Raw genomic sequence first — 144,179 nt, 5'->3', positions numbered from 1 at the left:
TTTGTAGGGATGAACTTTCTTTGGCCATGTTACTTTGAGAAAACATATTTGCTTTGTTAGTTTGCTTGAAGTGTTATTATTCTTTATGTCAATCTGAACTTTTGTCTTGAATCTTTCTAATCTGAATATTCATACCACAATTAAGAAATTTTGCATTGCAATTATGCCAAGTAGCACTCCGCATCAAAAATTCTCTTTTTATCATTTACCGACTCGAGGATGAGCAGGAATTAAGCTTGGGGATGCCTGATACGTCTCCAACGTATCTATAATTTTGATTGCTCCATGCTATATTATCTACTGTTTTGGACTATATTGGGCTTTATTTTCCACTTTTATATTATTTTTGGGACTAACCTATTAACCGGAGGCCCAGCCCAGAATTGCTGTTTTTTGCCTATTTCAGTGTTTCGAAGAAACAGAATATCAAACGGAGTCCAAATAGAAAAATCCTTTTTGGAATGTGATTTTCTTCTCGGATAAGACCCAGGAGACTTGGACCCTACTCCAAGAAGTACCGGAGGCGGTCACGAGGGTAGGGGGCACGCCCCCCTGCCTCGTGGGCCCCTCGGTGCTCCACCGACGTACTCCTTCCTCCTATATATACCCACGTACCCCAAACGATCAGAACAGGAGCCAAAAACCTAATTCCACCGCCGCAACTTTCTGTATCCACGAGATCCCATCTTGGGGCCTATTCCGGAGCTCCGCCGGAGAGGGCCGTCATCACGGAGGGCTTCTACATCATCATAGCCCCTCCGATGAAGTGTGAGTAGTTTACCTCAGACCTTTGGGTCCATAGTTATTAGCTAGATGGCTTCTTCTCTCTTTTTGGATCTCAATACAAAGTTCTCCCCCTCTCTTGTGGAGATCTATTCGATGTAATCTTCTTCTTTTGCGGTGTGTTTGTTGAGACCGATGAATTGTGGGTTTATGATCAAGTCTATCTATGAACAATATTTGAATCTTCTCTGAATTCTTTTATGTATGGTTGGTTATCTTTGCAAGTCTCTTCGAATTATCCGTTTGGTTTGGCCAACTAGATTGGTAGTTCTTGCCATGGGAGAAGTGCTTAGCTTTGGGTTCGATCTTGCGGTGTTCTTTCCCAGTGACAGAAGGGGCAGCAAGACACGTATTGTATCGTTGCCATCGAGGATAACAAGATGGGTTTTATTTCATATTCCATGAATTTATCTCTCTACATCATGTCATCTTTCTTAAAGCGTTACTCTGTTTTTAACTTAATACTCTAGATGCATGCTGGATAGCGGTCGATGAGTGGAGTAATAGTAGTAGATGCAGAATCGTTTTGATCTACTTGTCACGGACGTGATGCCTATATACATGATCATGCCTAGATATTCTCATAACCATGCTCAATTCTGTCAATTGCTCAACAGTAATTTGTTCACCCACCGTAGAAAACTTATGCTCTTGAGAGAAGCCACTAGTGAAACCTATGGCCCCCGGGTCTATTCTCATCATCTCAATCTCCATCACTTTAATCTTGCTTTGTTTTTACTTTGCCTTTTACTTTTCACTTTGCATCTTTATATCAAAAATACCAAAGATATTATCTATCGGATCTCACTTCCGTAAGTGACCGTGAAGGGATTGACAACCCCTAATCGCGTTGGTTGCGTTGAGCTCTTTGTGTTGTGTAGGTACGAGGGATTGTGCGTGGCCTCCTACTGGATTGATACCTTGGTTCTCAAAAACTGAGGGAAATACTTACGCTACTCTGCTGCATCATTCTTTCCTCTTCGGGGAAAACCAACGCAATCTCAAGAGGTAGCAGAGGCCAAAGAAGCCCAAATAAAAAGAGAAAGAAAAGAGGCCATAAAAAAGAGAAAAGGCCCAAATAAAAAAATGAGAGAAAAAGAGAGAAGGGACAATGTTACTATCCTTTTACCACCCTTGTGCTTCAAAGTAGCACCATGATCTTCATAGTAGAGAGTCTCTCATGTTATCACTTTCATATACTAGTGGGAATTTTACATTATAGAGCTTGGCCTGTATATTCCAATGATGGGCTTCCTCAAATTGCCCTAGGTCTTCATGAGCAAGCAAGTTGGATGCACACCCACTTAGTTTCTTTTGATGAGCTTTCATATGCTTATAGCTCTAGTGCATCCGTTGCATGGCAATCCCTACTCACTCACATTGATATCTATTGATGAGCATCTCCATAGCCCGTTGATACGCCTAGTTGATGTGAGACTATCTTCTCCTTTTTGTCTTCTCCACAACCACCATTCTATTCCACCTATAGTGCTATATCCATGGCTCACGCTCATGTATTGCGTGAAGATTGAAAAAGTTTTGAAAAAGTTAGAGTATGAAACAATTGCTTGGCTTGTCATCGGGGTTGTGCATGATTTAAATACTTTGTGTGGTGAAGATAGAGCATAGCCAGACTATATGATTTTGTAGGGATAACTTTCTTTGGCCATGTTATTTTGAGAAGACATAATTGCTTTGTTAGTATGCTTGAAGTATTATTATTTTTATGTCAATATAAACTTTTGTCTTGAATCTTTCGAATCTGAATACTCATATCACAATTAAGAAGATTTGCATTGAAATTATGGCAAGTAGCACTCCGCATAAAAAATTCTCTTTTTATCATTTACCTACTCGAGGACGAGCAGGAATTAAGCTTGAGGATGCCTGATACGTCTCCAACGTATCTATAATTTTTGATTGCTCCATGCTATATTATCTACTGTTTTGGACTATATTGGGATTTATTTTCCACTTTTATATTATTTTTGGGATTAACCTATTAACTGGAGGCCCAACCCAGAATTGCTGTTTTTTTGCCTATTTCAGTGTTTCGAAGAAACAGAATATAAAACGGATTCCAAACGGAATGAAACCTTTGGGAACGTGATTTTCTCACCGAACGTGATCCAGGAGACTTGGACCCTACGCCAAGGCATAAGAGAGGCGGTCACGAGGGTGGGGGCGCGCCCCCTGCCTCGTGGGCCCCTCGGTGCTCCATCGACGTACTCCTTCCTCCTATATATACATACGTACCCCCAAACGATCAGAACAGGAGCCAAAAACCTAATTCCACCGCCGCAACTTTCTGTATCCACGAGATCCCATCTTGGGGCCTGTTCCGGAGCTCCGCCGGAGAGGGCCGTCATCACGGAGGGCTTCTACACCATCATAGCCCCTCCGATGAAGTGTGAGTAGTTAACCTCAGACCTTCGGGGTCCATAGTTAGTAGCTAGATGGCTTCTTCTCTCTTTTTGGGTCTCAATACAAAGTTCTCCCCCTCTCTTGTGGAGATCTATTCGATGTAATCTTCTTTTTGTGGTGTGTTTGTTGAGACCGATGAATTGTGGGTTTATGATCAAGTCTATCTCTGAATAATATTTGAATCTTCTATGAACTCTTTTATGTATGATTGGTTATCTTTGCAAGTCTCTCCGAATTATCCGTTTAGTTTGGCCAACTAGATTGGTAGTTCTTGCCATGGGAGAAGTGCTTAGCTTTGGGTTCGATCTTGCGGTGTCCTTTTCCAGTGACAGAAGGGGCAGCAAGGCACGTATTGTATCGTTGCCATCGAGGATAACAAGATGGGGTTTATTTCATATTGCATGAATTTATCTCTCTACATCATGTCATCTTGCTTAAAGCATTACTCTGTTTTTAACTTAATACTCTAGATGCATGCTGGATAGCGGTCGGTGAGTGAGTAATAGTAGTAGATGCAGAATCGTTTCGGTCTACTTGTCACGGACGTGATGCCTATATACATGATTATGCCTAGATATTCTCATAACTATGCGCAATTCTGTCAATTGATCAACAATAATTTGTTCACCCACCGTAGAATACTTATGCTCTTGAGAGAAGCCACTAGTGAAACCTATGGCCCCCAGGTCTATTCTCATCATATTAATCTACATCACTTTAATCTTGCTTTGCTTTTTTACTTTGCCTTTACTTTTCACTTTGCATCTCTATACCAAAAATACCAAAAATATTATATCTATCAGATCTCACTCTCGTAAGTGACCGTGAAGGCATTGACAACCCCTAATCGCGTTGGTTGCGAGTAGCTATCGTTTTTTGCAGGTATGAGGGACTTGAGCGTGGCCTCCTACTAGATTGATACCTTGGTTCTCAAAAACTGAGGGAAATACTTACGCTACTCTGCTGCATCATCCCTTCCTCTTCTGGGAAATCCAACGCAAGCTCAAGAGGTAGCACTGGGGCTCAAGTTAATATAGCGGGCGAATGGCAATGAGCCGCGGTAGACGGATGGACAACTGGCGTCGGAGTAGGTTCGTCGGGCGTGAATGCGGACGCTGCTTTTGTGACTTAACTGCAGATGCGTTTGGGTTACTGACATGTGGGCCCAACAGGCATCTAGCCCGCGTGTCAGTGACTCACCAATTGCACCTGCAGTTAAGTCTGGTGAATGCGGCATTGACATTCTAGAGAGAGGGTGATCGTTTCACGCGGGAAGCGCGCGCTAGCGATGGAAGGGGTTTCGGTGTGCAGTGGCACTAAGATCGGTCGCTCACGATAGTACATACTCCATACCATACTACCATAGTACCCTCTCTAGCTTAGGCTGTTTTATAGATTGTCGTTGTGATGGACGATATACATGAGCAAGGCGGTCCGAGTATGACCGTTGGTGTTGAGCCAGATGAATACATGCTCGGCGTTCGCGTAGGCCTCCATCAAACGTCTAAATAGTAATGTCAGGCACCGCTGGGGCGCGCAGGTGATGGGCTCACCGTTTGCGTTGCGCCATGAGTAGGACTTTGATTTAGATGGCGACGTGCATGCACTAGCATGCTTTGACAGCGTGAGCATGAGTGTCTGACGCGAAGTATTTCATTTTCATTTGGCTAACGAGGGTGCGTTGCAACGACGAGTCTGTGGTTTGATTCCCCACATATGCATAATTTTGGTTTTTACAGTATTTCTTTCTCCATTGACAGGTAGGCCCGCGTAGATAAATAAAGAACACGAACTGATGAAGCGCATGCAGTCTGTTTGACTGGTCAACCAGACAAATACAGAGCTATACACTGAGCCAGTGACCGTATAATCACCATATCTCGTATACAATGATCAAAGTGAGCTATCAAGACAAGTTCGATGACCGCCAATGCATTTTACTCGGTAATAAATGACCAGGATTGAAGGGGAATCCAAATTTGCTTCGTCTTGTGTCCTTGAGCTCTTGACAAACCAATGCACTATACGGTTGCCCGGCCACTCCACCCCAGAGCTCTCACCAAGCGTCGTTCATGCCACCGCGCCGCACACTAACCGGTAAGGCAGCGATGGCATCCCGCCGCGCCAGTTCATCGCTGCTCGCGACCTCACAACTATGTGGGAGGAATTTGAAGATGCCAAGGCCGAATGGGCGGTAGAGCAAGAGGCGGCAAAAGCCACACAGAGGGAGCGGAAAAGTCAAAAAGCACTCAAGAAAAGAGAGGCCCGCCGCCGCAAGAAAGAAAAGGACGCACGTGCTACGTCTTGAGCTTGCCTTGGTTTTCCCCGAAGAGGAAGGGATGATGCAACAGAGTAGCGTAAGTATTTCCCTCAGTTTTTGAGAACCAAGGTATCAATCCAGTAGGAGGCCACGCTCAAGTCCCTCGTACCTGCACAAAACGATAGCTACTCGCAACCAATGCGATTAGGGGTTGTCAATCCCTTCACGGTCACTTACGAGAGTGAGATCTGATAGATACAATATTTTTGGTATTTTTGGTATAGAGATGCAAAGTAAAAAGTAAAAGCAAAGTAAAAAGCAAAGCAAGATTAAAGTGATGGAGATTAATATGATGAGAATAGACCCCGGGGCCATAGGTTTCACTAGTGGCTTCTCTCAAGAGCATAAGTATTCTACGGTGGGTGAACAAATTACTGTTGAGCAATTGACAGAATTGAGCATAGTTATGAGAATATCTAGGCATGATCATGTATATAGGCATCACGTCCGTGAGAAGTAGACTGGAACGATTATGCATCTACTACCATTACTCCACTCATCGACCGCTATCCAGCATGCATCTAGAGTATTAAGTTAAAAACAGAGTAACGCCTTAAGCAAGATGACATGATGTGGAGAGATAAATTCATGCAATATGAAATAAACCCCATCTTGTTATCCTCGATGGCAATGATACAATACGTGCCTTGCTGCCCCTTCTGTCACTAGGAAAAGACACCACAAGATCGAACCCAAAGCTAAGCACTTCTCCCATGGCAAGAACTACCAATCTAGTTGGCCAAACCAAACGGATAATTTGAAGAGACTTGCAAAGATAACCAATCATACATAAAAGAATTCAGAGAAGATTCAAATATTATTCATAGATAGACTTGATCATAAACCCACAATTCATCGGTCTCAACAAACACACCGCAAAAAGAAGATTACATCGAATAGATCTCCACAAGAGAGGGGGAGAACTTTGTATAGAGATCCAAAAAGAGAGAAGAAGCCATCTAGCTACTAACTATGGACCTGAAGGTTTGAGGTAAACTACTCACACTTCATCGGAGAGGCTATGATGATGTAGAAGCCCTCCGTGATGACGGCCCTCTCCGGTGGAGCTCCGGAACAGGCCCCAAGATGGGATCTCGTGGATATAGAAAGTTGCGGCGGTGGAATTAGGTTTTTGGCTCCCCTTCTGATCATTTGGGGGTACGTAGGTATATATAGGAGGAAGGAGTACGTCGGTGGAGCTCTGAGAGGCCCACGAGGCAGGGGGTGCACCCTAGGGGGGGCCCACCCTCGTGACCGCCTCTTTGACTCCTTGGAGTAGGGTCCAAGTCTCCTGGATCACGTTCGGTGAGAAAAACATGTTCCCGAAGGTTTCATTCCGTTTGGACTCCGTTTATATTCCGTTTCTTCGAAACACTGAAATAGGCAAAAAACAGCAATTCTGGGCTGGGCCTCCGGTTAATAGGTTAGTCCCAAAAATAATATAAAAGTGGAAAATAAATACCAATATAGTCCAAAACAATAGATAATATAGCATGGAGCAATCAAAAATTATAGATACGTCGGAGACGTATCAGGCATCCCCAAGCTTAATTCCTGCTCGTCCTCGAGTAGGTAAATGATAAAAAGAGAATTTTTGATGCGGAGTGCTACTTGGCATAATTTCAATGCAAATCTTCTTAATTGTGATATGAATATTCAAATTCGAAAGATTCAAGACAAAAGTTTATATTGACATAAAAATAATAATACTTCAAGCATACTAACAAAGCAATTATGTCTTCTCAAAATAACATGGCCAAAGAAAGTTATCCCTACAACATCATATAGTCTGGCTATGCTCTATCTTCACCACACAAAGTATTTAAATCATGCACAACCCCGATGACAAGCCAAGCAATTGTTTCATACTCTAACTTTTTCAAAACTTTTTCAATCTTCACGCAATACATGAGCATGAGCCATGGATATAGCACTATAGGTGGAATAGAATGGTGGTTGTGGAGAAAACAAAAAGGAGAAGATAGTCTCACATCAACTAGGCATATCAACGGGCTATGGAGTTGCCCATCAATAGATATCAATGTGAATGAGTAGGGATTGCCATGCAACGAATGCACTAGAGCTATAAGTATATGAAAGCTCAAAAAGAAACTAAGTGGGTGTGCATCCAACTTGCTTGCTCATGAAGACCTAGGGCAATTTGAGGAAGCCCATCATTGGAATATACAAGCCAAGTTCTATAATGAAAGATTCCCACTAGTATATGAAAGTGATAACATGAGAGACTCTCTACTATGAAGATCATGGTGCTACTTTGAAGCAAAAGTGTGGTAAGAGGATAGTAACATTGTCCCTTCTCTCTTTTTCTCTCATTTTTTTATTAGGGCCTTTTCTCCCTTTTTTATGGCCTCTTTTTATTTATTTTTCATCCAGAGTCTCATCCCAACTTATGGGGGAATCATAGTCTCCATCATCCTTTCCTTACTGGGACAATGCTCTAATAATGATGATCATCACACTTTTATTTTTCTTACAACTCAACAATTACAACTCGATACTTAGAACAAAATATGACTCTATATGAATGCCTCCGGCGGTGTACCAGGATATGCAATATGACAATGATGAATGTGTCATGAACGGAACGGTGGAAAGTTGCATGGCAATATATCTCGGAATGGCTATGGAAATGCCATAATAGGTAGGTATGGTGGCTGTTTTGAGGACGGTATATGGTAGGTGTATTATACCGGTGAAAAGTGCGCGGTATTAGAGAGGCTAGCAGAGGTGGAAGGGTGAGAGTGCGTATAATCCATGGACTCAACATTAGTCATAAAGAACTCATATACTTATTGCAAAAATCTAGAAGTCATCAAAGCAAAGTATTACGCGCATGCTCCTAGGGGGATAGATTGGTAGGAAAAGACCATCGCTCGTCCCCGACCGCCACTCATAAGGAAGACAATCAATAAATAAATCATGCTCCGACTTCATCACATAACGGTTCACCATACATGCATGCTACGGGAATCACAAACTTTAACACAAGTATTATTTAAATTCACAACTACTCAACTAGCATGACTTTAATATTATCACCTCCATATCTCAAAACAATTATCATGCTTCAATCTTTTCTTAGTATTCAACACACTCAAAAGAAAGTTTCACAAATCTTGAATACCAAGCATATTATTATTAAGCAAATTACCATGCTATTAAGAGACTCTCAAAATAATTTAAGTGAAGCATGAGAGATCAATAGTTTCTTTAAAACAAATCCACCACCGTGCTCTAAAAGATCTAAGTGAAGCACATAGAGCAAAATTATAACGCTCAAAAGATATAAGTGAAGCACATAGAGGAAAACTACGTAGCTCAAAAGATATAAGTGAAGCACATAGAGTATTCTATCAAATTTTAATTCATGTATGGCTCTCTCAAAAGGTGTGTACAGCAAGGATGACTGTGGCATACTAAAACACAAAGACAAAAATAATACAAGACGCTCCAAGCAAAACACATATCATGTTGGTGAATAAAAATATAGCTCCAAGTAAATTACCGATGGAAGTGGACGAAAGAGGGGATGCCTTCCGGGGCATCCCCAAGCTTTGAATTTTTGGTGTCCTTGTATTATATTGGGGGTGCCATGGTCATCCCCAAGATTAAGCTCTTGCCACTCCTTGTTCCATAATCCATCAAAAGAGTTCACCCAAAACTTGAAAACTTCACAACACAAAACTTAAAGTAGAAAACTCGTGAGCTCCGTTAGCGAAAGAAAACAAAAGACCACTTCAAGGTACTGTAATGAACTCATTCTTTATTTATATTGGTGTTAAACCTACTGTATTACAACTTCTCTATGGATTATAAACTATTTTACTAGCCATAGATTCATCAAAATAAGCAAACAACACACGAAAAACAGAATCTGTCAAAAACAGAATAGTCTGTAGTAATCTGTAGCTAGCGCAAGATCTGGAACCCCAAATATTCTAAAATAAATGTCTGGACGTGAGGAATTTATCTATTAATCATCTGAAAAAATAATTAACTAAATAGCACTCTTCAAATAAAAATGACAGTAGTTCTTGTGAGCGCTAAAGTTTCTGTTTTTTACAGCAAGTTCAACAAGACTTTCCCCAAGTCTTCCCAACGGTTCTACTTGGCACAAACACTAATTAAGTACAAAAAACACAACCAAAAAAGAGGCTAAATAATTTATTTATTTAATAACAGGAAGGATAAATATTGGGTTGTCTCCCAACAAGCGCTTTTCTTTAAATCCTTAAAGCTGGGCATTGATAATTTTAATGATGCTCACATGAAAGACAAGAGTTGAAGCACAAAGAGAGCATCATAAAACAAGTAACAAACACATCTAAGTATAACATACTTCCTATGCATAGGAATTTTATAGGCAAACAAATTGTCAAGGCAAGCAAAAACTAGCATATGCAAGGAAGCAGAAAGAAACAATAGCAATCTCAACATAACGAGAGGTAATTTAGTAACATGAAAATTTCTACCACCATATTTTCCTCTCTCATAATAATTGCATGAGGGATCATAAGCAATTCAAAAAAATATCTATCACACAAAAAAATTTCAACACGATCCATATGCATGCAAAGTTGACACTCTTCCAAAATAGTGGATTAACATTAACTAAAGTCATGACCTTTCCAAGCCCACTTTCAATAATATTGCAAACACTATTATCAATCTCATATTCATCATGGGGCTTAAATAAATTTTCAATATCATAAGAAGAATTACCCCAATCATGATCATTACAACAAGTAGTATACATAGCAAAACTAGCATCCCCAAGCTTAGGGTTTTTCATATTATTAGCACAATTGACATCAAGAGAATTTATAGTAAAATCATTGCAATCATGCTTTTTATTCAAAGCTCTATCGTGAATCGCTTCATAAAGTAATTCATCACACTTTTCAGATTCACGAATTTCAAGCAAAACTTCATAAAGATAATCTAGTGCACAAAACTCACTAGCAATTGGTTCATCATAATTGGATCTCTTAAAAAGATTAGCAAGTAGATGAGGATCCATAGATCTTAGGTTCTCTATTTAGTAATAAATAAACAACTATTCCAACCATACGAGCAAACAAGAAACGGGTAGAAGGAGGCAAATAGAGAGGGAGGATAGAGAGAGAGGGAGAGAGGGCGAATAAAACGGCAACGGTGAAGTGGGGGAGAGGAAAACGAGAGGCAAATGGCAAATAATGTAATGCGAGAGATAGGGATTGTGATGGGTACTTGGTATGTTGACTTTTTGCGTAGACTCCCCGGCAACGGCGCCAGAAACCCTTCTTGCTACGTCTTGAGCTTGCGTTGGTTTTCCCCGAAGAGGAAGGGATGATGCAGCAGAGTAGCGTAAGTATTTCCCTCAGTTTTTGAGAACCAAGGTATCAATCCAGTAGGAGGCCACGCTCAAGTCCCTCGTACCTGCACAAAGCGATAGCTACTCGCAACCAACGCGATTAGGGGTTGTCAATCCCTTCACGGTCACTTACGAGAGTGAGATCTGATAGATATAATATTTTTGGTATTTTTGGTATAGAGATGCAAAGTAAAAAGTAAAAGCAAAGTAAAAAGCAAAGCAAGATTGAAGTGATGGAGATTAATATGATGAGAATAGACCCGGGGGCCATAGTTTCACTAGTGGCTTCTCTCAAGAGCATAAGTATTCTACGGTGGGTGAACAAATTACTTTTGAGCAATTGACAGAATTGAGCATAGTTATGAGAATATCTAGGCATGATCATGTATATAGGCATCACGTCCGTGACAAGTAGACCGAAACGATTCTGCATCTACTATTATTACTCCACTCATCGACCGCTATCCAGCATGCATCTAGAGTATTAAGTTAAAAACAGAGTAACACCTTAAGCAAGATGACATGATGTAGAGAGATAAATTCATGCAATATGAAATAAACCCCATCTTGTTATCCTCGATGGCAACGATACAATACGTGCCTTGCTGCCCCTTCTGTCACTGGGAAAGGACACCGCAAGATCGAACCCAAAGCTAAGCACTTCTCCCATGGCAAGAACTACCAATCTAGTTGGCCAAACCAAATGGATAATTCGAAGAGACTTGCAAAGATAACCAATCATACATAAAATAATTCAGAGAAGATTCAAATATTATTCATAGATAGACTTGATCATAAACCCACAATTCATCGGTCTCAACAAACACACCACAAAAAGAAGATTACATCGAATAGATCTCCACAAGAGAGGGGGAGAACTTTGTATTGAGATCCAAAAAGAGAGAAGAAGCCATCTAGCTACTAACCATGGACCCGAAGGTTTGAGGTAAACTACTCACACTTCATCGGAGAGGCTATGATGATGTAGAAGCCCTCTGTCAGTGTCAAAACCGGCGGATCTCGGGTAGGGGGTCCCGAACTGTGCGTCTAGGCCGGATGGTAATAGGAGGCAGGGGACACGAAGTTTTACCCAGGTTCGGGCCCTCTTGATGGAGGTGAAACCCTATGTCCTGCTTGATTAATATCGATGATATGGGTAGTACAAGAGTAGATCTACCACGAGATCAGAGAGGCTAAACCCTAGAAACTAGCCTATGGTATGATTGTATGTTATGGTTGTTGTCCTACGGACTAAAACCCTTCGGTTTATATAGACACCGGAGAGGGTTAGGGTTATACACGGTCGGTTACAAAGGAGGAGATATTCATATCCGTATTGCCTAGCTTGCCTTCCACGCCAAGTAGAGTCCCATCCGGACACGAGACGAAGTCTTCAATCTTGTATCTTCATAGTCTAACAGTCCGGCCAATGGAGATAGTCCGGCTGTCCGGAGACCCCCTAATCCAGGACTCCCTCAGTAGCCCCCGAACCAGGCTTCGATGACGATGAGTCCGGCGCGCAGTACTGTCTTCGGCATTGCAAGGCGGCTTCCTCTTCAAATTCTATGTACCTGTCGAAATAGTGTCCGATTTCTTGTGAATGTTGCACTCCTTGGCTTCCACGCCCAATAATGGCTGCTTTCCACGTGTCGAGCGAATGTGAAGAGTCAGTGTGTTTTTGCATTTACCCCCCTAACTGTGCAAATGAGCCGCCTATTTAAAAAGACGAGGATTCAGATCCAAATCACACCACCCTCCCTCGGCGAGCCTTCATCGGAGCGCACCCGATAGAGATCCATTCCATCATGGCCGGTCGACGCAGCTCCTCATCTTGCGCCCCTAGCTCCAAGCCTGGAGATTGGGAGAGATGTTCCATCCCGCACAGCAAATTAGTGATGCTTCAGACCAAGGGATTTCTTCCCCCAGCGTACCTGGTCCCGGTTCGAGCCGGGCTTGCCATCTATAATGGCGGAGAGCAAGCAGAGAGCCTTCCCAATCCCTCCAAGGGAGAGCGGGTATGCTTTATCCCTTATTTGGTAAGAGGGCTCGGATTCCCAATTCATCCGTTTCTCCGGGGGCTCCTGGAGTTCTACAGCCTCCAGTTGCACAACCTTACGCCTGCCTCCCTGCTACATATCATGGGATTCGTAGCCCTTTGCGAGTTGTTTTTGGGCTGTGAGGCTCATTTCGCTCTATGGAAGAAGCTGTTCTGCCTTGTGCCCCGTTCTCAGAAGGGATCAATATATCAAGTGGGCGGAGCCAAAGTGTGGCGTATTGCCGGGACCGAATACCTGTCCGGGACCCCGAAGAAGACGTCCGAAGACTGGCCTTCAGAATGGTTTTATATAGAAGACGTCCCCCTCCCGGATCCTATTCGGATCGGCCTTTCGGAGTTCGACAATGCCCCATTGAAGAAGCGCCGGAGCTGGCGTCCACGGAGCTCCCTAGAGGAAGATGACAGGGACATTCTTTACCTGATGAGCCGGATAAGTTTTTTAGCTCGATCTGGATTGACCATGATTGAGGTCATGGCCATATGCATCATGCGGGGGGTGCAGCCGCTTCAGTATAGAGGCCACCCCATGTGGGATTTCAACGGGGAGGATGACGCCACCCGCCACGGCCGCAAAGGGTCAGGATCGGCCGCCGATCTAATAAAGATCTTATCCACTTTGTACAAGGGAGAAGAGGAGGAATTCCTTCGTGTCAACCCGCAGGGCAGATTTTCTATGTACAATCCTCCGAGCTGGGTAAGCAGAGATGAGGGAGTCCTGGATTAGGGGGTGTTCGGGTAGCCGGACTATACCTTCAGCCGGACTCCTGGACTATGAAGATACAAGATTGAAGACTTCGTCCCATGTCCGGATGGGACTTTCCTTGGCGTGGAAGACAAGCTTGGCGATGCAGATATTCAAGATCTCCTACCATTGTAACCGACTCTATGTAACCCTAACCCTATCCGGTGTCTATATAAACCGGAGGGTTGTAGTCCGTAGGCAATCAACTCCATATACAACAATCATACCATAGGCTAGCTTCTAGGGTTTAGCCTCCTTGATCTCGTGGTAGATCTACTCTTGTACTACCCATATCATCAATACTAATCAAGCAGGACGTAGGGTTTTACCTCCATCAAGAGGGCCCGAACCTGGGTAAAACATCGTGTTCCCTGCCTCCTGTTACCATCCGGCCTAGACGCACAGTTCGGGACCCACTACCCGAGATCCGCCGGTTTTGACACTGACAAGAGACTTTTTATCGCCCATCCATTTCGTATTCCCGTAGTTAAGTATTCATTCTAGCGATTTCATCGCAGGAGCTGCGCCAGGCAGTAAAGGAGATAAACAGCCCTCCTCTAGAACCCGAGGACCCTGGATGGTCCCTTGACCCGGCCTCCCAGGAGGATCCGGACATATCTGTGGAGCTGATCGACGGGGTATTTTACCAATGGAGTAATGACAACGCCTTGGTGGCCATTACAGCCGATTACCCTGGGCTAGTTCCAGCCTCACAGGTGACTGAGACCGAAGTCCCAACACTTAAAAAAGGGATTCGTCCTTGCGCTTTTTTGATTGCTGTATAACAGCCGTGTTTTGCAGGGGAGGTCCTCGGGGCAGAAGGCCGAGCCTGTGGCAACTAGCCAACAAGGGGCCGCGAGGCCAGGCAAGCTGAGAAGATCCGCAGTCCGGATTGAGACACCAGCGCAGCGGTACGGCGCGCCGTCTTTATTGAAAGATATTATTTTTAGAGGCATATTAACGCCCATGCATTCTTTCCAGGAAAAAGAGTGCTTGCCGGACTATACCCGGAGAGGCTACCAATCGTGCCTCCACAAGCCAGGCTCCAAGGCCGGATTCAGAGGCGGGAACGAATACAAGGCGTGCGCCGGGTGCTCCTCCGACAGAGGATGCGGATAAACTGTCCACCACCCATTTCGAGGTGGAAAGTGCCATGAACCACAGGCGTCGCCAGACTGTTCTTCATGACGCTTGTTTCTCCCAAGAGGCATTGGATGCCTTCAACTCGGGAGACGCGCACCTCTGTGCCACTCAAAATGGTCTAGCCAGAGCCACAGAGCAGTATGTAAAAGAGATACGGGTGAGAAAATTTGATGATTATATATATCAGTAGCCCCTGAGACTTGAAACAGTTAGGATAACTGATTTAAGGATCATTTGTTATGCAGGTTCTTATAGAAAAGAATACTCAACTGTCCCAGGAGCTGGAAGAGTGCAAAGCCCAACTTTAGGCCGCACTGGCCGCAGCAGGGGAGCCCAAAGAGACCCCCTCTGGTAACATATCCTTCGAATGATAAGTATCATATTAGAATGCGGCGTATATGCAGATCTGACGATAAAATTGCAGATGACGCTGGAGTAAATCTGGATAAGCAACATCTCATACGCCAGCTGAAGGCTGGTGAGAGCGTGCTTACGAGGGTGAGGCAGGAGAAGAATGATCTCCAAGATGCCAACACCAATCTGGGTGTGGAACTAAAAGATGTTCATTCCCAACTGTCGGACTCTGTTAGGGAGAATCAGCGGCTTCGACGCGGCATATTTAGTAAGTGCTTGAACGAACTTTGAAAAAGAGTTCGGCGAGGAAGCTGGCTGATAGAGTTATGTCTGTAGGTATGCTAACAGGTCGTCCTGCCAAGGAGATGCCTGGTTCAATGGGTGATCTTCTTCCCGAGCTCGCACAGTTGCACGAACGAGTTCGGCAGGTGATGCAAGGTGTCGCCCAGGCCCTGTGGCCGTCCGTCTCCATACCCGAAGGCCTTGGAGAGCTTGCAGAAAAGCTGAAGGGAGCACGACGGCGCTTCCGATTATGGAAGATATCAGCCTGCCGTCAGGGCGCCAGGGAAACCTGGGCAATGGTGAAGACACGGTACACGAAGGCTGACCCGAACCACATGGCCGAAGTCGGACCTGTGGGGCCTGATGGCAAGGAGATCCCTGTGAGTTTAGTGTACGGCCAAGTAGAATTGGCTGCAAAGTATTCCCAATAGGACTGTAGACTAGACAGCCTATTGGATGGCATTGAAGAGGAATTCAACCAGTCAAATTGACTATGTAATTTTAAAGTGACATGTATGATGCCTTCTAGCCGGATTGTAGATCGTTTGTCGTGGCGGACCTTTTCGCTTCAACCTCGGGACCCGACAGTCCGGAGTGTATCCGAATACCCTCTCGTTTATGTAAGAACCGGGGCATGCGTGGAGACCAGGCGTAGGGGTCATTAGTGCTTTATAAGACAAGTGCCAACCTAGTTATGTTATATTACATGGGTAGTAAGAAACATCTTCCAGAGAGAATAGTTCCGTTAAGGGTTCCTTTCCTTGGGTAGGCATGCCCTAAAGTGCATGTCCGGACTGCGACAAGAAGCACAGAAAAAACATATGGGGGCAGATATGGATAATAAATAAAAGTCATCTTGTAACGCCCTCGATGCGGCTATATCTCCTACGTGTCGAGGCACGACTTAGAGGCATAACCGCATTGAAAGCAATGTCGCAAGTTAGGCAATCTTCACAACATCCCATGTAATATATAGATAATAAAAGGGGAGATACATAGTTGGCTTACACTTGCCATGTCAATCAAAGTACATAAATAGCATTACATCATTCAAACACTCATGGCCCGACTATGGCGCCAAAATAAAAGACCAACCCAACATGCGACACGGTCCCGATCGCCCCAACTGGGCACCACTACTGATCATCAGGGAAAGAAACATAGTAACGGCGTGAGTCCTCGTCGAACTCCCACTTGAGCTCAAGTGCGTCATCTGGAACGGAGTCATCCGGCCCTGCATCTGGTTTGGAAGTAATATGTGAGCCACAGGGACTCAGCAATCTCGCACCCTCGCGATCAAGATTATTTAAGCTTATAGGTAAGGCAAGGTAAATATGTGGAGCTGCAGCAAGCGACTAGCATATATGGTGGCTAACCTGTTCGCAAAAGAGAGCGAGAAGAGAAAGCGAAGGGCGAACGAACAACTACGGAGAACAACCTGCGACAAGCATTACTCCAACACCGTGTTCACTTCCCGGACTCCGCCGAGAAGAGACCATCACGGTAACTCACACAGTTGATTCATTTTAATTAAATTAAGGTTCAAGTTATCTACAACCGGACATTAACAAATTCCCATCTACCCATAACCGCGGGCACGACTTTCGAAAGTTCAAATCCCTGCAGGGGAGTCCCAACTTAGCCCATGACAAGCTCTCACAGTCAACGAAGGAATAGACCCAAGACATTCCGATCAGACTCGGTATCCCGGTTCTACAAGACACTTCGACAAGTTAAAACAAATCCAGCAACACCGCCCGAATGTGCCGACAAATCCTGATAGGAGCTGCACATATCTCGTTCTCAGGGCACACTCAGATGAGACTAGCTACGAGTAAAACCAACCCTTAAGTTTCCCCGAGGTAGCCCCACAGGCAGCTCAGTCGGACCAACACTCAGAGGAGCACTGGCCCAGGGGGGCTAAAATAAGATGACCCTCGGGCTCCGGAAACCCAAGGGAAAAGAGGCTAGGTGGCAAATGGTAAAACCAAGGTTGGGCATTGCTGGAAAAGCTTTATTTAAGGCGAACTATCAAGGGGTTCCCATTATCACCCAACCGTGTAAGGAACACAAAAATCCGGGAACATAACACCGATATGACGGAAACTAGGGCGGCAAGAGTGGAACAAATCACTAGGCGAGAGGCCGAGCCTTCCACCCTTTACCAAGTATATAGATGCATTAAGATAACAAGGCCATATAATGATATCCCAACAAGTAAATTATGTTCCAACAAGGAACGGTCTCCAATCTTCACCTGCAACTAGCAACGCTATAAGAGGGGCTGAGCAAAGCGGTAACATAGCCAATCAACAGTTTGCTAGGACATGGTGGGTTAGAGGTTTGACATGGAAATTTGGGAGGCATGATAAGCAAGTGGTAGGCATCGTATCATAGGCATAGCAAAAGAGCGAGCATCTAGCAAAGCAAAGATAGTAGTGATTTCGAGGGTATGATCATCTTGCCTGCAAAGTTGTCAGAGTAGACTGGATCCTCGAAAGCAAACTCAACGGGCTCCTCGCTAGCGAACTCGTCTTCCGGCTCTACCCAAACAAGACAAACAAGCAAACGGAAAACAATCAACCACGTGCAAAGCTCAAACAACATGATGCAAACATGGTATGCTATGCGGGATGCGATATGCGATGCATATGCAAGATTTGACAAAGAAATAATGAACCTGTCCTCAACTTGGAAATCCAAGTGTGCCACTAGAAAGGCGAGATGAAATCGCTTGAAAATGATATAAAGAACGCCGGAATCAGAGTCACGGTTTGGAAATGGCAAGCAATTCAAATATGGCACCGGTCTGCGATATACAACAAGTAGCCATCTAAATGCAACAAGTTAAACATGCTACAGCACTCAATCATGACAACAAAATACATGGAAGGGATCCATTCATGATTCTTAACAAAATATGAACACTGAGCTACGGCCAAATCATCAATTAACAGGTTCAAACAAGCATGGAAAAAATGCATTTGGTAAATAGATTTCAGACTTAGTGAAATTAACACTTGTCTGGAATTTTAGATCAGGTAGCACACTTTGGAGCATGAAAACTATATGCTACAGGACCTGAACATGGCAAAGTAAAGCATGGCATGGAGCTACTCAAAGAGCTTAACAAAAGTCCCTTAGTGACCTTGAGCCAAAAGGGATCAGAAAATACATTTGCAAGCATGTGAACATGGCAAAAACATAATCAGATCACAGACTTAGTGAAAACTGGAGCATGCAAAATCAGATATCAAGTAGGCATGTTTACGAGATCGATGCACTCACTACAGAGCAAGTCATGACAATCTAAGCATACGCCCTTCAAGAATACACATTATACAAGCTAGACATGGCAAGAACAATAACATGGCATTCACGGATCAACTACAACATCCTCGGCAAAATCGCTAACAAGCAGACAATCTGCCCAGATTCACGAAATAGCAAAAGTAGAGCTCGATTGACTCAAGCTAGGGTGATCCATAATTGCAAACAAAGACATTAATGGATAGAGCAATACAAGATTAACAAAACAACCTTACTGATCACCCTCAAAAGAGGCACGGATCACTAGGAAACAACTTGAACATATGGCATATTGAGATAAACAGATCAAGGACTTAGTGGAATTGCTAAGTCCCTGAAATCAGCATTAACGAATGCACCACTTTGCAAGCTTGTGCTAGTCGCCACACACATCACAAAAAATACATGGGTTGCACCTCTGGAAAGATGGCAAAGCATATAACAAAACATATGTAGAGCTTAGGGGCATATCATGCACACATTAATCATGACAAAAATGACAAATATCTAATTGGAGCAGCAGATCCGTCAAATATCTCAAATAGCACTCTTCCAACAGTATTTCGGGCATCGAGATGAACTCAAATGAAAATGATGCAATGATATGAAATGATATACTCTCTGAGGCGAACATTTTGATATGCTATATGCCCAAAACGGAGCTACGGATGCAAAGTTACGGCATGACGAACATAGCAAAATAGCTAGGGTTTCGGGGCAAAAGTCAACCGAGGCAATTCCAGATCTAGATCCGGCCGGGTACTGTAGCAGCGGTGCGGTTCCCAAGGTTCGACGTCGGACTTGCCGGAGAGGAAGAGCTCGCCGGAGTTGCTCGTGGGGAGGAGGCCGGAGCCGGGGTGGAGCTCGCCGGCGCGCTGGCCCCGGCAGTGAGGGGCAGCGTCGGCGGCGAGGCGGTGGTCAGCGGCGGGGACTTGCGGCGGCGCGGCGGCCGATGGGCGTCGACGGCGAGGTGGCTCGGCCGCCAGAGTCGGGGAAGTAGGCGGCGGGCGTCCGCGGCGACTCGGGTGCGGCGGCGGGGAAGTGGCCCGCGGGAGGCGGCGACTCGGGCCAGGGGGCCCCGCCTGGGCCCGGGTGGGCCGGCGGCGAAGTGGGCGCGGCTGCCCACATGGCGGCCTGCGATTCGTTGGGCGGCGGCGGCTTGTTTTGTCCGGCCGGACCGGACGTGTCCGGCGCGGCGCGAGGTGGTGGATCTAGGGTTTTGGGGAGAGGAGAACGAGAATTTTCGGAGGGGGTCTTTAAATAGGCATAGGAGGAGCTAGGAGAGTCCAAATGAGGTGCGATTTTCGGCCATGCGATCGTGATCGAACGCTCTAGATGATGGAGAGAGTTTTCGTGGGTTTTGGACCAAATTGGAAGGGTGTTGGGCTGCAACACACACGAGGCCTTCTCGGTCCCTCGGTTAACCGTTGGAGCATCAAACGAAGTCCAAATGGTACGAAACTTGACAGGTGGTCTACCGGTAGTAAACCAAGGCCGCTTGGCAAGTCTCGGTCCAATCCGGAAATATTTAATCCCCACACACGAAAGAAAGGTAGAAATGACCATCGGAGGAGAACGGAGCGCCGGAATGCAAAACGGACAACGGGGAAAATGCTCAGATGCATGAGACGAACACGTATGCAAATGCAATGCACATGATGACATGATATGAGATGCATGACAACGACAACAATACACGGAGACAAAAACCCGAACCCGAGAAAGTAAAATAACTTAACGCCGGAAACGGCAAGAGTTGGATTACATATTAGGTAAATCATATCCGGGGTGTTACACATCTTTTGTTCACCGACTGAATATTCTCTTAAGAACGCTAGCTTTCGGCTTCACCCAGTCTGAGGTACACGTCCGGATGACCAGGCGGTAACAATCGCAGAGGTGCTCCCCTTATGCCCTAGCCGAATTAACGGGAACGTAGGGCATAAATACAAGAGCCAGGCAACCCAGCTTGGCCAAAACTTAAGTCATATCGATGCATATAATGGTGAAAAAGGTACATGCGGAAGTATAACACATGTGTTGGGCGTGAGGCCTAGGTAAATACTTTAAGCTTCTGTGAAAGAAGCCCCCAGGTATGAAGAGTGCGGCTAGCGCATCTGTGATGTATGAGTGAGGCACAAGGTGACCCTTGAAGGCCTAGAGAAATAAATGAAAGAAAGGGAAACAAGACAGGTGATGCATATGCAGAAAATGGACAAAGGGAGGGGACTAACATAAAGTCCGGTGCTAGGCGTAGAATCTTCGGAGCCTTGCTGCGTTCCATGGGTTCAGCTCGAGTCGACTAGTCGATGCATCCCGCAGTCGGTATGCTCCACCGGTCAGAACTTGGTCGATAATGAAGGGACCTTCCCATTTGGGCTCGAGCTTGTTCTTTTTCTTATCCGGCAGCCGTAGAACTAGTTCGCCAACGTTATAAGTTTTGGCCCGTACTTCTCTACTTTGGTATCTGCGAGCCTGTTGTTGGTAAAATGCAGAACGGGCTTTGGCTACGTCGCGCTCTTCCTCCAAGGTGTCCAGACTGTCCTGCCGATTGAGCTCGACTTCTCTTTCTTCATACATGCGCACTCGAGGTGAGTCATGAATTATGTCACAAGGCAGGACTGCCTCTGCGCCGTACACCATAAAAAACGGTGTATATCCGGTACTACGATTCGGCGTGGTCCGCAGCCCCCAGAGTACGGAGTCGAGCTCCTCTACCCAGTGCGTGTCAGACTCCTTTAAGGAGCGCACTAATCTGGGTTTAATGCCGCTCATTATAAGATCATTTGCTCGTTCGACTTGACCGTTGGTTTGTGGGTGATAGACTGAAGCATAATCGAGCTTGATGCCCATTTTGCTACACCAGAGTTTTACCTCATCGGCCGTGAAGTTCGTGCCGTTATCAGTGATGATGCTGTGGGGGACGTTGTAACGGTGTACAACCCCGGATATGAAATCTATCACCGGTCCGGATTCGGTTGTTTTCACAGGTTTAGCCTCTATCCATTTGGTGAATTTATCCACCATGACCAGTAAGTATTTTTTTCTTGTGGGTTCCCCCTTTAAGGGGTCCAACCATGTCAAGCCCCCAGACCGCGAAGGGCCATGTAATGGGGATTGTCTGGAGGGCGGTGGGTGGCATGTGGCTTTGATTTGCAAAGAGCTGGCAACCGGCGCAACGTTGGACCAAGTCCTGTGCATCTGCCCGGGCCGTTGGCCAATAAAATCCTGTACGGAAGGCCTTGCTTACAAGAGCCCGGGCTGCGGTGTGATGACCGCCGAGTCCGGTGTGAATTTCTGCCAAAAGGTTCCGCACTTCCTCTTCGGAGATGCACTTTTGAAGGACTTCGGTAGCGCTTTTTTTGTACAATTCTCCCTCATGGACCCTGTAGGCCTTGGATCGCTGCACTATGCAGCGTGCCTCATTTTGGTCCTCTGGAAGTTCCTGTCTAGTTAGGTAGGCCAGGAATGGTTCTGTCCACGGGGCAATAATGGCGATTATTTCGTGGGCTGATTGTGTTATTTCGGTGGCGGGGCCTCCGATTGTGTCAGAGAGTTCGGTATCGGGTATTTTGGCCAGGTCCGGACTGTTGTTACCGGTGTCCCCTTCCCATGCTATGGATGGCTTGAAGAGCTGTTCCAGAAATATGTTGGGAGGGACCGCGTCGCATTTTGCGCCGATGCGGGCGAGGATATCCGCCGCTTGATTGTTTTCCCGAGCCACATGGTGAAATTCGAGCCCCTCGAACCGAGCTGACATTTTTAAGACGGCATTGCGATAAGCTGCCATTTTCGGATCCTTGGCATCGAAGTCTCCATTTATTTGGGATATCGCGAGGTTCGAATCCCCGCGCACCTCTAGGCATTGAATTCCCATAGATACTGCCATCCGGAGACCATGTAGAAGGGCCTCATATTCGGCCGCGTTGTTGGAGTTCGTATACATTATCTGTAGTATGTATTGGATGGTATCTCCTGTTGGGGACGTCAAAATGATGCAAGCCCCCAGACCAGCCAACATTTTGGAGCCGTCGAAGTGCATGATCCAGTTTGAATATGTGCCGTACTCTTTAGGGAGTTCGGCTTCCGTCCATTCGGCGACGAAGTCAGCCAAAACTTGCGACTTGATAGCTCGCCGTGGCTTGTAAGTTATGTCGAACGGGAGGAGCTCAATGGCCCATTTGGCAATCCGGCCCGTCGTGTCGCGGTTGTTTATAATATCGTTAAGTGGTACTTCTGAGGCTACCGTTATCGAACACTCTTGAAAGTAGTGTCGCAGCTTCCGGGATGCCATAATTCCGCGTACGCTATCTTTTGATAATGCGGGTACCGTGATTTGCATGGAGTAAGGACAATGGACACATACTAAACCGGCTTTTGAAGGAGGAATTTGTGTCCGTCCGCTTCTCGCTCGACGACGAGCACTGCGCTTACTACTTGATGAGTTGCCGCAATGTATAATTGCATTGGTTCGCCAATGTTTGGCGCGGCCAGGACTGGGTTTGTTGCCAATATGGCTTTTATTTCGTTGAGTCCGGCCGAGGCGGCATCCGTTCACTCGAAGTGTTCGGTGCGCTGGAGGAGGCGATAAAGGGTAATGCCTTTTCTCCCAAGCGGGAGATAAAGCGGCTTAGAGCCGCCACACATCCAGTCAATTTTTGTATTTGTTTGAGGTCTGTTGGGGTAGCCAATTGTGACAACGCTCGGATTTTGGCCGGATTAGCTTCAATACCTCTACTGGAGACAATGAATCCCAGGAGCTTTCCGGCTGGTACGTCGAGAACGCATTTTTCCGGATTGAGCTTGATGTCATATGTTCGGAGGTTGTTGAATGTGAGCCTCAAGTCATCTACTAGAGTTTTGACATGCTTGGTCTTAACGACCACGTCGTCCACGTATGCCTCCACTGTTTTGCCGATCTGGTTTGCCAGACATGTCTGAATCATGCGCTGATATGTTGCGCCGACGTTTTTGAGCCCGAAGGGCATTGTGTTGAAGCAGAATGGGTCGTATGGTGTGATGAATGCCGTTGCGGCTTGGTCTGGCTCCGCCATTTTAATTTGATGGTAGACGGAGTATGCGTCGAGGAAACACACTGAATCATGTCCTGCGGTAGCATCGATGATTTGATCAATGCGGGGGAGGGGGAAGGGATCCTTTGGGCATGCCTTGTTAAGGTCCTTAAAATCGATGCACAAGCGCCAGGATTTGTCCTTCTTTGGTACCATCACCAGGTTTGCTAGCCAGTCCGGATGTTTTATGTCTGATGAATCCGGCCTCCAATATCTTGGCTAGTTACTCTCCCATGGCTTGTCTCTTAGGCTCGGAGAAACGTCGAAGAGCCTGCCTGACTGGCTTGAATCCTTTTAGGATATTTAGGCTGTGCTCAGCCAGCCTGCGTGGGATTCCTAGCATGTCTAAAGGGTGCCAGGCGAAAATATCCCAGTTCTCGCGTAGGAACTCTCGCAGTGCGGCGTCGACATCAGGGTTTAATTGTGCCCCGATGGAAGCTGTTTTTGTAGGGTCCGTTGGATGGACTTGGAATTTGACTATTTCATCCGCTGGTTTAAAGGAGGTGGACTTGGATCTTTTATTGAGTATCACATCGTCCCTGTTCACCATGGAGCGCAGCGCAGTTAGTTCCTCGGCCGCTAGGGCTTCGGATAGTGCCTCGAGGGCCAGTGCGGTTGTCTTATTTTCGGCGCAGAGTGCTATGTCCGGATCACTAGCAAGAGTGATGATTCCGTTGGGCCCGGGCATTTTGAGATTCATGTACCCATAACGGGGTATGGCGTGGAAGATTGTAAACGCCTCCCGCCCTAGTAGAGCGTGGTATCCACTGCTGAACGGGGCCACTTGGAATGTAATTTCTTCGGACCTGTAATTATCCGGCGTGCCGAATACCACATCTAGTGTGATTTTCCCAGCACAGCGTGCTTCCTGGGGATGATTCCTCTAAAGGTTGTGCTACTGTGCTCAATGCGGCTCCAGTCTATTTCCATCTTTTGAAGAGTTTCCTCATAGATGAGGTTTAATCCGCTGCCGCCGTCCATGAGTACCTTGGTGAGTCGAAAGCCGTCCACGATTGGACTGAGGACCAGTGCGGCTGGTGCTCGGGCTGTTCGGAATTTGGGTTCGTCACAGGCATTGAAGGTAATAGCCGTGTCACTCCAAGGATTTATTTCTGCTATGTGGCAGATTTCGGCCATGCTGCGAAGTGTTCGCTTGCGTCTATTATTTGATGCGAAGGTCTCAAAGACCGTTAACACCGTATTGTTGTCCGCGAGATGGTGCTCTATGGTTTTTGGGAGGAGTAAATCCTCACCACTTTTGGCCACCTGCCGGAGTATCCAACATGCTCTAAGGCTGTGCGTTGGTATTGCATTTGCTGTACTATGAATTTTGCAGGGTCCGTTGAGCCATCCCTCCAGTACGGTTCCTTGCCCCGTAAAGGGCTTTTGCTTTTTGGTAGTTAACCCAGGTGTATTGTGATAATGCACCCTTTTATTTCGGACCGGGTTTGTATTTAGGGCCGGATTATCCCAAAATTTTATTTTGGTTTTCCAGGCGCTTTCCATCGCACAGTACTTTCGTACTATGCAAGTCGGCAAAGCGTGTAATTTCGCGGCCACTTATGGCATTGAGGATTCCCTTGTCCGTGCAATTATTGCAAAAGAATGAAATTGCGTCTTCCTCGCGGCACTCCTTTATCCTGTTCATGACTAGGAGGAATCTGGCCCAGTAATGGTGTACTGTTTCTTCGGGCTCTTGCCTAATTTGGGATAGATCGCGTATGTTTGGGTGGGTGGGTGGAATTGATTCCGAATCCTCACCCGATCTGAGACTCAGGGGCCAAGGTGTTTCCGAACTCGAAAGTTTGGATTCTTGGATGTTTTCCGATAAATCTAACCCGCTGCCTGATTCTAGGTTCAAGCCTTGAGTGACGTCCTCCCCTCCACGGGTATCCGGCTTGGAGGGATCGGGAATCTGGACATAGCTAGTCCTTAAGATAGATGAAGGGTTGCCGCATTGTTCCTCCACCATTGCAACGTGATGGGTGACCTAGGGAGAGTTAATCTCTCTCAGATCGGGTTTAGGCCCAATTTGATCGTAGTCTGTAGCGACTCCCAGGGCGGCGATGCGATCCAAGAGCTCGTTCAGGGAAGAGAGCTCCATTGGATCTAACTGCTCGGCGAGTTCCGAGTTGACGTGAAGATTTCTTTCGATGACCCGAGAAGTCATCGTCGGCGCAGCGGCCGAACAGGCGGTCGTAAGAAAACCACCTAGCCGGAGAGTTTGGCTGATAGCCAAGGCTCCCTCAGCGATAGTGCCGTCTTTAAAGACGAGATGAGACATCCTTCCTGGTGGCGACGGCACATCGGAACTCTCAATGAAAGCACCAACGTCGGTGTCAAAACCGGCGGATCTCGGGTAGGGGGTCCCGAACTGTGCGTCTAGGCCGGATGGTAACAGGAGGCAGGGGACACGAAGTTTTACCCAGGTTCGGGCCCTCTTGATGGAGGTAAAACCCTACGTCCTGCTTGATTATATCGATGATATGGGTAGTACAAGAGTAGATCTACCACGAGATCAGAGAGGCTAAACCCTAGAAGCTAGCCTATGGTATGATTGTATGTTATGGTTGGTGTCCTACGGACTAAAACCCTTCGGTTCATATAGACACCGGAGAGGGTTAGGGTTACACAGGGTCGGTTACAAAGGAGGAGATATTCATATCTGTATTGCCTAGCTTGCCTTCCACGCCAAGTAGAGTCCCATCCGGACACAAGACGAAGTCTTCAATCTTGTATCTTCATAGTCTAACAGTCCGGCCAATGGAGATAGTCCGGCTGTCCGGAGACCCCCTAATCCAGGACTCCCTCACCCTCCGTGATGACGGCCCTCTCCGGCGGAGCTCTGGAACATGCCCCAAGATGGGATCTCGTGGATACAGAAAGTTGCGGTGGTGGAATTAGGTTTTTGACTCCCCTTTTGATCGTTTGGGGGTACGTAGGTATATATAGGAGGAAGGAGTACGTCGGTGGAGCTCCGAGGGGCCCACGAGGCAGGGGGCGCGCCCTAGGGGGGGGCGCCCCCCACCCTCGTGACCGCCTCTTTGACTCCTTGGAGTAGGGTCCAAGTCTCCTGGATCATGTTCGGTGAGAAAATCACGTTCCCGAAGGTTTCATTCCGTTTGGACTCCATTTGATATTCCGTTTCTTCGAAACACTGAAATAGGCAAAAAAACAGCAATTCTGGGCTGGGCCTCCGGTTAATAGGTTAGTCCCAAAAATAATATAAAAGTGGAAAATAAAGCCTAATATAGTCCAAAACAGTAGATAATATAGAATGGAGCAATCAAAAATTATAGATACGTTGGAGACGTATCAGGACGCGCTGCTGCGGAGAGGTCGGGGGAGATCCAAGCACGGTGGGGGTGTCACCGACAAAGCCGGGAAGGAGAACGACGTCGTCTGGCCAGCATGTGAGAAGTAGTAGTACTAGTAGTTAGTGTGTGTGTGTCTGTGTCTGAGTACGAGCATGTACCAATACTACTAGTTACTACTGTAGTTTTTAGAGCAAATTACCAGTACATTAGCCTAGACTAAATGGAAAAATTCCTATCCTAATCATCAAATGGCATCTCTTTCTCTATAGGAATTGAGATGCATGTCATCTCACTTCCTATGATTTTCATATTCCTATCCTATGAACGAAAGGAGGCCTCTGTTGGAGTAACTACTGTAGCTAGCAGTACTGCTGGTACGGTAGTTTTCTTCAAGAAGCGGAATTCGACGAAGTCATGATGGTTCCTTCATCCGAGCAACTTCAAAGTGGGAAGTGGGCCTGTGATTTGACGGCTCATTAGTCATTGTTACTGCGGTGCGACGACCTGGGTGACTCTCCCTTGGAGTTCTGCGTGCATGGCAAGTGGACCAGGATGGTCGATGTCCCACATGTTGGCGAATGGAAGTATTCTTTCCGATATCAAGGAGCAAGGAAACCGTGTGGTATAGTATCATTGCTGATTGGTTCGCAAAAAATAGTATCACTGCCGATTTATAATTAATTTTTATTTCTGATGAATGCTAGCGTTTCAACTCTTACGACGAAGGGTGCCAAACACGGCACATGCTGGATGTCCCACACGTCAACGAAAGGAGTGGGACATGAACAGCGTGGTAGAGCCCAGCGTAAAAAAAACAGCGTGGTAGAGCGTCTCCACTTCTTCCACTTCTGGGTCGGAGACCACACATAGTAGTACTTAGTGGTATGAACAATACAAAGTGCGACCTGGAGAGAAAGACACGTCTAGTTGGAAGGTCTCGGGGCATACACGTAAACAAATACAAAAGTTAATATGTGCCTCCAACTAATATAGTAGTAGTAGAGTACTTAGGCATGTACTCCATAACATCATCGTGCATTGCACGTACAACATTTAGTGGTAGTACATAGTAAGAGACAAATGCCGCCCAAGAGTTCCCTTCTCGACCTACTTTTGGGTGTTTGGTAGAGTGTATGGAGGGTGCATGAGTCCACACTAGTTTAGCACAAATACACTAGAAGCATGCATGAAGAGAGCATGCATGAAGAGGGGTGTTGAGTTGAGCATGCATGAAGAGGGAACAATTATGCTGAGACAAGAACGCAACCAAACACACCCTATATGCCACGCATGTTCATACCATTTGTGCCTTTCTACTTCACTTACTGCGCTACATTACTCAGGTTCGTACGTCCACTCCTGGGTACATGTCCGTCTCGTAGTTCCAGTCCCACGTGTTCTTCATATAGATGGAATGATCCTTGCATAACACGTGCACCTTGATGCTAGATGTCTCGCGTATTGGCAATAGGATGAACAAAGCTCACGTAAAAAAATAGATTGGAAGAACATAGATTCCGGACGACCGACAAGGAGCAAGGAACCTCGTGGTGGAGTGTCTGCACTCATAATATTTAATATTATTCAGCGATATAAAATTAACAAATCATCTCCACAGTGGACTGGAAGAGTACGAAACACGACAGCCCAGTGTAGTTACATCATACTAGTACATGGCTAACCCACGCTATCACCATATTTCTTGGCTTCCGTGCGACACCTATCTCTAGTAATCCAGCAGCCTGTATCGCTTCTCCCTCCTCGTCTCTATCAAAGTGCGTCGGGCTGGCGTTTCTGCCGTCTATTGAGGTCGGTTAACTATCACATGTTAGCGACATGCCAAGAGCATTCTAAAAAAATTCCTTTCACGTTCCGTTTTAAAAAAGAAAAAATCCTTTCACGTACAAATTTGCCTGTATGCTTTGAGCAACTTGCATGTCCTATACTGCTCCTGTTTGATACTCTAACTTAGCTAGAGGTTAGACTAACTCATGACTAACCCTAAACTAACTGTAGCCAAAGAGGTGTTTGGGTGACAGGGTTAGATTGACTATAAATGCACTTCATGGAGAGAGAAAAGTGATTTTTCAGTGGTCCCAATGAGAACTATCTCCAGTTAGCACCTCTTGGGTGGGATAGTTTTTTTGGTGGGTTTGGTGCAACTTGCTCCAATTTAAACCCTCATGCTTGGATACTTTAGGGCTATTTGAGCCCCAACTAGCTCAAACTAACTCTAACACATGGATCCAAATAGGGCCTATGGCCAGTCTCGACGCGGAGCAGTCGCTGCACCGGGAAGCGGCGCTCTCTTGGCCATCGCGCCACTTCAAAGCCGGCGCCTGTGAGAGGTCGCCTCCGCTCTGGCTGGGCATTAATGCGGCACTGACGCTCCAGGGCGACACTGACCGTTTCACGTGGGAAGCGCGCGCTGGCAAGGAAGTATAGGTTTTGAACCGTTTCAGGTGTAGTACTGGTAGTTTGCAAAACTACTCAATTATTGCACTCAGTTTCCTAAGAAATTGTGGTAAAAAACGTTACTCCACAGCCCGCTTCCCTTTTCCTTCCTCTTCCACCGCCCGCGCACGTCCGCAGGAAGCAACCGGTCAACCCTTATATAGGAGTGCTAGCATAAAAAGATGCATGCATGACCACTAAAATTTCCATATTAAAGTGCCGCTCCGGCGGGAGTATGGTGTATGTTGTTACCTTCGGCCAGCCCATGGCTACCGGGCGACGGCGACCAGAGAAGAGGCGGTGGGAGGGGAATGAATGCAACTACTGTTTGGGTTCGCCTTCCAGCTTAAATAAATGCGCAGCATCACGTGTACCCGCAGGTGCACAAATTGTAACATACGTGTCTGCTTAAGTGGGCATCACGTAACTGGTGTGTGTGTGTGAGAGAGATACTGAGAGACAGAGTGTGTGTGTGCGACTCTACTCTTCGGACATGTACTCAACCTTTTGCATCGGGATATAAGTATAATGGTATTTACTTTAGCTAGTGATTTACGTGGCCATGTTAATGTGGTTGTGTCAAAAAAATGCCACTTCCTGCTCGTGATTTGCGTTATATAATTACAAGCAAGATTCTCGTGCATTGCACGGAACATCAATATGCATTTTTTTACAAAACACCTGTTGTGATTGCCCCATGCAGGAGTAATCCCATGTGTAAAAACTAATGATTTCTCAAGAATTTTATCGGAAAAGTGTTATCTCGAGAATGTCATTGAAAAAATGAAAGATGAGAGGTATGGCGAGGAGGAGTGGAGTGTGGTGGTGACTGGTGGTCGGAATGGGCGGAGGCATGGGGATGGACGGCACCCGCAGGCGGCAGTGGCCACCATGCATGCTAGATTGTTCCAGAGACTTATTCCTTTTTTAATTGCGGAGCAATGAGGTTGCGGGACATAATGATGTGGAGAGAGGTGCGGGTATCTTTTGTAAAATTATCATAGTTTGCTTTCTATCCTCATATATAGATCATACGGTCTGTATTACAAGATGGCAGGCACACCATCACCGCCAACTCGTTTTTTTATAAGGGTACAGATGATAAGTTTGCTTACTACTAAAGTAAAGTGGAATTTGTCCATGTTATGCAAGTAAATAAAGGTGATTGTTTATCATACGGGTAAGGTTGGATGAAGGGTGGTAGGAACAAATGCTCCGCCTAGAGCATGTCTGTGTGAGATGGAGTCTTAGTGTGTGTGTGGGGTGTGTGTGAGAGAGAGAGATAGAGAGAGAGGAGAGAGAGAGATGGAGTCTTAGTTTGTGTGTGTGTGAGAGAGAGAGATGGAGTCTTAGTGTGTGTGTGTGTGGGGGGGTGCGTGCGTGCGTGCGTGTGTGTGTGTGTTTGTGTGTGTGTATGAGAGAGAGATGGAGTCTTAGCGTGTGTGTGTGTGGGGGGGTGCGTGTGTGTGTGTGTCACGGGGTCCTCTGTGGCGGATGTAATTTAAGTGTGCATGGCTTCATCATAGAGAGGTGATGTGTATGGCAGAGGCCACCAACAATGGGGTGCGAGAGAGAAAATGCCCGTAGAGAGGGAAGAGAAGGTGTGTGCGCGTGAGAGGAGTCGACATCGAGAGAATGTGTTTGTTCGAGAGACACCGAGGAAGACTACTATATATCGATGGTGCATGTAGGCGAGAATTAAACAAAGGGATGGTCTTATTGGTTTCAGGGATATAGGGGAAGAGTCAGAGGCGGGGGGGGGGGGTAGCTAGAAGGAGATTGTTAAGTGTGAGTGTGTGTTTTACCCATCCAGGTGGAAGTTATGTGCACAAAAGAGGAGAACGACTACGTATGGAGACATAGAGACCTTGAACGTGCATGTGTGAGAGGTATACATGTATACGTGGGATGTGTGTGTGCGCGCGCGCATGATCGAGATAAAAGAAAGAAGACATAAGTCATAAGATCAACGACATGGGAGAGACGGATCGATATGACAATATGCATGCATGTGAGAATGCAGGGAAGAAGGCCCGACAATTGAGCATGTGTTTTTGTCTTTAAGCGATAGTGGCGTGGGCTGGAGCATGCATCTATGGCCAGCAGAGGGAGTGAGGCGCAACGATTGTGCAAAAGAGACCAACCTATGAATGCATATGTATGGAGAGACATATATAGTGTGGGTGATAGGAAGCAAGACTCCGTGCGAGAAAGAAATGTTGACGGAGAAACTACAGATAGATACAGAGATGGAGATGCTAGCTAGAGGGACATCCGCTAGTTTGGGTGTTGGAGATAACCGTCGGGTGGTTCAAAGGGTGAAGTTATATATGTGCGTGAGAGGGCACTTGACTGCATGTAGAGAGAAACATATGTAGTGTGCGTGATAGGAATCAAGAGTGAGGGCGAGAAATAAGGTTGATGGAGAAACAGATAAATAGAAAGATAAAGATGCTAGCTAGTGTGCGTTAGAGATAGGAGTCGAGTGGATCAGAAGGCTGGGTTATGTGTGTGGGTGTGAGAGAGATAGAGAGAGGGTGCATGTGAGTCACATACAAACAGATATCAGATAGAAATGAGATCCAGAGAGACGGAGTTTTGTGTCTGCGAGAGAGAAAGATATTTCACAACGAGAGTGATAGCTAGAGAGACATACGAGGGAACGCAAGATATCTCTAGGGAGAGAGGGTGTGTGTGAGCGACATACAAGAAAACAATGGAGAAATATGAGACCCTGGGAGACAGAGTTTGTGTTTGTGTGTGAGAAAGAGATATTGAAGAGGAAGAGTCATAGGTTCTCATATCTAAGGAGCGAAAGACATCTCTTTATGAGGGGTGTGCGAGTGGCACACATGATAATAGTAGAGAGAAATGAGACCCCGGGAGACAAAGTTTTGTGTTTGTGTGAGAGAAAGAGATTCCACATGGAGAATCATAGTTAGAGACACATAGCAGAGAGCGAGATATACTTAGAGAGAGATAGAGTGATGAAGGTCGAGGGAGAGAGTACTGTCAGTGTGTTACGAAGATAAAAGATCATTGTCGACATACAGGTAGCACGAGAGATACCTGAGAGACGATGAACGCGTATAGATATAGAGAGATAGTCCTATATAAGCATGAGTGATAGCTATATGAGACGAATATCTGTATTAAAGGGGATTCAAATATTTAAACTGGAGATCACGACATCGATAATATCATAACACAAATTGGTGTATCAAACATGCATATTCATTTGAATTTGGGCACATGTGTAATGTTATATAGTTTATCAATATTGGTGATCCATAGATTCTTCAATTACAAACAATGCATGGTTTATATGCAATTAATGTCTAAACGGGATTACACTATATGTTGCGTGTGTGAAACACATTATACATGTTTGAGAAGTAAAAAAACCGCATGAAACACACATTAATTAGAGACAGTTAGCGAGGAATGCATACATTTGATTTCAACATAAAGTGGTTTCAAATATTTGAAAATACAAATTGATGGATACAACCTTATGAATCTGAGATCATGCCATTTGTAAACCATATTTATGTATAAATGGTGTTGTGCTTTTGAAAGTATATATAAAAATATAATGTATATAGAATGTAATTCCAATTGAAAATGGATCCTGCCCGAAAAAATAGAATACAAATGGGATTCGAATTGAGTTGGCATGGTAAACGTGCACTCTGCAAAATTTGAACGAAGTGGGGAAAGTCGCAGTAACCGCCCGAAACCAAAATCTGCGAGATGGAAATCACTACTGCCTATCCTTGCCACACAAAGGCTATCTGCTGGATTTCTATAGGTTTCGATAGGGGTAGGTTTGTAATTTCACCCAAACGTGACGTAACCGCCTCTCACTCGGATTCATACACGGTGGGCGCCAAAACACAGTGTGTCCTCGGCCGAAATCGACTCCCTCCCCGATTCATATTCATACACAGTGGGCGCCAAAAACAAACTCTCGTCGGCAAATATTTGGTGTATGCGAGATTACCGTCCTATCCCCAACCGACTAATGTTGCTGTGATGTAGTAGAAATTTGAAAAGGGGGCTAAGTTTGTAAATTTCCTCGCATTTGAGACAAGCGCGCCCTGAATACATGGTTCCCCCCTTCCTTTCTACCTCCCTTTTCCCCATTCGTACTCCGTGGGCGCCAAAACACCCTCTCCACCCCACCCTCCTCCGTCCGCCGCCGTCCGCCACCCCATCCACCGCCGTCCTCCTCCACCATGGCGGAGCTGATACCCCGACGCCGCCGTCCATTACAAGAGATCGACCTCTCTCATCCACGGCTTCAGACCGGGATCCTTGCATCCCGTCCTCTCGCTTCATCCCCGCCATCGTCCACCTTGCCGGCGCTGCTCCTATGACCATCTCGTCCACCGCGCCCCACCGCCACCGTCTACCCTCCTAGATCTGCTTCCATGCCACTGACAACCATCGCTACCGCAGCACTGTCAAATTCTCAGCAGATGCATACACGGTGCCGCACCATAGGCGGTACTCTTTCGTATCTGCTCAACTTATTTATCGCAGCAAGAAAATAGATCGCCACTGCTTTACTCTGATTTCTTGTCTTGGTTGCGAAGTTGCCTTTGTCCGTTTTGCACCTTCAGATCCGCCATGGCACGCTCAACACTATACTCCCAATGCTTATGGTTTTCCCCTTTTATATTCCACACTAGTTAAATCACAGTAGACTAAATTTCAAAATTGGGTCAGTCGATTTTTTAGAGCTCGTCGGAGTTCGCCGGTGCGATCGAAGGGGCTCGGGTGGTTGTGGGGCCTCGCCGAACGAAGAAAACTCGACGCGGGTGGGGGTTGGGGCGGTGGAGGGGGTGGCGGAGGAACACAGGCGGTGGGGGCCGGTGGTCCGGCCGGCGGCCCGTGCGGTGTTCTGTATGGGAAGAATCAGAGACTAGGAAGAAGAAGGGTTAGGAGACGTAGGATCTTCATCCAACCGCCTGAAATGGTCGAGAGACAGCTGGGAGTTGCATTCTTAATGCGCTCTGGTTCATCATGTGTGGGCACTGCGCAACCAACATTTTATTATCCAAAATTTGCTTGCTCTTCTTTACCATGTTCCTCTTCCGTTCTTCTTTAATATGTACTCTCTCCGTTCCTAAATACAAGTCTTTGTATAGATTCCACCATCGACTATATATGGAGCAGAATGAGTGAATCTACACTCTAAAATGTATCTGGATACATCTGTATGTGATCCATAGTGGAAATCTCTACCAAGACTTATATTTTGGAATGGAGGGAGTATGGTAGTAGTACAATATGTTCCTTGTACTGAAGATGAGCAGGGACATTTGCAGTGTAGAGGTCTATACGGTCGATTGTGATGGACACTTTGAGCCTCTTTGATTCGTAGGATCTTGTAAACATAGGAATAGGATTTGTAGTGGCCTGCCCACTTGAATCCTATAAGAATAGCAAGGAAATGCGGGGAGCTGTGTCGCCTTTGAGAGTTACACTGATATTAACAGTACCGCACCTTCACTTGAAGAGAGCTGGTATCCGAAGTCTTTCTAGCCGTACCGGCAATACTAGCACATATATTCCAGCAAGTTCCACTTTGCTGATTTTACTCTGATGCTTAAGGTTTTCCCGTTATATCTACACTATGATCTGTGTAGCTGCTTTGTGTCGCACTAGCAGCAGTCCACTCTTGAAGCTAAACACTGCAATGACTTACAAAATTGGCACCAAGGCATTGAGTGCCATTCTGGATGCAATGAAACTCATACGCTCCCCACCTGTTGATTCTTGTTCAGAATATGATCCTAATGACTATTCTAACCTCGAGGAGTCAAAGGTAGATGGCCTGTCCTGTTCACCCATCAAGGTGCCTATTCTAATTTGGCAATGTTTTATTGATTGCGGGTATTTTGCATATATTGTCTTGCATTTCTTCTACTTTGTTGCACCGCCATCTGCTTAGTTTACTCATCATATATGTCGAGATGCCATGCACATCCATTATCAATACATATTCCATTTGTCATCATACCATGTTTTTGAAGGAAATATGCCCTAGAGGCAATAATAAAGTTATTATTTATTTCCTTATATCATGATAAATGTTTATTATTCATGCTAGAATTGTATTAACCGGAAACATAATACATGTGTGAATACATAGACAAACAGAGTGTCACTAGTATGCCTCTACTTGACTAGCTCGTTAATCAAAGATGGTTATGTTTCCTAACCATGAACAAGGAGTTGTTATTTGATTAACGAGATCACATCATTAGGTGAATGATCTGATTGACATGACCCATTTTATTAGCTTAGCACCCGATCGTTTAGTATGTTGCTATTGCTTTCTTCATGACTTATACATGTTCCTATGACTATGAGATTATGCAACTCCCGTTTACCGGAGGAACACTTTGGGTACTACCAAACGTCACAACGTAACAGGGTGATTATAAAGGAGCTCTACAGGTGTCTCCAAAGGTGAATGTTGGGTTGGCGTATTTCGAGATTAGGATTTGTCACTCCAATTGTCGGAGAGGTATCTCTGGGCCCTCTCGGTAATGCACATCACATAAGCCTTGCAAGCATTACAACTAATGAGTTAGTTGCGAGATGATGTATTACGAAATGAGTAAAGAGACTTGCCGGTAACGATATTGAACTAGGTATTGAGATACCGACGATCAAATCTCGGGCAAGTAACATACCGATGACAAAGGGAACAACGTATGTTGTTATGCGGTCTGACCGATAAAGATCTTCGTAGAATATGTAGGAGCCAATATGAGCATCCAGGTTCCGCTATTGGTTATTGACCGGAGACGTGTCTCGGTCATGTCTACATTGTTCTCGAACCCGTAGGGTCCGCACGCTTAAGGTTTCGATGACAGTTATATTATGAGTTTATGAGTTTTGATGTACCGAACTTAGTTCGGAGTCCCGGATATGATCACAGACATGACGAGGAGTCTCAAAATGGTCGAGACATAAAGATTGATATATTGGACAGCTATATTCTGACACCCGAAGTGTTCCGGGTGATTTCGGAGAAAACCGGAGAGCCGGAGGGTTACCGGAACCCCCTCGGGAGAAGTAATGGGCCATATGGGCCTTAGTGGAGAGAGAGAGAGGGGCTGCCAGAGGTGGGCTGCACGCCTCCTCCCCCTGGTCCGAATTGGACTAGGAGAGGGGGGCGGCGCCCCCCCTTTCCCTCTCCCTCCCCACTTCTTTCCCCCTCCTAGTAGGAGTCCTACTCCTACTAGGAGGAGGACTCCTCCTGGCGTGCCTATAGTGGCCGGCCGGCCTCCTCCCCTTGCTCCTTTATATACGGGGCAAGGGGGCACCCCTAGACACACAAGTTGATCTTCGTGATCATTCCTTAGCTGTGTGCGGTGCCCCCCTCCACCATATTCCACCTCGGTCATATTGTAGCGGTGCTTAGGCGAAGCCCTGCGACGGTAGAACATCAAGATCGTCACCACGCTGTCGTGCTGACGGAAGTCCTCCCCGACGCTTTGCTGGATCGGAGCCCGGGGATCGTCATCGAGCTAAACGTGTGCTAGAACTCGGAGGTGCCGTAGTTTCGGTGCTTGATCGGTCGGGCCGTGGAGACGTACGACTACATCAACCAAACGCTTCCGTTGTCGATCTACAAGGGAACGTAGATCACACTCTCCCCTCTCGTTGCTATGCATCACCATGATCTTGCGTGTGCGTAGGAATTTTTTTGAAATTACTACGTTGCCCAACAGTGGCATCCGAGCCTAGGTTTTATATGTTGATGTTATATGCACGAGTAGAACACAAGTGAGTTGTGGGTGATATAAGTCATACTGCTTACCAGCATGTCATACTTTGGTTCGGCGGTATTGTTGGACGAAGCGGCCCGGACCGACATTATGCGTACGCTTACGCGAGACCGGTTCTCCTGACGTGCTTTGCACATAGGTGGCTTGCGGGTGACAGTTTCTCCAACTTTAGTTGAACCAAGTGTGGCTACGCCCGGTCCTTGCGAAGGTTAAAACAGCACCAACTTGACAAACTATCGTTGTGGTTTTGATGCGTAGGTAAGATTGGTTCTTGCTTAAGCCTGTAGCAGCCACGTAAAACTTGCAAACAACAAAGTAGAGGACGTCTAACTTGTTTTTGCAGGGCATGTTGTGATGTGATATGGTCAAAACATGATGCCGAATTTTATTGTATGAGATGATCATGTTTTGTAACCGAGTTATCGGCAACTGGCAGGAGCCATATGGTTGTCGCTTTATTGTATGCAATGCAATCGTGCTGTAATGCTTTACTTTATCACTAAGCGGTAGCGATAGTCGTGGAAGCATAAGATTGGCGAGACGACAACGATGCTACGATGGAGATCAAGGTGTCGCGCCGGTGACGATGGTGATCACGACGGTGCTTCGAAGATGGAGATCACAAGCACAAGATGTTGATGGCCATATCATATCACTTATATTGATTGCATGTGATGTTTATCTTTTATGCATCTTATCTTGCTTTGATTGACGATAGCATTATAAGATGATCTCTCACTAATTATCAAGAAGTGTTCTCCCTGAGTATGCACCGTTGCGAAAGTTCTTCGTGCCGAGACACCACGTGATGATTGGGTGTGATAGGCTCTACGTTCAAATACAACGGGTGCAAAATAGTTGCACACGCGGAATACTCAGGTTATACTTGATGAGCCAAGCATATACAGATATGGCCTCGGAACACGGAGACCGAAAGGTCGAGCGTGAATCATATAGTAGATATGATCAACATAGTGATGTTCACCAATGAAACTACTCCATCTTACGTGATGATCGGACATGGTTTAGTTGATTTGGATCACGTAATCACTTAGAGGATTAGAGGGATGTCTATCTAAGTGGGAGTTCTTTAAGTTAAATAAATTGAACCTAAATTTATCATGAAACTTAGTACCTGATAGTATCTTGCTTGTTTATGCTTGATTGTAGATAGATGGCTCGTGCTGTTGTTCCGTTGAATTTTAATGCGTTCCTTGAGAAAGCAAAGTTGAAAGATGATGGTAGCGATTACACGGACTGGGTCCGTAACTTGAGGATTATCCTCATTGTTGCATAGAAGAATTACGTCCTGGAAGCACCACTGGGTGCCAGGCCTGCTGCTGGAGCAACACCAGATGTTATGAACGTCTGGCAGAGCAAAGCTGATGACTACTCGATAGTTCAGTGTGCCATGCTTTACGGCTTAGAATCGGGACTTCAACGACGTTTTGAACGTCATGGAGCATATGAGATGTTCCAGGAGTTGAAGTTAATATTTCAAGCAAATGCCCGGATTGAGAGATATGAAGTCTCCAATAAGTTCTATAGCTGCAAGATGGAGGAGAACAGTTCTGTCAGTGAACATATACTCAAAATGTCTGGGTATAATAATCACTTGATTCAATTGGGAGTTAATCTTCCAGATGATTGCGTCATCGACAGAATTCTCCAATCACTGCCACCAAGCTACAAGAGCTTCGTGATGAACTATAATATGCAAGGGATGAATAAGACTATTCCCGAGCTCTTCGCAATGCTGAAAGCTGCGGAGGTAGAAATCAAGAAGGAGCATCAAGTGTTGATGGTCAACAAGACCACTAGTTTCAAGAAAAAGGGCAAAGGGAAGAAGAAGGGGAACTTCAAAAAGAACGGCAAGCAAGTTGCTACTCAAGAGAAGAAACCCAAACCTGGACCTAAGCCTGAAACTGAGTGCTTCTACTGCAAGCAGACTGGTCACTGGAAGCGGAACTGCCCCAAGTATTTGGCGGATAAGAAGGATGGCAAGGTGAACAAAGGTATATGTGATATACATATTATTGATGTGTACCTTACTAATGCCCACAGTAGCACCTGGGTATTTGATACTGGTTCTGTTGCTAATATTTGCAACTCGAAACAGGGACTACGGATTAAGCGAAGATTGGCTAAGGACGAGGTGACGATGCACGTGGGAAACGGTTCCAAAGTCGATGTGATCGCAGTCGGCACGCTACCTCTACATCTACCTTCGGGATTAATATTAGACCTAAATAATTGTTATTTGGTGCCAGTGTTAAGTATGAACATTATATCTGGATCTTGTTTGATGCGAGACGGTTATTCATTTAAATCAGAGAATAATGGTTGTTCTATTTATATGAGTAATATCTTTTATGGTCATGCACCCTTGAAGAGTGGTCTAGTCTTATTGAATCTCGATAGTAGTAACACACATATTCATAATGTTGAAGCCAAAAGATGCAGAGTTGATAATGATAGTGCAACCTATTTGTGGCACTGCCGTTTAGGTCATATCGGTGTAAAGCGCATGAAGAAACTCCATACTGATGGACTTTTGGAACCACTTGATTATGAATCACTTGGTACTTGCGAACCGTGCCTCATGGGCAAGATGACTAAAACACCGTTCTCCGGTACTATGGAGAGAGCAACAGATTTGTTGGAAATCATACATACAGATGTATGTGGTCCGATGAATATTGAGGCTCGTGGCGGATATCGTTATTTTCTCACCTTCACAGATGACTTAAGCAGATATGGGTATATCTACTTAATGAAACACAACTCTGAAACATTTGAAAAGTTCAAAGAATTTCAGAGTGAAGTAGAAAATCATCGTAACAAGAAAATAAAATTCCTATGATCTGATCATGGAGGAGAATATTTGAATTACGAGTTTGGTGTACGTTTGAAAAATTGTGGAATAGTTTCGCAACTCACGCCACCCGGAACACCACAGCGTAATGGTGTGTCCGAATGTCGTAATCGTACTTTACTAGATATGGTGCGATCTATGATGTCTCTTACTGATTTACCGCTATCGTTTTGGGGATACGCTCTAGAGACGACCGCATTCACGTTAAATAGGGCACCATCAAAATCCGTTGAGACTACGCCTTATGAACTGTGGTTTGGCAAGAAACCAAAGTTGTCGTTTCTGAAAGTTTGGGGCTACGATGCTTATGTGAAAAAGCTTCAACCTGATAAGCTCGAACCCAAATCGGAGAAATGTGTCTTCATAGGATATCCAAAGGAAACTATTGGATACACCTTCTATCACAGATCCGAAGGCAAAAACTTTTGTTGCTAAATTCGGAAACTTTCTAGAGAAGGAGTTTCTCTCAAATGAAGTGAGTGGGAGGAAAGTAGAACTTGACGAGGTAACTGTACCTGCTCCCTTATTGGAAAGTAGTGCATCACAGAAAACTGTTTCTGTGACACCTACACCAGTTAGTGAGGAAGCTAATGATGATGATCATGAAACTTCAGAACAAGATACTACTGAACCTCGTAGATCAACCAGAGTAAGATCCGCGCCAGAGTGGTACGGTAATCCTGTTCTGCAAGTCATGCTACTAGATCATGATGAACCTACGAACTATGAAGAAGCGATGGTGAGCCCAAATTCCGCAAAATGGCTTGAAGCCATGAAATCCGAGATGGGATCCATGTATGAGAACAAAGTATGGACTTTGGTTGACTTGCCCGATGATCGACAAGCAATTGAGAATAAATGGATCTTCAAGAAGAAGACTGACGCTGACGGTAATATTACTGTCTACAAAGCCCGACTTGTCGCAAAAGGTTTTCGGCAAGTTCAAGGGATTGACTACGATGAGACCTTCTCACCCGTAGCGATGCTTAAGTCTGTCCGAATCATGTTAGCAATTGCCGCATTTTATGATTATGAAATTTGGCAGATGGATGTCAAAACTGCATTCCTGAATGGATTTCTGGAAGAAGAGTTGTATATGATGCAACCAGAAGGTTTTGTCGATCCAAAGGGAGCTAACAAAGTGTGCAAGCTCCAGCGATCCATTTATGGACTGGTGCAAGCCTCTCGGAGTTGGAATAAACACTTTGATAGTGTGATCAAAGCATTTGGTTTTATACAGACTTTTGGAGAAGCCTGTATTTACAAGAAAGTGAGTGGGAGCTCTGTAGCATTTCTGATATTATATGTAGATGACATATTACTAATTGGAAATGATATAGAATTTCTGGATAGCATAAAGGGATACTTGAATAAGAGTTTTTCAATGAAAGACCTCGGTGAAGCTGCTTACATATTAGGCATTAAGATCTATAGAGATAGATCAAGACGCTTAATTGGACTTTCACAAAGCACATACCTTGACAAAGTTTTGAAGAAGTTCAAAATGGATCAAGCAAAGAAAGGGTTCTTGCCTGTGTTACAAGGTGTGAAGTTGAGTAAGACTCAATGCCCGACCACTGCAGAAGATAGAGAGAAAATGAAAGATGTTCCCTATGCTTCAGCCATAGGCTCTATCATGTATGCAATGATGTGTACCAGACCTGATGTGTGCCTTGCTATAAGTCTAGCAAGGAGGTACCAAAGTAATCCAGGAGTGGATCACTGGACAGCGGTCAAGAACATCCTGAAATACCTGAAAAGGACTAAGGATATGTTTTTCATATATGGAGGTGACAAAGAGCTCATCGTAAAAGGTTACGTTGATGCAAGCTTTGACACTGATTCGGACGATTCTAAATCGCAAACCGGATACGTGTTTACATTAAACGGTGGAGCTCTCAGTTGGTGCAGTTCTAAACAAAGTGTTGTAGCGGGATCTACATGTGAAGCGGAGTACATAGCTGCTTCGGAAGCAGCAAATGAAGGAGTCTGGATGAAGGAGTTCATATCCGATCTAGGTGTCATACCTAGTGCATCGGGTCCAATGAAAATCTTTTGTGACAATACTGGTGCAATTGCCTTGGCAAAGGAATCCAGATTTCACAAGAGAACCAAGCACATCAAGAGACGCTTCAATTCCATCCGGGATCTAGTCCAGGTGGGAGACATAGAGATTTGCAAGATACATACGGATCTGAATGTTGCAGACCCGTTGACTAAGCCTCTTCCACGAGCAAAACATGATCAGCACCAAGGCTCCATGGGTGTTAGAATCATTACTGTGTAATCTAGATTATTGACTCTAGTGCAGGTGGGAGACTGAAAGAAATATGCCCTAGAGGCAATAATAAAGTTATTATTTATTTCCTTATATCATGATAAATGTTTATTATTCATGCTAGAATTGTATTAACCGGAAACATAATACATGTGTGAATACATAGACAAACAGAGTGTCACTAGTATGCCTCTACTTGACTAGATCATCAATCGAAGATGGTTATGTTTCCTAACCATGAACAAGGAGTTGTTATTTGATTAACGAGATCACATCATTAGGTGAATGATCTGATTGACATGACCCATTTCATTATCTTAGCACCCGATCGTTTAGTATGTTGCTATTGCTTTCTTCATGACTTATACAAGTTCCTATGACTATGAGATTATGCAACTCCCGTTTGCCAGAGGAGCACTTTGTGTGCTACCAAACGTCACAACGTAACTGGGTGATTATAAAGGAGCTCTACAGGTGTCTCCAAAGGTACATGTTGGGTTGGCGTATTTCGAGATTAGGATTTGTCACTCCGATTATCGGAGAGGTATCTCTGGGCCCTCTCGGTAATGCACATCACTTAAGCCTTGCAAGCATTGCAACTAATGAGTTAGTTGCGAGATGATGTATTACGAAACGAGTAAAGAGACTTGCCGGTAACGAGATTGAACTAGGTATTGAGATACCGACGATCAAATCTCGGGCAAGTAACATACCGATGACAAAGGGAACAACGTATGTTTTTATGCGGTCTGACCGATAAAGATCTTCGTAGAATATGTAGGAGCCAATATGAGCATCCGGGTTCCGCTATTGGTTATTTGACCGGAGACGTGTCTCGGTCATGTCTACATTGTTCTCGAACCCGTAGGGTCCGCACGCTTAAGGTTTCGATGACAGTTATATTATGAGTTTATGAGTTTTGATGTACCGAAGTTAGTTCGGAGTCCCGGATATGATCACGGACATGACGAGGAGTCTCGAAATGGTCGAGACATAAATATTGATATATTGGATGGCTATATTCGGACACCGGAAGTGTTCCGGGTGATTTTGGAGAAAACCGGAGAGCAGGAGGGTTACCGGAACCCCCCCGGGAGAAGTAATGGGCCATATGGGCCTTAGTGGAGAGAGAGAGGGGCTGCCAGAGGTGGGCTGCACGCCTCCTCCCCCCTGGTCCGAATTGGACTAGGAGAGGGGGGCGGCGCCCCCCTTTCCCTCTCCCTCCCCACTTCTTTCCCCCTCCTAGTAGGAGTCCTACTCCTACTAGGAGGAGGACTCCTCCTGGCGTGCCTATAGTGGCCGGCCGGCCTCCTCCCCTTGCTCCTTTATATACGGGGGCAAGGGGGCACCCCTAGACACACAATTTGATCTTCGTGATCGTTCCCTAGCCGTGTGCGGTGCCCCCCTCCACCATATTCCACCTCGGTCATATTGTAGCGGTGCTTAGGCGAAGCCCTGCGACGGTAGAACATCAAGATCGTCACCACGACGTCGTGCCGACGGAACTCCTCCCCGACGCTTTGCTGGATCGGAGCCCGGGGATCGTCATCGAGCTGAACGTGTGCTAGAACTCGGAGGTGCCGTAGTTTCGGTGCTTGATCGGTCGGGCCGTGGAGACGTACGACTACATCAACCAAACGCTTCCGTTGTCGATCTACAAGGGTATGTAGATCACACTCTCCCCTCTCGTTGCTATGCATCACCATGATCTTGCGTGTGCGTAGGATTTTTTTTGAAATTACTACGTTGCCCAACAGTTTTTCCACTCAAATGCTGTTCTTATGCATCAGACATCAAAAAGGAAGAGGTTGATTGCCGAACCTGAAGGAGCACCAGTAAAGTCCTTGAAAAACGTGGTAGTGCCGGAGAAATTAGACAGCACCCCACTTATATTGGCTGTACAACCAGTGACACAAAACGTAGGACCGACTCCAGCGGACTGTACCCATACTTCACTGGCCACACCACTAGCCCCACCACACAGTACCTGCACTCCAGCAAAAGGTATACCGATTTCATTTGCCATAGCACCAGCTGTACCATAGAAAAATCCCACTCCAGCAAAAAGTACAGCAAGTCCACCGGCCGAAGACCTATCCCAACTGTAGATTGGAACCTCATTCCATTTATTCCCAGTTTAAAAGACAATGCTTTCAATGTTGTTAGGGACTACGTGCATATATTCCCATCATGGGAAGATTATTGTGAAGACAAACACCATTTTCACATCTTCCTGTCCAACTTACGTGTAAGTGTTATTATTCATGGTTATTATTTTCCTGTTTTCTGCTGATTGAACACATCAATGGTTTACATTACATTGTTGTAACTAGGCGAGGGTCAATCTGGATAGTCATGACGAGCAAAGCTTGCTTGTGCTTTTCAAGGAAGCATTGCAGCAGTATCGCTGTTACCTGAGGAAATCACACTTTGATGGTAAGTCTATAAACGAATTTCCGGTGAAGTCTCATGTGCTAAATTTAGAAGACATTGAATGGAAAAACCTTGTTATGCACTGGTCTCGTTCCCAGGATGAGGTACTGTCTATGAAATCACATGACAATTTGAACTTCTACTTTTCCGCATGTGCCTTACGGATCTTTTTTGTAGGAAATCTGCTCGAAGAAGAATTCTGGTTTGACAAGAACGACGGGATATCGCAAATATGCTGCCCGCTGCTTTGCTCTTGTTAGTACCTGTTGTCCTGTATCACTGTACTTGCATACATACCTGGTTCATTATGTGACAACAGTATGCATGATAGCTTGCTTATCAATTGTTCGCTCCAAATTATCTGATATGTATGAATGGTTACATTAGTGTAGAATATATCCAATGCCAATGTTTTTTTAGCTCTGCATTGTTCTTGTAAGTACATGTTGTCCTTTATCAGTGTACTTATAATGACAGGTAGTTGTTCATGTACCATCACTCTGCAGCTTATTTTCCTTTGCCCTCCATTTTCTACACATCAGATCTATATTTACTCTTACCATAAGGTTGGTACTAAAGAAGTTTAGCTGTGCATTGCTCTTGGCTGTACCTTTTGCCTGTATCGCTGCACTTACATTTATAGCTACTTGGTTATGTAGCATCACTCTTCATCTTATCTTAAATATTCTCCATTTTTTCGTATATTATCAGATCTATATTTACTCTTAACAAAATGTAGAATAAAGGCAATGCTTTTGAAGAAGATTCTGTGGTAAACTTCTTGAATTGCCTCCCCATCAGCATGGACAAGGCCTTTATAGAGCCCGTCTTCACCAATAATGTAAGCTTGTCCATCTCAAGCCTTCAAACTTTCTTGTATATATTTGGTTAGGCATGACTGCAATAACTGTTTATTTTTGGTGTTTGCATCAAATTGCTTGTTTAAAGTTTATTATGTAGTTCATAAACAAAAGTTTGTCCTTTCTCAATTTAAGTTTTCAGTTGTACAACCAAGTTCCTTCTTCATACCATGTAAATTAAACTATAAAGAGCAAGTGATCTTCTTTTAAATTGCATGTATGCTTCTGTTCTTCATTCGTAATCCAGTGGTGTGGTGAACCTACCCACTACAACACAATGTCATATTCTGCAATGTCTTAACTATGAACAATGTCATATCATTCTACTATTATTTAAACCGTCTCTTTATTTGCCAATCTAAAATGGTATAAATTGAGAGCACACTAACCATTGATACTTATGAGTTCTTGATCTGTAATCCAGTGGTGTCGTGAAGCTGCCAACTCCTTCACAATGTCATTTCCTGCCATGTCTTGACCTGAACAATACCATATTGTGTTAATGCAATTTTAAACTGTGTCACATTATTCGTTAGTAAGAAATGTGATGAATTGTCAGCACTGATACTTTTATGTGCAAAACCTGTCATCTGTCTGCTTGTTTATCTCTCAGAGTGAGGAAGTGTTGAACAAGCGCAATCTCATCATCTTGCTCAGCTGCTTGCGCTGCAGCTCCCTAGTAGGGCTAACCTTTCTTGAACTCTATTGAAATGCTGTCGGTTTTGTATATTATTTTGTCGGTGTGTTTATTTGCACTGGTGGCGATCTTTGATGCCCAGTGTATGTAATCTGATGTCTGCTTGTGCTTTATTATCATAGTGGCAAACTTTGATGCCCAGTGGATGTAATATGCCGTAATTTCTTTATTGTATAGTCTAGGTTTTTTCTTATTCACGATGCTGCAGTTATTTTACTGTATATATATCCTGTCTTCGCAGTAAACTGGCCAAACCATAAAATTACGATACATAATCGGGCCGTCATGCAATCACGATGTAGGTTGGGCCTGAAACGTGTCAAACAGCTCATGGGCCAGCAGCAGCCCAAAATGAACCCCGGCCCATGATTGTGCGAATCACATCACAGGCTTTTAACAGGCCAGAATTGTCTCGGTCCTTGTTTGGCCCAATCAGATATCGACTACGAGCAGGCCGGATGCAAACCGGGCCGTAGTTAGGCCCAACTATATGACGGGCTTTTAACAGGCCGAAATTAATATAGGGCCGAAATGTTAAACGGGCTCTTAACAGGCCAAAACTAATATCAGGCCGAATTACTAAGTGGGCCTTTAGCAAGTGGGCCCAAAAGCATAGTGTCCAGTTGACGGGCCGAATCTGATATGGGCCATAATTGAGCCCAAAGCCTCTTAAAGGGCCGGACCTGATCTGGGCCGTAATTTGGCCCAGAACATGGTAGGCTTTTAATGGGCCGGATCTCATATGGGCCACTATTAGGCCCGGAGCGTGGCAGGCCATTAATGGATCGAATCAAATATGGGTCGACATTTGGCCCAAAACATGGCAGCCAGTTAATGGGCCGGCCTACTAGGGTCCTCAAAATCTTGTGGGCCTACAGCTGGGCCGTCCCATTAATGTCGGCGAAATCTCATGGGCCTTTAGCTGGGCCGGCCCATTATGATCCGCAAGAATCTTGTGGGCCTTTACCTGGGCCGGCCCATTATGGCACACAAAAATCTTATGGGCCTTTACCTGGGCCGGCCCATTATGGCCCGCAAAATCTTGTGGGCCTTTAGCTGGGCCAGCCCATTATGGTCCGCAAAATCTCATGGGCCTTTAACTGGGGCGGCCCATTATGGTCCGCAAAATCTTGTGGGCCTTCAGTTGGGCCGGCCCATTTAAACTTGATGGGCCGGTCCACGTGTCAACATATCATAGGCGCGTCTCGCCCATTGGATGAGTGACACCTGTGCCAACGCAGACCTGACACGTGTCTCCTCCAGCCAATGATGATTTTACACATGGAAAATCCCCATTGGTTGGGGCTGTTAATGGGTTATCGGATCCAAAACCCGACCCGATAGCTTAACGGCGTTCCGTTACGGTGGATGCCACATGTCGGTCACCCTTGACGAAAGCACTTCTGTGACGCGCGATTTATCGTCATGGAAGTGGACACTTCCGTGATGATAATTTTGGTAATGTCATGGAACACTTCTACGACAGCACATGTATGACTATCTTGATTCTGTCATAAATTTGTCATGGATGTACATGCATGAAAAAAAACGCGACCTACTGTGACAAACACGTATCATCACGGAAGTGTATTTTTTTGTAGTGCTGGTTGTTAACCTATGGTCATTAAACACACACACATATATATATATATATATTGTGCTCTGTCCATATGCTCTAGAGCAAACAAGCAATGATAGTGGACTGCAGTTTCTGGGGTATCATGCCCATTTAAACTGATGGTGCAAGTTCAGGTCGGCCTTCCTTTTTTCCTTCAAAACTTTCTGTTTATTTTAGATACATGTTCAAATATTATTTTAGTTCACCCCAAAATACAAAGGATGCGGGAAAAATCACAATTTCTCTCTTTCTTGATATCATTGTCTGAATTTGTTTACCATGTTTTCTCTATTTCCTTCCTTACAGCAGCGTCATCAATGGAACAAATAAAGTCTTGATAACTAGAAGGCCATTCCGATTCTAGTATGGTAAATATTCGATGGATGACAAAGGGTCCCGAGGGAGCTCGTTTGTGCTGACAACACTCAGCATATTTTGCAAATATCCTAAGTTCACCATCCATGAGCTGCAAGTCATGTTTTCTGGTGCTACAAGTATAAAAAGGTTCATACTTTGTTTTATTAACCTTTTGTGGTGTTGTTCCAATACCTTTTGGAGTTCTGGCCTAAAAGGGCTCTCTGAAACACTGAGACAAACAAAGCTAAAATTTGGAGTATGATTAAGAAGTCCAGTCAGCGTTACCAATCCCCACTTGAGCTTGACTGTATTTCCTGGCTTAATGTTTGAGATTCTATGTATAGCAAAAATATGTGCAGAATTTCATTTAAGTTTGAAAGCCAATCGATTCCATGCTTTGAGCTGGAAAGTGGTCCCTATTCTGAATTGGTATTTGGATCCCGAACATAACTCCCTATGAACATATAAGGAAATTTTAGTTGTGAAAAGACACTTGTTGTACATGCCATATTGCTATATGAGGGTGCTGCTATGTACATTTATAGATGCTTGCATTTGACTTCCGTTTTGATGTAACAATATACATGTAGTTTGTTGTCAATACTGTTGGGATACCTTGTTAAAAGTTTATGTCCAACATTTAAAATTGGGTTTTCTTTTTTTTTTCTACTGAATTATATACCCTTGTACATGTGAAACCCTACAATTTCTTTAGAGCATGGAGTTCTTTGTGTTGCAGACCCTCACCATATTCTACGAATATCATCGAATTCACCATCCATGAGTGGCGAGTCATGTTTCCAATTTTCTGGTTTTATAAGTAAAAAAATGTTCATATTCCATTGATGAGACCCTACAATGTATTTAGAACATCCGATCCACACATGTCTATAATTTTGAGCCATGGGTAGAACCATAATCATGAAAGGTGTCTCCATGAGTTGATGCCACACGATATGAGGGTACAAGGTAACTTTGATTGCATCTTCAAATCAATGAACCAAAGGGAGTAAATAATAAACAGGGTTTGTTTGAAAAATTATCAATCAGGATACAATCTTCTTTGTGACTGTTATTAAAATTGACCATCAAGATGATATTTTTGTGTCTACATGATCATAATATGAGCCCGTAGCAACGCACGGGCACTCTACTAGTAAGTTTAATGTCTGAAATAGACTTCACTCCCACACTCCTAACACATGCATTTTTTTGCGGGTACTGACACATGCATATACATTGGGGCATAAAAAAACAGGATTATGGGAATATTGGAAGCACCTTTTGGATGGAACGTCAATAAAATCATGCATGTCGGGGCTGCATATGAAAAAGTCAGTCAAGACCTTTGGATGAAATCCAAAAGGGGTGTGAACGGGTGCAATTTTGTTTTCTTCTCAGCAACGACACCACTCCATTGCAAAATTTATCATGGTTAATTTGGGTGTCTGTATTGTTGGAAATATGAGCAATTTACCATATGATTTTATTACCAGAAATACTAGATAAAACATGACTATTATAGCAGAGAAAGTAGTCATGAAATCTGACAGTGAGAAGGTAAATAACATCTGCAAATATGAAATGTAACCAAACATGTCTAAAGCAGACAGTAGAACAGGTTGCATATATGAAGTAGAACCTAACATATGTAGGACATATACTAGAACAAAGAACTGCGGCAGGACCTCTAATAAAAAGAGCAAGAACACGTATGGGACAACAACAGCAGAAGCGCTGGACTTGGGGTCAACATCCTCGCCAGCCAAGTCGTCGAAGAGGTTGTCGACGTCGGGGAAGAAGTCGTCATCGGGGAAGTAGTCGTCGGAGTCCGGGGCGTCCGTGACGAAGAAGTCAGTAGTCGCGCGGAGCGCTCCCCAAAAACCTTATCACCCTTCTCCCGTACAGGACTCAAAGAGGTGCGGTTTCAGAGGCCTACTGTCCCGACCTGAGGTGCACGCCGCAAGCCGGGATGGGAAAGATCGTGGCAGTAGCGCAGTGCTCAGGAACTCGGTGGCGAGAGGAAGAGAGTCTTCTGTTGTGTCTCTCTGGATAGGAGCGACTTCCTTTTTATAGGCACGGGAGAAGAAGGCGAGAGGCTGCGCCGGGAGCTGAAGAGAACGAGGGAGACAAAACGAACATGCAGCAGCCGAAGGGTGCAGTGTTCATATTTAGTATCCACTACAGCAAAAACTTTCCAGCTCCCGAGTGACTTTTCGTACACCCATAGTGCGAACAGGCAGCAGTCGAAGGGTGCAGCGTTCGTATTCAGTATCCACTACAGCAAAAACTTTCTAGCTCCTGGGTGACATTTCGTATACCCGTTAGACATCGGCTCGGCTCATTCCCGCAACCCGCATCACGGCGCAGCCTGACGTGGCATGACGAGGCATGGCGGGCGGTGGAGGAGGAGCGCGCGTGAATGTCCCTCTTACTCTCATGCTCACACATGTGGGAAAACATCCTCGCTTATAAGGAGGTCCAACTCCCACTAAACTAGCAATGTGGGACTAAACTTTAGTTCCACCTCTTGCCTTGCACGAATGGGCTGCGTGGGCCTCTAGGATTTATTAGGAATTTCTGAAACTGCTATTGGGCTTGGTCCAAAATAGACAAAATTCCAGCAATCCCCCACCAGATCCCAGAGGCACACAAAATTTGCCTTTGGTTTCAAAACACTGTTTTATATGCCAGTACTAAAGTGGAGACTATTAAATTGAACTTCCACCTAGAACTCTATGCTACACTAGTAAGCAACTTGAACAGTGGACTGGGCCTTGAACTGCAAGTTTTCTGTGAATCTAGCTTCACACAAAGCCTTGACCGATACTTGGCTACCGTGGGTCTTCCCCGCGGGTGGAGCTTATGTGTCATACTCCGAGACCTTTCATGAGTTTACTAGAGAGCACCCTACTCTCATAGATTGCGACGTTTAACAATCAGACTCATATAGGTGTGTTCTTCAAAAGATGTTCTGCAGGACAACATCTCTGCTTCAATGAGCCACTTAGAACACATTAAGATATACATCAACCTGCCATGCAGATTAGGAGAGTATTGCATCTTCATGGAGTGGTATTGTTAATAGTAAGGATACTCTCCTGTCAGTTAACCAATAGCTTGTCTTCCACATCTAATTCACGAGATCTCCGATCACATAGACTAGGTTACCACTGTGAACAACTCACATTGTGGGTCTCATACCCATATCTTTTGATGCATTATCTATCACATTACGTGATAGACCCTTAGTAAAAGGATCTGCCAGATTTTTAGACATTTGGATATAATCCAATGCAATAACTCCAGAGTTTTTCATTTTTCTGACAGACTTTAACCTTCTTTGTATGTGTCTTGATGACTTCATGTTATCCTTTGAGCTGCTCACTTTCGTGATCACAGTTTGATTGTCGCGGTTCATAAGGATACCCGGTACAGGTTTCTCAACAAATGGCAAGTCATTCAAGAGCCGACGAAGCCAATCTGCTTCGACCGTAGCTGTATCTAGTGCTGCGAGTTCTGCTTCCATTGTTGACCTCGTTTAGATGGTCTGCTTGCAAGACTTCCAAGAAATAGCGCCACCTCCATGAGTGAATACATATCCGCTCATGGCCTTTACCTCATCAGCATCTGAGATCTAGTTTAAGTCACTATACTCTTCCAGTACCTTTGGGTACCCAGTGTAGTGAATTCCATAACTTGCAGTGCCTTTCAAGTAACGCATAACTCTCTCTAGAGCTTTCCAATGCACATCTCCTGGTTTTGAGACAAACCGGCTCAGTTTCCTAACAGCAAAAGAGATGTCGGGTCTTGTACCACCGGCTAAGTACATAAGCGAGCCAATATTTCAATTGATCTCTAGCAATTCTTTGATTCTTTCGAAGCAACACGCTAGCATCATATGGTGTTGGAGAGGCTTGCAGTCACTGTAGCCAAAGCGACTCAAGATCTTTTCCACATAGTGAGATTGAAGCAATGTACTCCCACCATCATCGTCTCTCAACAACTTGATGTTCGGAATGACATCAGCCACTCCTAAATCCTTCATCTCAAAACAACGAGATATGAAATCCTTGACCTCCTTAATAACATTCAATTTTTTTCCGAAAATCAGTATGTCATCAACATACAAGCAAAGGATAACTCCCTCGCCCCACCATGATGATAGTACACACATTTATTATCTTCGTTTACAACAAAGCCCGCAGCTTCTAAAGTTCTTTCAAACTTCTCATGCCACTGCTTGGGTGCTTGCTTGAGTCCATACAAAGACTTCAGTAACTTGCACACTTTTCCTTCCCAACCATCTACTACGAACCCATCTGATTGTTCCATATAAATTTCCTCGTCCAACTCTCCATTTAGGAAAGTAGTCTTAACATCCATTTGATGAACGAGAAGACCATGTGAGGCAGCTAGTGAAAGTAGAACTTGAATAGTGGTCAGTCGAGCCACATGTGAGTAAGTACCAAAGAAGTTTTCACCTTCCTTTTGGGTATAACCCTTAGCCACGAGCCGAGCCTTGTACTTTTCGATAGTACCATCAGGCCTAAGCTTCTTCTTGAATACCCATTTGCACCCTATAGGTTTGCACCCATAAGGACGCTCAGTTATCTCCCAAGTTTCATTTGCCAAGATGGAATCCATCTCACTACGGACCGCTTCCTTCCAGTAGTCAGCATCTTCAGATGCATAGGCCTCTGAAATAGAACTGGGAGTGTCATCTATTAGATAGACAAGAAAATCATCACCAAAGGACTTTGCAGTCCTCTGTCTCTTGCTCCTAGTAGGAACTTCATTATTCTCCTCCATAGGATTTTCAAAGTGTTCCATCGAAATGGCAGGTTCAGTAATTGTAACTGGTTCCTGATTCGATGAACTAGGCATCTCCTGATTAGATGAGGTAGCCATATCCTTCATGGGAAAGATATCTTCAAAGAAAGTCGCATCATTCGACTCCATGATCATACCAACATGCATGTCAGATACCTCATATTTTACAACCAAGAATCTATAGCCAATGCTATGAAATGCATATCCCAGGAAAACACAATCCACAGTTTTTGGTCCAAGTTTACGCTTCTTTGGAATTGGCACATTGACTTTCGCCAAAACAACCCCAAGTTCGTAGGTAAGGGAGTTTTAACCTTTTCTTCTCCCATTCCTCTAATGGAGGTATCTCTTTGTTCTTTGTGGGAACTCGATTTAGTACATGACATGCAGTCAATATTGCCTCCCCCCACCATGCCTTGGAGAGACCCAATGTGTCTAACATGGCGTTAACCAAATCAGTTAGAGTATGGTTCTTTCTTTCGGCCACCCCATTTGACTGAGGTGAATAGGGAGGCGTCCTCTCATGGATTATACCATGTTCTGCACAAAAGGAATAAAATTCATTATAGAAATACTCTCCACCACGATCGGACCTAAGCCTCTTGTTCTTTCGATCAAGTTGGTTTCCCGCTTCAGCTTTATAGATCTTAAAATAGTTCAAAGCCTCATCCTTAGATTTCAGAAGATACACATGGCAGTATCTAGTGAAGTCATCAATTAACGTCATAAAATACTTCTTTCCACCTTTTGTCAACATACCATTCATTTCACAAAGATCTGAATGTATGAGCTCTAGTGGTGCAAGATTTCTTGTTTCCGCAGTCGCATGAGACTTACGCGGTTGCTTAGCTTGCACACACACTTGACACTTAGATCCCTTGATAGTGGTGAAACTAGGCATTAAGTTCAACTTCGCTAATCGCGACATGCAACCAAAGTTAACATGACAAAGACGTGAATGCCACACATTTGATTCACTATTATTGTAAACATGATTAACAACTTTATTGCAAACATCTGATAAGGATAAACGAAACAGGCCTCCTGACTCATAGCCTTTACCAACAAAAGTTCCATACTTGGATATTACAAATTTATTTGACTCAAAGACAAGCTTGTAGCCATCTCTACATAGAAGAGATCCGCTAACAAGATTCTTATTGACGGAGGGGACATAATGCACGTTCTTCAGCCGCACGATCTTCCCCGAAGTAAATTTCAGATCGACCGTGCCAACACCACGAACAGAAGCACTTGCACTATTGCCCATCAACATGGTTGAAGTCCCTACGCTCTGATAAGACGAAAACATGGAAATATCACCGCATACATGCACATTAGCACCTGTGTCAATCAACCAATCAGGAGAATGACATGCTGAAAGAATAGTGGGAAATATACCATACCCAGCATCCTTTATGTCAGTATCACCAATGACAACATTAGCAGTCTTTGAAGGAAATATGCCCTAGAGGCAATAATAAAGTTATTATTTATTTCCTTATATCATGATAAATTTTTATTATTCATGCTAGAATTGTATTAACCAGAAACTTAGTACATGTGTGAATACATAGACAAACCGAGTGTCACTAGTATGCATCTACTTGACTAGCTCGTTAATCAAAGATGGTTAAGTTTCCTAGCCATGGACAAGAGTTGTCATTTGATGAACGGGATCACATCATTATAGAATGATGTGATTGACTTGACCCATCCGTTAGCTTAGCACGATGGTCGTTTAGTTTGTTGCTATTGCTTTCTTCATAACTTATACATGTTCCTATGACTATGAGATTATGCAACTCCCAGGTACCGGAGGAATAGTTAGTGTGCTATCAAACATCACAACGTAACTGGGTGACTATAAAGATGCTCTACAGGTGTCTCCGATGGTGTTCGTTGAGTTGGCATAGATCGAGATTACGATTTGTCACTCAGTGTATCGGAGAGGTATCTCTGGGCCCTCTCGGTAATGCACATCACTATAAGTCTTGCAAGCAATGTGACTAATGAGTTAGTTATGGGATGTTGCATTACAGAATGAGTAAAGAGACTTGCTGGTAACGAGATTGGACTAGGTATTGAGATACCGACAATTGAATCTCGGGCAAGTAACATACCGATGACAAAGGGAACAACGCATGTTGTTATGCGATTTGACCGATAAAGATCTTCGTAGAATATGTAGGAGCCAATATGAGCATCCAGGTTCCGCTATTGGTTATTAACCGTAGATGAGTCTCGGTCATGTCTACATAGTTCTCGGACCCGAAGGTCCGCACGCTTAACGTTCGGTGACGATCGGTATTATGAGTTTATGTGTTTTGATGTACCGAAGGTAGTTCGGAGTCCCGGATATGATCACGGACATGACGAGGAGTCTCGAAATGGTGAGACATAAAGATTGATATATTGGAAGGTTATATTCGGACACCGGAATGGTTACGGGGGTCATCGGATAAATACCGGAGTACTGGGGAGTTACCGGAACCCCCGTGGGGTCAATGGGCCTTCATGGGCCTTAGTGGAAATAGAGGGCAGCAAGGGAGCTGTGGGGCGCGCCCCCTAGGCCCAAACCAAATTGGTTTAGGGATTGGGGGGCCGGCCCCCTCTTTCCTTCTCCCCTCCTCCTCTTTCCTTCCTCTCCTAGTTGGACTAGGAAAGGGGGAACCTACTCCTAGTAGGAGTAGGATTCCCCCCTTGGAGCGCACCCTATGAGGCCACCGGCCCCCTCCCCTTGCTCCTTTATATACGGGGGCAGGGGGCACCCTAGAACACACAAGTTGATCATTGATCTCTTAGCCGTGTGCGGTGCCCCCCTCCACCATAATCCACCTCGGTCATATCGTCGTAGTGCTTAGGCGAAGCCGTGCGCCGGTAGCTTCATCATCACCGTCATCATGCCGTCATGCTGACGAAGCTCTCCCTCGACACTCAGCTAGATCTAGAGTTCGTGGGACGTCACCGAGCTGAACGTGTGCAGATAGAGGAGGTGCCGTACCTTCGGTGCTAGGATCGATCGGATCATGAAGACGTACGACTACATCAACCGCGTTGTCATAACGCTTCCGCTTATGGTCTATGAGGGTACATGGACAACACTCTTCCCTCTCGTTGCTATGCATCACCATGATAGATCTTGCATGTGCGTAGGAATTTTTTTGAATTACTGCGTTCCCCAAAAGTGGCATCCGAGCCAGGTCTATGCATAGATGTTATATGCACAAGTAGAACACAAAGGAGTTGTGGGCGTGGGTATATACATATTGCTTGCCGTCACTAGTTGATTCTTGATTCAACGACATTGTTGGATGAAGCGGCTTAGACCGACATTACGCGTACGCTTATGCAAGACTGGTTATACCGACGTGCTTCGCACATAGGTGGCTAGTGGGTGTTAGTTTCTCCAACTTTAGTTGAATCAGATTCAATGAACAGGGTTCTTTCTGAAGGTCAAAAAGCAATCACTATACCGCATTGTGGTTTTTGATGCATAGGTAACAACGGTTCTTGCTCAGCCCGTAGCAACCATGTGAAACTTGCAACAACAAAGTAGAGGACGTCTAACTTGTTTTTGCAGGGCATGTTGTGATGTGATATGGTCAAGACATGATGCTAAATTTTATTGTATGAGATTATCATGTTTTATAACAGAGTTATCAGCAACTGGCAGGAGCCATATGGTTGTCGCTTTATTGTATGAAATGCAATCGCGATGTAATTGCTTTACTTTATCACTAAGCGGTAGCGATAGTCGTAGAAGCAATAGTTGGCGAGACGACAACGATGCTTCGATGGAGAACAAGGTGTGAAGCCGGTGACGATGGTGATCATGACGGTGCTTTGGAGATGGAGATCAAAGGCATAAGATGATGATGTCCATATCATATCACTTATATTGATTGCGTGTGATGTTTATCCTTTATGCATCTTATTTTGCTTAGTTCGCCGGTAGAATTATAAGATGATCTCTCACTAAATTTCAAGGTATAAGTGTTCTCCCTGAGTATGCACTGTTGCTACAGTTCGTTGTGCCGAGACACCATGTGATGATCGGGTGTAATAAGCTCTATGTTCACATACAACGAGTGCAAGCCAATTTTGCACACGCAGAATACTCGGGTTAAATTTGACGAGCCTAGCATATGCAAATATGGCATCAGAACATTGAGACCGAAAGGTCGAGCGTGAATCATATAGTAGATATGATCAACATAGTGATGTTCACCATTGAAAACTACTCCATCTCACGTGGTGATCGGACATGGTTTAGTTGATATGGATCACGTGGTCACTTAGATGATTAGAGGGATGCCTATCTAAGTGGGAGTTCTTAAGTAATATGATTAATTGAACTTAAATTTATCATGAACTTAGTCCTGATAGTATTTGCATATCTATGTTGTAGATCAATTGCTCGCGTATAGCTTCCCCGTTTTATTTATGATATGTTCCTACAGAAAACTAACTTGAAAAAAATGTTAGTAGCAATGATGCGGACTAGTTCCATGATCTGAGGATTATCCTCATTGCTGCACAGAAGAATTATGTCCTTGATGCACCGCTAGGTGACAGACCTTTTGCAGGAGAAGATGCAGATGCAGACGTTATGAACTTTTGACAAGATCGGTATGATGACTACTTGATAGTATAGTGCGCCATACTTTACGGCTTAGAACCGGGACTTCAAAAACGTTTTGAATGCCACGAAGCATACAAGATGTTCCAAGAGCTAAAATTGGTATTTCAGACTCATGCTCGAGTCAAGAGGTATGAGACCTCTGACAATTACTTTGCCTACAAGATGGAGGAGAATAGCTCAACCAGTGAGCATGTGCTCAGAATGTCTGAGTACTACAATCGCTTGAATCAAGTGGGAGTTAATCTTCCAAATAAGATAGTGATTGACAGAGTTCACTAGTCACTATCACCAAGTTACTGGAACTTCGTGATGAACTATAACATGTAAGGGATGACGAAAACGATTCCCGAGCTCTTCGCGATGCTGAAATCGACGAAGGTAGAAATCAAGAAAAGAATCAAGTGTTGATGGTTGACAAGGCCACTAGTTTAAAGTAAAAGGGAAAGGTAAAGAAAGGGAACTTCAATAAGAATGGCAAGCAAGTTGCCACTCCCGTGAAGAAGCCCAAAGCTGGACCTAAGCCTAAAACTGAGTGCTTCTACTACAAAGGGAATGGTCACCGGAAGCAGAACTACCCCAAATACTTTGCGGGTAAGAAGGATGGCAAAGTGAACAAAAGTATATTTGATATACATGTTATTGATGTGTACTTTACTAGTGTTCATAGTAACCCCAGGGTATTTGATACCAGTTTAGTTGCTAAGATTAGTAACTCGAAACAGGAGTTGCAAAATGAACAGAGACTAGTTAAGGGCAAGGTGACGCTGTGTGTTGGAAGTGATTCTAAGGTTGATAAGATCACCATCGCATACTCCCTTTACCTTTGGAATTAGTGTTGAACCTAAAATACATGTTATTTGGTGTTTGCGTTGAGCATAAGTATTATTAGATCATGTTTATCACAATACGGTTATTCATTTAAGTCAAAGAATAATTGTTATTCTGTTTACATGAATAAAACCTTCTGAGGTCATACACCCAAGGTGAATGGTTTATTGAATCTCGATCGTAGTGATACACATATTCATAATATTGAAGCCAAAAGATGCAAAGTGAATAATGATAGTGCAACTTGTATGTGGCACTGCCGTTTAGGTCATAATCATATTGGTGTAAAGCGCATGAAGAAACTCCATGCTGATGGGCTTTTTGAATCACTTGATTATGAATCATTTGATGCTTGCGAACCATGCCTCGTGGGCAAGATGACTAAAACTCCGTTCTCCGGAACAATGGAGCAAGCAACTGACTTATTGGAAATAATACATACTGATGTATGCAATCTGATGAGTGTTGAGGCTCGCGGTGGGTATAGTTATTTTCTGACCTTCATAGTTGATTTGAGCAGATATGGGTATATATACTTGATGAGACATAAGTCTGAAACATTTGAAAAGTTCAAAGAATTTTAGAGTGAAGTGGAAAATCATGGTAACAAGAAAATAAAGTTTCTGCGATCTGATCGTGGAGGAGAATATTTGAGTTATGAGTTTGGTCTTCATTTGAAACAATGCGGAATAGTTTCGCAACTCACGCCACCTAGAACACCATAGCGTAATGGTGTGTCCGAACGTGATAACCGTACTTTATTATATATGATGTGATCTATGATGTCTCTTACCGATTTATCACTATCGTTTTGGGGTTATGCATTAGAGACAGCTGCATTCACGTTAAATAGGGCACCATCTAAATCTGTTGAGACGACACCATATGAACTGTGGTTTAGCAAGAAACCTAAGCTGTCATTTCTTTAAGTTTGGGGCTATGATGCTTATGTGAAAAAGTTTCAACCTGATAAGCTCGAACCCAAATCGGAGAAATGCGTCTTCATATGATACCCAAAGGAAACTATTGGGTGCACCTTCTATCATAGATCCGAAGGCAAGATATTCGTAGCTAAGAATGGATCCTTTCTAGAGAAGAAGTTTCTCTCGAAAGAAGTGAGTGGGATGAATGTAGAACTTGATGAGGTAATTGTACCTTCTCCCTTATTGTAAAGTACTTTATCATAGAAATCAGTTCCAGTGATTCCTACACCAGTAAGTGAGGAAGCTAATGATGATGATCATAAAACTTCTGATCAAGTTACTAGCGAAGCTCGTAGGTCAACCAGAGTAAGATCTGCACCAGAGTGGTACGGTAATCATGTTCTGGAAGTCATGTTACTTGGCCATGACGAACCTACAAACCATGAGGAAGCGACGATGAGCCCAGATTCCGCAAAATGGCTTGAGGCCATGAAATCTGAGATGGGATCCATGTATGAGAACAAAGTGTGGACTTTGTTTGACTTGGCCGATGATCGGTGAGCCGTTCAGAATAAATGGATCTTCAAGAGGAAGACGGATGCTGATAGTAGTATTACTATCTACAAAGCTCAAATTGTCGCAAAAGGTTTTTGACAAGTTCAAGGTGTTGACTACGATGAGATTTTCTCACTCATATCGATGCTTAAAAGTCTGTACGAATCATGTTAGCAGTTGCTACATTTTATGAAATCTGGCAAATGGATATCAAAACTACATTCCTTAATGGATTTATTAAAGAAGAGTTGTATATGATGCAACCGAAGGTTTTGTCAATCCTAAAGGTGCTAGCAAAGTGTGCAAACTCCAGCGATCCATCTATGGACTGGTGCAAGCATCTCAGAGTTGGAATATACGCTTTGATGAGTTGATCAAAGCATATAGTTTTATACAGACTTTTGGAGTAGCCTGTATTTACAAGAAAGTGAGTGGGAGCTCTGTAGCATTTCTGATATTATATGTGGATGACATATTGTTGATCGGTAATGATACTGAATTTCTGGATAGCATAAAAGGATACTTGAATAAGAATTTTTCAAAGAAAGACCTCGATAAAGCTGCTTACATATTGGGCATCAAGATCTATAGATAGATCAAGACGCTTGACAAAATTTTTCAATGAGTACATACCTTGAAAAGTTTTTGAAGTAGTTCAAAATGGAACAGACAAAGAAGGAGTTCTTGACTGTGTTGCAAGGTGTGAAGTTGAGTAAAGACTCAAAACCCGACCACGAAAGAAAATAGAAAGAGAATGAAATTCCCTATGCCTCAGTCATAGGTTCTATGAAGTATGCTATGTTGTGTACCAGACCTATTGTATACCTTAGCATGATTTTGGCAAGGGAGTACAATATGTTGGGGAATGCAGTAATTTCAAAAAAATCCTACGCACATGCAAGATCATGGTGATGCATAGCAACGATAGGAGAGAGTATTGTCTATGTACCCTCATAGACCGTAAGCAGAAGCGTTATGACAACGCGGTTGATGTAGTCGTACGTCTTCATGGTCAACCGATCCTAGTACCGACAGTACGGCACCTCCGCGATCTGCACACGTTCGGCTCAGTGACGTCCCACGAACTCATGATCCAGCAGAGTGTCAAGGGAGAGCTTCGTCAGCACAACGGAGTGATTATGGTGATGATGATGCTACCGGAACAGGGCTTCGCCTAAGCACCGCTACAATATGACCGAGGTGGATTATGGTGGAGGGGGGCACCGCACACGGCTAAGAGATCAATGATCAACTTGCGTGTCTATGGGGTGCCCCCTCCCCCGTATATAAAGGAGTGTAGGAGAGAAGGGTCGGCCCTCTACTATGGCGTGCCCTGGGGAGTCCTATTCCCACCGGGAGTAGGATTCCCCACCCCCTTCCATGTAGTAGGAGTAGGAGAGTAGGAAAGGGAAGAGAGAAGAGAAGGAAGGAGGGGGGACCGCCCCTCCCCCTAGTCCAATTTGGACTAGGCCTTGTGGGGCGCACGGCCTGCCCTAGGCAGCCCTCCCTCTCTCCCCTAAAGCCCATTAGGGCCCATCTCCTCCCCGGGGGGTTTCGGTAACCCCCCAGTACTCCAGTTAATGCCCGAACTCACCCGGAACCATTCCGATGTCCAAACATAGTCATCCAATATATCGATCTTTATGTCTCGACCATTTCGAGACTCCTCGTCATGCCTGTGATCACATCCGAGACTCCGAACAACCTTCGGTTCATCAAAATACATAAACTCATAATACCGATCGTCATCGAATGTTAAGCGTGCGGACCCTACGGGTTCGAGAACTATGTAGACATGTCTCCAGTCAATAACCAATAGCGGAACCTGGATGTTCATATTGGCTCCCACATATTCTACGAAGATCTTTATCGGTCAAACCGCATAACGATATACGTTGTTCCCTTTGTCATCGGTATGTTACTTGCCCGAGATTCGATCGTCGGTATCTCAATACCTAGTTCAATCTCGTTACCGACAAGTCTCTTTACTCGTTCCGTAATGCTACAACCCGTAACTAACTCATTAGCTACATTGCTTGCAATGCTTATATTGATGTGCATTACCGAGAGGGCCCAGAGATACCTCTCCGACAATCGTAGTGACAAATCCTAATCTCGATCTATGCCAACTCAACAAACACCATCGGAGAAACCTGTAGAGCACCTTTATAATCACCCAGTTACGTTGTGACGTTTGGTAGCACACAAAGTGTTCCTCCGGTATTTGGAAGTTGCATGATCTCATAGTCATAGGAACATGTATAAGTTATGCAGAAAGCAATAGCAACAAACTAAACGATCATCGTGCTAAGCTAACGGATGGGTCAAGTCAATCACATCATTCTCTAATGATGTGATCCCGTTAATCAAATGACAATTCATGTCTATGGTTAGTAAACATAACCATCATTGATTCAACAAGCTAGTCAAATAGAGGCAAACTAGTGACACTTTGTTTGTCTATATATTCACACATGTACTAAGTTTCCGGTCAATACAATTTTAGCATGAATAATAAAAATTTATCATGATATAAGGAAATATAAATAACAACTTTATTATTGCCTCTAGGGCATATTTACTTCACAATAGTGATCTAGGAGTAGATTACTTGACAGCGGTTAAAATTATCCTTAAAGGACCAAGGACATATTTCTCGGTTATGGAGGTGATAAAAGAGTTCGTCGTGAAGAGTTACGTCGATGCAAGCTTTTGACACCGATCTAGATGACTCTAAGTCTCGATCTAGATACATATTGAAAGTGGGAGCAATTGGCTAGAGTAGCTCCGTGCAAAGTATTGTAGACATAGAAATTTGCAAAATACACACGGATCTGAATGTTGTAGACCCGTAGATTAAACTCCTCTCACAAGCAAAACATGATCACTATTTGGGTGTTAATCACATAGAGATGTGAACTAGATTACTGACTCTAGTAAACCCTTTGGGTATTAGTCACATGGAGATGTGAACTAATCACATAAAGATGTGAACTGTTGGTGTTAAATCACATGACGATGTGAACTAGATTATTGACTCTAGTGCAAGTGGGAGACTGAAGGAAATACGCCCTAGAGGCAATAATAAAGTTATTATTTATTTCCTTATATCATGATAAATGTTTTTTATTCATTCTAGAATTGTATTAACCGGAAACTTAGTACATGTGTGAATACATAGACAAACTAAGTGTCACTAGTATGCCTCTACTTGACTAGCTCGTTAATCAAAGATGGTTAAGTTTCCTAGCCATGGACAAGAGTTGTCATTTGATGAATGGGATCACATCATTAGAGAATGATGTGATTGACTTGACCCATCCGTTAGCTTAGCACGATGATCGTTTAGTTTGTTGCTATTGCTTTCTTCATAACTTATACAAGTTCCTATGACTATGAGATTATGTAACTCCCGGATACCGGAGGAACACTTAGTGTGCTATCAAACGTCACAACATAATTGGGTGACTATAAAGATGCTCTACAGGTGTCTCTGATGGTGTTTGTTGAGTTGGCATAGATCGAGATTAGGATTTGTCACTCCGTGTGTCGGAGAGGTATCTCTGGGCCCTCTTGGTAATGCACATCACTATATGTCTTGCAAGAAATGTGACTAATGAGTTAGTTACTAGATGTTGCATTACGGAACGAGTAAAGAGACTTTCCAGTAACAAGATTGAACTAGGTATTAAGATACCGACGATCGAATCTCGGGCAAGTAACATACCGATGACAAAGGGAACATCGTATGTTGTTATGCGGTTTGACCGATAAAGATCTTCATAGAATATGTAGGAGCCAATATGAGCATCCATGTTCCGCTATTGGTTATTGACCAGAGATGATTCTCGGTCATGTCTACATAGTTCTCGAACCCATCGGGTCTGCACGCTTAACGTTCGGTGACGATCGGTATTATGAGTTTATGTGTTTTGATGTACCGAAGGTAGTTTGGAGTCCCGGATATGATCACGGACATGACGATGAGTCTCTAAATGGTCGAGACATAAAGATTGATACATTGGAAGGTTATATTTGGACACCGGAAAGGTTCTTGGGGTCATCGGAAAAATACCGGAGTACCGGGGAGTTAGCGGAATCCCCCGGGGGGTCAATGGGCCTTCATGGGCCTTAGTGGAAATAGAGGGCAACAAGGGAGCTGTGGGGCACGCCCCCTAGGCCCAAACCGAATTGGTTTAGGGCTTGGGGGGCCGGCCTCCTCTTTCCTTCTTGCCTCCTCCTCTTTCCTTCCCCTCCTAGTTGGACTAGGAAACAGGAACCTACTCCTAGTAGGAGTAGGATTCCCCCCTTGGGGCGCACCCTATGAGGCCGCCAGCCCCCTCCCCTTGCTCCTTTATATACAGGGGCAGGGGGGCACCCTAGAACACACAAGTTAATCATTGATCTCTTAGCCGTGTGCGGTGCCCCCCTCCACCATAATCTGTTGGGGAACGTAGTAATTTCAAAAAAATTCCTACGCACACGCAAGATCATGGTGATGCATAGCAACGAGAGGGGAGAGTGTCATCCACGTACCCTCGTAGACCGTAAGCGGAAGAGTTATGAGAACACGGTTGATGTAGTCGTACGTCTTCACGATTCGACTGATCCAAGTACCGAACGTACGGGACCTCCGAGTTCAGCACACGTTCAGCTCGGTGACGTCCCACGAACTCCGATACAGCAGAGCTTCGAGGGAGAGTTCCGTCAGCACGATGGCGTGATGACGGTGATGATGATGCTACCGATGCAGGGCTTCGCCTAAGCACCGCTACGATATTACCAAGGTGGATTATGGTGGAGGGGGGCACCGCACACGGCTAAAATATCAACTGATCAATTTGTGTGTCCATGGGGTGCCCCCCTCCCCCATATATAAAGGAGTGGAGGAGGGGGAGGGCCGGTGTCGGTGTCAAAACCAGCGGATCTCGGGTAGGGGGTCCTGAACTGTGCGTCTAGGCCGGATGGTAACAGGAGGCAAGGGACATGAAGTTTTACCCAGGTTCGGGCCCTCTCGATGGAGGTAAAACCCTACGTCCTGCTTGATTAATATTGATGATATGGGTTGTACAAGAGTAGATCTACCACGAGATCAGAGAGGCTAAACCCTAGAAGCTAGCCTATGGTATGATTGTTGATGTGTATGTTGTCCTACGGACTAAAACCCTCCGGTTTATATAGACACCGGAGAGGGTTAGGGTTACATAGAGTCGGTTACAATGCTAGGAGATCTGAACATCCGTATCGCCAAGCTTGCCTTCCACGCCAAGGAAAGTCCCTTCCGGACACGGGACATAGTCTTCAATCTTGTATCTTCATAGTCCAGGAGTCCGGCTGAAGGTATAGTCCGGCTATCCGAACACCCCCTAATCCAGGACTCCCTCAGTAGCCCCCGAATCAGGCTTCAATGACGATAAGTTCGGCGCGCAGATTGTCTTCGGCATTGCAAGGCAGGTTCTCCTCCAAATTTCGTGTACCTGTTTGAATAAAGTTCGATTTCTTATAGATGTTGCGCTCCTTGGCTTCTACGCCCAATAATGGCCGTTTCCCACGTGTCAAACGAATATGAAAAGTCTGAGTGTTTTTTCGTTCACACCCTAGCCGCGTAAATGAGCTGCCCTATTTAAGGGGACGAGGATTTAGATCCAATCCACACCTTCTCCCCTCCACGAGTGTTCATCAGAGCGCATCCGACAAAGGTCCATTCCACCATGGCCAGCCGCCGCAACTCCTCCACTCGCCCTTCCAGCCCTAAGCCTGGATATTGGGAGAGATGTTCCACTCCGCATAGCGAGCTAGTGACGCTCCAGACCAAGGGATTTCTCCCCCCGGCCTATATGGTCCCGGTTCGAGCTGGTCTTGCCGTCTACAACGGCGGAGAGCAAGCAGAGAATGCCCCTAATCCATCCAAAGGAGAGCGGGTGTGCCTTGTCCCTTACTTAATAAGGGGGCTCGGATTTCCCATCCACCCATTTCTCCGGGGGCTGCTGGAGTTCTACGGCCTCCAGCTACATCATCTCACGCCTGCCTCAGTATTGCATATCGCGGGCTTTGTAGCCCTTTGCGAGCTGTTCTTGGGTATTGAAGCTCATTTCGGACTGTGGAAGGAGCTATTTTGCCTCGTGCCCATTCCAAGAAAGGGTCAATGTATCAAGTGGGCGGAGCCGAAGTATGGCGCATCGCCGGGACTGGATATCTGTCCGGAACCCCAAAGAAGGCGTCCAAAGATTGGCCCTCGGAATGGTTCTATATAGAAGACGTCCCGCTGCCGGATCCTGTCCGGATCGGCCTCCTAGAATTCGATAGTGCTCCCTTAAAGAAGCGCCTAAGCTGGCGTCCACGGAGCCCTCAAAGGGAAAGTGACAGGAACATCGTTTACCTGATGGGCCGAATAAGATTGTTGGCCCATTCTGGACTAACCATGATCGGAGTTATGGCCGAATGCATCATGCGGGGGGTGCAACCGCTTCAGTATAGAAGCCACCCCATGTGGGATTTTAACGGGGAGGACGACGCCACCCACTATGGTCGTAAAGGGCCAGATTCAGTTGCCGCTCTATTAAAGATCTTGTCCACTTTGTACAAGGGAGAAGAGGAGGAATTTCTCCGTGTCAACCCACAGGGTGGATTATCTATGCACAATCCCCCAAGCTGGGTAAGTGGTCGCATCTACTTGCTCATCCGTTTAGTGTTCCCATTGTTAAATACTTAGTCTGATGACCTCAACGCAGGAACTGCGCCGGGCTGTTAAGGAAATAAGCAGCCCACCTCCACAACCCGAGGACCCAGGACAGTCTCTCGACCCGGCCTCTCAAGAGGATCCAGACATATCTGTGGAGCTGATTGATGGAGTGTTCCATCAATTGAGCGAGGACAACACCTTGGTGGCCATTACGGCCGATTACCCAGGGCTAATCCCGACGCCCCAGGTACCTGAGATCGAAGTCCCAGTACCACGGATAGGGGTCCGTCCATGCGTGTTCAATTTCCTGATTGCAACCGAACTTTGCAGGGGAGGTTGTTGAGGTGGAAGGCCGAACCTGCGGCGACAAGCCAACGAGGGGCCGCAGGGCCCCGTGGGCAGAAAAGAGGTGCAGTCCGGACCGAGGCATTAGCGCAAAGGTATGGCGCGCCCCTCTATCCCAGTTGTTATACCTTCGAGGCACATTTGACACTCGTGCCCTCTTCAGGACAAAGAGACCTCGCTGGATTATATCTGGAGAGGCTGCCAATTGCGCCTCCACCAGCCAGGCTCCAAAGCCTTGTCCAGGGGTGGAGGCGAACGCAAGGCGCGTGCTGGACGTTCCTCCGACGGAGGATGCGGACGGGTTGTCTGCCACCAACTCTAAGGTGGAAAGTGCCATGAACCACAGGCGTCGCCGGACAATTCTTGGCGACGCTTGCTTCTCCCAGGAGGCGTTAGATGCCTTCAATTCGGGAGATGCGCACCTCCGTGCCGCTCAAAATGGTCTAGCCAGAGCCACGGAGCAATATGTAAAAGACATACGGGTAAGAAAATTTTGGTAAATATATATGTAGCAGTAGCCCCCGAGACTTGAAACAGTTAGAATAACTGGTTTAAGGATCATTTGATATGCAGGTTCTTACAGAAAAGAATTCCCTACTGTCCCAGGAGCTGGAAGAGTGCAAAGCCCAACTGGAGGCCGCACTAGCCGCGGCAGGGGAGCCTAAGGAGGCCCCCTCTGGTAATATACATTTCAAAAGATAAGTATTTTGCGAAGCACGGCTTTGGTGCGAATCTGACAAATAAAATTGCAGATGGCGCCGGATTGAATCCGGAAAAGCAACATCTCCTACGCCAGCTAAAGGCTGGTGAGAGGGCGCTATTAAAGGTGATGGGGGAGAAGAAAGTTCTCCAAGATGCAACACCCGGATGGGCGTCGAGCTGAAAGATGTTCCTGCCTAGCTATCAGACCCCGTGAAGGAGAATCAGCGGCTTCGGCGCGGCATATTTAGTAAGTGCTTGAACGAACCTTTTGAAAGAAAGTTCGGCGAGGAAGTTGACTAACAGAGCAATGTCTGTAGGTGTGTTAACAGGTCGTCCGGCGGAGGAGATGCCCGGTTCTACGAGTGACCTTCTTCCCGAGCTCTCACAACTGCTCGATCGAGTTCGGCAGGCGATGCGAGGCGTTGCCCAGGCCCTGTGGCCATCCGTCTCCATGCCCGAAGGTATTGGAGAGCTTGCGGAGAAGCTAAAGGGAGCACGGCGGCGCTTCCAATTGTGGAAGATATCAGCCTGCCGTCAAGGCGCTAGGGAGGCCTGGGCCATGGTGAAGACGCGGTACTCAAAGGCTGACCCCAACCACATGGCCGAGGTCCGTCCTGTAGGGCCCGATGGGAAGGAGATCCCTGTAAGCTTAGTGTACGACCAAGTAGAGTTGGCCGCAAAGTACTCCCAGTAGGACTGTAAATTAGACAGCATGTTAGATGGTATTGAAGAGGAATACAATCAGTCAAAATGACTATGTAATCGAATTGACATTTATAACGCCTTCTAGCCGTATTGTAGATCATTTGTCATGGCCGACCTTTTCGCTTCAACCTCGGGGCCTGACGGTCCGGAGTGTGTCCGAATTCCCATGCGGTTATATAGGAACCGGGGAATGCGTGGAGACCAGGCGTAGGGGTCATTAGTGCGTGAACAGACAAGTGCCCGACTAGTTATGTTATATTACATGGTTAGTAAGAAACATCTTCCAGGGAGAGTAGTTCCGTTAGGGGTTCCTTTCCCTGGGGGGCATGCCCCAAAGTGCATGTCCATGCTGCGAAAAGAAACGCAGGAAAAACGCCTGGGGGCACATAGATAAAGAAAAGATCATCTTTAGTTCACCGACCGAATATTCTCTTAAGAACGCTAGCTTTCGGCTTCACCCATTCTGAGGTACACGTCCGGCTGATCCGGCAGTAACAATCGCAGAGGTGCTCCCTTTACCACCTAGCCGAATAATCGGGAACATAGGGGTAAGCACAGGAGCCAGGCAACCCAGCTTGGCCAAAACTTAAGTCATATCGATGCATATAATGGTGAATAAAAGGTACATGCAGAAGTTTGACACATGTGTTAGGCATGAAGCCCATATAAATAAGCTTCTATTGAAAGAATCCCCCAGGTTTACTGAGCGCGGATAGCGCGTCAATTTGTGAGCCTTTAAAGGTTATAAGAGAGAGAAAAAGGGAGAAGGAGAGAAATGTAAGACGGACAGTATATAAAAAATGGACAGAGTAAGGAGACGAACACAGGATCCGGCGCTAGGCATAGAATCTTCGGAGACGGGCTGCGTTCCATGGGTTCGGCTCGAGTCAGTTATCCGATGCGTTTTGCAGGTGGTACACTCCACCAGTTAGGACTTGGTCAATTATGAAGGGACCTTCCCACTTGGGCTTGAGTTTGTCCTTTTTCTTGTCCGGCAGGTGTAGAACTAATTCGCCAATGTTGTAATTTTTGGCTTGTACTTCTCTGCTTTGGTATCTTCGAGCTTGCTGTTGATAGAATGCGGAACGGGCTTTCGCCACGTCACGCTCCTCCTCTAATGCGTCCAGACAGTCCTGCCGATCGAGCTCGGCTTCTCTTTCCTCATACATGCGCACTCGAGGTGAGTCATGAATTATGTCGCAAGGCAGAACTGCCTCTGCGCCGTACACCATGAAGAATGGTGTGTATCCGGTGGTGCGATTCGGCGTGGTCCGCAGCCCCCAGAGTATGGAGTCGAGCTCCTCTACCCAGTGCGTGTTAGATTCCTTGAGGGACCACACTAGTCTGGGTTTGATGCCGCTCATGATAAGACCATTTGCACGTTCAACCTGGCCGTTAGTTTGTGGGTGATAGACGGAAGCATAATCGAGCTTTATGCCCATGTTTTTGCACCAGAGTTTTACCTCGTCGGCCGTAAAGTTCGTGCCATTATCAGTGATGATGCTGTGGGGGACGCCGTAATGGTGTACAACCCCGGATATGAAGTCTATCACAGGTCCGGATTCGGCCGTCTTAACAGGCTTGGCTTCTATCCATTTGGTGAACTTATCCACCATGACCAGTAAGTATTTGTGCTTGTGGGTTCTGCCTTTAAGGGGTCCAACCATATCAAGTCCCCAGACCGCAAAGGGCCAAGTGATGGGGATAGTTTGGAGGGCGGTGGGTGGCATATGGCTTTGGTTTGCAAAGAGCTGGCAGCCGGTGCATCATTGGACTAAGTCCTGAGCGTCTGCCCGGGCCGTCGGCCAATAAAAGCCTGTACGGAAGGCCTTGCTTACCAGGGACCGGGCTGCAGCGTGATGACCGCCGAGTCCGGCATGGATTTCAGCCAGGAGATTCCGCCCCTCCTCTTCGGAGATGCACCTTTGAAGGACTCCGGTAGTGCTTTTCTTATAAAGCTCTCCCTCGTGGACTCTGTAGGCTTTGGATCGCCGCACTATGCAGCGTGCCTCATTTTGGTCCTCGGGGAGTTCCTGCCTAGTAAGGTAGGCGAGGAATGGTTCTGTCCACGGGGCGATGACGGCCATTATTACGTGGGCTGAAGGTGTTATTTCAATGGCAGAGCCTCTGATTGTGTCAGAATGTTCGGTGTCGAGCAGTGCGGTTGGGTCCGGGCTGTTATTGTTCGGCTCCCCTTCCCATGCCACGGATGGCTTGAAAAGCCTTTCCAAGAAGATGTTGGGGGGGGGACTACATCGCGTTTTGCGCCGATGCGTGCCAGGACATCTGCCGCCTGATTATTTTCCTGGGCTATATGGTGAAATTCAAGTCCCTCGAACCGAGCTGACATTTTTAGGACGGTGTTGTGGTAAGCTGCCATTTTCGGATCCTTGGCATCGAAGTCTCCATTTATTTGGGATATTGCGAGGTTCGAGTCCCCGCGCACCTCTAGGCGTTGGATGCCCATGGATACTGCCATCCGGAGACCATGTAGAAGGGCCTCATATTCGGCTGCATTGTTGGAGTTCGTGTACAGAATCTGTAGTACGTATTGAACTGTGTCTCCTGTGGGGGACGTCAAAACGACGCCAGCCCCCAGTCCAGCCAACATTTTGGAGCCGTCGAAATGCATGATCCAATTTGAATATGTGCCATACTCTCTAGGGAGTTCGGCCTCCGTCCATTCTGCGACGAAGTCGGCCAAAACTTGTGACTTGATGGCTCGTCGTGGCTTATAAGTTACGTCGAACGGGAGGAGCTCGATGGCCCATTTCGCAATCCGTCCCATTGCGTCACGGTTGTTTATAATGTCGTTAAGTGGTACTTCCGAGGCTACTGTTATTGAACACTCTTGAAAGTAGTGTCGTAGCTTCCGGGATGCCATGAATACTGCGTACGCAATCTTTTGATAATGCGGGTACCGTGATTTGCAGGAGTGAGGACAGTGGACACATAATAGACCGGCCTTTGAAGGGGGAATTTGTGTCCGTCTGCTTCTTGTTCAACGACGAGCACTGCGCTATCAACCTGATGTGTTGCTGCGATGTACAATAGCATTGGTTCGCCGGTGTTTGGTGCGGCCAGGACTGGGTTTGTTGCCAGTATGGCTTTTATTTTGTCAAGTCTGGCCGTGGCTGCGTCCGTCCATTTGAAGTGTTCGGTGCGCCGAAGGAGGTGGTAAAGGGGAAGGGCCTTTTCTCCCAAGCGGGAGATAAAGCGGCTTAGAGCCGCCACACATCCGGTTAACTTTTGTATTTGTTTGAGGTCCTTTGGGATATTCAGTTGCGACAGAGCTCGGATCTTGGCTGGATTTGCTTCAATTCCTCTACTGGATACAATGAAGCCCAAGAGCTTTCCGGCTGGAATGCCGAAAACGCATTTTTCCGGGTTGAGCTTGATGTCGTATGTTCGGAGATTATCAAATGTGAGCCTCAAGTCGTCTACTAGCGATTCAACATGTCTTGTTTTGACGACCACATCATCTACATATGCCTCCACTATCTTACCGATCTGGCTTGCCAAACATGTCTGAATCATGCGCTGATATGTTGCGCCGGCGTTTTTGAGCCCGAAGGGCATCGTGTTGAAGCAGAATGGCATGTATGGTGTGATAAATGCTGTTGTGGCTTGGTCTGGTTCTGCCATCTTGTAAGTGCATCTAGTGCCACCCCTAGTTGGTTTTGGAGTATTGACGACAAACCTAGCCGAGGGACTAATGTGTTTGTGAGAATTGCAGGATAACACAGGTAGAAGTCCCTCATTGATTCGGTTTTACTACCAGAGATGACCCCTAAAAATGTATGAAGACATTGAAGTCAAAGGTGGTATATGAAGATATTCACATTGAAGACTATGACAAAAGAAGACACGTTATGAAGCCTATGGAGCTCGAAGACTTAGATCTTTCGTAGTTCTTTTTCTTTTGTGTTGAGTCATAGGAACCACCGTACTGTTAAGTGGGGTCCAGGAGAACCAGTCAGAATGACTGAAGTGATGCCTAAACCAAAAACCTATGTCTTCGAGTGAAGAATGAGAGCGAATCTTGTCCAGAGCCGGACATGCCATGAGAGTTTGAAATCTGACCGTTGAGACATGTGTCAGTTCCTTAGTGACCCAGGGTCATTTCTGACAAATCAGGTCGGGTTGCCAAGTGGCTATAAATAGCCCACCCCCTACAACCATAAACGGTTGGTTGCTCAGATTTCAGTGCACGGCTTTTGTCGTTTGAGAGCAGCCCACCTCGAAGCCTTTGAGAGAGAATTCCTTGCGGGGATAAAGCCCTAACCACCCAGAGCCAGAGAACATTGGGCATCACTTAAGTCTTCTTGTCTGTGTGATCTGAAGACTTATTACACTTGAGGACTGTGCATCCCCAGACGGTTAGGCGTCACGTTTAGAGCATCCAAGAGACGTTGTGGATTGCCAGTGAACGAAGTCTGTGAAGGTTTGGGAGTCTACCTTGAAGACTTACCAGAGTGATTGGGCGAGGACTATGTGACCTTAGCTCAAGGAGTATACGGTGAGGACTTGGTGTCCTGAGCTGCGTGTTTAGGACTGGGTGTCCGGGACTGTGTGTCCTAAGGTTTAAATACCTAGCCGCTCCAACCAGACGTATAGTTGTCACAGCAACTGGAACTGGTCCAACACATCATTGTCTTCAACGAGTCACTGGTTTCATCTTCACTTCCTTTTACTTACTGATCACTCATTGTGAAGTCATTGCGTGTCTGTTCTATCTTTTGTCTTCACAACGTGAGTGTATGATCTGTTTGGCTTCATAGTATCTTCCTACCTGATCCTAATTACACTACAGCTATTTGTCACTGTGCTTTCACTCTGTTGATACTTGACCATGGCTTGCCTAGTGTAGTCTAACTTCCGCTGCATAGTAATAGGCATAACTCTACTGTTTGTCTTCATAACTTCCACATTTTGAAGACTTTCATAAAAATCGCCTATTCACCCCCCCTCTAGTCGATATAACGCACTTTCAATTGGTATCAGAGCAAGGTGCTCCCTTGTTCTGTGTGATTCGGTTTAACCACCTGGAGTTTTAGCTATGTCGACTGCAGGGATAATTAAAGTCTCCGCTGCGTGCCCCGTCTTCAATGGAACTGAATATCCCTACTGGAAGAATAAGATGCGTATGCATCTTGAAGCCATTGACGTCGACCTATGGTATGTCGTCAAGAACGGCGTTCCCAAGGCTGGAGAAGGTGTCACTGCTGCTGATGTCAAGAAATTCGTTCAACTGGACTCTACTGCCAAGAACATCATCTGTGGTCATCTGACCAAAGGACAGTATGGCCGTGTGAGTGCTTTGAAGACATCCAAGCTGGTCTGGGACTGGCTCTCCAAGGTCAATGAAGGCATCTCAACCCAGAGAGATCAAAGAATCAGTGTCCTTCGCAATCTCTTCAACCGCTTCAAGCGAAATGACAATGAGAATGTCCAGCACACATTTGACAGACTCACTGACATCACAAATGAGCTTCAAGCCCTCGGCGCTACTGAGATCACCAAACATGAAGTCGTCAAGACGCTACTGAGATCACTTGATAGTTCGTTTGACATCCTAGCCCTGATGATTCAAGAACGTCCTGATTTCAAGACACTCGATCCATCTGACATACTTGAGAGGCTCAACACACATGAGTTTCAGCTTTCTGAGAAAAGAGATATCTATGGTCCAAACTATGGGCGAACTCGTGCCTTCCTCATCTGAAGAAGAATATGGCAGCAGTTCTGATGATCCTGAAGACATTGGAAGGGAACTTGCAATGCTAGTGAAGAAGTTCCAAAAATTCACCAAGAAGAAAGGCTTCAGAAAGTCTTCACGACCAAGCTCAAGGAATGATGAAGCTTCTGCTCATGACTACAAAAAGAAAACATGCCACAAGTGCAAGAAAACTGGACACTTCATCTCTGAGTGTCCACAGTGGGACAATGAGAACAGAAAGAAGAAGAAGAGCAAGGAATATGACTCTGACGACAAGAAGAAGAAGAAATACACAAAGTCTTATTCCAAGTCTTCCTCAAAGTCGTTATCACACAAGAAGAGCTCATCTGGCAAGGCACGTGCGTTTGTTGGCAAGGAAATGGATTCAGAGGAGGAGTCCGCTTCTGAGGAGGCAGAGGTGGAGTTTGAGGAGGAGTCTGATTCTGGCATTGCAAGTCTGGCTACAGCATACGTCGCCAAGTCCATCTTCAACACCGAAGACAATGATTTCATCACCGACACCGATGCAAATGACAAGGACTACTCCACTCCTACCTACTGCTTCATGGCACGCGGTGCCAAGGTAAACAAACGCACTACTCACTATCAAACATCTAGTGACGATGACTCTGATTGTGATTCAAAACCCAGTTACAAAACACTTGCTAAAATTGCAACTGAACAACAGAAAGCCATGGAACATATTCAAAAACTGTTAGACAGAAGCGATGATCTGTTGGGTGCTGAAATGACTCGATCTGAATCCTTAACTGAAGACATAAAAAATCTTCATGTTAAGTATCAGGAACTTGAAGATCGTCATGATACTCTTTCAACAACTCATGAAAAGCTTTCCTATGATTATCTTCAAAGGAAGCAAGAACTTGAGAAATTGAGAGCGGCTCATGAAGATCTTCAAAAGGAAAACGAGTCACTTCGCGCCGAACACATCAGTTCCGCTCAGGAAGGATTTGAACCACCATGTCTTAAATGCATTGAGCGTGATAATGCTAGTTCTGTTGCTGAATGTTCCACTGCTACTGCTGTTGCAATATCTTCAACTGTTGATGTGGTAACTAACCCCTCTGCTGAGGATACCACTGCTATTGCTGATGAGAATGCTAGGTTGAAGACATTGCTTGAAACAGGGATGTACAAAAGTCTTAAAGGACATCAGACATTATGTGATGTCCTCAAGAAGCAGATTCTGAACCAAAACCCTAGGAAAGAGGGTGTTGGGTTCGTGAGGAAAATAAATACAGATGGCTCTTACTGGAAACCTGAGCAGTACCCCAAAACCAAGCGGGTTGCTGCAAAGGAACCTTCAGCAGATCCATCCAATTTATCTGGCTTCACTTGTGCTAACCCCATTATCATTGATGAATCCTTTGATGCAAACTATATACTGTTTAAGAATCAGAATGGTGAAGTGTTTGCCAGGTACATTGGTACTAACTGCAGGAATGGACCGCCTATGAAGAAGATCTGGGTTCCAAAAAAGTGTCTGGAAAATCTTCCTGTGAATGTCTTCATGACACCTCACTTGAAGAAGACAAACCTCAGACCAAAGGCTTCATACGGTCCAAAGGCTTCATACAAACAGAGGACTCACCTGAGTCACACTAACGCAAATGTTTTGCAGGGAAACCATACTCAGGCATATGAATATGAGAGCGGTTCATCAAACCGTCATGTTCATATGACCAAAAATTATTCTGCTTATTCTTATGAGTACTATTGTCCACCTGCAAGACTGTTTGCTAAGGCTTCAAAGCCAAAATTCTCAGATGCTGCACTTAGACTTATTGCTTCTAAGCCACCCTTGAAGATGTGGGTGGTTAGGAAGGCTTAACTCTCTTTTGCAGGGAAAGGTCTCCAGCAGAAAACCAAAATCTTCTGACGCTATTGCTGGGGACCTTAAAAAACTTGTAGGGCGCAAGATAAAATGCCCGAATGGCATCATTATGTACTTCGTTCCTGAATCGCATGCTACTCTCCCTATTAGTCCTAATCTGGATCTAAGTTTTCATAACCCACTGGTTCGTCAAATGTTTTTGCTTCACAATTCTCTTCGTGAAGCCTATCCCCCTAACTGCACTGTAGGGTACGACACCAGCGTCTTCAAAGTCTTCAGAATGGATTATTGACAGTGGGTGTACAAATCACATGACTGGCAAAAGAAGTCTTCTTATGGACTCAACCTTACGTCCATCTGACAAGAGCCACATCACATTTGCTGACACTGGTAAAAGTACGGTATTGGGTCTAGGTAGAGTTGCAATCTCAAAGGACCAACACATGGATAAAGTCATGCTTGTTGAATCCCTTGGTTTCAACTTAATGTCTGTCTCAATGCTTTGCGATTTGAACATGGTCGTAATATTTGGAAAATATCGTTGCCTGGTACTAATGGAATCTGACAAGTCTCTAGTGTTTGAAGGGTATCGGAAAGATGATTTGTATGTGGTAGATTTCTCAGCAGGGCCACAACTTGCAGTATGTCTTCTTGCAAAAGCTTCAGAATGCTGGCTTTGGCATCAGAGGCTTGGGCATGCTGGCATGAGGAACCTCCACACCCTTGCGAAGAAGAAACATGTCATAGGCATCGAGGGCGTCAAGTTCAAGAAAGATCACTTATGCGGTGCCTGTGAAGCAGGGAAGATGACGAGGGCAAAACATCCCTCGAAGACAATCATGACCACTACTCGACCCTTCGAACTGCTTCACATGGATCTTTTTGGTCCCACTCACTACTCAACTTTTACTACTACTGCTTGCCTCTATGGCTTCGTTATTGTTGATGATTATTCTAGATATACTTGGGTGCACATAATTCTTTACAAGACTGAAGTGCAGGATGTCTTCAGACGCTTCGCCAATCGTGCTATGAACAATTTTGGCACCAAGATAAAGCACATCAGAAGAGACAATGGCACTGAATTCAAGAACACTGGCCTTGATACATATCTTGATACCTTGGGCATCACACATGAATTCTCAGCTCCGTACACACCACAGCAGAATGGCGTCGTCGAACGCAAGAACAGAACACTCATTGAGATGGCCAGAACGATGCTAGATGAATACAAGACTCCAAGAAAATTCTGGACTGAAGCCATTGACACTGCATGCCATACAATCAATCGTGTTTATCTTCACAAGCTTCTGAACAAGACATCTTATGAGCTCCTTACTGGCAAAAAGCCAAATGTCAGTTACTTCAGAGTATTTGGCGCAAGGTGCTGGATCAAGGACCCACATCACACTTCAAAATTTGCACCAAAAGCACATGAGGGTTTTATGCTTGGATATGGAAAGGATTCGCACTCCTACAGAGTCTTCAATCTCTTTCATTACAAAGTGGTTGAGACAGTGGATGTGCGGTTCGATGAGAAAAATGGTTCACAAAGAGAGCAACTGCCAAATGTGCTAGATGAAATTCCAGCTAGTGAATCAATCAAGCTAATGGGAACTGGAGAGATTATACCTTCTGAAGCTCATCCTGAAGAAGAACTTATCATCTCAGCACCTGATCAACATGAAGACAATGCTCAGCCTGAAGACATTCCTCCCAACAACAACACAGATCAGCAAGAGCAAAGTCTTCGCCCTGTACATCCTCGTGTTGCCAATGAAGTGCAGATTGACAGAATAATTGACAACATCAATGCACCTGGTCCACTCACTCGTTCAAGGGCAACTCAGCTAGCAAATTTCTGTGGGCACTTCGCATTCGTCTCAATATCAGAACCCAAGAAAGTTGAAGAAGCCTTCATGGAACCTGAATGGATTCAAGCTATGCAAGAAGAGCTTCAACAGTTTGAGCTAAATAATGTATGGGAACTAGTTAAGCGTCCTGATCCACGGAAGCACAACATAATAGGCACCAAATGGATATACCGCAACAAGCAAGATGAGCATGGTCAAGTTGTCAGAAACAAAGCTCGTCTCGTTGCTCAAGGATATACTCAAGTGGAAGGCATTGACTTCGATGAAACATTTGCTCCTGTGGCTAGGCTTGAAGCCATACGCATACTGCTGGCCTATGCAAATCATCATAACATTCTTCTATATCAAATGGATGTGAAGAGTGCCTTTCTCAATGGCAAGATTGAAGAATAAGTATATGTTGCACAACCGCCTGGCTTTGAAAATCCAAAACATCCTGACATGGTATACAAGCTCAACAAGGCACTGTATGGCCTCAAACAAGTCCCTAGGGCCTGGTATGACACACTCAAGTATTTCCTGAAGAGCAAAGGCTTCATACCTGGTTCCCTAGATCCCACTCTTTTCACGAAGACATATGATGGTGAACTGTTTGTGTGCCAAATATATGTGGATGACATTATCTTCGGCTGCACCAATCAGAAGTACAGTGAAGAGTTTGGATATATGATGCAAGAGCAATATCAGATGTCCATGATGGGGGAGCTGAAGTTCTTCCTTGGTCTTCAAATACGACAACAACGCAATGGCATCTTCATATCTCAAGAGAAGTATCTCAAAGATTGCCTGAAGAAGTTCGGTATGCAAGACTGCAAAGGCTTCACAACACCAACGCCAGCCAAACATCATCTGGGTCCTGACGACAATGGTAAAGAGTTCGATCAAAAGGTATACCGCTCCATGATTGGTTCTTTACTTTATCTATGTGCATCTAGGCCGGATATTATGCTTAGTGTTTGCATGTGTGCTCAATTTCAAGCGACACCAAAGGAGTCGCATCACTTAGCTGTGAAGCGAATTCTTCGATATTTGGCTCACACCCCAACTCTAGGATTATGGTATCCAAAGGGCTCAGAGTTTGATTTGGTTGGATTCTCGGATGCTGATTATGCTGGTGACAAAGTTGATCGCAAGTCTACATCAGGCACATGTCACTTTCTAGGACGATCACTTGTATGTTGGTCTTCAAAGAAACAGAACTGTGTATCTCTCTCCACTTCTGAATCTGAATACATTGCTGCTGGATCTTGCTGCGCTCAGCTTCTGTGGATGAAGCAAACACTCAAGGACTATGGCATTCATCTGAAGCAAGTGCCACTTTACTGCGACAACGAAAGCGCCATCAAGATTGCCAACAACCTAGTTCAGCACTCGAAGACAAAGCACATTGAAATTCGTCATCACTTTCTCAGCGATCATGTTGCGAAGGAAGACATTGATATCATACACGTCAACACTGAAGAGCAATTGGCAGATATCATCACCAAGCCCTTGGATGAGAAGAGGTTTTGCAAGTTACGGTGTCAGCTAAATATCCTGGAATCATCAAATGTCCTGTGATCAGGCACACATCCTAACCCTTATGCATATTGATGACTTAGATGTGCAACACACGAAGTGAAGTATATCTTCAATCAAGGAAGACATACATTCTAAGTGTGAATACATTAATGTGGAATTTGACTTCGGAGCGCCACGATAATTGTGCGCCGTGTCTGGGTCTAATACTTCCTATACGGTGGGTAACGCCACCACCAAACGTCCTATTTTGAAGTGTTTCTCTCATGGCGTTACCTTGCAATGTCTTCACATTTGGTTTGGCTTCGAACTCAACATATTTTCATGATTATCTTCACTATGTTGATTATAGATATATATATATATATATATGCTAGTGTTCTGTCCTCTACAGCATTCACTTATAGCTCTATCTTCGTGTTGAATCTTTTGAACTAAGTGAATGTGATCGGACCCCCAAACTTCTCTATGCTTTCTATCTCAAACTCTATCTCTCTAAGTCATATGCATTCTATTGAAACTGTCGAATGTCTTCACTGCGTCCTTGTCAGCAGAAGATATAGAGACAACCATAAAGTCTGTTTTCAATGCTCATTCCTCCACATAAAATCCGGAGAAGCAGGAACGACCACCCGACAATCCAGGCGTGCGTGTGACGTGGAACAAACCCCAAACTTCCACAAACTGGCCACGCGTTCCTCAGATGCGAATCTCCAGGGGCACCTGTGTAACAGCACAGTGCCGCCCTTATGCCTATAAATACACACTCACAGCGGTAACTATCTCTTCTTCCTCCCTCGCACGAACCCTAGCGCCACCGCTAGCTCTCGACGACGCCGGCGACGAAGCGCTTCGCTGCCGCAACCTCTCCGACGCCGTCTTCACGCCGACCGCGGACATCGTCCTCTCCGCCGTCACCGTAGGTCTCCTCCATCGCCAAGTTATGGCACGGACGAGTGAACTGCTCGGCCTCATCTCCCACTCCGTCTAGCAGTTCTCAGTGTGGTAAATAAAACTCCCTTTTTACAGCACCGTTGATCCTATTGATCTGTCACTTTCTACCACAAGCAGTTTCTGTTCACACAAGCTAGATTTCTCTCAAACTGCATCTCATAACATGCCTAGTATATTCACTTGTGCTTCATAAAGTAGTTAGATTCCTCACTTGTACTGATCTGTGGATTCGTACAAATCTGGAACCAACTTCTTATCTATGAGTGAATGTCTTCGCACGATGAGGTCAATGTCTGCTAAACTGATTTATCTTAAAAATCTTCTGAGAATGCATATGACCTCTTCCCCTTCCCTCGCACCTTAATGCTGTCACAGGTACATGTCCGTGGGAGAATCCTTTGGTTCTCATAGTCTGCATTCATTTGCAGAACTCTTACAGCTTCACATAAATTCTCCTGAAGCCAGTTCCTGTTGGTCCAGCAAAAGAAAGCCTTTGAAGCCTTTGAACATCTTGAAGCCTTCCAAGTTAAGGTTTATGGCTTCAGAAACAGCAGCAAGGAAGGGGGCAGACAGCGACGTGGAGGAACATCCAAAAATCTGCCTGATGAACTGGCAGAAATGTATAAAACAGATCCTGAAGAGAATTATGGTCAGCGCAAGACCCGAATCCAATGGATTCGACGCTATTGGGCAGAACAATGGTTCAAATACCGCTTCACAACCCAAGAGTATGCTGAGAAAAGTGCCATCAAAAGACCGTGGGGAGACATCTTATACAAGAACCTTATACCCAGGTCCAGAGATGAAGCTATTGCCCAAAGCTTCTATCCATGCATGGTTCGTGGGCCACAGCCTGATGATGCACATCCGTCGTCACTACTCTGGTGTCGTGACGACAATCTGTTCAAGCACAACTTCCAGTTTGCCCAACAATCAGCGAAGCAGAACAAGAAGAAGTTGGGGTTAGACTTCAACCCTGGTCCCTCCGCACCAAGGGCAGATGGCACACGCGACGCAGAACCCAATATCATCGGTCCGTATGCCAACCTTGAGGGCCTCATCACCCGCATCTTAGTCCAAGGGACTGCCGTGAATGACCCTCCAGCTGACTCTGTGTCTGATGAAGCTCCTGCTGTACCGAAGCCAAAGCAGTCGAAGAAGCCAAAAGCTTCAAAGCCGGCCCCTTCACCAAAAATCTCAAGGGCGAAGCCATTGGCAACTGCACCTCTTGAAGACAGTGTGCAGTCTGAAGACGTATCCCGCGTCTCCAAGCCCCAGAAGGCCAAGATGCCTCAGCCACACACCGGCAAAGAGCTCACAGCTGCTGCCATTCTGCGCAACAAAGCCATTGATCTGTCAAGTGATGAAGATCTTGGAGATGACGCACTCTAGCAGCTCATCAAGAGCAAAGAAGAAGCTGAAATCTTCAACAATTTGCCTCTCTTTGATGTCGCCATCATCCACAACTTCATCGAAGAATGGTTTGCCACACCAAACATCAGCTTCGAAGATCTGCAGCTGCCTGTTGGCCTCAGCGTCGCCTTCCAAGGCGCTATTGCTTCAGAACTTGCAATTGCCCAGCGCATTGTTGAACTGAAGCAGAAAATTGATCATGAAAAGGCTCAGTTCAAGAAGCATATGGCCAAGCTCAGCGTGCAAGAAGTGAAGAGTTTCAAGATCATGTTGCACTAACTAAAGGAAAACTTTCTGAAGAAGCATGCAGAAGCTCAAGGTTCGTGGGAGCGAATGAAGACTCTGGCAGACAGATGTGTGCAGGCCTACAATGAGGCTGAGAATCGCAAGGCACTTGGGTGTCCTGGCATCGACCCCAAGATGGCCGCAAAGAAAAAGAAGAAGATTGTTCCAGCTGAACAAGAGGCACCAAGGCAGGAAGCAGTTCCGCTTGTCTTCCCAACTGCAACGACTGGCTCGAAGCCAAAGAGCCGGTCAACAGCTTCAGAGCTCAAGAAGACAAGAACTGCTGAGGCTGAAGCCAGGAAGAGGAAAAGCTCTGAAGCCTCTCCTACTGCCCCCAGCAAGAAAAAGAGAAAGACCAAGAAATCTCGGGCTGCTCCCACAGAGCCCTTGATAGTTGAACCTATTTCTATGGTTCACCCTGACGCAGAACGTCAACTGACGGTGCATGAGCCTGCTTCCACAGAGGCTCCTATTCCTGAAGACATTCCAGCAGCTGATCCCATCGCTGCTGAAGACATTGGTCATCGTGACAATGTAGAAGATGATGCAGCCCTTCCTCAATTAGAACACAGCGAACTCATCAGCATTGGTCGTCCACTAACGCCAATTGCACAAGATGCTTCATGGGCGGATCATCCTCAAGAGGAAGAAGACTTTGAGGCCCAGCCCACTCCAATCCCACAGGCGTCGTCTACGTTCCGCAGGCTTCACAAAGGTCCAAGGCCTCAAGTCTATGCTGAAGACATTCCGGCTGCATCAGCCGCAGAAGAAGCACCACAAGAGCCCACTCCTATGCTCCATCAAGAAGCAGTTCTCCAAGAGAACGTGCTTGTGACCGACCCTCCAGCTAGTCAAGCGGAGGCTGAAAATATTGAGGCTGCCACAACCAACACTGAAGCCAATGTGGAGCCCTCCCCACCAAAAGCTTCAGAAGACAGCGAAGCTACTGATCCAGACACTTATGTTCCTGAGTCTGCTGCAGGTCCTCAATTTGATTACCATGTTGAGCACAGGCCTCATGTCCAGAAGCCAGTCCCAAGGCTGCCGAGGTTCCCAGGTCCTACATCAGCACTTGGCTCCTTTAACATCAATAGCTTCAAGGCAGATAATACGTTCTTCAACAGCTCCAAGAACCCCTATTCAAGGGAAAGGATTTCATCAGATAGGTTCTGGAGCTATCCTTAGCGCAGCTACTATTCATGCATCCTATACAACCAAGGTCGCATCTTCCCGCACAAGCGCCTTGATGTTGAAGCCATTGCTGGTCTGCCCTGTTTAGAGGAAGCGTTGGATTGCTTCAAGCAAGTGGGTCTGCTGCAGTTTGTAACTGATGAAGAGCACTGGAATGAAGAGCTTCTGCTGCAATTCTATGCCACCCTCCACATCAAAGGATACAACAGAGATCCGAAGACTTGGGCCCTGGAGTGGATGACCGGCAATGTCCATCACGAAGCCAATGCATTTGATATCACTGAGCTCACCGGCCTGCCCACTCCTGGCGAATTCTTCGAGGAAGGCTGTCCACTACACACTGAAGCTCTTGAGAGCATATTCCAGAGGCCTGAACCGAATATGAGTCAGATGCTCTCCATGATGAAGCCATTGCCCCACGATGCTCCTTATCCAACAGAGTTCTTCGTTGAAGACTTTGAGTACCTGCCCAGAACCATCTATCACATTATCCAGCGGACTCTCTGGCCTATCAAAGGGCACTCTCCAAATGCCAAGATCGAGGGTGCAATGAAGACTCTGATATTTTGTATCCTTCATGGCAAATGCTTCAACGCACAGGACTTCTTCATACACCAACTTGCTGCATCAGGCTCAGATTTACTTGGTTTGAAGTTCTATGCTCCTTGGGTAATGAGACTGATCAAGCTTCACTCTGCGATCTCATATCAGCCCTCAGCCCGCAACCATCGGATCTTCTTGCCAGATGTGGATACCTCTGCTGAAGCTATATATCCTGAGCCTGCCAAGCAACCTTTGAGTCTTCAGAATGCAGAACACCAGAGCTTCACTCAGAACGTTGAAGGTGTTGAAGCCATCTCCAGGGTGTATCCTTTGGCTGGCACTACACGTGCACCACACCCTGCTTCAACTGAAGCCACTGACAGTGCCACTGCTTCAAGACCCAAGAAGCGCACCCGTGTTCTCAACGACCGAGAGATTCTTGTGGCCCTTCATTAAAAGCAGGATAGGCATCATGACTGGTTGAAGAGACAGATGAAGAGCCTCTTGGTGGATGTAAATCGCATCCGAAATCTTGCCACCAAGAACGCTTTCGTTGCCCATGAAACCTGTCGCCGCACATGGAAAGGGCTAACGATGATGCTTTCTGAAGCTGATCTTCAAGAGGATGGCTTCACTAAGAGATTCAAATTTGACTCCACACCTCCTCGAAGAGCTGTGCTGATGGGGACTCCATCTCTTGAAGACTCTGAGTTTTCTTCCTCTGCTGCCATAGTCACTGCCAGAATCATTGATGAAGAAGATGATGCTACCTCACTGCCACCTGCTTCAGCACCTCCAAGCTCTTCTGCACCGCCAAACAACGCCAACAACCCTGCTACTTCATCTACTCCTCATGGGAACGAGTAGAGGCTCTATGTCTTCAAACCTTTTTGGTCATTACTGACAAAAGGGGGAGAAGCATATGAGATTGATAGTCTTCAAGTGGGTTCATATGGGCGGGTGCCTTATATTTTGCTTCGTGCTTACAACTCTCATTTTTTTGCTACATTTGGTTCTTATGAGTTGTAACACTTAAACCAGATGGTCGTCTGCTACTTGTTTGCCACCCTGTTATGCGAAGATAAATTCCGCACTTATCTCATTCTGCAGACGTCCATTTTCCATTATGCATGTCATTATCTTCATATACTTTCACATGCATAGTGGATTGTCATCATAAGCTGAAGTGGATCTCCACAAGTACAACCTGCCATGTGCATTTGCATTCCAAAAGCAAATAAACTTATATGCACATCTTCAGGGGGAGCCCTTGCAACTTATGAAGACAATTCCTTATCCTTTACAATTTCACAGACTATATTCCCCGTTGAAAACTTCAACTAGTTTGTCATCAATCACCAAAAAGGGGGAGATTGTAAGTGCATCTAGTGCCACCCCTAGTTGGTTTTGGAGTATTGACGACAAACCTAGCTGAGGGACTAATGTGTTTGTGAGAATTGCAGGATAACACAGGTAGAAGTCCCTCATTGATTCGGTTTTACTACCAGAGATGACCCCTAAAAATGTATGAAGACATTGAAGTCAAAGGTGGTATATGAAGATATTCACATTGAAGACTATGACAAAAGAAGACACATTATGAAGCCTATGGAGCTCGAAGACTTAGATCTTTCGTAGTTCTTTTTCTTTTGTGTTGAGTCATAGGAACCACCGTACTGTTAAGTGGGGTCCAGGAGAACCAGTCAGAATGACTGAAGTGATGCCTAAACCAAAAACCTATGTCTTCGAGTGAAGACAATGAGAGCGAATCTTGTCCAGAGCCGGACATGCCATGAGAGTTTGAAATCTGACCGTTGAGACATGTGTCAGTTCCTTAGTGACCCAGGGTCATTTCTGACAAATCAGATCGGGTTGCCAAGTGGCTATAAATAGCCCACCCCCTACAACCATAAACGGTTGGTTGCTCAGATTTCAGTGCACGGCTTTTGTCGTTTGAGAGCAGCCCACCTCGAAGCCTTTGAGAGAGAATTCCTTGCGAGGATAAAGCCCTAACCACCCAGAGCCAGAGAACATTGGGAATCACTTAAGTCTTCTTGTCTGTGTGATCTGAAGACTTATTACACTTGAGGACTGTGCGTCGCGTTCAGAGCATCCAAGAGACATTGTGGATTGCCAGTGAACGAAGTCTGTGAAGGTTTGGGAGTCTACCTTGAAGACTTACCAGAGTGATTGGGCGAGGACTATGTGACCTTAGCTCAAGGAGTATACGGTGAGGACTTGGTGTCCTGAGCTGCGTGTTCAGGACTGGGTGTCCGGGACTGTGTGTCCTAAGGTTTAAATACCTAGCCGCTCGAACCAGACGTACAGTTGTCACAGCAACTGGAACTGGTCCAACACATCATTGTCTTCAACGAGTCATTGGTTTCATCTTCACTTCCTTTTACTTACTGATCACTCATTGTGAAGTCATTGCGTGTCTATTCTATCTTTTGTCTTCACAACGTGAGTGTATGATCTGTTTGGCTTCATAGTATCTTCCTACCTGATCCTAATTACACTATAGCTATTTGTCACTGTGCTTTCACTCTGTTGATACTTGACCATGGCTTGCCTAGTGTAGTCTAACTTCCGCTGCATAGTAATAGGCATAACTCTACTGTTTGTCTTCATAACTTCCACGTTTTGAAGACTTTCATAAAAATTGCCTATTCACCCCCCCTCTAGTCGATATAACGCACTTTCACATCTTGATTTGATGGTAGCCAGAATATGCGTCGAGGAAACACAACGAATCGTGTCCTGCGGTAGCATCGATAATTTGATCGATGCGGGGGAGGGGGAAGGGATCCTTTGGGCAAGCCTTGTTAAGGTCTTTAAAATCAACACACAGGCGCCAGGATTTGTCCTTCTTTGGTACCATCACCAGGTTTGCTAGCCAGTCCGGATGTTTTATATCTCTGATGAATCCAGCCTCTAATAGCTTTGCTAGCTCCTCTCCCATAGCATGTCTCTTAGGTTCGGAAAAACGCCGGAGAGCCTGTTTGACAGGTTTGAATCCTGTTTGGATATTTAAGCTGTGCTTGGCTAGCCTGCGTGGGATTCCTGGCATGTCTGAAGAGTGCCAGGCGAAAATGTCCCAGTTCTCTCGTAGGAACTCTCGCAATGCGGCGTCGACATCAGGGTTTAACTGTGCCCCGATGGAAGCTGTTTTATTGGGGTCCGTTGGATGGACTTGGAATTTGACTATTTCGTCCGTTGGTTTAAAGGAGGTGGATTTGGATCTTTTGTCGAGTACCACATTGTCCCTATTCATCGTAGAGCGCAGCGCAGTCAGCTCCTCAGCCGCTAGGGCTTCGGATAGTGCCTCGAGGGCTAGTGCGGCTGTCTTGTTTTCGGCGCGGAGTGCTATGTCCGGATCACTATCGAGAGTGATGATCCCGTTAGGCCCGGGCATCTTGAGCTTCATGTACCCGTAATGGGGTATTGCTTGGAAGATTGTGAATGGTTCCCGCCCTAGCAAAGCGTGATAACCGCTGCTGAACGGGGCCACATGGAACGTGACCTCTTCGGACCTGTAATTGTCCGGCGTGCCGAACACCACATCTAGTGTGATTTTTCCTGTACAGCGCGCTTCCCGACTGGGGATTATTCCTCTAAAGGTTGTGCTGCTTCGCATGATGCGGTTCCAGTCTATATCCATTTTTTTGAAGAGTTTCCTCATAGATGAGGTTCAATCCACTACCGCCGTCCATGAGTACCTTGGTAAGACAAAAGCCGTCCACTATTGGACTGAGGACCAATGCAGCTGGTGCTCGGGCTGTTCAGAATTTAGGTTCATCACTAGCGTTAAAGGTAATGGCCATGTCACTCCATGGGTTTATTGTTGCTACTTGGTAGACTTCGGCAAGGCTGCGGAGTGTCCTTTTTCGCATATTATTTGATGCGAAGGTCTCGAAGACTGTTAATACCGTATTGGTGTCTCTGGGGTGGCTTTCTGTGGCCACCGGAATTAGGAGGTTTTCGCCAATTTTGGCCACCTGCCGGAGTATCCAACATGCTCTAAGGCTGTGAGTTGGTGTGGCGTCCTCTGTACTATGAATTTTACAGGGTCCATTAAGCCATCCTTCAAGTACGGTTCCATGCCCTGTAGAGGGTTTTTTCCTTTTGGTGTTTGACCCGGGTGTCTGGCGATGATGCACCCTTTTATTTCGGACTGGGCTTGCCTTAAGGGCCGGATTGTCCCAAAATTTTGTTTCGGTTTTCCGGGCGCTTTCCATCGCACAGTACTTTCGTACTATGGACACTAAGTCAGCGAAGCATGTAATATCACGGTGACTTATGGCGTTGAGTATTCCCTTGTCCGTGCAATTATTGCAGAAGAATGAAATTGCGTCTTCCTCACGGCAGCCCTTTATTCTGTTCATAACCAGGAGGAATCTAGCCCAGTAATGATGTACTGTTTCTTTGGGCTCTTTCCTGATTTGGGATAGATCGCTAATGTTCGGGTGGGTGGGTGGAATTAAATCCGAAGCCTTACCCCTTCTAAGGCTCAGAGGCCAAGGAATTTCCGAACTCGAAAATTTGGATTCTGGATGTCGTCCAATGAATCCAGTCCGTCGCCTGATTCTAGGTTTAGGTCTTGAGTGATATCCTCCCCTCCGCGGACATCCGGCTTGGAGGGATCGGGAATCAGGACGTAGCGAGTCCTTAAGATAGATGAAGGGTCGCCGCACTGTCCCTCTACCACGGCAACGTGATGGGTGGCTTGGGGAGAGTTAATCTCTCTCAGATCGGTTTTAGGCCCAATCTGGTCATAATCCGTAGCGACTCCCAGGGCGGCGAAGCGATCCAAGAACTCGTTTATGGACGAAAGCTCTATTGGATCTAAATGCTCCGCAAGTTCTGAGTTGACATGAAGATTGTTTTCGATGGCTCGAGAGGTCATCGTCGGCGCAGAAGCCGAACAGGTGGTCATAAGAAAACCACCTAGCCGAGGGTTTGGCCGACAGCCAAAGCTCCCTTAGCAACAGTGCCGTCTTTAAAGACGGGGTGAGGCATCCTTCCTGATGGCCACGACACAGAGGAACTCTCAATGAAAGCACCAATGTCGGTGTCAAAACCGACGGATCTCGGGTAGGAAGTCCCGAACTGTGCTTCTAGGCCGGATGGTAACAGGAGGCAAGGGACACGAAGTTTTACCCAGGTTCGGGCCCTCTCGATGGAGGTAAAAACCCTACGTCCTGCTTGATTAATATTGATGATATGGGTAGGACAAGAGTAGATCTACCACGAGATCAGAGAGGCTAAACCCTAGAAGCTAGCCTATGGTATGATTGTTGATGTGTATGTTGTCCTACGGACTAAAACCCTCCGGTTTATATAGACACCGGAGAGGGTTAGGGTTACATAGAGTCGGTTACAATGGTAGGAGATCTGAACATCCGTATCGCCAAGCTTGCCTTCCACGCCAAGGAAAGTCCCTTCCGGACACGGGACGGAGTCTTCAATCTTGTATCTTCATAGTCCAGGAGTCCGGCTGAAGGTATAGTCCGGCTATCCGAACACCCCCTAATCCAGGACTCCCTCAGCCGGCCCTCTAATTTGGTGCTCCCTGGGGAGTCCTACTCCCACCGGGAGTAGGATTCCCCCCTTCCATGTAGTAGGAGTAGGAGAGAAGGAAAGGGAAAAGAGAAGAGAAGAGAAGGAAGGGGCGCCGCCCCTCCCCCTAGTCCAATTCGGACTAGGACTGGGGGGGGGCGCAGCCTCCCCTCTCTCTTTCCCCTAAAGCCCAACAAGGCCCATATACTCCCCGGCGAATTCCCGTAACTCTTGGGTACTCGGATAAATACCTAAACTACTCAGAACCTTGCTACCTCTTGAGCACTGCGTTGGTTTTCCCTTGAAGAGGGAAGGGTGATGCAGCAAAGTAGCGTAAGTATTTCCCTCAGTTTTTGAGAACCAAGGTATCAATCCAGTACGAGGCTACACGCGAGTCACTCGCACCTGCACAAAACAAATAAATCCTAAGGGGTTGTCAATCCCTACACGGTCACTTACGAGAGTGAGATCTAATAGATATGATAAGATAATTTTTTGGTATTTTTACGATAAATATGCAAAGTAAAATAAAAGGCAATGAAAATAACTAAGTATTGGAAGATTAATATGATGAAGATAGACCCGGGGGCCATAGGTTTCACTAGTGGCTTCTCTCAAGAGCATAGGTATTTTACGGTGGGTGAACAAATTACTGTTTAGCAATTGACAGAATTGAGCATAGTTATGAGAATATCTAGGTATGATCATGTATATAGGCATCACGTCCGAGACAAGTAGACCGACTCCTGCCTGCATCTACTACTATTACTCCACACATCGACCGCTATCCAGCATGCATCTAGAGTATTAAGTTCATAAGAACAGAGTAACGCCTTAAGCAAGATGGCATGATGTAGAGGGATAAATTCATGCAATATGATTAAAAAAACCATCTTGTTATCCTCGATGGCAACAATACAATACGCGCCTTCCTGCCCCTACTGTCACTGGGAAATGACACCGCAAGATTGAACCCAGAGGTAAGCACTTCTCCCATTGCAAGAAAGATCAATCTAGTAGGCCAAACCAAACTGATAATTCGAAGAGACTTGCAAAGATAACCAATCATACATAAAAGAACGCAGAGAAGATTCAAATATTGTTCATAGATAAACTTGATCATAAACCCATAATTCATCGGTCTCAACAAACACACTGCAAAAGAAGATTACATCGAATAGATCTCCACAAGAGAGGGGGAGAACTTTGTATTGAGATCCAAAAAGAGAGAAGAAGCCATCTAGCTATTAATTATGGACCCGTAGGTCTGAGGTAAAAATACTCACACTTCATCGAAGAGGCTATGGTGTTGATGTAGAAGCCCTCCGTGATCGATGCCCCCTCCGGCGGAGCTCCGGAACAGGCCCCAAGATGGGATCTCGTGGATACAGAAAGTTACGGCGGTGGAATTAGGGTTTTGGCTCTGTATCTGATTGTTTGGGGGTACGTAGGTATATATAGGAGGAATAAGTACGTCGGTGGAGCATCAGGGGGCCCACGAGAGTGGAGGGCGCGCCTGGGGGGGGGGGGTAGGCGCGCCCCTACCTCGTGGCCTCCCTGTTGGTTGCTTGACGTAGGGTCCAAGTCTCCTGGATCTTGTTCGTTCCAAAAATCACGTTCCTAAAGGTTTCATTCCGTTTGGACTCCGTTTAATATTCCTTTTCTTCGAAACCCTAAAATAGGCAAAAAAAAAACAACAATTCTGGGCTGGGCCTCCGGTTAATAGGTTAGTCCAAAAATAATATAAAAGTGTATAATAAAGCCCAATAATGTCCAAAACAGTAGATAATATAGCATGGAGCAATCAAAAATTATAGATACATTGGAGACGTATCAAACATCCCCAAGCTTAATTCCTGCTCGTCCTCGAGTAGGTAAATGATAAAAATAGAATTTTTGATGTGGAATGCTACTAGGCATAATTTCAATGTAATTCTTCTTAATTGTGGCATGAATATTCAGATCCAAAAGATTCAAGATAAATTTTTAATATTGACATAGAAATAATAATACTTCAAGCATACTAACTAAGAAATTATGTCTTCTCAAATATCATGGCCAAAGAAAGTTCATCCCTACAAAATCATATAGTTTAGTCATGCTCCATTTTCGTCACACAAGAATGCTCTCATCATGCACAACCCTGATGACAAGCCAAGCAATTGTTTCATACTTTAGTAATCTCAAACTTTATAAACCTTCACGCAATACATGAGCGTGAGCCATGGATATAGCACTATGGGTGGAATAGAGTATAATGATTGGGGTTATGTGGAGAAGACAAAAAGGAGAAAGTCTCACATCAACAAGGCTAATCAATGAGCTATGGAGATGCTCATCGATTGATGTTAATGCAAGGAGTAGGGATTGCCATGCAACGGATGAACTAGAGCTATAAATGTATGAAAGCTCAACAAAAGAAACTAGTGGGTGTGTATCCAACTTGCTTGCTCACGAAGACCTAGGGCACTTGAGGAGGCCCATTGTTGGAATATACAAGCCAAGTTCTATAATGAAAAATTCCCACTAGTATATGAAAGTGACAAAACAAGAGACTCTCTATCATGAAGATCATGGTGCTACTTTGAAGCACAAGTGTGGAAAAAGGATAGTAGCATTGTCCCTTTTTTTTGGGCCTTCATTTTTTTATTTGGCCTTTCTCTTTTTTTATTGGGACAATGCTCTATTAAATGATGATCATCACACTTCTATTTATTTACAACTCAATTATTACAACTTGATACTAGAACAAGGTATGACTCTATATGAATGCCTCCGGCGGTGTACTGGGATATGCAATGAATCAAGTGTGACATGTATGAAAAATTATGAACGGTGGCTTTGCCACAAATACGATGTCAACTACATGATCATGCAAAGCAATATGACAATGATGAACGTGTCATGATAAACGGGATGGTGGAAAGTTGCATGGCAATATATCTCGGAATGGCTATGGAAATGCCATAATAGGTAGGTATGGTGGCTGTTTTGAGGAAGATATAAGGAGGTTTATGTGTGAAAGAGTGTATCATATCACTGGGTTTGGATGCACCGGCGAAGTTTGTACCAACTCTCAATGTGAGAAAGGGCAATGCACGGTACCGAAGAGGCTAGCAATGGTGGAAGGGTGAGAGTGCATATAATCTGTGGACTCAACATTAGTCATAAAGAACTCACATAATTATTGCAAAAATCTACAAGCCATCAAAAACCAAGCACTACGCGCATGCTCCTAGGGGGGATAGATTGGTAGGAAAAGACCATCGCTCGTCCCCGACTGCCACTCATAAGGAGGACAATCAAAGAACACCTCATGTTTCAAATTTTGTTACATAACATTTACCATACGTGCATGCTACGGGACTTCCAAACTTCAACACAAGCATTTCTCAATTTCACAACTACTCAACTAGCACAACTTTAATATCACTACCTCCATATCTCAAAACAATCATCAAGCATCAAACTTCTTTTAGTATTCAACACACTCATAAGAGAATTTTATTATTAATCTTGTATACCTAGCATATTAGGATTATTTAAGCAAATTACCATGCTATTTAAGACTCTCAAAATAATCTAAGTGAAGCATGAGATATCAATAGTTTCTATAAAACAAATCCACCACCGTGCTCTAAAAGATATAAGTGAAGTTCTAGAGCAAAAATATATAACTCAAAAGATATAAGTGAAGCACATAGAGTATTCTAATAATTTCCGAATCATGTGTGTTTCTCTCAAAAGGTGTGTACATCAAATATGATTGTGGTAAACTAAAAAGCAAGGACTCAAATCATACAAGACGGTTCAAGCAAAACACATATCATGTGGTGAATAAAAATATAGATCCAATTAAAGTTATCGATAGAAGTAGACGAAAGAGGGGATGCCTTCCGGGGCATCCCCAAGCTTTGGATTTTAAGTGTCCTTAGATTATCTTGGGGGTGCCATGGGAATCCCCAAGCTTAGGCTCTTGCCACTTCTTGTTCCATAATCCATCAAATCTTTACCCAAAACTTGAAAACTTCACAACACAAAACTTAAAGTAGAAAATCTCGTGAGCTCCGTTAGCGAAAGAAAACAAAAGACCACTTCAAGATACTATAATGAACTCATTCTTTATTTATATTGGTGTTAAACCTACTGTATTCCAACTTTTCTATGGTTTATAAACTATTTTACTAGCCATATATTCATCAAAATAAGCAAACAACACACGAAAAACAGAATCTGTCAAAAACAGAACAGTCTGTAGTAATCTGTAGCTAGCGCCAGATCTGGAATGCCAAAAATTCTAAAATAAATTTCTGGACGTGATGAATTTATCTATTAATAATCTGAAAAAATAATTAACTAAATATCACTTTCCAAATAAAAATGGCATCAGTTCTCGTGAGCGCTAAAGTTTCTGTTTTTTACAGCAGGATTAACAAGACTTTCCCCAAGTCTTCCCAACGGTTCTACTTGGCACAAACACTAATTAAACACAAAAACACAACCAAAACAGAGGCTAGATAAATTATTTATTAATAAACAGGAGCAAAAAGCAAGGAATAAAAATAAAATTGGGTTGCCTCCCAACAAGCGCTATCGTTTAACGCCCCTAGCTAGGCATAAAAAGCAAGAATAGATCTAGGTATTGCCATCTTTGGTAGGCAATCCATAAGTGGCTCTCATAATAGATTCATAAGGCAATTTAATTTTGTTTCTAGGAAAGTGTTCCATGCCTTTACTTAACGGAAATTGGAATCTAATATTACCTTCCTTCATATCAATAATTGCACCAATCGTTCTAAGGAAAGGTCTACCAAGAATAATAGGACATGAAGGATTGCAATCTATGTCAAGAACGATAAAATCTACGGACACATAATTCCTATATGCAACAATAAGAACATCATTAATTCTTCCCATAGGTTTCTTAATAGTGGAATCCGCAAGGTGCAAGTTTAGAGAGCAATCATCAAAATCACGGAAACCTAACAAATCACACAAAGTCTTTGGGATCGTGGAAACACTAGCACCCAAATCACACAAAGCATAGCATTAATGATATTTAATTTTAATTTTAATAGTAGTTTTCCACTCATCATAAAGTTTTCTAGGTATAGAAACTTCCAACTCAAGTTTTTCTTCATAAGATTGCATCAAAGCATCAACGATATGTTTGGTAAAAGCTTTATTTTGGCTATAAGCATGAGGAGAATTTAGCACAGATTGCAACAAGGAAATACAATCTATCAAAGATCAGATATTATAATTAAATTCCTTGAAATCCAAAATGGTAGGTTCATTAACATCTAGAGTTTTGATCTCTTCAATCCCACTTTTATCAAATTTAGCATCAAGATCTAAAAACTCCGAATTTTTGGAACGCCTTCTAGGTAAAGGTGGACCATATTCAGTCCCATAATTATCAAGATTCATATTGCAAAACAAAGATTTAATAGGGGACACATCAATAACTTTTAGATCTTCATCTTTATTATCATGGAAACTAGAAGAACATGCTCTTATAAAGGAATCTTTCTTAGCACACATCCTAGCGGTTCTTTCTTTGCACTCATCAATGGAAATTCTCATGGCTTTGAGAGACTCATTGATATCATGCTTAGGTGGAATAGATCTAAGTTTCAAAGAATCAACATCAAGAGAAATTCTATCAACGTTCCTAGCCAACTCATCAATCTTAAGCATTTTTTCTTCAATCAAAGCATTGAAGTTCTTTTGCAAAGTAATAAATTATTTAATATTAGATTCAAAATCAGAGGGCATCTTATTATAATTTCCATAAGAATTGTTGTAGGAATTACCATAATTATTAGAGGAATTTCTAGGATAAGGCCTAGGATTGAAGTTTTCTCTATACGCGTTGTTACCAAAATTGTTCCTACCAACAAAATTCACATCCATAGATTCATTATTATTCTCAATCAAAGTAGACAAAGGCATATCATTAGGATCACAATAAACACTTTTATTAGCAAATAATTTCATAAGTTCATCCATCTTTCCACTCAAAACATTAATTTCTTCTATCGCATGCACTTTCTTATTAGTAGATCTTTCAGTGTGCCATTGAGAATAATTAACCATAATATTATCTAGGAGTTTAGTAGCTTCTCCTAAAGTGATTTCCATAAAAGTGCCTCCCGCGGCCGAATCTAAAAGATTTCTAGAAGCAAAATTCAATCCGGCATACATTTTTTGTATAATCATCCACAAATTCAAACCATGAGTAGGGCAATTACGTATCATTAATTTCATCCTCTCCCAAGCTTGTGCAACATGTTCATGATCAAGTTGCTTAAAATTCATAATATCGTTTCTAAGAGAGATGATCTTAGCGGGAGGAAAATACTTAGAGATAAAAGCATCTTTGCACTTATTCCAAGAATCAATACTATTTTTAGGCAAAGACGAAAACCAAGCTTTAGCACGATCTCTAAGCGAAAAAGGAAATAGGTTCAATTTAACAATATCATTATCCACATATTTCTTCTTTTGCATATCACACAAATCAACTAAGCTATTTAGATGAGTAGCGGCATCTTCACTAGGAAGGCTGGAAAACGAATCTTTCATGACAAGATTCAGCAAGGCAGCATTAATTTCACAAGATTCAGCATTGGTAAGAGGAGCAATCAGAGTGCTAATAAAATCATTGTTGTTGGTATTGGTAAAGTCACACAATTTAGTGTTATCTTGAGCCATCATGACAAGCAAGCAATCCAACACACAAGCAAACAAGAAACGGGAAAAAAGAGGAAAATAGAGAAAGAGAGGGAGGATAGAGAGAGAGAGGGCGAATAAAATGGCAAGGGTGAAGTGGGGGAGAGGAAAACGAGAGGCAAATGACAAATAATGTAATGCGGGAGATAAGGGTTTGTGATGGGTACTTGGTATGTTTGACTTTTGTATAGACCTCCCCGGCAACGGCGCCAAGAATCCTTCTTGCTACCTCTTGAGCACTGCGTTGGTTTTCCCTTGAAGAGGAAAGGGTGATGCAGCAAAGTAGCGTAAGTATTTCCATCAGTTTTTGAGAACCAAGGTATCAATCCACTAGGAGGCTACGCGCGAGTCCCTCGCACCTGCACAAAACAAATAAATCCTCGCAACCAACGCGATAAGGGGTTGTCAATCCCTACACGACCACTTACGAGAGTGAGATCTGGTAGATATGATAAGATAAATTTTTGGTATTTTTATGATAAAGATGCAAAGTAAAATAAAAGGCAATGAAAATAACTAAGTATTGGAAGATTAATATGATGAAGATAGACCGGGGGCCATAGGTTTCACTAGTGGCTTCTCTCAAGAGCATAGGTATTTTACGGTGGGTGAACAAATTACTGTTGAGCAATTGACAAAATTGAGCATAGTTATGAGAATATCTAGGTATGATCATGTATATAGGCATCACGTCCGAGACAAGTAGACCGACTCTTGCCTGCATCTACTACTACTACTCCACACATCGACCGCTATCCAGCATGCATCTAGAGTATTAAGTTCATAAGAACAGAGTAACGCCTTAAGCAAGATGACATGATGTAGAGGGATAAATTCATGCAATATGATAAAACCCCCATCTTTTTATCCTCGATGGCAACAATACAATACGTGCCTTGCTGCCGTTACTGTCACTGGGAAAGGACACCGCAAGATTGAACCCAAAGCTAAGCACTTCTCCCATTGCAAGAAAGATCAAATTTAGTAGGCCAAACCAAACTGATAATTCGAAGAGACTTGCAAAGATAACCAATCATACATAAAAGAATTCAGAGAAGATTCAAATATTGTTCATAGATAAACTTGATCATAAAACCACAATTCATCGGTCTCAACAGACACACCGCAAAAGAAGATTACATCGAATAGATCTCCACAAGAGAGGGGGAGAACTTTGTAATGAGATCCAAAAACAGAAAGAAGCCATCTAGCTAATAATTATGGACCCATAGGTCTGAGGTAAACTACTCACACTTCACCCCCAAGAACCTTTCCGGTGTCCGAATATAACCTTCCAATGTATCAATCTTTATGTCTCGACCATTTAGAGACTCATCGTCATGTCCGTGATCATATCCGGGACTCCGAACTACCTTCGGTACATCAAAACACATAAACTCATAATACCGATCATCACCGAACGTTAAGCGTGCGGACCCTACGGGTTCGAGAACTTTGTAGACATGACCGAGAGTCATCTCCTGTCAATAACCAATAGCGGAACCTGGATGCTCATATTGGCTCCTACATATTCTACGAAGATCTTTATCGGTCAAACCGAATAACGGTATACGTTGTCCCCTTTGTCATCGGTATGTTACTTGCCCGAGATTCGATCATCGGTATCTCAATACCTAGTTCAATCTCGTTACCGCAAAGTCTCTTTACTCGTTCTGTAATGCATCATCCCGCAACTAACTCATTAGTCACATTGCTTGCAAGGCTTATAGTGATGTGCATTACCGAGAGGGCCCAGAGATACCTCTCCGACAATCGGAGTGACAAATCCTAATCTCGACCTATGCCAACTCAACAAATACCATCGGAGACACCTGTAGAGCACTTTTATAATCGCCCAGTTACGTTGTGACGTTTGGTAGCACACAAAGTGTTCCTCTGGTATTCGGGAGTTGCATAATCTCATAGTCAGAGGAACATGTATAAGTCATGAAGAAAGCAGTAGCGACAAACTAAACGATCATCGTGCTAAGCTAACGGAATGGGTCAAGTCAATCACATCATTCTCTAATGATGTGATCCCGTTAATCAAATGACAACTCATGTCTATGGCTAGGAAACTTAACCATCTTTGATTCAACGAGCTAGTCAAGTAGAGGCATACTAGTGAGACTCTGTTTGTCTATGTATTCACACATGTACTAAGTTTCCAGTTAATACAATTCTAGCATGAATAATAAACATTTATCATGATATAAGGAAATAAATAATAACTTTATTATTTCCTCTAGGGCATATTTCCTTCAGTCTCCCACTTGCACTAGAGTCAATAATTTAGTTCACATCTTTATGTGATTAGTTGACATCTCCATGTGACTAATACACAAAGGGTTTACTAGAGTCAATAATCTAGTTCACATCGCTATGTGATTAACACCCAAAGAGTGATCATGTTTTGCTTGTGAGAGAATTTTAGCCTACGGGTCTGCAACATTCATATCCGTATGTATTTCGCAAATTTCTATGTCGACAATGCTCTGCACGGAGCTACTCTAGCTAATTGCTCCCACTTTCAATATGTATCCAGATCGATACTTAGAGTCATCTAGATCGATGTAAAAAGCTTGCATCAACGTAACTCTTTACGATGAACTCTTTTATCACCTCCATAACCGAGAAATATTTCCTTAGTCCTCTAAGGATAATTTTGACCACTGTCCAGTGATCTACTCCTAGATTACTTTGGTACCCCCTGCTAAACTAATAGCAAGGCACACATCAGGTCTGGTACACAGCATTGCATACATGATAGAGCCTATGGCTGAAGCATAGGGAACATCTTTCATTTTCTCTCTATCTTCTGTAGTGGTCGGGCATTGAGTCTGACTGAACTTCACACCTTGCAACACAGGCAAGAACGGTTTCTTTGCTTGATCTATTTTGAACTTCTTCAAAACTTTATCAAGGTATGTGTTTTGTGAAAGTCCAATTAGGCGCCTTGATATATCTCTATGGATCTTGATGCCCAATATATAAGCAGCTTCACCGAGGTCTTTCATTGAAAAACTTTTATTCAAGTATCCTTTTGTGCTATCCAGAAATTCTTTATCATTTCCAATCAACAATATGTCATCCACATATAATATTAGAAATTCTACAGAGCTCCCACTCACTTTCTTGTAAATACAGGCTTCTCCAAAAGTCTATATAAAACCATATGTTTTGATCACACTATCAAAACATTTATTCCAACTCCGAGATGCTTGCACCAGTCCATAGATGTACCGCTGGAGCTTGCACACTTTGTTAGCACCTTTAGGATCGCAAAACCTTCTGGTTGCATCATATACAACTCTTCTTTTAAGAAATCCATGAAGGAATACAGTTTTGACATCCATTTGCCAGATTTCATAAAATGCGGCAACTGCTAACATGATTCGGACAGACTTTTAAGCACCGATACAAGTGAGAAAATCTCATCGTAGTCAACAACTTGAACTTGTCGAAAACATTTTGTGACAATTCGAGCTTTGTAGAAAGTAACACTACTATCAGTGTCCGTCTTCCTCTTGAAGTCCATTTATTCTTAATGACTCACCGATCATCGGGCAAGTCAATCAAAGTCCATACTTTGTTCTCATACATGGATCCGATCTTAGATTTGATGGCCTCAAGCCATTTCGCGGAATCTGGGCTCATCATTGCTTCCTCATAGTTTGTAGGTTCGTCATGGTCAAGTAACATGACATCCAGAACAGGATTACCGTACCACTCTGGTGCGGATCTCACTCTGGTTGACCTATGAGGTTCGGTAGTAACTTGATCTGAAGTTACATGATCATCATCATTAGTTTCCTCACTAATTGGTGTAGGAGTCACAGGAACAAATTTTTGTGATGAACTACTTTCCAATAAGGGAGTAGGTACAGTTACCTCATCAAGTTCTACTTTCCTCCCACTAACTTATTTTGAGAGAAACTCCTTCTCTACAAAGGATCCATTCTTAGCAATGAATGTCTTGCCTTCGGATCTGTGATAGAAGGTGTACCCAATTGTCTCCTTTGGGTATCCTATGAGGACACATTTCTCCGATTTGGGTTTGAGCTTATCAGGATGAAACTTTTTCACATAAGCATTGCAACCCCAAACTTTAAGAAACAACAACTTTGGTTTCTTGCCAAACCACAGTTCATATGGCATCGTCTCAACGGATTTAGATGGTGCCCAATTTAACATGAATGCAGCTGTCTCTAATGCATAACACCAAAACGATGGTGGTAAATTGGTAAGAGACATCATAGATTGCACCATCTCTAAGAAAGTACGGTTATGATGTTCGGACACACCATTATGCTGTGGTGTTCCAGGTGGCGTGAGTTGCAAAACTATTCTGCATTGTTTCAAATGAAGACCAAACTCGTAACTGAAATATTCTCCTCCTCGATCAGATCGTAGAAACTTTATTTTCTTGTTACAATGATTTTCCACTTCACTCTGAAATTATTTGAACTTTTCAAATGTTTTAGATTTATGTTTCATCAAGAAGACATACCCATATCTTACTCAAATCATCTGTGAAGGTCAGAAAATAACGATACCTGCCGCAAGCCTCAACACTCATCAGATTGCATACATCAGTATGTATTATTTCCAACAAGTCTGTTGCTCGCTCCATTGTTCCGAAGAACAGAGTCTTAGTCATCTTGCCCATGAGGCATGGTTCGCAAGAATCAAGTGATTCCAAAAGCCCATCAATATGGATTTTCTTCATGCGCTTTACACCAATATGACCTAAACGGCAGTGCCACAAATAAGTTCCACTATCATTATTAACTTTGCATCTTTTGGCTTCAATATTATGAATATGTGTATCACTACGATCGAGATTCAATAAACCATTCACCTTGGGTGTATGACCATTGAAGGTTTTATTCATGTAAACAGAACAACAATTATTCTCTGACTTTAAATGAATAACCGTATTGCAATAAACATGATCAAATCATATTCATGCTTAACGCAAACACAAAATAACATGTATTTAGGTTCAACACTAATCCCGAAAGTATAGGGAGTGTGATGATGATCATATGAATCTTGGAACCACTTCCAACACACATCGTCACTTCACCCTTAACTAGTCTCCATTCATTCTACAACTCCCGTTTCGAGTTACTAATATCAGCAACTGAAATGGTATCAAATACTGAGGGGTTTCTATAAAAACTAGTAAAGTACACATCAATAACATGTATATCAAATATACCTTTGTTCACTTTGCCATCCTTCTTATCCGCCAAATACTTGGGGAAGTTCTGCTTCAAGTGACCAGTACCTTTCTAGTAGAAGCACTTAGTCTCAGGCCTAGGTCTAGACTTGGGCTTCTTCACTTGAGCAGCAACTTTCTTGTCGTTCTTCTTGAAGTTCCCCTTCTTCCCTTTGCCCTTTTCTTGAAACTAGAGGTCTTGTCAACCATCAACACTTGATGCTTTTCTTGATTTCTACCTTCGTCGATTTCAGCATCACGAAGAGCTTGGGAATCGTTTCCGTTATCCCTTGCATACTATAGTTCATCACGAAGTTCCAGTAACTTGGTGATAGTGACTAGAGAACCCTGTCAATCACTATCTTATCTGGAAGATTAACTCCCACTTGATTCAAGCGATTGTAGTACTCAGACATTCTGAGCACATGTTCACTAGCTAAGCTATTCTCCTCCATCTTGTAGGCAAAGTGCTTGTCAAAGGTCTCATACCTTTCGACATGTGCATGAGTCTGAAATACTAATTTCAACTCTTGGAACATCTCATATGCTCTGTGGTGTTCAAAATGTCTTTGAAGCCCCGATTCTAAGCCGTAAAGCATGGTGCACTAAACTATCAAGTAGTCATCATATCGAGCTCGCCAAACGTTCATAACATCTGCATCTGCTCCTGCAATCGGTCTGTCACCTAGCGGTGCATCAAGGACATAATTCTTCTGTGCAGCAATGAGGATAATCCTCAGATCACGGATCCAATCCGCATCATTGCTACTAACATCTTTCAACTTTGTTTTTTTCTAGAACATATCAAAATAAACGGGGAGCTACATCATGAGCTATTGATCTACAACATAGTTATGCAAATACTATCGAGACTAAGTTCATGATAAATCAATCATATTACTTAAGAACTCCCACTTAGATAGACATCCCTCTAGTCATCTAAATGATCACGTGATCCAAATCAACTAAACCATGTCTGATCATCACATGAGATGTAGTAGTTTTCAATGGTGAACATCACTATGTTGATCATATCTACTATATGATTCACGCTCGACCTTTTGGTCTCCAGTGTCCCGAGGCCATATCTGCATATGCTAGGTCGTCAAGTTTAACTCGAGTATTCCGCGTGTGCAAAACTGGCTTGCACCCGTTGTATGTGAACGTAAGCTTATCACACCCGATCATCACGTGGTGTCTTGGCACGACGAACTATCGCAACGATGCATACCCAGGGAGAACACTTATACCTTGAAATTTAGTGAGAGATCATCTTATAATTCTACCGCCGAACTAAGCAAAATAAGATGCATAAAGGATAAACATCACATGCAATCAAAATATGTGACATGATATGGCCATGATCATCTTGCGCCTTTGATCTCCATCTCCAAAGTACCGTCATGATCTCTATCATCACCGGCATGACACCATGATCTCCATCATCTTGATCTCTATCAATGTGTCATCACATGGTCGTCTCGCCAACTATTGCTATCGCATAGCGATAAAGTAAAGCAATTACATGGCACTTGCATCTTATGCAATAAAGAGACAACCATAAGGCTTCTGCTAGTTGCCGATAACTTTAACAAAACATGATCATCTCATACAACAATTTACATCTCATAACATCTTGACCATATCACATCACAACATGCCCTGCAAAACAAGTTAGACGTCCTCTACTTTGTTGTTGCAAGTTTTACGTGGCTGCTACGGGCTAAGCAAGAACCGTTCTTACCTACGCATCAAAAACCACAATGCGGTATAGTGATTGCTTTTTGATCTTCAGAAAGAACCCTGTTCATTGAATCCGATTCAACTAAAGCTGGAGAAACAGACACCCACTAGCCACCTGTGTGCGAAGCACGTCGGTAGAACTAGTCTCGCGTAAGCGTACGCGTAATGTCGGTCTAGGCCGCTTCATCCAACAATGCCGCTGAATCAAGAATCAACTAGTGACAGCAAGCAATATATATATACCCACGCCCACAACTCCTTTGTGTTCTACTCGTGCATATAACATCTACGCATAAACCTGGCTCGGATGCCACTGTCTGGGAACGTAGTAATTTCAAAAAATCCTACGCACACGCAAGATCATGGTGATGCATAGCAACGAGAGGGGAGAGTGTCGTCCACGTACCCTCGTAGACCGTAAGCGGAAGTGTTATGAGAACGCGGTTGATGTAGTCGTACATCTTCATGATTCAATCGATCCAAGTACCGAACGTGCGGCACCTTCAAGTTCAGCACACGTTCAGCTCGGTGATGTCCCACGAACTCCGATCCAGCAGAGCTTCGAGGGAGCATTCTGTTAGCACGATGACGTGATGATGGTGATGATGATGCTACCGATGCAGGGCTTCGCCTAAGTACCGCTACGATATTACCGAGGTGGATTATGGTGGAGGGGGCACCGCACACAGCTAAAAGATCAACTGATCAACTTGTGTGTCCATGGGGTGCCCCCTCCCCCGTATATAAAGGAGTGGAGGAGGGGGAGGGCCGGCCCTCTTCTATGGCACGCCTTGGGAGTTCTACTCCCACCGGGAGTAGGATTCCCCCCCTTCCATGTAGTAGGAGTAGGAGAGAAGGAAAGGGAAAAGAGAAGAGAAGGAAGGAGGGGGAGCCGCCCCTCCCCCTAGTCCAATTGGGACTAGGCCTTGGGGGGTGCAGCCTCCCCTCTCTCTTTCCCCTAAAGCCCAATAAGGCCCATATACTCCCCGGCGAATTCCCGTAACTCTCTAGTACTCCGATAAATACCCGAACCACTCAGAACCTTTCCGATGTCCGAATATAGCCTTCCAATATATCAATCTTTACGTCTCGAACATTTCGAGACTCCTCGTCATGTCCCCGATCTCATCCGGGACTCTGAACAACCTTCGGTACATCAAAACACATAAACTCATAATACCGATCGTCAGCGAACGTTAAGCATGTGGACCCTACGGGTTCAAGAACTATGTAGACATGACCGAGACTCATCTCCGGTCAATAACCATCAATGGAACCTGGATGCTCATATTGGCTCCTACATATTCTATGAAGATTGTTACCGGTCAAACCGCATAACGGTATACGTTGTCCCCTTTGTCATCGGTATGTTACTTGCCCGAGATTCAATCGTCGGTATCTCAATACCTAGTTCAATATCGTTACCGGTAAGTCTCTTTACTCGTTCCGTAATGCATCATCCCGCAACTAACTCATTAGTCACATTGCTTGCAAGGCTTATAGTGATGTGCATTACTGAGAGGGCCCAAAGATACCTCTCCGACAATCGGAGTGACAAATCCTAATCTCGATCTATGCCAACTCAACAAGTACCATCAGAGACACCTGTAGAGCGCCTTTATAATCACCCAGTTATGTTGTGACGTTTGGTAGCTGATACGTCTCCAACGTATCTATAATTTTTGATTGTTCCATGCTATTATATTATCAACCTTGGATTTTTATATGCATTAATATGCTATTTTATATGATTTTTGGGACTAACCTATTAACCTAGAGCCCAGTGCCAGTTTCTGTTTTTTCCTTGTTTTTAAGTATTGCAGAAAAGGAAAATCAAATGGAGTCCAATTGACCTGAAACTTCACGGAGATCATTTTTGGACTAGAAGAAGCCCACAGAGTATCGGATGTGGGCCAGAAGAGTCCCGAGGCCACCACGAGGGTGGGGGCGCGCCCCTTGCCTCGTGGCCGCCTCGGGAACCCTCCTGACTTGTCCCCGACTCCAACACCTCTTATATAACCCAAAACTTCCAGAAAGAAACCTAGATCGGGAGTTCCACTGCCAGAAGCCTCCGTAGCCACCGAAAACAAATCTAGACCCATTCCGGCACCCTGCCGGAGGGGGGAACCCCTCTCCGGTGGCCATCTTCATCATCCCGGTGCTCTCCATGATGAGGAGGGAGTAGTTCACCCTCGGGGCTGAGGGTATGTACTAGTAGCTATGTGTTTGATCTCTCTCACTCGTGTTCTTGAGGTGGTACGATCTTGATGTATCGTGAGATTTGCTATTATAGTTGGATATTACGATGTTCCTCCCCCTCTACTCTCTTGTAATGGATTGAGTTTCCCCTTTGAAGTTATCTTATCAGATTGAGTCTAAGGATTTAAGAACACTTGATGTATGTCTTGCATGTACTTATCTGTGGTGACAATGGGATATCATGTGATCCACTTGATGTATGTTTTGGTGATCAACTTGCGGGTTCCGCTAGTGAACTTATGCATAGGGCTTGGCAACTTGACTCTCCGGTAGAAACTTTGGGGCACTCTTTGAAGTTCTTTGTATTGGTTGAATAGATGAATCTAAGATTGTGTGATGCATATCGTATAATCATACCCGCGGAAACTTGAGGTGACATTGGAGTATCTAGGTGACATTAGGGTTTTGGTTGATTTGTGTCTTAAGGTGTTATTCTAGTATGAACTCTATGATAGATTGAACGGAAAGAATAGCTTCGTGTTATTTTACTACGGACTCTTGAATAGATCGATCAGAAAGAATAACTTTGAGGTGGTTTCGTACCCTACCATAATCTCTTCATTTGTTCTCCGCTATTAGTGATTTTGGAGTGACTCTTTGTTTCATGTTGAGGGATAGTTATATGATCCAATTATGTTATTATTGTTGAGAGGACTTGCAATAGTGAAAGTATGAACCCTAGGCCTTGTTTCAACGCATTGCAATACCGTTTACGCTCACTTTTATCATTAGTTACCTTGCTGTTTTTATTTTTTCAGATTACAAAAACCTATATCTACCATCCATATTGCACTTGTATCACCATCTCTTCGCCGAACTAGTTCACCTATACAATTTACCATTGTATTGGGTGTGTTGGGGATACAAGAGACTCTTTGTTATTTGGTTGCAGGGTTGTTTGAGAGAGACCATCTTCATCCTATGCCTCCCATGAATTTATAAACCTTAGGTCATCCACTTGAGGGAAATTTTCTACTGTCCTACAAACCTCTGCACTTGGAGGCCCAACAACGTCTACAAGAAGAAGGTTGTGTAGTAGACATCAATAGCACACAAAGTGTTCCTCCGGTATTCGGGAGTTGCATAATCTCATAGTCAGAGGAACATGTATAAGTCATGAAGAAAGCAGTAGCAACAAACTAAACGATCATCATGCTAAGATAACGGAATGGGTCAAGTCAATCACATCATTCTCTAATGATGTGATCCCGTTAATCAAATGACAACTCATGTCTATGGCTAGGAAACTTAACCATCTCCGATTCAACGAGCTAGTCAAGTAGAGGCATACTAGTGACACTCTTTTTGTCTATGTATTCACACATGTACTAAGTTTCCGGTTAATACAATTCTAGCATGAATAATAAACATTTATCATGATATAAGGAAATAAATAATAACTTTATTATTGCCTCTAGGGCATATTTCCTTCATAATCCACCTCGTCCATATCGTTGTAGTGCTTAGGCGAAGCCCTGCGCCAGTAGCTTCATCATCATCGTCATCACGCCGTCGTGCTGACGAAGCTCTCCCTCGACACTCAGCTGGATCTAGAGTTCGTGGGACATCACTGAGCTGAACATGTGCAGATCACGGAGGTGTCGTACCTTCAGTGCTAGGATCGGTCGGATCGTGAAGACGTACGACTACATCAACCGTGTTCTCATAACGCTTCCTCTTACGGTCTATGAGGGTACATGGACAACACTCTTCCCTCTCATTGCTATGCATCACCATGATAGATCTTGCATGTGTGTAGGAATTTTTTTGAATTACTGCGTTCCCCAACAGTCTTACCGCCTTTCCCAAGATGACGCTTGTCATAACGGTTAGGGCAACTAGAAGCCCAATGGTCAGGATCTTCTTGTCATTCTTCTTCTTGATGTTGGTGTGTTGTACAACCTTGTTCTTCCCATCAAAGTTTGCTTTACCATCAAACTTGCCCTTGTTCTTGAACTTGTGGGGCTGGAAGTTTTTCTTCTATACTAGATTGGCACTAGATCCTCCTTCAATACCTTGAGCACATGTGTCATTTGCTCTCGCCTTTTCTTCCACATCAAGAGTACCAATGAGATCCGGAACGGAAAACTCCTACCTCTTATGCTTTAGTAAGGTAGCAAAGTTCCTCCACGAAGGAGGAAGCTTAGTGATGATACCTCCGGCAACAAACTTGTCCGGTAGCATACTATTGAAGTGCTCAAGTTCTCTAGCAAATGACTGTATCTCATGAGCTTGCTCAACCATGGAGCACTCTTCAGTCATCTTGTAATCATATAATTGCTCCATGATGTACAACTCAATGCCAGCATCCGAGACCCCAAAATTGGCCTTGAGTGCGCCCCACATATCTTTTCCATTATCAATTGACGTATAAGCACCAACTATGTTCTCACTAAGAACACTCAAGAGAGCAGCCTTAAACAGGATATCCATTTTCTGAAAAGCTTATTCCTGTTGAGCATCATACTCTCCTTCAGGTTTGCCAAAGGTGGCGTCATGTCAACTCATGGTTTGAAACCATAAGACTGCTCTCACGCGGCACCTCTTATAGTGGATACCCTCAAACATAGGAGGTCTCATGGAAGCAGCAAAACCACTTGGTGTAAATTTCCTATAATAAGGTTTTTGGATTGTTGGAAATATGAGCAATTTACCATATGATTTTATTACCAGAAATACTAGATAAAACATGACTATTATAGCAGAGGAACTAGTCATGCAATCTAACAGTGAGAAGGTATATAGCATCTGCAAATATGAACTGTAACCAAACATGTCTAAAGAAGACAGTAGAACAGGTTGCATATATGAAGTAGAACCTAACATATGTAGGACATACACTAGAACAAAGAACTGCGGCAGGACCTCTAACAGAAAGAGCAAGAACACGTATGGGACAGCAGAAGCACTGGACTTGGGGTCGACATCCTCGCCAGCCATGTCGTCGAAGAGGTTGTCGACGTCGGGGAAGAAGTCGTCGGAGTCTGGGGCGTCCGTGACAAAGAAGTCAGTAGTCGCGCGGAGCGCTCCCCAAAAACCTTATCACCCTTCTCCCGTACAGGACTCAAAGAGGTGCGATTTAGGAGGCCTATGAAACGAACAGGCAGCAACCGAAGGGTGCAGCATTTTAGACATCGACTCGGCTCATTCCCGCAACCCGTCGTGATGAGGCGTGGCATGGCGAGGCGAGCGACGGAGGAGGAGCGCGCGTGAATGTCCCTCTTGTTCTCATGCTCATACATGTGGGAAAACATCCTCCCTTATAAGGAGGTCCAACTCCCACTAAACTAGAAATGTGGGACTAAACTTTAGTTCCACCTCTTGCCTTGCACGAATGGGCTACATGGGCCTTTAGGATTTATTAGGAATTTCTGAAACTGCTATTGGGCTTTGCCCAAAATAGAAAAAATTCCAACATGACTTTCTAAGTACTCCCTCTGTTTGAAAATACTTGTCGAACAAATAGATAAAAATGAATGTATCCAGAACTTAAATATATATAGATACATTTATTTCTCTCACAAGTATTTCTGGATGGAGGGAGTACATGGATTTTGAAAAAAAGTCACAAACTTCAAAAAATGTTCATGAATTTGACAAGGTTCATCAAATTAGATAAAAAGTTCATCCATTGTGAAAAAAAGTTCACGAGTTTGAAAAAGTTCATAAAATTTTCAAAAAGTTCATCAATTTTGAAAAAAAAGTTCATCAACTTTTAAAAAAGTTCATCTACTTTGAAAAAATAACAAATTTGAAAAGAAATCATCAATTTTGAAAAGCATTCACGAATTTTAAAAAAATCATCAATTTTGAAAAAAAAATCACGAATTTGAAAAGAACATGGATTTTGGGAAAGGTTCATCGATTTTGACAAAAAGTCCATCGATTTTGAAAAAGTTTAGGAATTCAAGGAAAGTTTGCGCATTTATGAAAAAATTAGAGAAATGAAAAGAACAATAAAAGTGGTCATTGTGATCTTCAAGGCATGCTATGGCTAGGACATTTGTAGGTGTCCACTTCCTTTACTGTTGGTTCGGTGTATTTTCATTCTCCGGCGAGCGGCATATAATCGAAGGAAGAAAAGGCTAGTATAGTTTTCAATGTAATTAATTTTTGTATTGATCGTTCTGTGTCTAATTATCTATCCACCGTACTAGCTTTTGTTTCCCTTAATAAAAGGGTGTCTTTATTTTTTAACAGAACTCCTTTTCAGCCTCTTAACAACATCTACAACAATAACAATAAGGACTTTAGTACCAAACAAATTGGGGAGGCTAAAGTTGAAGCCGATAAAATCTCAAAACTAACTCATGGTTCTCACACGTGTATAGCTAAGTTCCACGCACCCACGTTCATGGCAAGTTCTTTGGTAATATTCCAGTCCCTTAGATCTCTTTTTACGGAGTCGTCCCATGTCAAGTTTGGTCTACCCCGACCTCTCTTGACATTATCAACACGCTTTAACCATCACATGAATGTTTCAGCAAGCAGCAATGGAAGGAGTGATTGCAAGCCTTGATAAGGTGATACTCGTGGGTGTTAGTGAGTTACTCCAGCGCCGTGTTGTCTTTTACATACCTTTCACTCTCAAAAATAATGTTTTCGTTGCAAAGTCCTTCCAAAGTGTTCCCGGTAAGCAATTGTTGGCTAGACAAAGTAGAATAATTGCTAGTTGATTACTTTGTCTAAATTACTAAAAGCTTTATGTTAATTATATTGACCTAACTTTCTTGCATAATAATCATTACCACCACTACTGTTATGCTAAGGTTTTAGGTGAAGAAAGCGGTGGGCTATCTAGGCGTACCGATCGCGAGTGAACCAAATATTATCATTATTTTGGTTAAACAATTGAGCTCCTTGCGATTTTGTTTCTTGTTCACGGATGACCAAGGGTTAAGCTTGATAGGTTGATTAGTATTTTTGCACTCATTCCACCATTGTTTAAACCGGATAATCCTAGATATTTTGAGAGAATCACTCAGATCTTATCACTAGTGACTAATAAATGAAAAACACTGCAAATCACCATATTTCAATTTGTTTCCGTGAAAAAAAGACTATTTGAGGGAAGGGAAATGAAGCAACATATGGAAATATGAAGTGTGGAGATCAAGTCAACTTAATCGGAGACGCAACAAAAAGGGAAAAGACAGCGTCTGGTTTCAACTCCCTGATGCTAGCCCCAAGACACTTTATAGAAGGCACGAGGCCTCGTTCGCAGTGAGGAGTCATTGAAAGCCACAAAGAGTCGCTAGGATCAGCACCACCAAGAGACATTCCTAGGAGACACGCTAGCCGCCAGCATCTTTGTAACTATTCTCCTCATAGTTTGCCATACTTGTAATTTATACATCGCATACGACGAAATTGTAAGACGCTCACAAATCATTCATATACATTGCCATCAACAATGTTTTCCATCTGTGATCTGATTGTGATATGTGAGTAATCCCCTCAAGCCATGGGCTGAGTCTAGCCTTGCAGCCGTATTGACTTATTTACAAGATCGTTGGTTTGTATTGATTTTGCTTATCTGGACATTTTTTGTATGTGTTATCGCAACGGATTTGTCTCTTGTCTCTTTCTGGTTCTATGGCCCCGCAGGTACCCGGGATCCCGTAGATCGATCAAGGAGGATGTGAAGTACATGGACACGTGGAAGGCTCGACTGAAAGTTAGTGACAATAAAGATTAGTACGGTAGCCGAAAGCAACTCCTTGGGGACCATGAGGTGCGGTAATTAAATGTCCGATGTGTTGGTCTAGAGAAATCCTTCATAACGGAGGTAACCCTCGCATGATGACAAGGGCCTTAGTTGGACAATAGACTCACGATGCAGGTCGCTGATCGAGCATGATGTTATTTGGATACCCCTCCACATGTACACGTTGAGAACACATCATAACGGTGTCTGCTAGGACCACAAGTTGGAAATCAAGATAAGATCCTAAGTGCAAATATAAGGTTGTAAGTAAAATCCTCATGCCCTAGATTATTTCAATACCATTATTGTCTCTTAGTACAATGTGCGATATTCGCCGGGAAATTGGAACTTCTGTAGCGATCCGACCTCAGACGGTCAAATATCTGTGCACAAGTGTCATCCCTGGATCGGTAATGCTGACACACACACAATACTTGAAGGATTTATAACAGAGTGCAATCACACACTTATTACATCGAATCTCTCAAAAGAGAACTTATTACAATAATATGGCTTAAGGCCATCTAAATAAGATAACAACGGAAGCTTCGAAGGTAAATGAGTCCATCAACTCCAACGGCATAGCTGAGTGCACGACAACGACCTAGCGTACCTTACCCTTCGTATGAAAAGTCTGCAACATAATACGTTGCTGCCGAAACGGGTCGGCACATGGACTATGCTGGCAAAATAACACTGTAGAGTAATGAACAGGATAAATGCTAACACTACATGCATATATGGCTGGTGGAGGCTCTATGATTACCATGTTTTTGCGAAAAGCCAGTTTTTCCCTACTGCAAAGGAATATAGTTTATTTAACTACAGAGTTGGTTGATAAACATTGAGAATGGAAACCCCATCTCAATCCCAATCAAACAGTAATTAATAACCCAAAAAATTTAATTAAGAGTGATGAGATCAAATCAATAATTCAAGAACCAGATACTCAAGATGTCCATAACCGGGGACACGGCTAACCATGATTAGTTTGTACACTCTGCAGAGGTTTGCACACTTTTCCCCACAAGACTCGATCTCCTCTATTGTATTTCTTGCACTGCATGATCTTTGAGAAACGGATGACCGAGACACAGTATTTCCGAAGAGGTCCCCTTAACCGATAGATAGTCCGGTACACCTACAATCCCCTACATCTGCTAGCCCATCATGGAAAGGACTCCCACAACTTACTCAACTATGCCAGAGCCCATAATGGCTTGTGGCTCCACACGGAAGTTTCTAGCATGAATAATCTTTATGATCCCTTTGAGCCTGGGTGGCGAACCATAGGATGACCACACGAATTCCCCAGGATCTCCTTCGATAACACTGGATTCCCCAGGTGCCCACAAACAATCCACCCAGATGTGTGTTAAAGTAGCCACCTTAAATAAACCCTTAGTTCGTAACAATACTCACAACTGTCATGAATCACTCAAACCAAACCACGTCTACGAGCATAGCATAGCAGTATAAGCATAACGTAGATGTAACTCCCATGGTTTGAAATAAAGGACAATAGGTTCTACCACAACATCTACTTCCCAATACCCACATGTTTAACAAGTCCTAACCATGCAATGTTTGAGGGATATAACTAATGCATAAAAACTGGGTAATAAAGGGTATGATCAAAGTGTTAATTGCCTTGCTGATGATCTGCAAACCCTAGTGACTCATAGTAGCACGCTTCGCACTCCGAAAATTCTATCGCAAACAAACAATAGCATACATAAGCACTCAAGCATAGATGCAAGGGTAAAATTCAAAATAAAGGATCAAATCTGAAAGTTCAATTGAAGAGCTTCGATTTGCAAAAAGAATCAATCAAATCGGAGCTACGAAACTCAAACTACGATCAAAAGAAGTTCGAATTCCAATCTGCTTGAAACCAAATTTTAAATTGTCAAAATGATGTTCAAGTTGATTAACTGGAAAGAGGGGTTCGAGACAAAGATTTTGGCATTGGTTTCACTGGATTTGGACGAACGGTTTAAAAGTTGTGAGGGTTTGAAGATCAGGAGCTAATCTGCGGTAAAAATAATCGTGGATTGGTCCCTGGCTGAAAATAAAATAAAAAGAAAAAAGACTAATGAACGAACGTTCGTTACCAGAGACAAATGAACGAAGAATGTTCGCGAACAGAGACTTTCGAGTGAACGATCGCTAAATAGCCAAACCGAAAAAAAACCAAACCAACCGAACGGATCTAACAAAAAAATCGGGGACGGTTTTGACGGTTTTACCGGTCCAACAAAGAAAACCGGTGGCGGCGAGATCCGGCGAGTCCGACGGCGGTGGGGCGTCGCGGGCGGCAGTGCGCCGCAGCAGCGGCAGCAAGAGGCAGCGGCGGCGGCGAGCAATGGCAGCGGCGGCACGGCTCGGCGGCGGTGGCTGCGGTGGTGGGCGGCTCGGGGTGGAGAGGATGGCGGCTGCGGGGTATATAAATAGGAGGGGGGCTGCTTGCAGGAGGGGCAAAGGCGGCGGGGAGGCGGAGTCCGGCTCGGGGTGGGAGTCCGGCGGCGGCCCGGCTCCCGCGCAGGGAAGGCGGCGGCGGCCCGGCTGGGCTGGGCCTTTAGCCCAGTCGAGCGGAAACTTTTTTTAAATAAATTCCTTCGAGGAAAAATCCTAACAACAATACAAAAAATTATAAAAATGCCAAAAAAACAATTTTCACCGTCTAAATAAAATATTTTGAACAAAGTGAACAATTTTTTGGCCTAAAAATGCAATTTTCAAAAATGCATATTTTTTTCTAATTCAAATAAAATAGCAATAAAATTCCAAATAAAATATTTATTTGACTTTAACATTTTTCCTCCAATATTCCCCTATTATTTTGGAGAAGTCATTTTATGTCCACTCGTTTATTTTAATATTGGAAATATTTTGGAGGAAAAATTTATTAAAATCAAAATGATCCTCTTTTCAAATTTGAGAAAATTCAAATATGAAAATAAATGAACTCCCCAACTCTTTCCATGGGTCCTTGAGTTGCTTAAGATTTCTAGGATCACAAACAAAATGCAAATAAAATATGATATGCATATGGTGACCTATGTATAGCATCCAAATTAAAAATTTGGGATGTTACAAACCTACCCCCCCTGAAGATGAATCGTGCCCTCAAGATTTGGGTTGGCTAGAAAATAGGTGCAGGTGGTCTTTCCATAGGTCTTCCTCTCGTTCCCAGGTGGCTTTATCCTCAGTATGGTGGCTCCACTGAACTTTGCAAAACTTGATAACCTTGTTGCACGTAACTCGGTTGGCAAACTCGAGAATCTTGACGGGTTTCTCCTTGTAGGTTAGGTCACTGTCCAACCAAATTGCTTCCAGGGGCACTGTATCTCTCAGAGGAATATCAGCCATCTCTGCATGGCACTTTTTCAACTGGGAAACGTGGAACACATCATGAACTCCTGACAATCCTTCGGGTAAGTCCAACCTTGTAGGCCACTTCTCCCATACGTTCCAAAACTCGATATGGTCCTACAAATCTCGGGGCTAACTTTCCCTTAACTCCAAATCGTTTAACTCCTCGCAGAGGTGACACACGAAGATATGCTCTGTCTCCGATCTCATAGACTACCTCCTTTCGTTTGGAGTTTGCATAACTCTTCTGCCTGGACTGGGCTACCTTTAGCCTGTCGCGAATCAACTTAACCTTCTCTTTAGATTCCTTAATCAAATCTGGTCCAAACAACTGGTGGTCTACAACTTCATCCCACATCAACAGTGTCATGCACCTTCTTCCATACAAAGCTTCGAAAGGTGCCATCTTCAAACTATCTTGATAAATGTTGTTGTATGAGGACTCCGCATAAGGCAAATTATCATCTCAACATGTTCTCCAAAATCTGAATGACTCTCTCGGTCTGTCCATCTGTCTGCGGATGAAAGGTTGTACTAAACTCTAGCTTGGTACCCAAAGTCTGATGCAACTGATGCCAAAACTTTGATGTAAACTTTGTTCCTCTATCTGATACGATGGCCCTCGGAACTCCATGCAGACATACGATCCTGGTCTTATATATCTTGGCCAACTTCGCACTCGTATAGTTGGTTTTCACTAGGATAAAGTGAGCCACTTTGGTCAAACGATCCACTACTACCCAGATAGAATCATATCCCGATCGGGTCCTGGGTAATCCGGTGATAAAATCCATGCCAAGCTTGTCCCACGTCCATTCGTGTATCGGCATGGGCTGCAGTAATCCTACTAGCTTTTGATGTTCTGGCTTCACTCTCTGACATACATCACACATGGCTACATACTCGGCAATATCCTTCTTCATACCAGTCCACTAGAAATGCTCCTTCAAATCAAAATACATCTTGGTGTTGCCGGGGTGTATCGAGTATGGCGAGTCATGAGCTTCCTGAAGTATTAACTCCCTGATCTCTGCATTATTGGGTATGTATACACGGTCCTCAAACCATAAGGTTTCGTGCTCATCTACTCGAAAACCTTTGGCTTTTCCTTTACTCATTTTCTCCTTTATCTCAACAATTTCTTTGTCATCCTTCTAAGCTTCTCGAATCTTTCCCAATAATGTTGACTGAACCTCCATTGCTGCAACAAAACCTCTTGGAACTATCTCCAAACGAAGTTCCTTGAGATCGTCAACTAACTCCTGTGGTAATCCTCCGCTTACGAGGGTATTGACATAACTCTTCCGGCTCAAAGCGTCTGCTACGACATTGGCCTTTCCTGGGTGATAATGCAGCTTCATATCGTAATCCTTTATAAGCTCCAACCATCTCCTCTGTCCGAGATTCAGCTCCTTCTGAGTGAAAATGTACTTCAAACTCTTATGATCCGTGTACACATTGCAGCAGTTTCCAATAAAAAAATGTCTCCAGGTCTTGAGCGCATGCACTACGGCTGCTAACTCCAAATCATGCATGACATAATTCAACTCATACGGTCGAATTTGACGTCAGGCATATAAAACAACTCCTCCGTCCTTCATAAGTACTCCTCCAAGTCCTTGGCGAGAAGCGTCACAATACACTTGGAAATCCTTGCATATATCTAGAAGAATTAGCACTGGGGCTGTAACCAAAAATGCTTCTTCAACTCCTGAAAACTGGCCTCACATTCTGCGGTCCACTTGAACTTGGTGTCCTTCTTCAAAAACTCCGTCATGGGCTTCGCAATCTAGGAAAAATTCTCAATGAATCTCCGATAATATCCTGCGAGTCCAAGAAAACTGCGGATCTCTCCAACTGAGGTGGGTGCCAACCACTCAGTGAGTGACTGAACCTTGGTAGGGTCTACTGCTATACCTTCTCCTGATATAACATGTCCAAGGAATCCTAATTCCTTCAACCAAAACTCACATTTGCTGAACTTGGCATACAACTGGTGTTCCCTGAGCTTCTCGAGAACTAAGCGCAAGTGTTCCTTGTGTTCCTCTTCATTCTCCGAGTATACCAAAATATCATCAATGAATACCACAACAAACTTATCCAAAAACTCCATGAACACCTTTTTCATCATGCTCATAAAATAGGTAGGTGTCGTGGGAACGATTCTGACAATAATAAGGCATAGGGTAACGGAGCATGATCTATTGAGATGCACATGGGTGACACGATGGTTTTAGCGAGTTCGGGCCTCTCACGGTGGAGATATGTAACATCCCAAATTTTCAATTTGGAATGTTATACATAGATCATTCATGCATATCATATTTTATTGCATTTCGTTTTGCGGTCCTCGAAATCCTAAGCGACTCAAGCACCCTCGGAGAGAGTTGGGGATTTCCCAGTTTTCATATTTGAGTTTTATCAAATATTGAAACGAGGATTTTGGTTTTAATTATTTTTCTCTCCGAAAATATTTCATACTAAAATACATGAGAGGAGATAATATGACTTCTCCAAAATAAATGAAATATTGGAGGAAAAAGATTAAAATCAAATATTTGATTTTATCCGGAGTTTATTGCTATTTTATTTGAATTAGAAAAATTGCACTTTTTTCAAAGTTGCATTTTAGGGCCAAGAAAATGTTCATCTTGTTCTAAATATTTTATTTAGACGGTGAAAATTTGTTTTGGCATTTTTAGAATTTTATTTTATTTTCTAGGATTTTTTTCAGCGGAATTATTATTAAAAAAGGTGCGCAGTGGCTAACTGGGCCGAAGCCCAGCCGCCGGCCCATTCCCCCGCGCCATCGTCTCCTTCCAGGAGACCGAGCCGCCTTGGACGAGGAGTCCGGCCGGGACTCCCCTCGCCGCCGCCTTGGCCCCTCCTCCAAGCCGCCCCCTCTCTTAAATACCCCGCCCTCGGAGCCCCGCCACCACCACCCACCCCGCCGCCCGCAGCGCCGCCGCCGCCTCTCGCCGCGCCGCGCCGCCGTCGCCTCGCCGCCGCAGTCCGCCGCCCCGCCGCCGCAACCCCTCCTCGCCGGAGCTACACCGGAGGTACCACCGCCGTTCGTTGCCGCCGGTTTTTTTAGAAACCGCTTCATTTTTTTAAAAAAGAAAAACCCTAATTCGTTTTTTAGATCGGTTTGCCGGTTTTCTCGGTTTATCTTTTTAGCAGACGTTCGTCCGTACATTCGTTTTAACAAACGGTTTTCGCTCGATAGTTACAGACAACGAACGTTCGTTCGTTAGCCTGTTCGTCAGTTTTCTTTTTCTCGGATTTTCCGTTATTATTTTTGATCGCGATTTCTGATCTGATTTTCGTTTTAGTTTATCTTTTCGCTCGTTTGTCGGAATCAGGCGATTCAAGCGCCTAGATCTTCGTCTCGAAACCCTCTTTCTGTTTAACCAACTTCAACAAGCTTTTGCTACTATAAAATTTGATCTTAGTCGATATTAGTAAACGGATCTTGTTTCTTTCGCAGTTTGAGTTTGATTGCTCCTTTTGATTTGATTCTTTTCGCAAACCGGAGTTCTTAAGTTGAACTTTCTGGTTAGACTTTCTTATTTGATTTTTACCCATGTTTCTTTGCTTGATTTCTTATGTATGCTATTGTTTGTTTGCGATAGAACACCCGGAGTGCGAAGCGTGCTACTACGAGTCCCTAGGTTTTGCGGATCATCAGCAAGGCAAGTAACACATTGATCATACTCCTTCCATACCCAGTTTTTATGCATTAGTTCCAATCCTCAAACATTGCATGATTAGGATGTGATTAACATGTGGGACAGGAAGTAGTTGATGAGGTAGAACCTATTGCCTTGTTATATTCAAACCCTGGGAGATACTTCTACGTATTGCTTATATTGCTATGCTATGCTCGTAGACATGGTTTGGGTGAGTGAATCCATGATAGATGTGAGATTGTTAATTAATCGTTCAACTTAAGGTGGCAACTTTAATACACATCTGGGTGGATTGTTTGTTGGGCACCTGGGGAATCCAGCATTGTCCTAGGATATCCCGGAGTACCCGTGTGATCATCCTAAGGTCCGCCACCCAGGCTCAAAGAGAACTGAGATATTTTCATGCTAGAAACTTCCGTGTGCAGCCACAAGCTATTATGGGCTCTAGCATAGTTGAGTAAGTTGCGTGAAGCTTCCGAAGAGGTGGATCAGCAGGTAGAGGGATGTGGGTTGGTATGGTCTGCCCGGAGTAAGGAGTTAATACTTTTGAAAGACTATGTCTCGGTCATCCATTTCTCAAACACCATGTAGTGCGACAAATCCAACGGAGGAGATCGAGTCTTGTGGGGGAAAGTGCGCAAACCTCTGCAGAGTGTATAAACTAATCATGGTTAGCCGTGTCCCCTGTTATGGACATCTTGAGTATCTAGTACTTGGAGTATCCTAAGTATCTCATCACTCTAAACTAATATTGTTGGGTTGTTAATTACTTTAATTGGGATTGAGTTGGAGGAACCTTCTCAATGATGTTTCAACTACCATGATAGTTAAATAAAATCTATTCCTTTGTTGTAGGGAAAAATTGACTTTTCGCAAAAACTGTAACCATAGAGCTTTCCACCAGCCAAATATGCATGTAGTGATAGTATTATTCTGTTCTTGCTCTACTGTGTTACTTCGCCAGCATATTCCATGCGCTGACCCGTTTTTGGGCTGCAACGTATTATGTTGCAGACTTTTCAGACGAGGAGTAAGGTTCGTTAGGTCGTTGCCATGCAGCTCAGCTATGCCGTTGGAGTTGATGGACTCACTTTATCTTCCAAGCCTTCCGCTGTTATCGTATTAGGTGGCCTTAAGCCATATTTATTGTAATAAGTTCTCTTTTGAGACATTCGATGTAATAAGTGTGTGATTGCTACTCTGTTATAAATCCTCGAGTACTGTGTGTGTCAGCATTACCGATCCAGGGATGACACTAAAGCACAGAGACTTGGCCGTTTGAGGTCGGGTCGCTACAAGATAACAGCCCTACATCTCGTGCTCCAAAGAGGCTTTGTTTTATCTTAGTGTATATCCGGAGATTACATGGTGTATTTGCGAGAGAGAGAGAGAGGAGAACAGATCTCCATGCCTCAAGCTAAATGGTGAGAAAGAGAGAGAGGTGGAAGAAAAAAGCCCCCTAGTCTAGTGGTGGGGGTGGCTTATATAGAGTGCGCCACCCCCTCACCTCCTATGTTACAAAGTGGGGCCGTTAAAGCCATAACTTAGCCTACTTCTAAGATGATGCTTCGAGTGCCTGGTCGACTGCTGGTCTTCGCATATCCGAGTGAGATCAGGTGCTCCGAGTGGAATGAGTTGGTCGAGTGGTTGTTGTCGTCCGAGTGACTTGATGGTCATCCGAGTGGATAGTATGTCTGTATGAAATTTATCTGGACCCACATGCTGTGTGGACCCCATCCTTTATGATATTTTGACCCTTTGTGGGCCTACCTGTTATGTGTATCCCCAACATTAGCCCCTGAATCGATTGCGATTTTGCAGAACGAGTTTGTGAAAGACACAATTTGGCCCGAGTGATTACAGAAATACTCGGTACCCGTCATCATGCTTTCAGACAACCAAGGTTTGAACAAAATCTCAATGGATTCTGGTACTGTGCTTCCTGACTGATCTGGGGTAAGTGCCCGCGAGGAGCAACTTGGTGACATTCGATCATCTCTCGGAAGAGGTTAACTTGTGATCAGAGTATGGATGTGTCATTAAATCTAGGCAACAAGATTGACGCATGGACTGTTCTCTCGGAGAGATGCCATTCTTATCCCGGAAGAACGTCAATACGAGTCAGTTCTAGATCCAAACTTATGAGTTTCACGCTTTGAGTCCTAGAAGAAGGCTTAAAACAGGTCCACGGAGGAGCGTTAAATTCACCTTATAGCAATTTTTTTGTAGCCGATGGGAGCCTTCGAACTTTTTTGTTTGTTGTTCGCCACTCGGACCGGTCAGGCCGTACCGAGTGGAGATTACTCCAGTGGGGGCACACTGAGTGCACCCACTGGGTGTAGTCCCCGAGATCACCGTCGACTGCGGGCAGTCGGTGGGGGTCTGAGAGAACTAAAAGTCTTCTTAAGTGGTACTGATAGAACTTGTTCCTCTCCGACTCGGAGGATGAGTAGTACTTGAGGATCTGGTACTGGTCTAGCTTGCCGTTCCTCGACTCGGAAGTCGAGTAGAACTTGAGTGATCTGGAGCTGGTCTTGAATCGAGCAAAATGTTTCTTTCTGAGTTCTCTTCCAGTGGGGGCACACTGAGTGCACCCACTGGGTGTAGTCCCCGAGCTTTGTCGGACAAGATGTGTCGGACAGAGGGTTTAAGTCTCCTGGTAAACCTCCTCGCAGTCGACACGGTAAATATCTTTTAGTCTGAAATTGAGTCAATCGGATGCATCTTCAGGCGCTTGACATGGTAAGTAAGCTCAGCCTGGAGCTGAGTTAGCCGGACTGATCTTCGTGCACTTGGGCATGGAATAAATTCGGCCTGGAACTCGGTCAAGCAGTTGAATCTTCGTGCTCTCGGCACGGTGAATGAATTCGTCTTTGAAACTGCCGACTGTAGAAAAAAGTTGGACACTCCAGGGAGTAATCGTTCCAGTAGTACTTCTTATATTGACCGTTATATTTTACCAGAAAGGGGTATTTGTAAGAGTAGATTGTGTCCGTAGAGGAGCTTCATTTTCACCCTTTTGCATGAAAGGGGTATTTGTCCGAGTGGACGTGCTTCCCGACTGATCGGGGTATGTTGACTGCGAGGAAAAACTTGGTGGCACTCGTATGTCTCCCGGAGGAGATAGACTAGTGGTCTGACATGGACGTGCCATGAAACCCGAGTGGCGAGGCTAGTGTGTGGGCTGACTCTCCGGAGAGATGCCACTCATTATCCCGAGGGAACACCAACACATGCCATCTCTGAGTCCAAGTTTGTGAAACTAACGCCTTGGAGCGTAGGATAAGGGCCAAGTGTATCCGTAGAGGAGCGTCACTTTCACCATTTTGCAGTCCTGAAGATGACTTCAAGAAATGATTTGGGCGATCGTCCGAGTGGACAGCACTACCCTTATAGATTTTCGACGGAACGAGCATGTATGGTTAGAAAGATATTCCTGATGTGATCAATGGGTTGATTGAATGGGCGTAACCCCTGAGGGCAGTATGGCCGACGGCTGTGCGTAGCCCCTGAGTCATGCTCAAAAGAGGTAAGCTTGCTACAGAGTGTGATATGAGGTTTGATCATATGAGTAACTTAGTCGTTCTCGTGCTGGGGGTGTAGAGGTAAAGACATGTCCAACTGATGGTGACATGCGAGGCGGCCGAAGGGCGATGATGTGTACAACCGAGTGGCGACGCATGGGGCGACCGAGTGGTGAAGAAGTGCACAACCGAGTGGCGACGCATGGGGCGACCGAGTGGTGAAGAAGTGCACAACCGAGTGGCGACGCGTGGAGCGGCCTAGTGGTAAAGAAGTGCACAACCGAGTGGCGACGCGCGGAGCGGCCGAGTGCTGAAGACGTGCCCAATCGAGTGGCGACGCGCGGGGCGGCCGAGTCATGATGTGTGAGGTGGTCGAATGATGAAGACGTGCATAACTGAGTGGCAATGCGCGGGGCGGCCGAGGGGTAAGGATGTGTACAATAGGGTGACAACGCGCGGGGCGACTAAGTGGTGAAGACGTGCACAACCGAAAGGCGACACGCGGAGCGGCCGAGTTGTGACGCACGGGGCTTCCGTGTGGTGAAGGCATGCACAACCGAGAGGCGACGCGCGGAGTGGCCGAGTGGTGAAGACGTGCACAACCGAGTGGTGACATGCGGGACGGCCAAGTGACAAAGCGCGGCATGGCCAAGTGACGACGCGCGGGGCAGCCGAGTGAAAGATTGGGTGTCCAGCCAAGTGGCTGAAATGGTCTTCGAAGGAGTTAGCCAGATGCTTTCGAAGCTAATGTAGCGACAAGGTCGGTGTAGTGTGGTTGCGACGCAACAAGACTGGCGTGACAACCGAGTCTGAGTAGGAATGAAGGTGGCGTGCAGAGCGTCTGGGTGATTATAAAACTTGTCAAAGTGGTGGATCGAATGCACTTGTTGAAGTGAAGGATCTGACTGGTGATGAAGTACTCGACTACTCAGGAGAGTGTCATTCCAAATGAGATGCAGCCCCCGAGTGTGGCGTAGCCCCCGAGCATACTATAGGCTTCGACAACGGACATGTCGGAATACGAGAAATATAGTTTTGAATGGATGATTTGCAATTCATCGAGTCGGACTCGGGTAAAGACGAGGAGAAGCTTCTGAGTGATGCTCGAAAGAGGCAAACTCGCAAAGGAATGAAGTGTGAAGTTTAATTATAAAAGGGACTTATCTGTCTCATGCCTGACGAGGTCTATATCATTGATACGATGAAGAGGATTCCACAGTGGGGTTGGTCGGATGTGTTTGAAGTCAACAGAGCGACAATGTCAGTGTTTTGGTGTGCTAGAACCAGTATGGTGACTAAGTCCGGGCAGCGATGAAGTTGGCGCATAGGGCCGTCGAGTGATCGCGTAACTTGTGTAAAAAATGGCACAAGCCAAAGAAATAATTTCTAGAGGAAATTTGATGTGTTTTGAAATGATTTGTGTGAATAACACCCATAGACACCCGCTGGGAGTGCAAGGGGCTTGCTAGTTAACCAGCAAGAGTCTAAAACAGCGAAGGATCCGTTCAAACTTGTCAAAGTGTTGGCTCAAATAAAACAGAAGTGTAGTATTTCGACTGAGTTGCAGCCCCGGAGGACCAATGCAAACTCGAAATGAAGAACACATGGTGTTCGTGAATGATGTATGCGAAAGAATGGAAGTTGGACTCGGGTGAAAATAAGCAGCCCAGCGTAGAGGTACACTTGGTGGCGCGGCCTCTGAGTGAATGTGATGTGTGAATAATAGGATACTTGGGAATGCGGAAATAATACAATGTAGTGCATGTAGAATGACTTAGCTGTCTGAAGGCGCGCGAGTGGCCGAGTGTGAAGATGTGTTCACCCGATGGCGATGCGCGGGGAGGCCGAGAGGTGATGAGGTGACCAACGATAGCGACGCGCGAGGCGCCCGAGTGGTGATGAGGTGACCAACCGAGTGGCGACGCGTCGGGTGGCCGAGTGGTAATAAGGTGACCAATCAACGGCGACGCGCGGGGCGGCCGAGTGGTGATGAGGTGACCAACCGATGGCGACACGAGGGACTGATACGTCTCCAACGTATCTATAATTTTTGATTGCTCCATGCTATATTATCTACTGTTTTGGACTATATTGGGCTTTATTTTCCACTTTTATATTATTTTTGGGACTAACCTATTAACCGGAGGCCCAGCCCAGAATTGTTGTTTTTTTCCTATTTCAGTGTTTCGAAGAAACAGAATATCAAATGGAGTCCAAACAGAATAAAATCTTCGGGAACGTGATTTTCTCACCGAACGTGATCCGGGAGACTTGGACCCTGCTCCAAGGAACAAAAGGGGCGGTCACGAGGGGGGGGCGTGCCCCCCTAGGGCGCGCCCCCTGCCTCGTGGGCCCCTCGTTGCTCCTCCAGCGTACTTCTTCCTCCTATATATACACACGTACCCCCAAACGATCAGAAGAGGAGCCAAAAACCTAATTCCACCGCTGCAACTTTCTGTATTCACGAGATCCCATCTTGGGGCCTGTTCCGGAGCTCCGCCGGAAGAGGGCCGTCATCATGGAGGGCTTCTACATCATCCTAGCCCCTCCGATGAAGTGTGAGTAGTTTACCTCAGACCTTCGGGTCCATAGTTAGTAGCTAGATGGCTTCTTCTCTCTCTTTGAATCTCAATACAAAGTTCTCCCCCTCTCTTGTGGAGATCTATTCGATGTAATCTTCTTTTTGCGGTGTGTTTGTTGAGACCGATGAATTCTGGGTTTATGATCAAGTCTATCTATGAATAATATTTGAATCTTCTCTGAATTCTTTTATGTATGATTGGTTATCTTTGCAAGTCTCTTCGAATTATCCGTTTGGTTTGGCCAACTAGATTGGTAGTTCTTGCCATGGGAGAAGTGCTTAGCTTTGGGTTCGATCTTGCGGTGTCCTTACCCAGTGACAGAAGGGGCAGCAAGGCACGTATTGTATCATTGCCATCGAGGATAACAAGATGGGGTTTATTTCATATTGCATGAATTTATCTCTCTACATCATGTCATCTTGCTTAAGGCGTTACTCTATTTTTAACTTAATACTCTAGATGCATGCTGGATAGCGGTCGATGAGTGGAGTAATAGTAGTAGATGCAAAATCGTTTCGATCTACTTGTCACGGACGTGATGCCTATATACATGATCATGCCTAGATATTCTCATAACTATGCTCAACTATGTCAATTGCTCAACAGTAATTTGTTCACCCACCGTAGAATACTTATGCTCTTGAGAGAATCCACTAGTGAAACCTATGGCCCCAGGGTCTATTCTCATCATATCAATCTCCATCACTTTAATCTTGCTTTGCTTTTTACTTTTCTTTTACTTTTTTACTTTGCATCTTCATACCAAAAATACCAAAAATATTATATCTCTCAGATCTCACTCTCGTAAGTGACCGTGAAGGGATTGACAACCCCTAATCGTGTTGGTTGCGAGTAGCTATCGCTTTGTGCAGGTACGAGGGACTTGAGCGTGTGGTCCTACTGGATTGATACCTTGGTTCTCAAAAACTGAGGGAAATACTTACATTACTCTGCTGCATCATCCCTTCCTCTTCGGGGAAAACCAACGCAAGCTCAAGACGTAGCAAGAAGGATTTTGGCGCCATTGCCGGGGAGTCTACGCAAAAAGTCAACATACCAAGTACCCATCACAATCCCTATCTCTCGCATTACATTATTTGCCATTTGCCTTTCGTTTTCCTCTCCCCCCAATTCACCCATGTCGTTTTATTCACCCTCTCTCTCTCTATCCTCCCTCTCTATTTGCCTCTTTTTGCCCGTTTGCTTTTGTTTGCTTGTGTGTTAGATTGCTTGCTTGTTGCGATGGCTCAAGATACTACCAAATTGTGTGAGTTCACCAATACCAATAATAATGATTTCCTTAGCACTCCGATTGCTCCTCTTACCGATGCTGAATCTTGTGAAATTAATACTGCTTTGTTGAATCTTGTTATGAAAGATCAATTCGCCGGACTTCCTAGTGAAGATGCGTCTACTCATCTGAATAGCTTCGTTGATTTATGTGATGTACAAAAGAAAAAAGATGTCAATAATGATGTCGTTAAATTGAAGCTATTTCCTTTTTCGCTTAGAGATTGTGCTAAAGCTTGGTTTTCGTCTTTGCCTAAGAATAGTATTGATTCATGGAACAAGTGCAATGATGCTTTTATCTCTAAGTATTTTCCTCCCACTAAGATTGTCGGGGGTTTGGTGCGACATATGCCAACGGATGGCTTATCATGGTGGGGGCGAGTAGAACGTCGCTGGTGCCTGGAAACGGGATGAGGCGAAGACATGCACGCCGGCGAATCTTACCCAGCTTCGGGGCTCTCCGGGGAGATAATACCCCTACTGCTGCTCTGCGGGGTCTCCGCATGATCACTATGGCCAAAGTGTTTACACGGTTGCTCCTTGAGCTGTTTTTCTGGTGGTAGGAGAGGGCAAGGCTAGCTTTCTCCCTTCTATATGATCTGGTCTAGAGCTAATGGGTTCCAACCCTTTGCATGGGTGCCCTAGAGGGTTTATATAGGCCTACCCCCCAGGGGTACAATGGTAATCTGGCTGGGCGCGGGCTCAGCCGTTAGTGTCTCTGGCCTCCGTCTTCTCTGCCGACCGCTGGGGCCCGCCGACTGGCGGGCCCCGCCGACTAGCCGGGTATGGAGCCGACAGCCCGCGTCCGCCGCTGGCGGGTCTTGCCGGCTGCTGCTTACTGTAGCCGTGCTTCTGATGACGCGGGCTTGATTATGAGGTCATGGCAACAGCCCCGCTGCCCAGCGAGCGATCACTGTTGCTTCTCCCCATCACATCTTGATTAATGGCGCGTGGCCTCGGGGGAGGGCTCGGCCGACTCCCCCGGGCCGACTCCCGACGGGTCTGACTGGTGGTTCTCCTGCCGTCTCCCGAGGTCTCACTGACTGGTGGGGCCTGCTACCTCCAGGCCGTACAGGCAAGCCGTCATGGGTGCAGGATTCGGCCCTGCGGTGCGGATGTCAGGGCCGGCATGGCAACAGTGCCACGCAGCACGGAGATCTTCCAGGGTACGGCGTGTTGTGGCCATGCCTGTCCTAGGTGAGGGCCGGGGTGGGCTTCGCTGTAGCCACGCCCCTTCCTCGTCCCCTTTGATGAGGTCATGGGGTTTGTTGGAGTCGTGGGCCGACTCCCCAAAGCCGGCTTCTCCGGACGTCGTCACTGGGGCTCGGCCATGAGCAGGCAGTCGGCCGTCTTGCCGTCGACTCCTCAGGAGGCGGCTCTTCGTCCTGGGGTCTTTGAGGGGCGCATCCCGCCCTGATGTCTTGAAAGGTTCTAGGACCCGGGTTGGCCTACCCGTGGCCCATTACTCCGACCGTAGTCCCCGAAGCTGGTGAGGCGCCGCGGACGATTGGCCGAGAAGCCTCAGCAGTTTCTCTTTCCGGGTGCTCAACACATGGTCTTTGATTGACTTCTGCCGGGCCGATTAGAAGGAGTCGGACTTGCTGAACTCGGACCCACTCAATTCCGACTCACTCAGTATTTCGAACGTCGCGGCGGGATTTAAGTGGCGTGCTAGCTAAGCCTCCTGGCCGCCGCCCGTTCTAGGCCTGTCACGCGAGGGCACGTGGCTAGGCCGTCCTGCCAGCCTACGCGCGCGACGGGACAGGCCCACAGGCGGGGCCCGCCACTACCGCGCCTCGGCACTCGAGCGGATCCGCTGCGGCCCCGGTGGACGGTTGGGATTCCTGTGGAGTTACTGCGCGCAGTAACTTTACGTGGATCGTGGGGGTCATGGGATTGTGGGCGCCATAAATCCCCACGTCCGCCCCTCGGCTTCGCAGCCTAGGGGGCTATAAGTAGGGGGAAGAGGGGGGCACGCGCGCCACTCCTTCCCACTACTCGTCGTTCTCTTCCTCCTTGCTGCTCCTCGCTCTCCTCCTTCCTCTTCTCTTCTTCGCTCCGCCGCACGCCCAAGCTCCGGCGAACACTGCAGCGATAGCTCGCAATGAGTTCTTCCTCCGCCACCGCGCCTCCCCCAGTGCGCTCCGGCACCTGGGACGGCTCCGAAGTTCATGAAGACCACGTTGAGTTCCTCCGCCGGACTCGTCGGCTTCCCGGCGAGGATCGCGTGCAGGTGCGTCTTGCGCCAAAGGGGGAGATTTCCCCCGCGCCGCAGGAGGGCGAGCGGGTTATCTTCCGCTCGCACTGCCTGCGCGGGTTGGGGCTGCCGGTGAGCAATTTCTTCCGGTCCTTCCTCGAATTCTACGGCCTCCAGCCGCACCACCTCACCCCCAACACAGTGGTGCTGCTGTCCGCCTTCATGGCCATGTGCGAAGGCTTCCTCGGAGTCCTCCCCACCCTCGAGCTCTGGGGGGAGTTCTTCTTTTCCAAGCTCAGCACCTAGGCTGCAGGCGTGCCGGCTCAGTGCGGCGCTTTCATCATCGGGCGAAGGTCGGGGGCCGACAATCCCTTCCCCTCCATCTCGCTGATCAAGTCGGTGAAGATGTGGCAGAGATCCTACTTCTACGTCAAGAACGTCTCTGCGAGGGGAGACTGGGTCAACTTGCCGGCTTTCGAAGCCGGCCCGCTGGCTGGGCGACTGCCCAACTGGTCGTACCGGGCCAAGTCGCTGACGCCTGCGGGAGCCGGCGCCATCACGCGACTCCGAGTGCTGACGCAGTCGGAGGGTCTGACTGGTCCGGACCTGTTGGCCGCCTTCGTTTCGCGCCGAGTTCTCCCACTCCAAGGCTACCCTCATATGATATGCCAGATGAGCGGGCACTGCGACCCGAGTCGGATGTGCACCAAGGACATGCCTCACGAAGAGGTGGCCTTCATGGTGAACTACCTCTCGGACAGCAGGCTCCTGGAGGACTGGCGATTCAGCAAGGAGCCGTACTCCCGCGCCAACCCCCCGCCCGTGGTGAGTTGCCTTTCTTTTCTTTCTTTGGATTGTCTTCTTCTTGCCGAGTTTTGTTTTGACCAGCCGGCTTTGGTTAGAATCCCCTCCTCCACCCACCAGCCGGCACCTCGGGGCCGGCCCGCGAGTTCCTTGCCGACCGGGCAGAGAGCGACGTCGACGACCCCGATCTGGGGGCGGCGGCTCTGGAAGATGACGCCGAGGGAGGAGGAGGAACAGCAGGCGACTTCAGGCCCTCGGCCACCTTCGCTGACTGGCCTGACGACGACGCCGAGGGAGAAGTCACCCCTCGCCATCGGCCAGGAGCCAGCCAGCCGGGCGCGGACTCTTCTGTCGCACCAGGCGCTCCAGGCGGCGGAAAGAAGCGCAGGGCCGTGCCGACCTTGTTCGGCAGTCGGCCGAAGAAGCCCAAGGGTTCGGCTGCGGTGACCCGGCGGGACGAGGCAGCCGCGAAGGCCATCCGCTTCCGTAAGGAAGTGAAGAAGCCGGCATTGGTCTCCGCGTAAGTATTCTGTCTTCAGAGTTTTATTCTTTCTTTGTGACTTTGTCTAAGTCTCTACTTGCCCCTCTTGCTTCAGGGCTCCCCTCTCTCTTGAGAGGGTCACCGCCGCCTCCGTCATGGGGTCAGCGGAGACGTCCGCCACCACTCGGCGGATTGACCCCGCTGCTGACCTCCGGGAGGCGACAGAGCGGAATGCGCTGGAGAAGCGCAATGAAGAAGAGGCCCTCCGCCTGGAGAAGGCGGAGGCCGACAGGGCGGAGGCTTCCGCCAAGAAAAAACTGGCGAAGGCCGAAGCCGCCGCCGCGGCGAAGCAGCAGGCCGAGGAAGCCGCACGCCGCCAGTTGGCGGTTCTCGTTACCCCGTTGAACTCTGCGCCGCCGCCTCCAGAGTTCACGGGGCAGACCGGGGAAGCCGGCGGGGAGAACCCCGTCGTGGAGGGGAAGGGCGGCGACCCCTCTACGCCGGATGTGAATGTTCCGCTGCCGCCTCCGCCACCATCTGAAGGTGCGTAGGGCGGGCAGCCGGCGGGCCCTCCGGTGCCGCCGACCGAAGACGAGGCCGTGGCGAGGCTACTTCTTCAAGTCGGATCACCAACGCGCCGCCGTCTGGAGAAGGCGACTTTGGCGCCCCGCCCCCTGGAAGCCGGCACCGCCAGCTCGGCAATCCCAGACGCCGAGGTGACAAGCGCCGCGCCTACTGGGTGGGTGCGAGGAGGCGGCACAGGGCCGCTGAACCAGGCGCTCCTGGACGTCCAGGCGAAGCTTCGCGCTGAGGGCGATGCTTTCCAGAGTTGCACCAAGGCATTCCTGGCGTCGCGGGCAGCCGTCCGGGTATGTTTTTTCCCTTTGGTCTTTGTTTTTCTTGTTCCTCTTTGTGGGGGCGCGCCAGAGCACCCACTGGGTGTAGTCCCCGAGTTTCGGGCTAGCTGCTGAGCAGGCAGCCCGGAACTTCAATTGATGAACTTTGGGTGTTAACTTTTTGTCTGAAACGTTCGTCGCATGATTACCACAACCTCCGCGTCACTGCCTTCAACCGTAATGTCGAAGATCTGGGCAAGCGGACCGCCGATCTGTCGGAGAGCCGGAGTAAGTCATTTTTCCTTCTTCGCTGGGGCGCGCTGGCGCACCTGCGGACTGTAGTCCCCGAGATTCGGGCCGACTGCTGAGCAGTCGGGCCAGATCTCCCTGGTGACCTTCTTTACTGATGACTTGATGCCTTCTTTCTTTCTTCTTCTCAGGGGCCAATGCTGCTCTTCAACAGCAGCTGAGCGACGCCAACTCTGCTTTGTGCGCCAAAGAGGAGGAGTGCGGCAAGCTTGCCATGGAGCGCGATCTGCTGGCCACTCAATTGGCAGAGCAGAAGGAGCTGCTTGTGAAGACGCAGAGGGAGGCGGAGGAGACGGAAACCGCCCTCCTGGCCGAGTTCGCGAGCGAGGCTCCTCCTGGTCTGACAAGGAGGCACTGCTGTCCTCCGGCTTCCATGAGATTGAAGACATCATTGATGGTGAGTTTCTTTATTTTCTTTCTTCGAGCTGCCGACTTAAATCATGCCGACTCCTGGTTTTTGACTTGTTTCTTCGTTTCTTCGTGTCTTTTGCAGACTTCTTCCTAGGGCAGTCGTAGGCCGCCATCCAAGCCATCGAGGCTGACCGTGAAGGTCGTAGGGCGCAGAGATTGCTGCCGACGCCCCCCGAACTCTTGACGAGCACATCCTGAGCATCGAGGCTCGCCTCCGGCCGGCTCACCAGATGCTGCGCCGGATTCAGCGTGTCGGTGCCCAGGCGATTGCCGCCCTGTGGCCGGATATGCAGGCTCCACGCACCCCCATCCTGACGGCCGACTGGCTGGAGGTCGCGGCTGGTCGTCTTGAGGCCTGGAAGGGCTCTTCGGCCTGAGCTGGAGCGCGCCGGGCCTTGGAGTTCGTCAAGGCATGGTATCCGGGGCTGGACCTAGACCGGCTGGCCACGCTTCGGTCGGAGGCCCAGCCGGAGCTGGCGGCCGCGGAAGACGCCCTCGTCAAGCGTGCTGCGGCGATTGATGAGTACACCGATACCAGCATCTTCGTCCCCGAGCGGTCTGAAGACGGCGAGGAGGTACCGCCGGAGTGGTTTGGGGTGAACCCAGACTACGGCGAGGACTCCGCGGAGGTGATTGGCTCCAGCATCGAGGAAGAGGGCGAGGCGGAGGACGGAGGCGAGGCGGAGGCACCAGAAGACGGAGCAGACGGCCAGCCTCAGCTCGACCGTGCCTCCAGCAACGAGCCTCATGCAACCGACCTGACTGCTGCCGGAGGCGATCAAGCCGAGACTAGCCGACCGGCCGCCCCGACGCTTGGGGCTGGCGCCTCCTCTGACCCTCCGAGTCCGTCTGCTGCTTCCTAAGTTGCCGCTGTATCTTTGTTTTGTCCGCTTCAGTAGTCTTTGAAGAACTTTTTAATTTGCACAATTCCACCCGCGGGTTGTATTTTGAACCTCTACTCGAAAATTCGGCCAAGGGCCTATGTTATGTAAATATATTTATCTGAGTTCTATCTTTTCTTGCTCAATGCTCTTTTGGCTTTTTTCCTTTGCCGCTTTCTCTTAGTAGCCTGCCTTGCCAATCGGACAGCCGCTCTGCGGACTGTCGCTGGATCAAGTACTAGGCTACTTTGGGAAAGCAAGTACTTAGCCATTTTCAAGATTTTTTGAGCAAGTTAGATAGAAGACGGCAATCCGACTATCCGAGAGTCGGTTTGCGAGAAAGGCTGGAAGCCGTCTTGAGCTATGTTTTATGCTTTGAGTCCTTAGCCATTTTTCATGCGAATGCCCATTCTACCTTACTGCTGCCCACTGTACAGTCCCTCTGCGAGCTGCGGCTTCTGACAGTAGACGGTTTGGGCGTTTACACACTACTTGTCCGACTGTAGGAAGCATTTCATAGTGCAAGGCGGCAAGTCCCCAGGCCGATGCATCAACTATAAAATCTTCGGAGGAGATTTGCATTCCATGGCCGCTCTGTCTCCTTGCTGGAGTCGTCCCTCTTGCGTGCTCGGGGCTTCTGAGTGTCGATCAGGTAGTAGGAATCGTTGCCCAGTACTTTGCTGATGATGAAAGGGCCTTCCCAAGGTGCCGACAGCTTGTGCTGGCCGGCTGTTCGCTGGATCAGCCAGAGCACAAGGTCGCCTTCTTGGAAAGATCTTGGCCTGACCTTCCTGTTGTGGTATCGGCGCAGGCTCTACTGGTAGATGCTGGACCGGCTGAGTGCCAACAGCCAGCCCTCTTCCAGCAGATCGACGCCATCTTGTCGTGCTTCTTCTGCTTCCTCCTTGGTGTACATGGTGACTCGTGGGGAGTCGAACTCTATGTCCGTTGGGATGACGGCTTCGGCACCGTAGACGAGGAAGAAGGGCATGAAGCCGGTTGACTTGTTTGGAGTCGTGCGCAGACTCCAGAGGACGGCTGGCAGCTCGTCGAGCCAACAGCCAGCCGAGCGCTCCAGAGGCTCGATCAACCGAGGCTTGATGCCGGACAGGATGAGGCCATTTGCTCGCTCCACTTGGCCGTTTGATTGCGGGTGGGCGACGGACGCTAGGTCCAGTCGGATGCCCTGTGTTGCGCAGAAACGGGCCAAGGCACCTTTGGCGAAATTTGTGCCGTTGTCGGTGATGATGCTATGTGGTATGCCGTACCGAATTGTGATATCAGAGATGAAAGTTACGGCAGTCGGACCGTTCAGCTTCTTGATTGGATTTGCTTCTATCCACTTGGTGAACTTGTCCACTGCGACAAGTAAGTGAGTTAAACCACCTCGTGCTGTTTTGAATGGTCCCATCATGTCTAGACCCCAAAATGCGAAAGGCCAGGCAATGGGGATGGTCTTGAGTGCAGAAGCTGGCTGGTGCGGCTTGGAGCTGAACTTTTGACACCCTTTGCATCTTTGGACCAGCTGCTTGGCCTCTTCCAAGGCAGTTGACCAGAAGAAACCATGGCGAAAGGCTTTGGCGACGAGTGCTCTTGAAGCCGCATGGTGGCCGCACTCGCCTTAATGGATGTCTTTGAGAATCGCTTGGCCTTGCTCTGGCTCTACGCAGCGCTAGTAGACACCAGTGACGCTGTGCCTGACCACCTCTCTGTTGACTATGGTGTAGGCTGCCGCCCGGCGTTGTATTTGTCGAGCTGAAGTTTCATCGGTCGGCGGCTCTTTGTTCACCAGGAATTTGAGGATGGGCTGGGCCCATGAGGGTGCTGCTATTTCTTCGACTGCCAGAACTGTGACTTGGACGAGGGCGGTTGGGCTGGGAGGCGGCAGGGTGGAGTCAACAGCCGCTTGCTGGGTTGTTGAAGTCCCCAGGCCGACTGGCGCGGTCCTTGGGCCGAGTTCTGGAGTCTTCGAGTCCGCCACCTCAGTCCCCAGGCCAGGTTTGGCTGTGGCAGCTTTGGGGTCTTCCGCCAAAATCCTCGTTCCGACTGCCGGAGCTCCGGAGTCGGATCCGACGTCTTCGGGAGGAGCTGGCACAAAAATGGAGTCTGATTCTGGTGAAGGCTTGACAGACGGCTTGAGGAGGCGTTGAAGGGCGACACCAGATGGTATTGCTTGATAGGTAGAGCCGATTCGTGCCAATGCATCTGCTTGGTCGTTGTCATTCCTTGGCACATGGAGGAACTCGCACCCTTCGAAATACCCGCTGAGTTGCTGCACGAGGAAAAGGTAGCTCGCCATGTTTGCATCTTTCGCGTCCCAGTCGCCAGATGATTGCTGGACCACTAAGTCCTTGTCGCCATAACACAAGATCCGTCGGATGCCAAGCTCTTTGGCAAGCCGGAGCCCGTGAATGAGCGCCTCGTACTCGGCAACGTTATTGGAGGAGGCAAAGTGGATTTGCAGCGCATACTTGAGCTTGTCGCCTTTGGGAGAGGTGAGGGCGACGCCGGCTCCCAAGCCAGTACGCATCTTGGAGCCGTCGAAATGCATCCGCCAATGGGTGGAATCAGGTGCTGGAGGTAGGTACTGGGTCTTGGCCCAGTCGACGAGGAAGTCGGTCAATGCTTGTGACTTGATGGCGGTGTGGTGCTGGTAGTGGATGGTGTAAGGAGCCAGCTCCATGGCCCACTTGGCCACTCGGCTAGAAGCATCTCGGCTACCAATGATCTCGGCAAGCGGGGCCGTGCAGACCACCGTGATTGGATGCTCTTGAAAGTAAGGCTTCAATTTCTTGGCGGCAAAGTGTACGCCATAGCACATCTTCTGGTAGTGGGGGTAGTTCTACTTGGAGGTCGACAGTACCTCGCTTAGGTAATATACCGGTCTCTGGACAGGCAGCGCCTTGCCTTCCTCCCTGCGCTCCACTACAATGACCATGCTGACTACTCGGCTGGTGGCAGCAATGTACAGGAGCATAGGTTCCTTGGGAGTCGGAGCCGCCAGGACAGGTGGAGTAGTCAACATCTTCTTCAACTAGTGAAAAGCTTCGTCCGCCTTATGGTTCCACTCAAAAAAGTGGTCTTCTTCATGAGTTGGTACAAGGGGAGAGCATTCTCGCCCAGCCGACTGATGAATCGGCTGATGGACGCCAAGCAGCCGGTGAACTTCTGCACGTCCAGCAGTCGGCTGGGTACCTCCATTCTCTCAATGGCCTTGATCTTTACTGGGTTGCATTCTATGCCTCGTTCAGAGACCAGGAAGCCAAGGAGCTGGCCGGCTGGTACTCCGAAGACACACTTCTCGGGGTTGAGCTTGATCTGGAAACGGCGCAGGTTCTCAAAGGTCTCCTTGAGGTCTTCCAGCAGTGTCCCACGCTTTTCTGTCTTCACCACCACGTCGTCCACGTAAACGTGGGCGTTCCTGCTGAGCTGCTTGAGGAGGCACTTCTGCATGCAATGCTGAAAGGTGGCGCCGGCGTTCCTTAAGCCGAACGTCATCGTGAGGTAGCAGAAGGCTCCAAACGGCGTGATGAAGGCGGTTTTCAGTCTGTCAGCCGGGTTTAGCTTGATCTGGTGATATCCTGAATATGCATCCAAAAAACTCAACAGCTCGCATCCAGCTGTGGAGTCTATCACCTGATCGATTCTTGGTAAAGCAAATGGGTCCTTGGGGCAGGCCTTGTTGAGGCTCGGGTAGTCAATAGACATTAGCCACTGCTTGTTCTTCTTTAGTACCAGGACCGGATTTGCTAGCCATTCTGGAAAGAATACTTCCATAATGAAGCCGGCTGCTAGGAGTCGGGCTATCTCTTCTCCGACAACTCTTCTCTTCTCTTATGATAAGCGGCGTAGGGGCTGTCTGGTCGGCTTTGCATCAGATCGGACATGTAACTTGTTCTCGGCAAATTCCGTCGGTACACCTGGCATGTCTTTGGGGGACCATGCAAAGATGTCTCGATTCTCATGGAGGAAATCGACGAGCTCGCCTTGCTATTTGCTATCGAGGTTTGCACCTACGACGGCGTACCTTTCTGGGTGCTCCGGGTCCAAGGGTATCTTCTTTGTCTCTTTGGCCAGCTTGAACGAACCCTCAGTCTCTGACTCTTTTGGGTTGGGCGACACCTCAGGCTGCTTGCCGGCCATCGCCACAATTCGCTCAAGGAGCCGCTTCTCAGCCGCGATTACCAAGGACTCGACCAGCCGACTGCTCTCTGCTGCGCAAGCAGACGACTTCCGGTAGTCGCCAGCCACAGTCAGAATTCCCTTGGAACTGGGCATCTTCATCTTGAGGTAGGCGTAGTGGGGGACCGCCATGAACTTGGCCAAGGCAGGTCGGCCAAGCAGCGCATGGTATGGGCTCTCAAGATCCACCACCTCAAACCAAACAGGCTCTCTATGGAAGTGATCTTTGCCGATTGGCGAGCAGGAAAGCCCAGGAACAATGCCGTGGAACACAGTTCGGCTGTTCTGAAGCTGTCTTTGCTTGATTCCTAACTTCTCCATGGTGTCCTTGTACAGGATATTGATGCTGCTGCCCCCGTCTATCAGAACTCACGAAAAACACGCGGCTCGTCTGTCCGTAGCAAAGGTGGCATTCAGGACCAAAGCATAGGAGCCCGGACTCGGCATCACTTCTGGGTGGTCAGCCTTGCTCCAGCTGATGGGCTTCTTAGACCAGTGCATGAACTCTGGCGTCTCCGACGCTACCGTGTTCACCTCTTGTCGCTGCAGCCGCCTGCTGCGTCGATCATCAGCCACACTGGTGAACACCACATAGGCTCCATGGTCTTCAAGGTATTCGTCTTGTAGTGCGCCGACAGGCCTGACAGCCGGCTGTTGGGGCGGAGGGGTAGGCGGCTGCCCAGCAGGCGGGGGAGGCAGGAGGCCGTCTCCCTTGGCGATCCTGGTGAGCCAGTGGCACTTCCGGGTGGTGTGATTCGACGGCTTTGCGCCACTGTGGAACTTGCAAGGTCCATCCAAGGTCTGCTCATAGGAGAAGGCCGGCAACTAGTTTGGCTTGCCACCTTTCTGTCGCTTGGGCGGGGGCTGCTCTTCTGGCTGCTGGGCTTCAACGGTCGCGACCTGCCGGCTGCTGGAAGCCGGCAGCGGGGCCTTGCGCTTATTGTCGCCCTGCTGTTGTCGCCGGCCGGCGTCTGCCACCGGAGTTCTTGGAGGTTGAGGAGCCACTTTGCCAGTTGTGCTGATTTGAATTTCCGCCTTCATGGAGGAGTCGGCCATGGCGTACTTGTCCGCTATGATCAGCAGCTCGTCGAGGGTTTCTGGCTCGTCGCAAAGGAGCTTGTGCTTGAGGAGGGTGCCTTCTCTGCACCCGACCGTGAAGTACTCGATGGCTTGCACCTCGTGCACGCCCTCGCAGGAGTTCCGGAGCTCGGCCCAACGCGTGAGGTAATCGCGAGTTGACTCGTCGGGGCCTTGCACGCACAAGGAGAGCTGACGAGGCTTGGGAGGATGCTTGTACGTGCTGGTGAAGTTGCGGACGAATGCTTCGGTGAAGTCGACCCAGCTGTTGATGCTGCGGGGCTTTAGGCTATTCAGCCACGCCCGGGCCGTGCCCTGGAGCATGAGCGGAACGTACTTTACGGCGACATGCTTGTTGCCGTTTGCTATGCTGACGGTCGTGGAGTAGTCGACTAGCCAGTCTTCCGGCTTCACGGAGCCGGTATACTTGGGCGTGTCTCTTGGGAGTGTGAACCCTCTGGGAAAGGGTTCGTCCCGAATGCGGGGCTCGAAACAAGGTGGACCCAGCTCGTCTTCTTCCTCCAGCGCTAAGGATCGGTGGAGTCGGTCGATCCGGTGGCGGGCGTCGTTCTCTCCAACTCCCTCTCGGCGGCCAAGGCGGTCACCGATAGTCGGATGGTCAACAGGCGGCGGGGAGACTCACCTCTCCTTGCGGGGAGGGGGAGGCGGACAGTCGTCCCGTCGTTCCACTACTCTTGGGCGGCCGTCTCGCTCGCGCTCTATGGTAATGCGAGTCCGACTGTGGCTGACAGTCGGCTCCTTGTCTCTTCTTCCTCGGGTGCCGCCAGTCGGCGTCCGAGACGTCGCGCCTTGATCTCGGTGAAGGTCGTCAATGGGCCGTTGAGGCGCCTCCGCGCGGCAGTCGGCCTCGTTCTGTGCGGCAGCCGCGTCAAGAAGCCGCTGGACTCGCTCCATCATGAGGCGGCGTCCTTCGCCCTCGAAATTGTCCAGCTCGTCTGCCGCTGCCTGGGCAACTCGGATGTTCTCTACTGGTGTAGCGCACACAGGGCGGCTTGCCCCGAACAGGTTGGCGATGGCTACGCCGTGCTGCCGGACTGCACCAAGGCGGCTGGGCCCGCTGGGGCCGGCGAGCCGCCGACGGCGCGATCCATCTCCCGCTGATAGGCTTCTGACAAGCACCTCATGCTGGCCAGCTTCTTCGCGCCTTCAACGAGCTAAAGGCGGCGGGCCTCCAACAACTCAGCGTTAGCGTCTTCTGGAATGGGTGTAGTTAGGTCTTGCAGCGCCGCGCCGAGCGAGTCGTGTGCTCCTCCGTCGGGGAGATCGTCATGACTGCTGACTAGCACCTCGGTGACGGTGCTTCCGTTGCTCTCTGCGCGGGGGAGAGGTTCGTCATAGACCACCACATTGGTGGGGAACGCGTTGAGCGACGCGGTGTCGGAGTCGACCAGCATCGGGTCGGTGGAGCCTACGGACTCCAAGTCTACGGCAGGCTCGCCGGAAACGTGGAGTTGATCAAGGAGGCCCACGAGGAGGTTCTCGGGGCCGCCCGTGCCTGCGTTGGATGCAGGTTCGTCGGAGAGGCGGACCTCGCCAACGAGTTTGGCCAAGGAGCTGACTGCGCAGGCGATCTCGATGCCGCTTAGCGCGTCGGCGCAAACTCCATCTGGCGTGCCTGGCTGGCTGCGCTCGCCAGGGAGGAAAAGAGTTCCCGTCCAGAACAGATCTCTGGACGGCGGTGCACCAGGCCCCACGGTGGGCGCCAAATGTCGGGGGTTTGGTGCGACATATGCCAACGGATGGCTAATCATGGTGGGGGCGAGTAGAACGTCGCCGGTGCCTGGAAACGGGATGAGGCGAAGACATGCACGCCGGCGAATCTTACCCAGCTTCGGGGCTCTCCGGGGAGATAATACCCCTACTGCTGCTCTGCGGGGTCTCCGCATGATCACTATGGCCAAAGTGTTTACACGGTTGCTCCTTGAGCTGTTTTCTGGTGGTAGGAGAGGGCAAGGCTAGCTCTCTCCCTTCTATATGATCTGGTCTAGAGCTAATGGGTTCCAACCCTTTGCATGGGTGCCCTGGGGGTTTATATAGGCCTACCCCCCAGGGGTACAATGGTAATCCGGCTGGGCGCGGGCCCAGCCGTCAGTGTCTCTGGCCTCCGTCTTCTCTGCCGACCCGCTGGGGCCCGCCGACAGGAGGGCCCCGCCGACTAGCCGGGTACGGAGCCGACAGCCCGCGTCCGCCGCTGGCGGGTCTTGCCGGCTGCTGCTTACTGTAGCCATGCTTCTGATGACGTGGGCTTGATTATGAGGTCATGGCAACAGCCCGCCGCCCGGCGGGCGATCACTGTTACTTCTCCCCATCACATCTTGATTAATGGCGCGTGGGCCCCGGGGGAGGGCTCGGCCGACTCCCCCGGGCCGACTCCCAACAGGTCCGACTGGTGGTTCTCCTGCCGTCTCCCGAGGTCTCACTGACTGGTGGGGCCTGCTGCCTCCAGGCCGTACAGACAAGCCGTCGTGGGTTCAGGATTCGGCCCTACTGTGCTGATGTCAGGGCCGGCATGGCAACAGTGCCACGCCGCACGGAGATCTTCCAGGGTACGGCGTGTTGTGGCCATGCCTGCCCTTGGTGAGGGGTGGGGTGGGCTTCGCTGTAGCCACGCCCCTGCCACTCCCCAAAGCCGGCTTCTCCGGAAGTCGTCCCTGGGACTCGGCCGTGAGCGGGCAGTCGGCCATCTTGCCGTCGACTCCTCAGGAGGCGGGTCTTCGTCCTGGGGTCTTTGAGGGGCGCAGCCCGCCCCGATGTCTTGAAAGGTTCTGGGACCCGGGTTGGCCTACCCGTGGCCCATTACTCCGACAAAGATCATCTCTCTTAGAAACGATATTATGAACTTTAAACAACTTGATCATGAACATGTTGCACAAGCTTGGGAGAGAATGAAATTAATGATACGTAATTGCCCTACTCATTGGTTGAATTTGTGGATGATTATACAATTTTTTTATGCCGGATTGAATTTTTCTTCTAGAAATCTTTTAGATTCGGCCGCGGGAGGCACTTTTATGGAAATCACTTTAGGATATGCTACTAAACTCCTAGATAATATTATGGTTAATTATTCTCAATGGCATACTGAAAGATCTTCTAATAAAAAAGTGCATGCGATAGAAGAAATCAATGTGTTGAGTGGAAAGATGGATGAACTTATGAAATTATTTGCTACTAAGAGTGTTTCTTCTGATCCTAATGATATGCCTTTGTCTACTTTGATTGAGAATAACAATGAATCTATGGATGTGAATTTTGTTGGTAGGAATAATTTTGGTAACAATGCTTATAGAGGGAATTTTAATCCTAGGCCATATCCTAGTAATCCTTCTAATAATTATGTTAATTCCTACAACAACTCTTATGGAAATTATAATAAGATGCCCTCTGAATTTGAGAATAGTTTTAAAGATTTTATGAATTCACAAAAGAATTTTAATGCTTTGCTTGAGGAGAAATTGCTTAAAGTTGATGATTTGGCTAGAAACGTTGATAGAATTTTTCTTGAGGTTGATTCTTTAAAGCTTAGATCTATTCCTCCTAAGCATGATATCAATGAGTCTCTCAAAGCCATGAGAATTTACATTGATGAGTGCAAAGAAAGAACCGCTAGGATGCGTGCTTCCAAAGATGCCTTTATTAAAGCGTGTTCCTCCAATTCCTATGAAAATCAAGATGAAGATCTAAAAGTTATTGATGTGTCCCCTATTAAATCTTTATTTTGCAGTATTAATCTTGATGAAACTGAATATGATCTTCCTTTACCTAGAAGGCATTCTAAAAATTCGGAGTATTAAGATCTTAATGATGAAATTGACGAAAGTGGGATTGAAAGAAATAAAAATCTAGATGTTGCTAAACCCACTATATTGGATTTCAAGGAATTTAATTATGAAAGTTGCTCTTTAATTGATTGTATTTCCTTGTTGCAATCCGTGCTAAATTCTCCACATGCTTATAGTCAAAATAAAGCCTTCACCGAATATATTGTTGATGCCTTGATGCAATCTTATGAAGAAAAACATGAGTTGAAAGTTTCTATACCTAGAAAACTCTATGATGAGTGGGAACCAACTATTAAAATTAAAATTAAAGATCATGAGTCTTATTCTTTGTGTGATTTGGGTGCTAGTGTCTCTACTATTCCCAAGACTTTGTGTGATTTGCTAGATTTCCGTAATTTTGATGATTGCTCTCTAAACTTGCATCTTGTGGATTCCACTATTAAGAAACCTATGGGAAGGATTAATGATGTTCTTATTTTTGCAAATAGGAATTATGTGCCCGTAGATTTCATTGTTCTTGATATAGATTGCAATCCTTCTTGCCCTATTATTTTTGGTAGACCTTTCCTTAGAACGGTTGGTGCAATTATTGATATGAAGGAAGGGAATATTAGATTTCAATTTCCATTAAAAAAGGACATGGAAAACTTTCCTAGAAAGAAAATAAAATTACCATATGAAACTATCATCAGAGCCACTTATGGATTGCCTACCAAAGATGGCAATACCTAGATCTATCCTCGCTTTTATGCCTAGCTAGGGGCGTTAAACGATAGCGCTTGTTGGGAGGCAACCCATTTTATTTTTATTCCTTGCTTTTTAATCCTGTTTAGTAATAAATAAATTATTTAGCCTCTGTTTTGGTTGTGTTTTTTTGTGTTTAATTAGTGTTTGTGCCAAGTAGAACCATTGGGAAGACTTGGGGAAAGTCTTGTTGAACTTGCTGTAAAAAAACAGAAACTTTAGCGCTCACAAGAACTGCTGTAATTTTTATTTGAAGAGTGATATTTAGTTAATTATTTTTGCAGATGATTAATAGATAAATTCGTCACTTCCAGCAATTTATTTTAGAATTTTTGGGGTTCCAGATCTTGCGCTAGCTACAAATTACTACAGACTGTTCTGTTTTTTGATAGATTCTGTTGTTCGTGTGTTGATTGCTTATTTTGATGAATCTATGGCTAGTAAAATAGTTTATAATCCATAGATAAGTTGGAATACAGTAGTTTTAACACCAATATAAATAAAGAATGAGTTCATTACAGTACCTTGAAGTGGTCTTTTGTTTTCTTTCTCTATCGGAGCTCACGAGTTTTCTATTTTGAGTTTTGTGTTTTGAAGTTTTCAAGTTTTGGGTGAATTCTTTTGATGGATCATGGAACAAGGAGTGGCAAGAGCCTAAGCTTGGGGATGCCCATGGCACCCCCAATATAATCCAAGGACACCAAGAAGTCAAAGCTTGGGGATGCCCCGGAAAGCATCCCCTCTTTCGTCCACTTCCATCGGTAATTTACTTGGAGCTATATTTTTATTCACCAACATGATATGTGTTTTTCTTGGAGCATCTTGTATTATGTGTGTCTTTGTGTCTTATTATACCACAATCATCCTTGCTGTACACACCTTTTGAGAGAGACATACATGGACTAAAATTTGATAGAATACTGTATGTGCTTCACTTATATCTTTTGAGCTAAGTAGTTTTGCTCTATGTGCTTCACTTATATCTTTTGAGCTAAGTAGTTTTACTCTATGTGCTTCACTTATATCTTTTGAGCTAGATAATTTTGCTCTATGTGCTTCACATATATCTTTTGAGCATTATAATTTTTCTCTATGTGCTTCACTTAGATCTTTTAGAGCACGGTGGTGGATTTGTTTTAAAGAAACTATTGATCTCTCATGCTTCACTTAAATTATTTTGAGAGTCTCTTAATAGCATGGTAATTTTCGTAATAATAATATGCTTGGTATTCAAGATTTGTGAAACTTTCTTTTGAGTGTGTTGAATACTAAGAAAAGATTGAAGCATGATAATTGTTTTGAGATATGAAGGTGATAATATTAAAGTCATGCTAGTTGAGTAGTTGTGAATTTAAAGAATACTTGTGTTAAAGTTTGTGATTCCCGTAGCATGCACGTATGGTGAACCGTTATGTGATGAAGTCGGAGCATGATTTATTTATTCATTGTCTTCCTTATGAGTGGCGGTCGGGGACGAGCGATGGTCTTTTCCTACCAATGTATCCCCCTAGGAGCATGCGCGTAATACTTTGCTTTGATAACTTCTAGATTTTTGCAATAAGTATATGAGTTCTTTATGACTAATGTTGAGTCCATGGATTATACGCACTCTCACCCTTCCACCTTTGCTAGCCTCTCTAATACCGCGCACCTTTCGCCGGTATCATACACCTACCATATACCTTCCTCAAAACAGCCACCATACCTACCTATTATGGCATTTCCATAGCCATTCCTAGATATATTGCCATGCAACTTTCCACCATCTAGTTCATCATGACACACTCCATCATTGTCATATTGCATATCCCGGTACACCGCCAGATGCATTCATATAGAGTCATATTTTGTTCTAAGTATTGAGTTGTAAGAAAAATAAAAGTGTGATGATCATCATTATTAGAGCATTGTCCCAGTGAGGAAAGAATGATGGAGACTATGGTTCCCCCATAAGTCGGGATGAGACTCCGGACGAAAAGTAAAGTAAATAAAAAAAGAGGCCAAAGAAGCCCAAATAAAAAGAGGCCATAAAAAAGAGAAAAGGCCCAAACAAAAAAAAATAAAAATGATGAGAGAAAAAGAGAGAAGGGACAATGTTACTATCCTTTTACCACACTTGTGCTTCAAAGTAGCACCATGATCTTCATAGTAGAGAGTCTCTCATGTTATCACTTTCATATACTAGTGGGAATTTTTCATTATAGAACTTGGCTTGTATATTCCAATGATGGGCTTCCTCAAATTGCCCTAGGTCTTCATGAGCAAGCAAGATGGATGCACACCCACTTAGTTTCTTTTTGAGCTTTCATATACTTATAGCTCTAGTGCATCCGTTTCATGGCAATCCCTACTCACTCACATTGATATCTATTGATGGGCATCTCCATAGCCCGTTGATACGCCTAGTTGATGTGAGACTATCTTCCCCTCCTTTTTGTCTTCTCCACAACCACATTCTATTCCACCTATAGTGCTATATCCATGGCTCACGCTCATGTATTGCGTGAAGATTGAAAAAGTTTTGAAAAAGTTAGAGTATGAAACAATTGCTTGGCTTGTCATCGGGGTTGTGCATGATTTAAATACTTTGCGTGGTGAAGATGGAGCATAGCCAGACTATATGATTTTGTAGGGATAACTT

Source organism: Triticum urartu, chromosome 7A (assembly GCF_056163025.1).
Source record: "Triticum urartu cultivar PI428250 chromosome 7A, HENAU_Tu73, whole genome shotgun sequence".
In the NCBI taxonomy this organism is placed as follows: domain Eukaryota; kingdom Viridiplantae; phylum Streptophyta; class Magnoliopsida; order Poales; family Poaceae; genus Triticum; species Triticum urartu.
This window is presented reverse-complemented; position numbering follows the sequence as displayed.